Source organism: Cibotium barometz, chromosome 35, assembly GCF_041138505.1.
Source record: "Cibotium barometz isolate CiBa-2024 chromosome 35, ASM4113850v1, whole genome shotgun sequence".
Taxonomy (NCBI): Eukaryota; Viridiplantae; Streptophyta; class Polypodiopsida; order Cyatheales; family Cibotiaceae; genus Cibotium; species Cibotium barometz.
Window position 1 is genome coordinate 4,991,731 of NC_141080.1, and position 144,179 is coordinate 5,135,909.

A 144,179-nucleotide genomic window follows, 5' to 3' on the forward strand; every position below is an offset into this window, starting at 1 on the left:
GCCTACTCCTTGCTCAACGATATTATGATAGTAATTTCACCATCTAGGTTCCCAAATTTATTGATAATGGAATAATCTCACCCAACTTTTGTGCCAAGAAGAAGGACACCCATGTCTTGAATGCTATGGCAAACAACAAGAACCCTTTCCCAAAAATGGAGAAGCCACAGGAACGTGCTTGTACTTCGAACAACAAGGGTATGTAACAATTTATCTAATCAAAAGCATCAACATCTGAAAAGCTACCAATCAAAGCTTCAACATCAATATTTACTAAAGCCACTGGCACAATCATTTGAATGCTAAATGGCACAATTAAAACTATTTGCCCACTCATTTTGGGTGTCACTCTACCAAAGTCCCTTGAAGCTTAGGAATAGGCATAGGAAGGGTCCCCATTCCCATGAAAGGAAAGATACACAAAATAGGTATGAATGTTCATGCACGAATTTCATATGATAAGCACACCATGAGTATTCCTTAGGCTTTTTATGCTTAGAAAAGTCACTCAAAAAGGATCATAAATCATGCTTAGCACTTCTCAAAAGTTAGGGGATTAAAAAAAAAGGCCACTTTAAAGCATGAAGTTTAGAAAATCAATTTTGGCATAAAAATGAGAAATTTACGCTATGAAAAACTCAAGTTTTTCACACCCACAAAATTGGCTTAAGCACCATCAACAAGGACTACTCCTAGATCTTCAAAATGATTAGGTGAACCATAAAAATCACCTCATAACAAGTAGGAAATACAATAATGTGAAAAACCACTGGAAACTCAAGACCGTGAGTATCTCAAGTTTTTCAAGCTGACCAAAACTATTCCAAAAGCAATAAAAATCATACCTAGCCTTTTCAACAAATCCCTTGAACCACAAAATAACCTCAAAATAAGAAAATTCATGTTTAAACCAGCCAAAGTTCACTTGACCATGAGTATCTGGAGTTTTCCACATCCAAAAAAGGTGGTTCAAAGATAGTGTAAATTATATAAAGTCTTCACAATGATCAGGTACTTTAGAAAGTCAACTTAGAGACATGAGATTCAAGTGATTTCTTGATGTGAAAAACTAGTAGTAGATAATCTCACAACCATGAATATCTCAAGTTTTTCATGCCTAAAAAGTGCTTCAATTCTATCAACTAAGGTGATCACAAGCTTCCACAGGGCTTAAAGAAAGCCTACATTTGGTTAGAATTATAAATTAACAGTATTTTTTTGATGTGAATATCTCAAGATATTCACCTCGTGAAAAACTAGTCTCGTTTTTCACGTTAGAAAATATGGCACTTTTCACATTAATCACAGCTTCTTTTGCATAAGTGACCCATTCTAGCATAGGTGTGCCTCAAGAGATGATATTTTTTAGACGTGAAAATCTCAAGATGTTCAAGAATTGCACTTTTTGCATTGATCACATCTACTTTTGCATAAGTGACCCATACTTGCATAGTTGTACGCCTCAAGAGATGATGATATTTTTCAAATGTGAATAGATCTCAAGATATTCACAAACGTAAAAAAAGCAGCCTAGTTTTTCACGCCAAAGGCAACCCTTCTAGATTATCACACATGACTGCATATCATTTGATTGCATTGTAGGAATGAAAGAGGGAAGAAAAAGAAGAAGAAGAAAAAAGATGAGAAAAATAAAAAAAGGAGGAAAAAATAAAAGAAAAATAACTCTTTGAGATTGACCCCTACCAGCCATGCTTCACTCATATCTCCAGGTCACACATTGAAGAGAATTTCATAAGTTACATGGCTACAATACTTAGATGCAAGGTTAGTTATTGTCATCAATAGCCAATCACACCAATCATGGGTAAGCTCATTGCTTACCATTCTTCCATCATTTTGTTGGCGAAAACAAATGCTCACCCATTGGATGTGAGGTTAATTATTGTCATCAATAGCCAATCACAATCATGGATAAGCTCATTGTCTTACCATTCTTCCTTCATTTGTGGATGACGGTTGTAGTAGCAGGTGCTCAGTGGTGGTGAGTAAAAACAAATACTCATCCATTGGTGGAAAAATGCAAGTTTTTGTCTACACCATAGCCTGGTCACATTGACACTCTTCTAGGTGCATCTCTGGATGGGTGGGTAAAAACTTGGTCAATAGTACGACCCATTGTCTTTGCCTTTAAACCCATTCAAACCTCACCAAGAAACAGAGCATTTTATCAATAATATCTTCTTCATCAATCATGAAATCTAACAAGAATAAATTTTCAATTAACCTCGCAAGACAAAGAATTCTTTCATATCTCAAATGATTATAACTTCAAAAGCAACTACATATAAAGTCTACTTAACTCACTTGAATGCACTTCATTGTATATCTTCTTGAAAGAGCACAAAATCTATTCATACATAAAAATATAAAAAAATATGGGATGAAGAGTACAAGGATAGGTCCACTTTCAAATTATTTAACAAACTCCAGTAACAATACAAAAGTAATACTAAAGAAGCTACATTTGTATTGCTTTAGTGTATCAAATGAGGAAGTGAGATTCACTCTCTCATTTTGATGATTGTGTTAATGTTCCTTTGGTGCACTCCATACAGGCTAAAACAGTAGGCCGTGTATCCAAAAGAATTTGTATGCAAGTGCCATGTTAATGAGAGAGAGAGAGAGAGAGAGAGAGAGAGAATGTGTTAAAATCATCTAAGGTTGAGAACGGTCAACGAGGCTATTCAAAAATTGTAGAAATAATTTTCCAAGTCAGGAAAGTGACCACAAGCAGTAACAGCAAAAGCGAAATGACTAGGTGCTGATACATTGCGGTGTGTTAAGGAACACCTCTTTGATAAAGGTATGAGGAAAGAGTGAATGTCGCTTCAGAACTCAAAGATGTGTGAATAGTGCACGCGAACGGGAGCATAGGCACCACACTCAAGTAAGGTACGCTGCTCTCTTACAGTATGAGACAACAACTAGGGCGCCCCCCCAAAGAGCGAGAGAGGGATCACATGACGGGTAGCAAACTTTTGATTCTAATTTCTTTTCAAACGTAACATCTGATCCATTACTTAAGACAAATCAGATTTGGATGCTTATCTACACAAAATTTGCACAAATGGTTTAAATCTGCATGTTTCTAGATTGACGCTGTGCATGCAGTGTAAGCTGTTTCCACTGAAAACCTTATTTGGCATGCTTCTTGTCTGTACTTCATCAAAGCCCCTGTGTTAAAGCACATTATGCACTAGGTTAAACTCAAGCACCTGGTTGCCACCACTAGCCAAGTATCTACACATTACGGCCTCAGGGACCGAAATTTAAAAGCCCTTGAAAGGATGTAGCAACGCTACTCACACAGCGGAAGCAAGGATATTGTTGATGGGGTTTGTATTCACATGCATAAGAAAACTTTATTAAAACAAGTCGGCTCTACACTGCTGGCAATTCAAACAACAGAGCATCCCCCAAAATTTTCTAGCTGATTAGGAGGGGCAAAGAAAAAGTGCAACATGCAGGCAACCACCAGGCTCATATAGAATTTAATCTGTTCCTTTTAGCCCATAAAGAAAAACAACATGCTCCCATCTTCCTTTCAAAGAACTTCCAAAGGAATGGACTCAAAAGACCTTCAAACAACTTCAACAATGACACATACTACTGGCTACATGATTCTACAAAGAAAAATCACAAACCATCCTGCACCTACACACTCCACTCCTGGCAACATAAGGCATCCGGTCTTTCTTTCTAGCTGGTGCCCAATGCAGCATTCAGCTCGCCTGCGCTTTGAAAAGGCCCTACACGTTCCATTCATTGCAGCATGAGTATCCACACTTGCTTTCTAGCAGTCCCATATTCTTTAGCTAATGAAACACCTTTCATGTCCATACAATGCCAAGCATCTGAATCTGAACAACTTTCATCTTCAAGAACCTGCACACACTTGACTCAAAACAATAAAAGCAACAGCTGCTATGCAAAGAACCATCTTCAACAGTTACAAACTTCACCATGTAGTAAGACATACTTCACCACCCAAAGTAGAAAATTTGCCCACATCCAGAAAAAAATCCTCAAGTCTGTCAACGTGCCTACATTGAAAAATGGGCCATCATTTCTTGCCTTCCTCAAGCATCCCAGTATCAAGAATGGCACAGCATAACAACCCTTTTCAGCTTTGACGAGTATGGATCACCTTCCTGCAAAGATTGTTTAGCGGCGCCTCATCCCGCGCAGAACCATAGGGTCAGAAGGGCATTCCACAGCCATGTGTCCACGACCCCCACAATTGTCACAGATGAAAGATGGAAAATAGTCCCGGGTCCGATGGCCCACTTGCTTGCCATTCCTCCAGACCAGAGGCTCCTTCAAGGATGGAAGAGTTGCTGCACCACCAGTCGACAAGGCTGACTCACAGTCACGTGCAATGTGACCCACTTGATTGCAGACATTACAAACCGGACTGTTCTTACAGTCTCTTGCAAGATGCCCAGGCTTACGGCAGTTGTTGCAGGCTTTCTCATTTTTGCAATTGGCTGCAAGATGGCCGGGCTTATGACAATTCTTGCAGAGCCTAGTATCACCTTCTTTAACGGTGCAATCCTTTGCCATGTGGCCAGGTTTACTGCAGAGAACACATACTGCCTCATTAGGGCAGGCTTTTGCAGTATGCCCTGGCTTTTTACAGTTCCAGCAAATCGACTCACCAGTACAAATGGATGCAATGTGTCTGCAGAAATAATAAGCATATGTCAAAAATATAAGCATGGGATCCACTGTATAAGCAATAAGGCTGTATAAATTGGGGTATTGAAAAAACCTACCCGGGAAGCCCGCAATTGTTGCACAAAGCCGGGTTGGGACAGTCTCGTGCAAAGTGCCCAGTACGGTGGCAGTTATTGCAAACATCAACAGGAAGCCTGAGAAAGACATAGATGAATGCCAAAATCACCTCTAAAGCTCATACTTTTCACCACATCCAAACCAAGCTAAACTCTATGCCTGCCCCTAACACCATTGGCAATCGATGGGCTTGTTGATTATGTTATGATGTGGAGCTCTCATTGGCTAGACAGAACAGAGGCTAGAGACAAAACTTCAGCGCATCCACTCAAGACATGCAAACTAAGCACTCTGTGACTCCCTCCCATTGGAGTCATCAATGTTACAACAACCCCAACCCCCCCCCCCCTTCTCTCCCTCTTCCGGGTTCTGAAAAGGACAAAAAACACTTTTCTAACCACTACATTGTGCCATTCTCTGATCAGGAGACGAGGATGAAATTTCTGAAAAGAATGGTCGCGTCTTCTAGCATTTGAGGCTAGTCTTATACCTATTGGTGGCCTGGGATAAGGATGCGAAGGGTAGTACAGTGACTTATGGAAACTTACGGTGTGGACTAGTGTGTACGGACCTATGTATTGATAGTGCTTTTAATTATATTCCAGTCTTATACAAGTGAGTTATTAGCTTAAGTGGATATCCTTGACATGGAGTCGTCCCTCCAGATGGAGACAAGCAAGGCCTCGGCCATGGCTCTAGCCAGACACTTGGATAGGGAGCTCCACTGCCCAATGCATTATGCAGCTATGGTTGGGAGGTGAAGCCGCCGGTCACTTCACCAATCGGTTGTGTGAGGCCTTGCAAGAGCTACTCAGGATTAAAGGGCTGTTTCAATTGGAATCAGAGCCACTTGAGTGCGGCATGTGTCAAATATCCATGTTGGCGATCATTCCTTCCATATATCCTGTTGGAAACAGGGTTGCAGGCATGCACGCGCGCACACAGTGGAGAAGCTCAAGGGAGCACGCAATGAGACTATAGATAAATAATGAATGTGTGTTGCACAAAGACGATAAGTATACCCCAAGATGGGTGTATACTAGAGTCTAGCATGGGGAAAAAACCTCCTAAAGAGGGAAAAAGTGTCCAGGCTAGTCCTAGTGTGTTCACACACTACCAAATACAGCTACAAATCCCCCCTAGAGTGATGATATGAACAAGGGGTGAGCTGGTACTAGAAGTATAAAGATGTGCCAGGCTCTTTGTACTGTGATAGGGAGCCCAGACTAGTCCCCAAAGAAGAGGAAGTTCAAAGATTTACAGTAAGCTTCAAGCTTCTCTCGTGGGAGAGCCTTCGTATACAAATCTGCCAAGAAGTCTTGTGTTGGCACATAAGCCAAGCTGATTTCCCTTGCAAAGCATCACTCCCTGACATAATGATAGGGCACCTCAATGTGCTTTGTGCGAGTATGAAAAATTGGATTTCTCACTACCATAGCACTCTGCTTGTCAGTGAAGATGGTAGTGGCTAAGGACTCGCCAATACCCAAATCAACAATAAGGCACTTGAGCCAAACACACTCAGCTTCACAGCTAGAAGCGGCCAAAGTGGGTTACATCTTGCTAAGCCATGATATACATGAATCACCATGGCGAAAGCAAAAACCACTCGTGAACACGCGTGTGTCGTAACATCCAGCCCAATCTGAGTCTGTAAATGCATGCAGTTGTGAACCACCCTCCTTGGGATAAAACAACCCAACGTGCTTAGTGCCCTTAAGGTAACGGAAGACTCGTTTGATAACCTACCAATGCTTGGTGCTTGGGCTATGCATAGATCTGCTCAATATTGAGACCACATACTGAATGTCAAGCCTGGTGTTACACAAAAAGGTAAGACATCCGATAACTTTTTGATACAAGCCACCATCAATAGGTGTAAACGAAAGGGGCACGGAAAATCTAATCAATCATGAAATCTGAAAATACACATATGCATGCCAGATAAAACAAGATGACAAAGCTGCCCAATACACCACACTAGGGACCAGAAGATGGGCTGACCCCCCTTTATGGTTAGATTACCAAAAAGGAGTCTGCTTCCAATACAACTTTGCGGGTGCCCAGAGTTCACCACTGGCTACACCTGTTTCTTCCAAAACAATATGAAAACAAGAAAACATCACATAATCTGAATTTGCTGACAATTCTCAGCACAAGTGAGCATTCCCGGCATCAAGCACATGCAGACAACTATGGACAGTCCATAGCACTCCCACATCAGCCCAGGACAACTCAACATCATCATCTTCCTCCTGTCTGGCTCATAGAGCAAGTCGACCAGCCTTCAAAGGCTGTTTTCAGCAGTCGACCAGCCCTCAATAGCCACAGACGAAAGCGACCAGCAATTGTGCACACGCCTGCAAACCTCCAACCGGAAGGAAAACTGTCTAGAAGCCCACGACCAGCTCTTCCTCCCTGTTTTTAACCTCTGTCCAGCCTCTATTCAAGCTGTAAATCAGCCGGCCAGCAGTGGAGAACATGCAGAAGGAATCGGCCAGCTTCTCCCATGCATCCGGTGAACCTTAGTCGTCGCGATGGATGGCTATAGAAACTTGCCAACCAGCTGAAAAACCAACCGACCAGCCCTCATGCACTCCTGAAAAGCATGTGCCCCCCTCCAATCTCGAGTTTTGTCAATAATAGAGGCTTCCCCACTGAAAATAGCCTACACATGTGCTTTTTTTGGTCTAGAAAGAGGCGCCTACATGAAGGGAGTCCAAATAATGTCCAGTGCCCGGTCTTTGGCCGCCACGTGTATTAAATATGTCCTGCTCAATGTGTACTCACTTATAAGTTGTCCGGTCACTTATAAGTGAGTGTGAACCTGCATCCATAATTATTAACATGTGAACTCATAAAGCTGTAAATTGAGTTTTTGGGAATACTTACCACCTGCAAAAACACATGTAGACCACCGGTCAGTCCCAAACAAGCGTGCACATACACATCCACAGGGTGCCCAGCGTCCCCGGCCCCATGGACAACACAGGCAGAAATCTCAGGCATTGTCCAAGCAGACAAGACAAGTCATCCAAAGATAAAATCAAAGTCATGCACACACATGAGTGCAATTATATTGAAAGAAACACCCATCTACTCACTTGTATCCGATAAAATGTCCGGAACCTTCCCAGAACGTAAATACACAAGATCTCCAAGATAGCTAGTCCCAGAGACTTTCATCATGTCAGGCTCCATGGCCATACATGTACACCATGTCAGGCCCCACAAGCCACACATGTACTATCATGTCAGGCTACACCAGCCATACATGTACTGTCATGTCAGGCTCCATATGCCACACACACACACCAGCCATACATGTATGTCATGTCAGGCTCCACATGCCACACATGAACAATAGAAAAATAGAAGCTGTAAGGAATTTTGTGACAACAGAGTCACCTGCATCTTCAAGACTTAGTCGTAAATCCAGCTCCATAGGTGTAGCCATAGGTTTACAATCTTCAAGATTGAACCTCTTCAATAATGCATCTATGTGTTTCCTCTACAGCATAACAATGCCATCATTACACTGCCGAAACTCAATGCCTAAATAATAGTGTAACGGTCCATGATCTGACATCTCAAAAGACTTCTCTTAATCAACTATAAAAGCTCAAATATGATCATCATTAGGACCTGTGAGAGCAGTATGTTATCAACATATAACACAATAACCAATAAAACATCCTTAGTCTCCTTAATATAGAGGGTACTGTCAATTGGGTTGTTGCAAAAACCCTATGCCACCAAGTATACATGTATCTTTTCGTACCATGCTCTGGGAGCTTGCTTAAGACCATATAAAGCTTTCTTCAATCTGCATACTTTTGATTTCTGACCTTTCTAAACAAAACCACATAGACCTCATGCAAATCTCCATCCAAGAAAGCAATTTTGATATCTAGCTGACGTACATTCCAACCTTTATATGCTGCTAGTGCAATGATTCTCCAAATGGTAGTCATACGACATGTAGGTGCAAAGGTTTAACCATAGTCAATGCCTTTCAATTGCACATGATCTTTTGCAAGAAGCCTAGCTTTGTATTGCTCAACACTGCCGTCCACTCTACATTTAAGCTTGTAAACCCATTTCGTACCAATGGCCTTCTTGCCAAGAGGTCCCATGTATCATTTTTCAGTATCGCATACTCAGATTGCATAGCACTCATCCAATTTTCAGATTCCTTTGCTTCATCAAAGGAGATATGTTCCTCTTCATTACGTAAACTAGCAATAAGAGCATGACCTATGTCAACATGACATATCTGATGAGAACCCGCACATATTTTGCTAGACAAAGGAGTGGCCAATTTGTTGTCATGTCAAGGTGGCCTACACTTCAGACTTCATACTGCTCTCAATCATTATTGCTGCCCCAATTTGAGAGAACTCACAGACCATGCAGAGACGTGGGAAATGGAGCATGGTGCTTCAAAAGAATGAAAAGAAGAGGTCCTTTGACAAGGAGGATAATTCAGCCACTAAAGAAGGGGAAAAACAGCAACAAAGGCAACCACCAACTCAAAAGAAGATGAGGCCTTATGGTCCTTCCAATGCTCCTCAATTCCGCTCCAATATGTATCCCCAAACAAAGCAGATCTCTGAAGAAGAAAAGCAACGCTACATGAAAGAAGGGATGTGCTTCAAGTATGGACAACTAAGTCACATCTCCAAACAGCATGAAAAAGTACAAAACAAACCCTCCAACAACCCCATACCACAAATCATAATCAATGTGATAGGAGATGTGGTGGGGAACACAACTCACACCCCAAAGATAAGCCAACTATTGAAGGCTTGGGGTCAAATGCAAGGAAAACAAGCTCTTTTTTGATAGACCCTGCAGCCAATGAGAACTTCATCTCTTGGCAATTAGCAAAAGAGCTTGGCCTGAGGAATGACGATATGGATACCCCATTGGAACTGCACCAAGCTGTTCATCTTGATGATGGAGATGCAGAGAAGACAGTTGTACCTTACATCGGCAAGCTGAAATTCCAGGTACAAGGCTATAGTGATCAAGATACCTTTTTGTCATGTGCACAGTGTGTATCTACCGTGTGCTACACGCACACAAGACTAGCTTCGATGTTTGGGGAAGCTTGGAGCTAGGCAGGCTGATTGGCGAGCTGAGTTAGGGATAGATTAACGGGCGGGCACCCAAGTATGGACGAGGGGGCACCAAAGTGTGGACGCCCGATGAGCCAAGGTTAGTCATTAGTCATATAGAGTCTCGTGAGATTTGTGAGAGCTCTATGGTCTGGAGCCTGGATCTGGTGCAGACGTGCACCTACTTTATGCAGCTGAGGCCGACAGCAATCTCGAGGCCCGCGAGGGTAGCTTCGTGGCGGTATGGGACGTCACGAGGTAGAGATTGGTCGGTACGTCAACCTAGTTAGCTCAGCTCGTGGCTCGGTGGGGACAGCCAAGACTGTGGGCTTGCCCACGGCTATCATGGTTGGGAGGTGAGTCAGGCCTGCACCCCCTTCTTGTTTGTTTGGTTTGTTTGTAGGTTTCGAGTCTCGAACCGGGAGCGTTCTATGAGGAGATCGTTGGGGTTTTGACAGTGGTATCAGAGCGTACCTCGTGAACAAGCAAGTCGGTAGGTAGAGAAGATGAGGTCGAAGAAAGGTATGTGTTCAAGAAGCTTGCTGTTTTGTTTATGCATGCTGCTGTTTTTGCCGACGAGTCCTATTATGGGCTATGAGAGCATTTAAAAAGCTAAGATATTGAAGTGACTTAAAGAATCAACTAAAAAATGGAATATCTGTACACTTTTCCAGGGCAATCTAGAGTGTTAAGAAAAAATCTTGAACATTGGGGTGTCATAGCAACCATTTTGAAGACTTAGGGAGACACACGACCACACGTTATGCATGGTGATGCACAATCATGCAAGCTCCAAGGTCAATCTATGGGTATGCAAAGACTCCAAGACAAGCAACTTTGGTGTGGATCAACACGATGAATTTCACTTCAAAATGGTGATATGAAGGATGGCAGATACTTGTAACAATAGAGGCTCATGATAACACCTAGGATATGTCCAATGATATGCCCATGACGCTAATTGAAACCGATCTCGTCAAGTGGGAATAGACTCCGTTGGACACCCACACGCGTAATAGCACAACTTAAATATCACAATTTGAATGGACAACTTAATAACACCGATGAAAACTCAAGTTTAGTGCCCATGATATCAAATAAAGCCCTCCAGAAGAGGCTCGTAGTCTTGGGATCTCTATCCCCAACAATGGATTTAGGCATACCACGATGTTTGAAAATATTAGCAAGAAAAAGCTTTACCATATAATCAACTTTAATGGTTTTCTTGACGGGCAAGATATGAGCTTGCTTGCTAAACCTGTCCACAATGGTCCAAATAGCATCATTCCGATGCTGGGATCTAGGCAAGTCCATAATAAAATCCATAGTAATACTTTCCCAAGGTTGCGAGGGAATAGGCAATGGCTAAAGCAAACCTAGAGGTTATTGCCTGTCAAATTTCACCTTTTGGCAAGTAATACATGCACGTACATATGCCTCAATGTCCTTACGCATGCTTGGCCCAAAAAAATATCTCTAAATCATGCGTATAGTTGGCATGATACCTCTATGACCAGCATAAGGTGGAGCGTGACATTCCTCCATAACCTTTGGACGCAAATCCTTCACCACACATAGGCAGTTATCCTTCATAAGATAACCCTCGTTGATAACATAAGAGGCATGTGAGTGACCACTCATCAAATCAGTCCATATATGGCAAAAATCAGCATCCAAATGATACAAATCTCACATAGCAGATAAGTCCCCATGAGAGGCCACTGAAACTGCAGCCACATAAGGCCTCCTGGATAATGCATCTGCCACCACATTTTTCTTTCCCGGAGTATGCACAATCTGAAAATGAAACATGGAAAGAAAGTTTGCCATTCTCATCTACTTCTCCGAAAGCTTTGTTTGAGATAGAAAGTATCTTAAGCTTTGATGATCTGTCTTGACTACAAATTCAGCCCCAAGAAGATAATGTTTCCATATCTTTAAGGCATGAATTACAGCCAAGAGCTCTTTCTCATAGATATCCATATGAAGCTCAGCATCATGCAAACGACGGCTCTCATATGCAACTGCATGCCCTTCTTGATTTAGGACAGCCCTATACAATCGCCACAAGCATCACATTCCACTACGAATGACCTTTGCAAGTCGGGCACAATCAATACGGGTCCACATATGATAGCATGCTTGGGCTACAAGAAGGCATCCTGTTCTTTTGGAGTCCATTTGAAAGTGGTTTTCTTCTTTGTGAGATCATGTAGAGGGGTGGCTATCATAGCAAAATGCCTTATGAAACGCCTATAATATGAACATAAAATGTCATCAATACGCGGAATTGGGAATCTATTCTTGATGGTAAGCTTATTTAAAGCTCTATAGTCCACACACATGCGGAATGACCCATCTTTCTTTTGAACAAGAAGCACGAGAAAGCAAAAAGGTGAGGAACTTGGCTGAACCAAACCTTTCTCTAAAAGCTCATTTACTTGCTTCATGATCTCTTCTTGTTGTGCGGCACTCACACGGTATGCGGGTTTGTTGGGTGGAGAACTACCTGGCACAAGATCTATGCGATGATCCTCGGGCCTTTGGGGAGGTAATTCACCAGGCAATGCATCAGCAAAACAATCGTTGAATGCATGAAGAAAATTCAGCCTATTGTAAGTCATAGCATCCACATTTTGATGACCTGGTACAATGCTATCACGAACAAAAACCAAGTACGCAGAAAGACTCTTTTTCATTGCTTTATTAATCTGGATGTGAGATACAAGTGGGATGGAATCCCCTTCCTTGCCGGCATCAATGAAATGCATGCGGCCTCTATGCATAAAAGAAATCATGTTTGTCTTGTACTCTTTGTGGGGCTCAAGCCTATGATGCCATGGCTTGCCCAGCAATACATCACATCCATTAAGTGATGCAACTAAGAAATGCTCATTATCAAGGTAACCCTGGATATGTATGCGCAACTTCCCTATCAGTGGGATAACCTCCACCTCTTTACCAACAAAGGCAGCTTCTGCTTCAATCTGAGGTCCCATGTTCTCAACCTCAATACCCAAGGCAGCTGCCATTTGAATAGAGATGAAGTTATCGGTTGCACAATCATCAAACATGAATAAGGCGGGCTGATCCTTGATTTGACCCCATGCTTTGCATACCATCCGCTCTTTTGCATCATGTTTTGTGTTTCCCTGCACGTCGGCAACTGCATGCACATTAGCCTTGGTTTGCTTGTCCTCGTGCTTTGGTTTGCGGTCAGGGCATTGTCGAAACATGTGCTCTTTGCTGCCACAAGAAAAACATTTTCCCTCCTTGGCATATTGCTCCCTTTGCTCGGGGGTCAAGCCAAATTTGTTCTTCTTTGGGCCATGATCTTTAGATGAGGTATTTTCAGCTTTACCTCCCTTCTGGGTCTCCCAGAAGTTCTTTTTAGATGGCTGTCCACCTTTTTGCAGATTTGGGACAGCCTTGTCTTTGCCCTTTGAACCGCCTTGATCTTGCTTAATTTTGAGCACCAATTGCTCCGTAGCAAGAGCAGAGGCTATAAGCTGTTGCAAAGTATGTTTCGGGTGCAATTCAATGCCCGAACGATAAGCTGGTTGCAATCCGGAGCGAAACTTCCTCTTTCTTTCATCCTCAGTGATTTGCATAAAAGGAGTTACCTCAAGCAACACTTTCCAAAACTTATTGACATACTGTTGCACACTTTCATCATCTCTTTGCTCAAGTCTATCCCACTTTTGGGTGAGAGTTTGCTCCGCATTAGGTGGCAAGAACTAAGCATAAAATCTATCCTTAAACTCTTTCCAAAAGCAAATGGAGTCTTTGGTGATCTTTTCAATGATCCACCAATGAGCAGCGGTCCCCTTCAAGAACATGCTAGCATGGCGTACTTTAGACTTCTCAGTGAAGTCATCCTCGCTAAAAGCAATGTCAAACTGTGCCACAAATGCTAACACTTTGGAAGCATCATGCTCTCCATGAAAAACATCAAACTTAACGAACTTGTCACTTGCTTTAAATTCCTTGAGCTTTCTGGCATAAGGCTCATGGTCCTCTCTTTTTCTTTTCCCCTTTTCCAACGGGATAGCCCTATCTGCATGGGCTCCATGGGCCATCATGGAAGTTTCATGAAGCACGGTGGCATGTGCTCCACGAACCTGAGAATCAGATGCATGTGACCTTCCTGCATAAGGCAATGTCTCTCCATGAGACAACTCAGTAGGCAAAGCTCTCCTAGTGGCAGACTTGTCACCCCCTCCATGGGATACATGTCATGAATGCATGTGACCATCATGCCCTACATGAGCACTAGCATACATATACCTGTCAGCCTTTGTGCCTTGTGGAGAAGATGCATGACGAGAGGTGACTGTCACCTCTTCCCTTTGCATAAATGACCTCAACCTTTGAGATGTGGGATCTCCATGCTTCAAGCGAGGTGGATTTCTGAATTTCAGCTCTCCATCTTCCCCCTCTTTGATGTCACCTTTGCGGAGGAGGTAGGAAAGTGCCAACTCCCTTGGCTTCTTGCCCACTTCCCGTGCCATGGACTCAAAAGTCACGTCTACCATTGGATCGGCTTTCCTTGCTTCAATGGCACTTTGCACATGGGAATCTTCATGCAAAAATTTCAGCTCTTGCTCTTGTGCCTGCAAAAGCTTTCTCATATGCTCCAATTCAGCCCACATTGCATCAGGCTCTTCTTCTTGCATGACTGTCTTTCCTCGAGACAGTTGTCCCCTTGAATCACTATCATTTACTCTCTCAAGGGGCTTGTGCCTTCCCTGTAAAGCTTCAGAACCACGCAAGGCACTAGATGGGCCCCTCGAATAAGGCACTTCCAAAGGGTTGCCTTGGCTGTCCAAGGTGTTAAGTGTGCTAGAAGCGGGGTGTCCAATACACAAGTTCGTTTTCCTACTAAGAAGAGGGAAATAACTGTGCTCTGATACCAATGAAACCGATCCCGTCAAGTGGGAATAGACTCTGTTGGACACCCACACGCGTAATAGCACAACCTAAATATCACAATTTGAATGGACAACTTAATAACAACTGAAAACTGTAATGAAATGAAATGTTGATCAATGGACACCAACACTGGGGCCGGAACGGGTTGACCCCCCCCTCAATATATGATATATTATTGGGAGTATTTAAAAGATACAATGCTCCATGGGTTCAATGAACCAGATGATGTCCATGTACAACTGAGATGAATACAGTTACCAAACAAGAGGCTCGAAGTAGACGTTCGAAGGAGAGCAATCCACTTGAGTAGTTTAGTCTCTACGGTCCTGTGCCTTCATTGGAATCCGCAAAGAGCGTCCCACTGGTGTCCCAGGACCACGCACAAACAGGCACTCCCGTACTAACGCCTAGCTCTCCCGATCTCAGCACCCATGGACCGTGGTTCTCCATAAGCTTGGATTACCCGGCACCGAACGGGTGTTAGCAACAAAGAGTAACCCTTATCAGATTTACATCAAAAGTCCCTTACTTAAATCTCAATCCACTTACCTGTAGTTCGCTAGTGGAAGACAAATACCCGAGGCGTCTAAGCGCAGCTGCTAGAGATGGACACCAGGGCGCAGCAGTCTACTGGCAAGAGGGAGAGTGCACAGCAGCCTGGAGATCTGGGCGCAGCCACCTGCAAGGTGGAGAGGAGGTCTGGGCGCAGCCACCTGTGGAGGTCGGCGCAGCCGCCTGAGGAGGGGAGGCACAGCCGCCTGATGAGGGTGCGCAACCACCTGTAGCCGCCTGCAGATGGGAGGCGCAGCCGCCTGCAGAGGGGAGCGCAGCCCACCAGCATACAACAACCTGAGGGCAAGCAGAGAAGAAACCTGTGTCCACAGTCCACCAGCGTGCAGCGTTGGAGAGGACGAGCGGAGATAACCCCCTGATCCGCCTGTGCGCAGCTGAATATATGCAAGAGGAGGTTCACTCCTAAGCGATGGAAGAGGGTGCATGATAAGCAGCTGGCCGGCCCTCCACAGTTGCATGGAGGCGGCCAGTTCCAAAGTCCCAAGGTGAGGGACGGGTAGGTGGCCATGCACCCACCCCCACACATAAGATTAAGAGTGGGGTTTCCCTCCCCACCTTGACCCATACGTGGGTGCCCATAATGGGTGCCCACCCTATCAAGGACATCATTAAATATTTTGGAGGGTGCCCACTCTTTAATGAATGTTTACTTACAACCTTATAAAAAATAAAGGTTAGAAAGAAAGCTATAAAATAAGCAATTGCAATACACTTACCACCTGTTCACACGCAACAAAACTCGTCAAAAGACAGAGCAAACTTCACGACTCGCTGGCAGGCGTCCCTGCTCAGTAAGTGGCACGTCAAACAGGCAAACACAAAAACACAAAAATACAAGTCATGCGAAAACAGTTCCAAACATGCAAAACATGAATGCATGTGCAAACAGTATCATGGACATATCTCCCGTTCACGGAACAAGTACTAAACATCTGTCGGACACGATGATGGCACGACAGAAAACATAAATCCCGGTCTTTCTATGGAGTGACAGTCCCAAAGGTAAGACACAGATCCAGGCATGAGCCTCCCTATGGAGTGACAGTCCCATAGGCAAGACACGGCACAAATACTGGCTCTTCCATGGCGTGACAATCCCATGGATAGAACACGGTCCACGTCATACACGGGTGGCACCAGTCTGGCTCCCGTCCATGTTATGCAAAAATACTGGCCCTTTCACATGAGACACCGGCCTGGCCTCAAGTGAACGAGACACAAATCTGGAGATGGACCAAATGGTCGGCCAATTGGTGACACTAATATGTAATGTTAATGTATTAGGTGATAAAAAATAAAGAACTAGAGAATAGACTAAGGTATGAATGAGTTATGGGGAAATGACACATACAAAAGGCTCGTGACCGAGACGGCAAGACGGCACTATAGGCATTCATGGCTTGAGGTTACCTTTGGATTTATCTGAGGACCTCCTTGATGCAAAGTATGCCGATGATTAAGCTTTGTATGTTGAGGAAATGCACACATCTTGGAGCATGTGCGAGTTGTTCTTGATACTTTTTGCTTGGCAACAGGAACAAAGTTCAACTGGAACAAGTCTTTGGGTTTCCTGACGGATCCTCTGGCTTCTCCTACTTGGGGTCAACAATGGGGATTCACTTGGATTGGTTGCAGGCAAACTACTCACTATTTAGGTTTCCAGGTTCGCCTTGACATATCAGCAGCCTAACAATTTGTTCTAGTGATATCCTCTATCAGGAGTAAGTTAGCTTTTTTCAGTTCAACTAGACTTTCTTTAGCTGGCAGGTCCTTGGTAGTTAATCAAGTTCTTCTGGCCACGACTTGGTGTGTCGCTTCTTGTTGGTGCCTTTCATGCTCTCCCATCTCTCACCTCTGACGGTTGATCCGGAATTATCTGTGGGTTGGCTCAGATGGCACTTCGGATACGAGAGCTAGAGTGCCTTGGGATGCGGTTATTCTACCAGCACATGAAGGGGGTTTGGGCATCATAGACCCTGAGACACAGAGCAAGGCTTTATTGGCAAAATTCATGGTTCGAGGGCTCACTCCAGGAGATCACACCTAGAAGATCTTACTTCAGGATGGTGTGTCATTGTCACCCTCACCTTGGTGGAGATTGAAGGCCTTCTATCAGATGGATTTTCACTATTGTCAGTTATCAACTACCTCGTTTGGCCTTTCTTCATAGTTTACTCCATGTTTGGCATTCTCTTAGATGATGCCTCATTCACCCAGAGCCCACTCTTACAGAGGAGATTGAGCAACAACCTATCCTATGGAATCCCCACATCAGAGACGCTTCTGGGCACATGCTTGGTGAGCGATCTTACATCTCTTGGGCTCGTTGGGATGTAGGTCCTACTCGCTCTGTGCGAACTTGGAGGTCTGCATTAGTGACATATCCGATCATGATCTTGCCTAGCGTGTTGGAGGAGGTCTCACTTCTATGCATGCTCGACGGACCGAGATTGTTGACACTATTCGTTTACAGTGGTGGCTGTTAAGATTGGATCATCACTTTGAGGGGGCATTCCGAGCCCTTTGGGCAGGCCCAGTTTTCACCAACACGAGTTAGAGGAGTTGCTAGTTATAGCACCTCTTGAAGGCCTATGCACTGTTAGGGTTAGGGTTTAGAATGTGTTCACATGTCCGGCCATAAAATGTGCCGGGTGGACCAAAACACCTATAAACTGCTTATAAGTGAAACTAAGCTAAACTGGGGGGAAAAAACCTCCACTAACTGAAGTAAAAAGTGCCCCAGTAATCTACTGATGATCACTAGCACTCCTCTGGGTGCATACACAGCATAAAACCCAACAAACCCCCTTGGAGTGATATGTGATCACTGTACATCATCCACCAAAAGGAAACAAATTCAAAGCAGTGCGGAATGCTTCGAATTTCAGATGTGGTAATGCCTTGGTGAAGATGTCTGCCACATTCTGATCTGTAGGACAGTAGATCAGACTGATATCTCCTGCCTGGAGTCTCTCCCGAACAAAATGATAGTGAATCTCAATGTGTTTCGTGCGAGCATGAAACACAGGATTCCTGGCCACAGCAATGGCACTCTGACTATCAGTATAGATAGGTGTAGGCTCCTCCACTGAAATATCCATATCAGTCATGAGACGACGCAGCCAAACACACTCAACAGTAGTGGTGTCGGCTGCTCTGTACTCTGCCTCACAAGACGAAGTGGCCACTGTGGTCTGTTTCTTGCTTAGCCAAGAAATGCATGAAGAGCCAAGGAAGAAACAATTTCCACTAGTGGAATGTCTGGTATCATAATCACCAACCCAATCTGAATCACTGTAAGCGTATAACTGCATGTCACCCCCCTCAGGATAAAGCAATCCAAGAGACAAGGTACCCTGCAAATAACGGAATACACGCTTCACAGCTTGCCAATGTGACAACCGCGGGCTGTGCATGAATCTGCTCAACTGAGAGACTGCATATATCTGGCCTTGTATTACACAAGTAAATAAGGCACCCAACAGCCTGAGCATATGTAGTGGTATCAAAGGAAATACTGCTGCACAAACTGTATGCCCAAATAGTAGTGTACAAGCCCCAAGTCAGACATGTCAAATGTCTGTTGCAGTATCTCTTTAAAAGCTGCAATTTTGTCATCATTTGATCCCATGAGCAAGAGATCATCTACATAAAGACTGATGACCAGCAGATCTGTCTCTTCTTTCTTTACATACAGAGTGGCTTCTGATGGACTGTTCACAAATCCCTGAGTGAGTAGGAAAGCATCTATTTTTGCATACCAAGCTCGTGGAGCTTGTTTCAAACCATACAAGGCCTTTTTCAGCCTGCATACTTTCCCCTCATGACCATGTTCTGCAAAACCCATGGATTGATATACATAAACTTCCTCCTCAAGGTCCCCATGTAGGAATGCAGTCTTTATGTCCAACTGGTGAACAACCCAACCACGATGTGCAGCCAATGCAATGACACACCTAAGTGTCGACAAACGGGATGTAGGAGCAAATGTCTCCTCATAATCAATGCCCTTTTTCTGTGCATAGCCCTTTGCAACTAGACGGGCTTTGTACCTGTCAATGGATCCATCTGCATGTCTTTTCAACTTATAGACCCATTTAGTACCAATTGCTTTCTTGCCTTTGGGCAGATCAACCAAATCCCATGTTTGATTCCTTTTAATAGAATCAAGCTCATCCTGCATGGCTTTGTTCCAGTGCACATTATCTCGTGCATCCACAAATGAATCAGGCTCATCATCATCCTGTAAACTGGCTGCCATAACCAGATTCAAATCCATGATGTGTGCATGCTCATTGGTCCGTGTCTCCCTACGAGTACGACCAGCAAGAGGACCCTCTAAATGGCTGTCCTGTAATGTCCTCAAATACCATCTAGGTATGTGTTTGACCTGTGGTGCCTGCTGCCCCATATTTGGTTCAGCTTCTGGCTCAATTTGCTGCTGAATTTCTGCATGAGTTGGATCACCAACTGTGGAATGAAACTCCATAGGTAGTAGACCTTCAAACACATCATTTTCAGCCTGATTTGCATCATAACCAGCCATGGATATTTCTGATTTTTCATCAAAAATCACATCCCGACTAGTGAATATCTTCCTGGATAGTGGGTCATATAACCGGTAGCCCTTGCTCTCACGGCTATACCCAACAAAAATGCATTTTGTGGCTTTATCATCCAACTTCCTCCTCAACTCTTTGGGTATGTGTGCATATGCAAGACACCCAAAGATACGAAAATGTGATACCGAAGGCTTGCGGCCATGCCAAGCCTCAAAAGGAGTAATGGAAACCAATGCCTTTGTGGGACATCGATTCAAAATATGACAAGCACACATGACAGCTTCCACCCAAAAGATATGTGGTAGCCTCTTTGCCTTTAGCATACATCTGGCCATCTCCATGAGTGACCGATTCTTCCTTTCTGCAACCCCATTCTGCTGTGGAGTATAAGGAGTAGTATACTGATGTTTTATACCTCTACTCTCAAGAAAGGAATTCAACATGTGTGACATATATTCCCCCCCTCGATCAGAACGGAGAGTCTTAACCTTGCATCCTGACTCTGTCTCAGCAAGTGCTACAAAGGCCAAAAATGCATCATATACCTGTGATTTCTGTGTCAAAGGATAGACCCAGCATATACGAGAGAAGTCATCAATAAATGTTGCAAAATAGAAGCAACCACCTAATGACTTCGTCTGCATGGGACCACAAAGATCACTGTGTATAAGCTGCAACTTTGCAGTTGCTCGTAGAGCCTGATCACGTGGGAAGGAAAACCTATGCATTTTTCCCAAAATACATCCTTCACAAATGTGATCTGGAGGCTTCTCCATGGGAGGTAGATCTGTAAACATGTTATGTCGCTGCATAAGCATAAGACTACCAAAATTTACATGCCCCATGCGAGCATGCCATAACTCCGCATCAACCATAGCTGGAGTAAGAGTGAATGCATTATAAGCAGACTGATCCATTGGCTGAAATGCATCCAACTGATAAAGTCCATGACATAATGTACCAGTAAGCATCAAGGTCAAAGCATTAGCTTTGTCTCTGACCATGCATTTATCATCATCAAAGTGGACTTGCATACCACAATGTGCTAAAGAAGAAATGGACAACAAATTCTTCTTTATCCTTGGTACATATAAGGCATCTGTAAGGCGGAGAATGGAGCCATCAATGGCTGTGAGCTGAATCTCCCCAATGCCACGAACTGGATATGAAGCATTGTTGGCACACTGAACAATTTTGCCAACAGGGGCAGGGCCAACATGACAAAACAAATCCCTGCGAGATGTGATGTGCTTTGAGGCACCACTATCAAAATACCAAGTACATGCATGCTCTGTCATACTGAGTGCCTGTGAAGACCAAGAGGCATCATAGCTGCATGTATAAAAACAGTAATCCCTGTCCTCAACAAAAGAAGCAGTCTCTGGAGGAGCTTTAGAAGCATCATTAACAGACATCCCAGCTTCCTTTGCCTTCTCTTTGGCAATCCTCTTCCTACATTCAGTGATGTAGTGACCTCGCTTCTTACAGTAATGACATTTGCCCTTCTTCTTGGGCTGTCCATCACCTTTCTTGGTATCCTGAGATGAACCACCATCACCTGAATTCTGATTTGAACTCTTTGGCTGAGTTTTTCCTTTCCCCTTCTGACCTGTAGTAAATGCTTGTTCAGCACTTGTGTTCATATTCATATTCTTCCTCATTTTCTCTTCTTGTAGCAAGAGAGCAACAAGTTCCTGATACTTAAGGGGTTCAACAGCATTCCTCACGCTGAGGTTCAAAGAGGTATGAAAAGCCAAGTAAGATCTTGGCAAAGAGTGCAAGATGGTGCACACAAGCTGTGTCTCAGGAATAATCTCATCCACATTGATGAGTTGCTCTCTCAAATCTTGCAGCTTGTTTAAGTGGCTAGACATATCATCTCCTTCATTCATTTTCTGATTTTCCAGCTCTCTTTTCAAAAATGAGATCCGAGCCTCATTACGAGCAGCATACATCTGCTCCAAAGTCACCCATGCATTCTGTGAAGAGCCAGCTGAACGAATATGAGGTATAATAGACCTCTGTACTGACAATGCAATGAGTGACAAAGCTTGTGCATCCCTGGCATCCCATGTCTTCTGAGCATTTGTTCTTTGAACAGGCAAAGGCTGCCCTGGAGCCTGTACCTGTTGTCCTCCCTTGGGGAGGAGTCTCTGGAGCCAATGGACCTGGACGTGGTTCATCACCACTAACAAAATCCCAAAGACCTTTTGCCACAAGCACATTTTTCAGCATAAAACTCCACAAGGAGTAGTTCGTGCCGTCCAATTTGTCTTCCTTAGACAAATACGTGAATACATCACTCTGTTGTTGATTTGCCATTATGCCACAAGTTGACTGAGTAGGTTGTGGTACCAAATGAACATATGCAGGTACAGTCCACCAGAAGAACAAGTACAGTTGACTGTACTGTACTGTGCAGGTACAGTCGACTTGTACTGTACAGAACAGAAGGCGACTGCAGGCAGATATTCGTGGCAGGTACTGTGCCGGTACGTTTACTGTACTGAGCACAGTACGGAACAGGGCGACCAGGTATAGTTGTACTCTTCGTATGTTGGAGCAATCGACTGTATTCAGGCAGGTAGGTACAGTACGAAGGGCGCTGACAGGTGCAGTCGGTGCAGACAGGTACAGTTGTCGGCGCAGACAGGTACAGTCGGCGCAGACAGTGCACGGGCTGGTACAGTACGATACCAGATGAAGGCGGCGCTGACACGTACGGAAGCTGCAGTACGGCGGCGCTGTCAGGTACGGAAGCTGCAGTACGGCGGCGCTGACAGGTTCGGAAGCTGCAGTACGGTACTGATGGCTGCTATCGGTGAACTGGTACGGACAAGTACTGATGTGTACGGGCTGGACAGAAACTGAAGGCGACTGTGTACTGGCTGGGCAAAGGCAGGCCTACTTGGCTCTGATACCAAATGAAGGCCTATGCACTGTTAGGGTTAGGGTTTAGAGATGCTGCAAACAGGCGTGGAGAGCAAGAGAGAGAGAGAGAACACGACTTCTGTGTATTCAGATGATAAAATGTGAAGTACAATAGCCACATAATAAGTGACCTAAAGAGATGTGTTCACATGTCCGGCCATAAAATGTGCCGGGTGGACCAAAACACCTATAAACTGCTTATAAGTGAAACTAAGCTAAACTGGGGGAAAAACCTCCACTAACTGAAGTAAAAAGTGCCCCAGTAATCTACTGATGATCACTAGCACTCCTTTGGGTGCATACACAGCATAAAACCCAACACCTCTTACTTCCAGGTGGGTGACAGAGGCCAGTGAAGTGAGTGAAACTAGAAATATGAGGGAGAGATAAGTATGTGAAGAGAAAAGAGGAGATAGCTTGAGGATATACTCGATAGAAGAGTGGGATTATAGGAAGGCTCGTAGGTGTTCCGACTCCCAATGGAAAAGAATGGGAAAGAAATCTTCTATTGTGTTTTCCCTATGTAGCTTAGATAAGGACTATGTACAAGGAGACATGTCTCTTGTGAAAGACGGAAAGAAGAGATTTCAGTAAGCTAAACTTGCTCATAAACATCTGGAGTAGATGAGGAACTCTCTTACTAGAATCCCATACTAGAGTAGAGTGAGATTTAAATATGGGAAGTGAGTGAAACTAGAAAGATGAGGGAGAGATAAGTAAGTGAAGAGAAAGAGGGGATACCTTGAGGATATACTCGGTAGAAGAGTGGGATTATAGGAAGGCTCGTAGATGTCCCAATGGAAAAGAATGGGAAAGAAATCTTCCATTGTGTTTTCCCCTGTGTAGCTTGGAGAAGAACTACGTACAAGGTGGCATGTCCCTTATGGAAGACGGAGATTATAGTAAGCTAAACTTGTTCTCTACATAGTACAAAATCAACTCTAAGTGACCATCTCACCTCGCGACTCACCTAATGGCTCACCTCCGGCCTCACACCACATACTAAAGCTACTAAACAAGAAGTAAGTTATACCTATGGAGCTTAATTTTTAGAACATCCAAATGAAAACGAGCGCTTGTACAAGAAGACTCCAAGGACGGGTAGGCCATTGGTAGTAGAGTAGGTAGAGGAAGTGTAGATTTGTACCTTCATGGTGTTCCTCACCAAATCATTGGTAGAGTAGGTAGAGGAAGTGTGGATTTGTCAAAGTAGAAGTAAGTACCTTATCACCAAATCATTAGTTAAATTTATTTCTTCTAGGTGACAATTAAAAGGAGGAGGAACAAATGGGCCCAAAACCCAGTGAATCACCCTAGGTCTTGTCCATCCCACACAACAATGTAGCCACTCAAGTGACTAGTGACTACAAACCTTGAGACAGTCATTTATGCACCTGTAGAAACTGGTAGCGACACCGTTTCTTTGAAGAAAGATGGCCCATCAATGGCCCGTTATAGAAGTCAAGTGGATAAGTGAAAAAGTGTGTACTTGTACTCAAAAGAGCATGGAACTTTCCAAGGTTTGGATAGTGTAGGGTTAAACATCGATGTTGCATGAGCACTACAAGTTCGACCAATTTTCTTAAACCATTTACAAAAGATTCTTTCATAATTGCATCAAGCCATGGATGCCAATTTTCTTTTCCAAAACCCTTTTTGCTCCAAATCAAATTTTTCATAGATGTTAATTCTTAGAACGAGGTAATCCAAATGTCCACAGATGCATCATGGCATGGATGCCCATTTGCCAAAACAAGAAAATTTAATACACATTAAAATTTCCATAAATGCCAATTGTATCATGAATTCCATGAACTACATACCTGGGAGTCCGCCTGGTTCTGCCTCCAGCCGGGGACCTGAAAGGGCCGGGTCTGCGTGCAGATCGCCCAAAGTAGCGCCCCCCTTTCCTTGGACCTAGATTCTCAATACCCATGATGGCGTTTGGTTCTAGACCAGAAAAGAAAGAGCAGCAGAAAAACCAATAAAAAGATCATAAAACCAGAAAAGCAGATACAGAAGACCACCAGAAACTGGACAAGCACGCAATTCTCAGAACACATTCCTCATCGCAGTCCATCAAATCCCACTAAAAACCCTAAACGCCTACAGGTCATGTAGGTACCTCAATTATGCGAACGAGGGGCACCTTGAGGACCTCGCCACTAATCTGCTTCCACCAAGAACTAATCGGGCTTTAACGGTTCATAGGTTAGTTCACACTCGGCCGAAGCAACGTGGGCTTTAGGGGCTGGATTCACATGTTTGGAGTGGCCAAAGTGAGTACATATCTGATGTATCATCATGTGTTATGCTTTATTATGTTTTGTATTATGCCTTCTATAATCTATTACTAGAGAGCTGCCACGTGGTGGCTCCAAGCTGCCAACTCCCCAGAGCGTGGGTTGGGGTGTGAAGCATGGAGCGTGGGCACGTGGAGAGTTGGAGAGCGTGCATCAACATCAAAGTCGTCTCAATGTAGTCGGGTGTAGACCCTCCAACATGCCTTGATGTCAAAGCAAACCCTCCAGCGTGCGTCAGTGTAGCCAGGTGGTGCAGACCCTCCAGCGTGCCTCAACATCAAAGCCAAGCAGATCCTCTAGCGTGCATCAAAAGCCAAAGCCAAGCAAAACCTTCAGCCTAGCACATGCGTTAGTGCAGAGCAATAGACCCTCCAGCCTAGCACGTGTGTCAGTGTAGTGACGATGTGGAGCCTAAGCGAGCGTGAGCAGCATGCGAAGAGTGCAAGAGGGTCAATCCAAAGTTGAGAGAGAGAGAGAGAGAGAGAGAGAGAGAAAATAATGGATAACTAAAAAAATTGTTCATGACACATATATGTCATATATGTGTTATGTTACGTATACATATATGCATATAGTCTTTTTATTTTTGTATTTGACTAAAAGTTAAAAAATAGCATGAGCAACATACAAAGAGCGCAAGAGGGCCAGTCCAAAGTTGTATGTGAGTGTGTGTGTGTGTGTGTGTGTGTGTGTGTGTGTGTGAGAGAGAGAGAGAGAGAGAGAGAGAGAGAGATTGATATTGGATTTTTTTTTAAATGGTCATGACACATATATGTTATATATGTGTGATGTTATGTATGCACATATGTATATAGTTTTTATGTTTTTGTATTTGACTAAAAGTTAAAAAATATCATGAATGTATACCTTAAAAAACATCCATTTATGTTGTTTTTAAAAGAGATAATCTTTAGAGAGAGAGAGAGAGAGAGGAACATGTATTCATTGTGTGCATTATGTATTTATGTATGTATGTATCATGTATTTATTTATATCTGTATCATGCATTTATATATACAATAATAATGCATACATATAAATGCATTTAGTATTTTGTATTTGAAGAAAAGTTAAAAAATATCATGAATGTGTACCTTTAAAAACATTCATTTACGTTGTTTAAAAAAGAGATAATATTTAGAGAGAGAGAGAGAGAGAGAGAGAGAGGAACATATATTCATTGTGTGCATTATGTATTTATATATGTACATATTATACATTTATATGTATTGTTATGTATGCATATATGTATTTCTTATATATGTATATAGTTTTTGTATTTTTTAACAACATCAATGAATGTTATATATATATATATATATATATATATATATATATATATATATATATATACACATACATATATATATATATACATATATACATATATATATATATATATATATATGTATATATATATATATATATGTATGTGTATATATATACATACATATATATATATATATATATATATACATACATATATATATATATATATGTATATACATATATATATATATATATGTATATATATATATATATATATATGTATATATATATATATATATATATATGTATATATATATATATATATATATATATATATATACATATATATATATATATATACATATATACATATATATATATATATATGTATATATATATATATATATATATGTATGTATATATATATATATATATATATACATATATATATATATATATATATATACATATATATATATATATATATATGTATATACATATATATATATAGAGAGAGAGAGAGAGAGAGAGAGAGAGAGAAATAGAGGTAGAGGGAGATGAAGAGAAATAGAGGTAGAGAGATATCTTTATAGTATAGATCATCAACAGTGAAGCATCCCAATATATGACCAGTCAAAAGGGATGGTATGCCTCCCTCAAGCCACATGTGTGTGAAGTTTGTATGATGGGCAAGTAGCATCGGCATGCATTTCCATAGGAAAGTCAGAATCGTGCAAAGGCTCCTCTAGATCTTGTGCATGCATATATCTCTATGGTTAAATGCCAATCACTGCATTGAGCAGTTCTTCCTACTTATTATTACTGATTGATGACTTCCATATAGGAAGATGTGGTTTATTTTCTTTGTGATAAGGCTAAAGCTTTCATAAAGTTCAAAATATGGCATAACTTGATATAGAGAATGAGACATGAAAGAGGCTGAAGAAGTTTGGAACAGATCGAGGAAGAGAATTCACATCAAGTGAGTTCAATGCCTACTACTTCAAGGAGCATTGAATCAAGAAAGATTTGATAGTTGCTCATACTCCACAACAAACAGTGTTGCAGAGCACAAGAATTGCAAGGATCGCACAGTGGTGGAGATGACATAGAGTATGTTCAAAGGTAAAGGATTACAAAATTCTTTTTGGGCCGAGGCAGTTAACACTGCAGTGCATATCCTTAATAGGAGTTACACAAAGGCAGTGAAGGACATGACACCTCTAAAAGCTTATTCAGGTAAGAAACTCAATTGCATATTCCAAGACATTTGGTTGTGACTATTTTGTGCATGTTCAAGACTCTCCTAGAACCAAGTGGGTAAATAATGCTAAAGCTTCTTCACCATGACACCAAGTTCCAATTCTTCTCCATTTAGATCAGGAACAAGGAACATGGGAAAGGGAAAAGAGACAATGCCTAGGAATACCTCAAACTAAAGGGATCACAAGGGTATTCACATAATGTGTCGTTATCCGTGTGAGCCCACAACCTCAAAGCCAGGCCGCAACAGAGGCTAGTGCCATTGGAAACCACATAGCGCAACCCCATGAAAGAAATCCTAAACCCTAAAATAGTGGCTTTGCACAACCACTCCCTAGGCTCCCATGTCATGTGAATACACAACCTAAACACAAGCTTAGGATGTCATTTGAAATGGGAAAGGGGGTTAGCACCTAGAGGCCCAGAGTTATGCAAAACAAGGCCAATCCACATCACAAGGATGATGACCAAATTTGATCACAAGGATGATGACCAAATTTGATGGAAGTGGAGATCCCATTTAGTACGTAAAGAAGCTTGATCAAATTTGCGAGGCCATGGGAAGGATTGATGATCCCACCAAGATCTACCTATTTGGACTTTACCTTAAAGGGAAAGCATACCAATGTGGTTTATAGGTCTCTAAATCCACTTGAAATGGATAAGTATGAGGTCTTAAGGAATGACGACCAAATTTGATGGAAGTGGAGATCCCATTCAATACCTAAAGAAGTTTGATCAAATTTGCGAGGCCATGGGAAGGATTGATGATCCTTCTAAGATTTGCTTATTTAGGTCTCTAAACCCACTTGAAAAGGATAGGTAAGAGGTCTTGAGACACACATTCATTGTGGTGGAGACAAATGGAGTCCCATCACATAAATATATAGAAACATTCGGGACTACATTGCTAGAACCAAGTATCTCCACATGAGATGATGTAGCACCCATGAGAGATACTAGATGATCATCAATCGATTTATGATTGGTCTCAAGAGCAAGAGGCTTCGTGACTATCTCTACATGTCTAGAAACTAGTAGATAATCTCCGAGATAAGGATATAGAAGTTGTCCACCTGAACCAAGAGATAGGGGACACATCATCTAAAGCCTCAATGACCAAGGGTACCTAACCAACACTAACTAGAGTCCTGGTTAAGGACATGAGTATGGATGAGTTGGCAAAAAATCTTCTCAACAACCGAATCATCCACAATAGTGACAAGGGTAGCTCCAAGAGTAACCTCAAGGCCAGTTCCTCAAGTGGGACAACACTAACTAGAGTCCTGGTTAAGGACATGAGTATGGATGAGTTGGCAAAAAATCTTCTCAACAACCGAATCATCCACAAAAGTGACAAGGGTAGCTCCAAGAGTAACCTCAAGGCCAGTTCCTCAAGTGGGACAACCATATTTATTTTAATGGAAAGATACGGTTTGGTGTGAAATTTGCCTTCAAAGCCTTACAAGCACAGACTGCTTGTTGTTGAAGGCCTAGACACAACAATAGTATTGTGCTCATTGTTGCCAGTGCTATGAGAACCATGATATAACTTATTGTTGGTACTAGGAAAACCCAAACCTCAACCTACGCTCTCTCAGCACCAAAGCAACCATGGCTTCTCAATTGGCACATATTCTAATGCCCATTTATGAAAAACCTTTATCAAGAGATATGTATAGACTTTGTATAGATCGCCAATAATGCAATACCCACCTCTGATATTACCGCCCCAATTAGTTCCTCCCAAACCATTGAGGACAGAAAGAAACTTCTAGATTAGCCTTGGATTAGTCTAGACTAGAGAGATTTGCCTAGGTTTAGAGAGAAGAAAGGGTAATTTGTCATATTCAAGTGATTAGCCCCAATAATGGCTTATTTTGGTATATATACATGACTACCCATGTCACACTATCGTTTAATGTTGTCCATGGGCATGGTCCATTGGCCTTGGGCCCATTATTTATACGAGACCACACTTTGTTACAAACCATCCCCAACCAAAGGTTTCATCCTCGAAATCATTGATATATACAACCACAATCCACAATCAATGGTTTCATCCTCGAAACCATTGTACAACCACAATCCAAATGGATTGAGTATATGATATTGGATTCATGTCAAACTTCAAGCTTATGCTCACGCCATATACGAGAAGCCAAAATTGCATGTATATGGATGTAAACTACCCCAAAAAGCCATAACATCTACCCCATAATGGCATAAGAGCCTTTTGTAGCTTCCAAACACTATGCATCCAAAACCCAAGGGGGTATAGAGTTGTCCACAATGAATTTACAAGAATTTCCAACACATTAATTCATTGTTCTTGACCCTTGTTGGACTTCCAAAAGGCATCCAAAAACCCTTCAAACCCTTCCAATGTAGAAGCGGGTTGCTAAGAAGCCTCTTCCTTAGCTAGTCCTTACTATTTGACTCCACTAATGTATAGGTACGAAGAACTCTTTCTCTTGTACCCAAAATTATTTTTGGCACATACTCAATCATGCCTTCTTATTCACTAGAGGAAGTTCTTCTTGCATAAATACCTCTGGCCCAAGGTAAGCTTTTAGATGATGCGGCACATAGATGTTCACCAAAATGAGCATACTTCCTTACACAAGAGAGAGAGAGAGAGAGAAGAGAAGAGAAATACGACAATGCAAGGGTCGGTTCTGGGACTAGCATTTAGCCAACCCTAATGAGGGTTGACTCCTTGATGTGAAGCCACTAGGGGCTCACTCCACCACCACTTGTGCCACTCAAGTGGAGCTTTCCTCAAGCTAGGTGAGGAGCAATGAGAGAAGGAGCTACAGAGAGCTCAACTCCTACTCAAAGCCTTCATGTGTGCAAGAGTGAAGGTGAGAGAGACTATGAAGAAGAAGAAGAAGGGGCAAGCCAAGAGAACATTATATATATGCACACATACACAATCAAACAAGCAAGCATGCATGCACACAAGCTTACCACCATAGCCACAAGAGAGAGAGTGTGTGTGAGAGAGAGAGGGAAACTCAATTGTGATAATGGGATTGTCCCTTTTCATAATTCATAAGTCATTTATATACATGAGCTCTCTTTTTACAATGGTCGGTTGCCCATTTAACAATTGGGGGCCCAAAATTGGTTCCTCTAGTTCTATGTACACCTAGGCTTCTGCTCATGGCGAGCATTACACAAGTCGTAAGCTTGGTCATCCCATATATCTTTTATATGAAGCGCTTAACACAGTTTACATAAAAATGAGTAACATGAAGCATAACCATGCTTAAAATTAATGTCAACCACTGTGGTTAAAATACCCCCTCCCTAATTTAGGTCCATCCTCAAGCTGGCAAGAAGAATCAACAGTAGCAGAGGGAGTATGTTCAGAAAAAATTATATCGCAACTTTGGGTACTAGGGGGATTGATGAAAGGCCTCATAGCTCATCCAGAATGATGTCTTCATCATGTCTTTGAATGTTTGGAGATGCTAGGTGGACATCCATTAGATGCGCTTGTAGTAGTCGAAGAGTTGCTTCAGGGTGGGGCCTTTGTTGAGGTCAAAGGTGAGGCCTTGAGCTCCTTCATGATAATGGTGCCACTGTGGAAATGCCTCCAAAAGGGTGATGATGAGGTTGAAGATGCGTATCGTGGCAATGATTGACGGATTCAAAACCTAATCTTATCTTCTAATGAAAGCATACATTTTAGCGAGCATGCTTTCCTTCGTGCATGGGCTCTTGGACGTAGGAGGGGAAAAGGAGGGGAAGTTGAATTGGAGGTTGGGGTTCTCCTCTTGCTCAATGTGGAATAAGTTCTAGGCCCAGCGATGATGAGACAGATGGGGAGGTAAGCCAGATTAATGGGGAGGTTTTGAGGGGCCTTACAATACTCCATCTAGATTTATGGCTTAAGGAGGAATGGTCGTCTCCAAATCGGATGTTCACCCATGAGTTTGAATGTGAGGGGCCACACATTGGGGTGGGATCTGATGTAACCTCCATGTTGTCAGTGTGTGGATGCTGGTGCTTCTAGGTGTCGTGCCTGAAGTTGAGGTAGGATCGGAGGACATGGACGTCCATGCTGTCCGTTAGCTTGGTGATGGGTGCATGTTGGAGTTATCGACTAAGAAAGATTTGGATGGTTTGATCGAACTCCGTGTGGTCCAAAGGATCATGCCAGTTGAGTGGATTGAGGGGGGATCCATCTCTTCTTGCTCTTGCGCGTGGGGATTGGGGTGGGGCCTTCCTCCAGGGGGTGGGTGATGGGAGGTTGACAGGGAGAGGTGGTTGAGGTGGAGGAGCAGTTGAGGAAGAGGGGGAGTGCCGAGGGAGGCGTCAGGGAAAGGGGGTGGATGTGCCATGTAGAAGGAAGATCTTGGGGGGGCACGGGTAGGCCCAATCCCAAATGGAGAGATGAAGGGGGTGATGGTGGGGTTGGTGAAGGAGGTGGCGAGGTAATTGGAGGAGGGGTTGTAGAAGGGGAGGGGAAAAGGGGTAAAGTGGTAGGTGACGTGGTGGAAGGAGGGAAGCTGGTGCTTGAGTTTTGCATGGAGGGTGGGTGGTTCGAGGGGATGTTGGTGGGCACCAGTGTGGGGTGGTTTTTGCGGGTGTGGAGAGCTAGGGCCGGATTGGCAGTGGGAATGTGGTGTGGGTGGAGGTGAGAAGGAGAGTGGGAGGCAGGGGGATTTTCTCTTACAGGTGGATCGTTGCATCATCTTCGCCATCGTCATCGTCATCGTCGTCCTCATTGGGGTCGTGGGTGGGTCATTTGGAGAAGAAGAAGGTTTTCACCTCTCACACCTCTTAGATGGAGATGTCGTATAGGAAGATGACGTGTGAGTCATCAAACTACATGATGTCAAGTGGCGATGATTGCAGTTAGTGGTAGCATTGATGCTAGAGTACTAGAAGACCATAGGGGGAGTAAGGGGGAGGGCTCGGTGGCAAAGTTCCTTGTAAGCATAGAAGATTGTCATCCAGCCGAGTCGCTCTAGGAAGTCAAGGTGTCCTAAGATTAATTGTGAGATTAAGCTAGTATGTAGTTTTTAGCGAGTTGAAGAAAAACAGGAAATTAATGGACTCAAGAGAAAGATTAGGGCACTTACTTGTAGCTCTCACTTTTGATGTAGCCTCCCAAGCTCCTCATGCTCCAATTGCTCCATTGAACTCCATTGTATGAAGAAAAACAAGATCAAACAACTCAAACATGGATTTCATAATCTACTCCTACCGATGGATTTGCATTTCATCCGGGCAAATTAAGACTCTAGCCAAGGAATAGAATGTGGAGAACCCTAAGCTAAATGCAATCCCCGGCAGCGACACCAAATATGTTCACCAAAATGAGCATACTTTCTTGCACAAGAGAGAGAGAAGAGAAGATAAATGAGACAATGCAAGGGTCAGTTTGGGGACTAGCGTTTAGCTAATCCTAATTTGGGTTAACTCCTCAACGTGAAGCTGCTATGGGGACACTCCACCACCACTTGTGTCACTCTAGTGGAGATTTCCTCAAGCTAGGTGAGGAGCAATGAAAGAAGGAGCTATGGAGAGCTCAAATCCTAATCAATGCCTTTATGTGTGCAAGAGTGAAGGTGAGAGAGAGTAAGAAGAAGAAGAAGAAGAAGAAGAAGAGGCAAGCCGAGAGAACATCACCTACATGCACACATACGCAATCAAGCAAGTAAGCACGTATGCACACAAGCTTACCACAATAGCCACAAGAGAGAGTGTGTGTGTGAGAGGAGGGAAACTCAATTGTGATAATGGGATTATCTTTTTTCATATTTCATAACTCACTTATAGACATGAGCTCTCTTTTTACAATGGTTGGCTGCCCATTTAACAATTGGGGGCTAAAAACTAGTTCCTCTAGCTCTATGTAGACCTAGGCTTATGCTCATGGCCGGCATTACACAAATCGTAAGCTCAATCATCCCATATATCTTTTACATGAAGCGCTTAGTATGCCCTTAAAAATAATATTAACCAATGTGGTTAATAATGGAACACATCATGAATCTTTGAGGTTGATGGAAGCACCAATTGGTAAGCAACTTCACTAACACGTCTCACCACTTTGCATGGCCCATAGTAGTGATGAGCTAACTTGGTATTTGTGTTAGTGTGGGCCAATTCTTAACACATTCTACCTTCTTAGGATCCACCATAGTGCCTTCCTTGCTCATTATGTATCCAAGATACTCAACCTTTTGTGCCATAAATTCACACTTTCTCTCCTTTACTTACAAGTTGTTGGCTCTTAAGGCATCCAAAACAGCCCTTACATGCATTAAGTTCTCTTTCTCCCCCTTGCTATATATTAAGATATCATCAAAGAATACAAGTACCAATTTGTAAGAAAGGGTCCAAGAACCTTGTTCATTTAGGGCTTGAAATGTTGTCGCACGTTACATAACCCAAATAGCACAACCAAATAGTGGTAGAGATCTCTTTGTCCAAAATGTTATCTTGTACTCATCACCTTTCTTGATTCTTAATTGGTGATAGCCCAATCTCAAATCAATCTTGGAGAAGAAACATACACCTTTCAGCTCATCAAGCAAGTCATCAATTCTTGGAATTGGGAATCTATTTCTTGATTGTAGATTTATTCAAATCCCTATAGTCCACACACATGCAAAAAGTGCCATCCTTCTTCTTGACTAAGAGTACAAGTGATGGGTGATGTAAAAGGTGATTGGCTCATCCCATGTCCATAAGCGCTTGCACTTGCTTTGCCCCACTTCATCCTTCTCCATTTTTGACAATCTATAGAGTGGTTTGTTATAACGAACTTGGTGTGCGGCTCAAGCTCTATCCCATGATCCACCTCCCATTTTGGCAGCACAAGCACTTTGGCATTTGGAACATTTGTATACATAGCTTCACCCTTTTCCTAATTACTTTCTTCCTTAAAAAGCTATAAAACATATATGCATCCCATTTTCTTAAGCTCCCTCTTGAGTTGTGTCGCATTAATCATCTTGATACTCGGCACATGAGTTCTGATCAATGTAATCTCATAATTTCCATGCATGAAGCTCATATACCCTTGCTATAAATTCATGTGAAACAACCCAAGAGTTTCCAACCAATCACATCCCAAAACAATGTCAATGGGAACCACATCCAAGACAAGTAAATCATCCTTGCAAGTATAATCACCTGTGATTATCAAATTCACATCTTTACATACTAATGTGCAATCCATCTTTGCCCCATTGGCCACTTGAGCTTCATGCCACAAAGGTAAAGCTATGGGCTATAATTTGAGATTGCATATGGATTTTGTGTTATGTGTGCTCCCACTATCAATCAAAACATTTGCCACCCTTCCATTTTTGCATGCCTTCAACCTTAATGTATTTGCCCCTTTGCAACCGGCATAGGCGTCACTTGAGATATTGCTTAATGTAGCCATATTTTCCTTGTCTCTCACATGACGATGAACACACAAAGGCAATGGTAACCATCATCATAGTTAACTTCTTTCTTCTTTGATCCACCAAGATCAAGAGGGAATTCACTATTATTCTCCACATCTTCAACTTCATTGTTGGCATCTTCAAGAGGGAATTCACTATTATTCTCCACATCTTCAAAGGCAATGGTAACCATCATCATAGTTAACTTCTTTCTTCTTTGATCCACCAAGATCAAGAGGGAATTCACTATTATTCTCCACATCTTCAACTTCATTGTTGGCATCTTCAAAACATTCCTCATAATCATCCACATCCGCCTTCATGTCTTCATGATGATAAGGTTCGGTGAGAATTATACTTAGGGTTATCTTCTTGGCCTTACAAGATCCTTGCTTCATTTGTCTCACCACACTTGAAGCACAAGCCCTTGTCCTTCAAGTCATTAATGTGGTCTTCACCCAGTAACCTTGCTTTTGTTGCTAAAAAGAATGCAAGAATTGGTCACCATGACCACTAAATCTATGTAATTTTTTACAAATATTGCCAAAGAAAGCAACATCTAGATTAGCCTAGTTTAGCCTTAGATTAGAGAGATTAGCCTAGGTTTAGAGAGAAGAAAGGATAATTTCTCATATTCAAATGATTAGCCCCAATATAATGGCTTATTTTGGTATACATACATGACCACCCCTTTCACACTATCATTAATGTTATCCATGGGCATGGTCCATTGGCCTTGGGCCCACCATTATTTATACGAGACCACACTTTGTTACAACCGCACACCGGTATAATAATACTCGGTGACTTTATTAGTAGGAATCCAAGAGAACATCAGAGTTATGAGTCATATGATTAGGTCTTATTCATATAGTCCCCCAAAAGGATCCAAACTAAGACAAGGATAGTTGCCAATGAAGCATCCAAGGTAGCTAAGAAGCAGAAAGCTAGCAGCCAAAGAGCCTAAGGTGCAAACCCCAAAGGCTACAATAGCCCCTCAAAAGGCTAAAGGACCAAAATAGGAGGTCTAAAAGAATAAAACCTTAAAAAACACGTGAAAATGCAATGTACGTGTTAACCACATATGGTTGACACATTCCTATGACAACTATGTCCGTACACTTATGTAATGGGTACCCGCACTATATTGTAAATCTCATCATTTGATGAGGGAAATGCCCTAAAAATGCTCCCAAGTCTTCAGCTGTAGAGGATAGACAAACAGATCTCAGTTAGTTGGCCAAACCATAAAGAAAAGCCTTGTAACTATGTTTTGGGTGCCTATTGGGAAAAGGCTTGGAACTATAAAAGCCAACTTCTCTTGTTTGTAACATATTCTCTCATTTATGCAATAGAAGTGGAGTGTTCTCTCTCCCTCTCTCTTGCAACTCTAATCTAGCATGTGTGGTGTGCTTAGGGTTAGGGTTTGGGTGTGATTAGTGCTAATCACTCGTTCTTCTCTCTTGCTCCCCTCTTGCTTCTTCTCTCCCTCTTGATTGAGTGATTAGACTATCATTGCAATCGTCTTCCATAGAGATCCCACATGATCTTCTCACGAGAGAATTTGCACCACCCGTAGGATTAGCAACTGCCTTGGTGTGATAATGAGTACGGGAGGATTACGATGACGAGCGGCTATGGTGGAGCTCTTGAGCATAGCTCGAGCTCGACGGACCAGCAAATTCCCACTATATGCTAGGGTGAGCTTAACATCTTTGGTGCTGTTGCCGACAGGGAGCACCAATCCGCTTCTTATTGAAGCCAGCCTTGTTCGAATCCGATGGAGTCTCCATGTAACTATGGCAAGTAACTATGGCATTTAGTTTTGGTTTGTTTGATTTATTTTGTTGTTTTTGTAGTTTTTATTTTGATTTTGTGCATAGCTTGTGGTTTTTGGAAGTAGGATAAACAAGAATTTAAGCAAAAAAAACTATAGATTTGAGTGATTAGAGAGCTTAAAAAGAGGGTTTTTAATTAAACCTAGGGTGGTTTTTTTGGTTGATTTTTAGCTTTCAACCATATTTTTTGTTAGATTTGTGCACATAGGTAGCTTAGGAATGTAACATAGAATCCTAATCAACCAAAAAAACATTAAAAAAATCATAAATAATCTCTTAATTTTTATTAATTATCACTAATCTATTGGTTAGTGTGATTAGTGAGCTTAAAGAGAGTTGAAAATAAAAAAAATTATGCTTAATTGCTTGCAATTAGACTAATTGGAGTGGCATTAATGTTCTAAACATTTGCCTTGACCTAAATCCATGCCTAGACCACTCCCATTAGGTCATAATTAGCGAGAATTAGCACTAATCAGGTCTCATTTGCCTTATTTTTTCTTTTTTGAGTGGGTTAATTAGAAGGATTAATCAGGGATGAGAACATCATTAAATTAGCCTTAGCATTGCTAATCCACCTATCAAATCCCCATCTCAAAACTCCTCACCACATTAGGGAGTCATTAGAGAGCAAAGAAGAGGGTTAAAGGGTGATTAATAGTGAGATTAGGAAAGATTAAGTTTTAGTTAAGTTAGAGTGTCTCTAGATTAGTTGAAAACCACTAATCTAGAGTTAACCTCTAACTTTAGCCTCTTCCCACCTACTTGTCATTAAAGAGGGAATCTTAGTTTTCCCTCACCAATTCAACCCAAATTCAAAATCGTGCGGTGTACGGGCGTAACAAGAAAAACTTTTTTTTTGTTGAGAGAGAGAGAGAGAGAGAGAGAGAGAGAGAGAGAGAGAGAGAGAGAGAGAGAGAGAGAGAGAGAACCTAACCTACAGTCCACGTCCATTCACATCTAAAGCCATGACCGTTCACTTCTAAGTCACGGTCGTTCACTCCTAAGCGTACGGGCATACGCTCCTGAAAAAAAAAATAGCCACCACGGGCAGTCGTTCACTCCTAAAGCCCACGATTGTTTGCTCATAAGCATATGGGCATACGTTCCTAAATCTCAGGAAAAAAAAACTTAAGCCATGACCGTTCACACCTAAGCAACAACCATTCACTCCTAAGCCCACGGCCGTTCACTCATAAGTGTACAGACGTATGCTCTAAAAAAAGAATCTTGAAAAAAAACTTAAGCCACAGCCGTTCACACTGAAGCCACAGCCGTTCACACTGAAGCCCATGGCCATTCACTCACAAGCGTACGGGTGTATGCTCTTGAAGCTTAGAAAAAAAAACTTACTTAAGCCACAATTGTTCACACCTAAGCCACGGCCATTCACTCCTAAGACCATGGTTGTTCACAATTAAGCCACGACCGTTCACACTTAAGCTCGAAAAAAAATACTTTCTTACACCATAGTTGTTCACACCTAAGCCACGGTTGTTCACTCCTAAGCCACGGTCATTCACACTTAAGCCATGACCATTCACTCCTAAGCCCACGACCATTTGCTTATAAACGTATGGACGTACGCTCCCAAAAAAAAACTTAAGCCATGGTCACACCTAAGCCACGGTCACACCTAAGCCACGAATGTTCACTCCTTAGTCCACAACCGTCCACTCCTAAGCGTATAAGTGTACGCTCCTGGAAAAAAAATCCTTATTTTTTTATCAAAAATTTCTAAATCTTTAGAGGTGCTTAAGGTCTACCTCCTTGACTCACTAGGGTGGTTTTACTCACATGAAACACTTAAAAAGACCTTATTTCACCTTAAGGGTGCATTCACGCATAAGGAAAAAGAGAGCCAAAACTTCTATTTTGGATTTGTGCACATATCATTGAAGCTTTTCTAAGCCTCAACACACACCATGGACACCTTTCGGTCATGGTTGTATGCCCCAAGTTCCCCCATTCCATTGGGCGGCACTGTGGCCATTGTACATTCACATGTGGTTGCCATGCCAAACACGTTTGGCCCGTGAGGGTGAAACAATTTATGAAGAGCCTCATCTAGAAGTGCACTGTCGTACATGCACCCTGACGATGTGAATAGATGCCTTGATCACATACATGTGCCTCCTTCTATAACCATGGGACTATTCCCACCCCCCACCCATGTACCACCTTTCCCTCCTATGACCTCAACACCCATAAAAAATAAGGACCAAATTGAACTTCCATACACCATAGTAGCTGGTCCAACCTATGAACCAAGCCCTGAACATGAGGAAGCTTCTTATCAACGCGACCTTTCCAGTCTATCAGCCTTTCTTTCCTCCCAAATCCAAATGCCCATTGGAACCTTGTTAAAAGGGAATCCAAATTTATGGAATTACATTAGGGATTGGATGGAACGAAAACTACAAGCTCCCACAGCGGAGATGGATACCTCAGATTCCTTGGATGAATCTGAGCCCCATCATCCTGAATTACTCCAAACCCACAACCCAAAGGCACATCAACCATTCGAGTAAATGTGCTGGGTCACTACTTTGAAAGTGATGATACAAACACAACCCTTCCCATTTCCTACGAACAGACATGCAAGCACAACCATCCTGGATGGGGGTGTAGGCATGAGCATCATCACAAGGACGTGCTGGGAAAACTGGGAATACCACCTAATTATCTCACCAAATTGATATTATGGCTTGCGGATGGGACGTTTGCACAATCCCTTGGTTAGTGAAGGACCTCAAGATTAAAGTCAGTGACATGACCTTTAGACACACATCCTAGCTACACTCAAATTCCACTTTGAAGCCTTTATCCACCATGGCTCCAACTGAGAGTAGGTTCTTGGTGAGTGAAGGCACCAAGAGGACATCTCCAAGCTACTTCCTTTTCCCTACGTTTAGCTCAAGAGAAAATTCTCCTTTACCTATGAGAGAATTAGGAGGGTTGTTTGTAGTATAAATCAAACCTTGTTATGTATTCCTCTTCCTCTTTTATTATTTGATCTTCCTCTACCTCTTTTTGTGAAGAGGGCTTTGTCATTGCTATTTGCTAAAGTGCTTCTGCTACCACGGATATTCTTCATGGCTACTTGTCTTTGATCCTCATTCTTAAGGAGCTGCTCCATTTCATCTAGTGAGGGGTTTTCCCTTAGAATGATGAGGCCTTGACCAAGACCTTCATAACCTACCTTTAGCCCATGGAAGATGATTTTAAAAAGCTCATTATAAAAAATCTTATCTCCCACATCTATTATTTTTTACTGACGAGGTTGCTGTTGATGCAGATCTTTCACTCACTTGATGAAGTCTGTAGCATTCTCATTGGGATTCCTTGTCTCATTTATGAGCTCAGCTCTTGTCTTTGATCCTCATCCTTAAGGATCTGCTCCATTTCATCTAGTGAGGGTTTTTCCCTTAGAATGATGAGGCCTTGAACAAGACCTTCAGAACCTAACTTTAGCCCATGGAAGATGATTGTAGCAAGCTCATTATAAAAAAATCTTATCTCCCACATCTATCAGTTTTTACTGACGAGGTTGCTATTGATGCAGATCTTTCACCTGCTTGATGAAGTTTGTAGCATTCTCATTGGGCTTCCTTGTGAGCTCAGCTCTCAAGGAAATCTTTCTAGAAGTACTTTTAGACTCATACACCTTCTTTGGATTGTCCCAAGCTTCTTTGGGAGTTAGCACCTCCCTTAAATGGCTGTGATGTTATCCTTCACACTCAACTTTATCATGTGGACAACAAACATGGACTTGTCCCATTTTGCTAGGGCTTTAGAGAAGATAGACCATAATGCCTCAAGACCCATGTGTTCCATGCAACAACACCAAATCACCAACTAGAACTAGAAAGATAAAGCTTAATAAAGCATGCCAGCAAAGCTGGCGGTGGCAACAATGACATCAAGGCTTTTATTGTCTCTGGCTTTGCTCACTGAGGCCACATGGTAAGCCAAAACAAAACCTTAAAACCCTATTATACATGTACATTGCACTTTATATTAGTTATACATACACTTTATATTAGTTGTACATGCACATATATCTAGAAATTGAAACCCAAAATGAAACTAAAAATGATACTAAAAACATTCACATGCACATACGTGGACACATCATTCATATTCACACACCCACGTGCATGCACCTATGTGTACACACAATATGTACTCTCTACACACGTGCATCCATAATCATCTACATGTGCACCCTCATGTACATGCACCCTTTACATACATGCACACAATACATATACAAACACACTACTTTAGATGTGAGTAAAGACAACCATGTTTGTGTATGGGACATGTGTCATTGCAGATATTGACATATGGCATAAATGCATTGGCCATATGAATATACAATGACGATTGAAGTCTATGTAGGCCTAAAATATTGTTACATATTTACTAAAGTTCAAAATTTGTGATGTGCTTGGAAATACAAGCATTAGTATTTACTTGGTAGTACCCTTGTGCTTGCAGTAATCTTTTTGGTACCCACACTTGTTGACTTGGTGGAGTTCTTTGAGGAGCTCGTATAGGCTTTTGTGGTGGACAGTGTTGTGGAGTGCTTTTCTTTTTCCTTGGCCTCTAAGTGATGCATTGAGGAAGAGACTTTGACTATCGAGGCACCCAAATTTTATTGGCACCTTCGTAGTAGCCTTGAGCAACAAGTAGCTTGCTTCTCCACCCACATCTTGATACCATTAAGATACATTGATTTGTGTTGTCTTGGTGGATTTTTCTTTTTAGTGGAAGTAAAAGGCTTTGGACCCTCCTTCACATTGGTTGGTGCTGAGGCTATAGGTTTGGGACTCGTGCATTTTTTACAATGACTCTAGAGTATCTTGTGGAGTGGCTATCGATGATGAGGCTTTCAAGCATGCGGTTGTCTCCTTTGGTGAGGTTTGTCGATGAAGAGGCATAGGCTCCGAGCTTTTGCCGCTATTGATTATGCATTGTTTTATGCAGCAAGTGTACCATTGGAGCTATATGGGTACATAGATGCAGATTGGCCAGGTAGCATCTCAAATAGGAGATCTACCAGTGGATTTATGTTTTCATTGGGGAGTGTTGCTGTGACATGGATCAACAAGAAGTAGCCCATAGTTTCCTTGTCGAGTATAGAGGCAGAGTACAGAGGAGCTGCAGTGACAGCGTGTGAGATAGCTTGGTTATGCAAGCTACTTGTGCTGATTTGGGGTTACATGTGGAGCGAAAGATTGTCATATATTGTAACAATCTTAGCAGTATACCGTTGGCCCCAGGAACCCATTTTTCCATGCACAGATGAAACACATTGAGGCACATTACCATTTTATCAGGGAGAGAGTCTTGGCAGGGGTGACATCAACTTGGCCAATGTCAGCACAGAGGATCAGGTTGCTGACATCTTCACACGAAAGACTTGGGAGCTGAGAAGCTCCACAGATTTTGAGATATGCTTGGATTTCATGAGCCCCTAAGCTTGCACAAAGAAGGAAACCTTAACACCAAATGCACCACCAATTTATAATGTTCATCAAAGATGGGTGCATGTACATGTGCTTCAACAAAGGATACTATAATGGTAATCCCATCATATGGTTGCCAAAATCGAACAATGTGAAGAAAGCCCCAATAGCTTCACCTAAATTTCGACAAGAATGGAAGCTCAAACAACACCAAGCAAGTCACTCAACCACTCTCATGCATTCAGTACCTACACAAGAGCTTGTGTGTTCAAACAACCCCAATGTTAACCAACCAATAGTATTACCTATCGTCTCGACAACATTTGAGCCAACAATTTAAGAATCAATTTCCATGTCTGCAAACGGAGACATAATATGAGAGCATCAAAGATAAACTCACAATGCTCTTTTAACCCCTTTGGATGTGAAGCGTAAGTGCATAAGCTACGCGGGGCAGACATAAGAACCTATTCTCTCAAAAAGGAGAGTAGCCACAAGAACCTATGCTCATAAGGTGGTGGTAGTAAAAAAACACACAAAAACAAGGGACAAGTCAACGTAATTCTTTCAATCTTTACCAGCAAGTGGCTACTTCAACATAGAGTAGTTCAATAAGAGTCTATATGACTCACTTCTTGTACCTCATGTATATCTACTTTATAAGAGCACTTAAAAAATACATTAAAAAAAAGCACATGGGAAGAAGCATGCAGGAATAGGTCCTCCTCAATAACATTTGACAAGAATCCTACCACACAAAGGGACATCATTGAAGGCCAAATTCTTGAAATAATGAATGTTGCTTCAATGAATCAAACGAGGAACTGAGAATCACTGTCTCATTTTGATGATAATGTCTACGTTCCTCTGATTCCTTCCTTCTCTTCTCTCCCATTATTAACATCTCTTAGTTTCCCCACTAACACAAATCACATGTAACCTTGCTTATGATTGCCAAAAAAAAAGAGAGCAAAAAATTTAAAAAAACATGCGCACACAAATATAAAAATGCAATCACTCAAAAAAAACCCCACCCCCCAACCTCGTTAGGAATTCCCAATAAACCACTAAACTTTTTATTCAATAACTAGCTTTTCTTATTCCTTCTGGAAGAACAAAGACCATTGAACGTCACTCAACATCAAAGCTATCGACAAAGCTTATCCATTTTCCCCACACAAAGGTCTTCAAGGCGATCATGAGGACGCGATCGCCACCATTAGGAAGGGAGATGTTGACCCATTCCTAGGGTTAACAAGATCTACTGTCGTTATCTTACATCAAGGAGTCATGATAGATACACCAAAGGGTCATACATTCAAGATATGAAGTAATAGTGTCCAAAGCTACAACTTGGACGGGCGCCCGTAATGGTGTGACAGAGTATTTATGGTGATTCCCGCTTTAAGAGCACGTGGTAGCAAGTTAGGATGAAGTCCTAAGTGATGTACTTCATGGATATATTATGAGAGTAGTCATTGTAATATCATTAGGCCTCTTATGAGCCTAAAGTGCTTAGTCGACCACAGTTTAAGTGAGTGTGAACACTTATGGCCATGTATATAAGTGAATATCTCTCATAATACAACATACTCTCCCGTTGTGAGTCTTGCTCTTACTAATCTCTCTCCCTAATGTATGCTAGTGAGTGTTTGTAAGTGAAGTGAGGTAAGAGGAGGGACGAATACCTGTAGTGCAATGCGACGGTGTGACAACGCTCGTGGGAGACACGATGGAATTGCTTCTCAAGGAGTTGTAGAGCTTGGAGACCTCTCGGGTTACGAGCTCAGCCATTGGAAAGATCCTCTTCACGACAATAGTTGCATTTCACCAGGTAATCTCTTGTTGGATGTGTTTCAAGGGGGGTTAGGGTGCGCCATAATAGTCCTTCGATTTTTGCATTCATCAGTGTGTGGCTTTCAGTCTTTAGTATTTAGAGCTTTGCTCTCCACTTTCAGTGCATAGCTCTCTACATTCAGAAGTCTATGATTTCCTATCTTCAGTAGTAGTCTCAGCGCTTCGCTTTTTGAATTCAGTAGTTGGACAGGTTTACTATTCTGGCCTAGATTTACTTTTAGTAGAAGTTCTACTGATGCCACATCAACATCAGACTTTCTCCTTCAGCTCTGCTTATACCATGTCAGCATCAAACCTATTGCTTTAGCCTTGCTATTTCAGACCTACTATTTCAGAATTGTTGACTCCACGTCAGCATCATCTCTGTTGAATGACACGTCAGCTTTGGATCTGCTGATGACACATCATCTTCGGAACTGCTAACTCCATGTTAGTATCAGACCCGTTGCCTTCATGTCAGCTTTGAATCTACTAATGCCATGTCACCTTTGAAATTATCGATTCTATGTTAGCATTAGATCTGCTGATTCTCTATCAGCTTCTGTCTTGCTGATTCCTCATCAGCTTTGGATCTGCCTCTACGTCAGCATTGGGCTTGCTGTCTCCACGTCAACGTCAGTCTATTGATTCCATGTCTACTTTCATCTTACTAATTCCACATCAGCTTGCGGTCATTTGATTCACACTTGCTGCTTCTCTATCCGATTCTGCACCTACGGATTCAACAACCTACTCCTGGTTAGTTTGCACATCTCTCTACAGATATTTGAAGTACTTTGACTCCCTTTACAGTAGAGCAGGTACTGCTTGTGTTAGATAGACTTCAGCCTATCTGTATATTCCTTTACTGTGCACCATGTCTAGAAACACCAATGAATTGTTCAACATGCTAGTGAGTGAAAAAGCAAGTATTAGTGGCTCAAGGCTATTATAAGGGTGGTAATTTGATTTGGTTTTCTTGCCAACCAAGGCAACACGCACAATACAAATCTCAAAAGCTTGGAAAGAAGAGCACTTATTAACCTATTCTACATTTGAAACCCAAAAGAGCCTGACACAATCTTCTTGCAACTCATTAAACATGGGTCCCCAAGAAATTATTACAAGAACAAGGATTCTATGGAGGTAATGAAAATGTGGATCCCAACGAGATCCAAAAGAGCCCCTTAACTTGCATAAAGGAAGCAACCTCATCAATGGAGGCACAAAAACCCTCATAAGATTCATAAAAAATGGGTTCCTGGAAGCCTACTCCTTGCTCAAGGGTATTTTTAGATGTGAAAGGAGATGCTCTGCATAGACTCATAGGCAAAACATGCACATAAGCTTAGAGAACGACAAAGACGATAACAATAGCTGGAATGTATCAATAGATCATGAGTATATGGAGTAAAACGTACAAGTAGCCCTTAGAGGGCACATGGCTGATAACACACTAAGGGTGTGTTCTCACGGGGAAAACTCCCTGCCAGCACAGGGTAAAAAGTGCCCATGATCAGCTCTATTTTCACCTCAACATTCTGGAGGAAAAAGGCTAACAAACCCCTTTGAAGTGAATGGTGTAAATGAATATAGTGTGTAGTAGAAGACTACCTTGGTAGAGGTAATTAGTTCAAAGCTTGTTGGAAAGCTTCAAACTTCTCCCTAGAAAGGGGCTTAGTAAATCCATCTACCACATTGTATCAGCACGTAGGTCATGGCTATCACTCCAGCATGTAGCTGTTACTTAACATAATGATAATGCACCTCAATGTGCTTCGTTTGTGCATGGAACACTGGATTCCACACAACTGCTAATGCACTCTGACTACATGTGGAAAGGGTGGTATCATATTGCTACCCGAACCAAGATTAGCCCCCCAAAAGATGTCGGAGCTAGACAAACTCCACAGTAGCTATGAATGCTGCCCTGTATTCAACTTCACACAAAAACTGAATCTACTGAGAATCATGAATAGCTATGTCCTCTTCAATTAATGCATCACCCAAGGCGTCTGTATTAAAGGGCGGATGTTAAAACCCTAAGATCATCAACACAAATCAACAAAATAACATTTTTATTTAGTAAATATTAAAATTTACTTTAAAAAATACAAAAATTACAATAAGAAAGAAAAAATAACAACAATTAACTAGAGATTGCTCTGATACCATTGTTAAAACCCTAAGATCTCTCTAGATAATTGCTATGCATAAACATGCATAAATCAGGCATAAACTCATTCACCCGACCACCCCCGAGCCTAAGGGATGCACACATGAATTATAATGAAGTACATCATACCTTTACCTTGATGTCCCATACCATCAAGAGGTATAACTCTAATCCAGTAGCATGTAGCTATAGTGTAAAATGGTAGGTGAGTAGTTCCAATCCTCTACACAAGAGAACATAACATAACCTAGCCCAGCTTAGCCTCCCTTGAGTGTGCCCCATGCCCCTATTATATAGGAGGGCCCTCAAGTGACTCTTGACTCTCCATTTCCCATGTGTGACCCTTGGATGCCTGACCCTAACCTTAACCCTTAAGGTTAGTCCTAACCCATGCTCCATTTAGAGCTTGTTCCCATGCTCCCATGCTCACAAGCCTAATGTGGGTTAGCCTCCTAGTATATGCACACATAATGTGCATATAACAATGGATGATCCATAGCAATAGGGATATTGTTAAACTATTAAATCTGGTGATGAGTAGCAGCTGATTCAGAACCAAGGTGGGCTTAGAGAAATCAGTAGAGGTACCAAACAAAGGCAGCAATGTATCAAAATACATTAGGAGTATTAATGGACGGCTATCGCTGTGATAGGATAGCATGGGTTAAGATGTATATTCATCAAAGATGACATCTCTAGATACAATCAGCTTTTGACTAGATGGAACATACATCCGGTATCCTTTTCTTTCATTGCCTTATCTCACAAAGATACATTTCAAAATAATTGCTTCAAGCTTATGTCTATGCTGTGTTTGTACATGCACATAAGCCAGATAGCCGAATACATGCATATGAGTAATAAGTGGAATTCTGCCATGCCAAGCTTCATAAGCTATCATAGATTTCAAAGCCTTACTTGGACAATGGATTGGCACACATGACCGTTTTAAGCCAAAATCTAGAACGCAAAATCTTGCTTTTGAACATACATCTGGCCATTTCCATGAGTTTCTGATTCTGACATTCAGCTACACCATTTTGTTGTGGTGTATAAGGAGTAGTGCGCTGATGAGAAATGTCATGGGACAACATAAAAGCAATAAGCTCGTTTGAGAAATATCCCCTCCCTCTATTCTTGGTACACAATGTCAGTAGCTTATGATTGCAAGCATTTTGAGCAAATGGAAGAAACTGACGGAAAGATGAGAAGGCATTTGATTTGACTTTCAGACCATACACCCAGCAGAAGCGTGTTTAGTAAATCAATGAAAGTCATGAAGTACAAATGTCCACCCCGAAAGACGGAGCCCACATAGGACCATAGAGATCACTACTATGCACCAGCTGCTGCAATGGGTGAGTAGCAAGGATAGTGCCATCTTTTGGAAAGGACCGATGATGCATCTTTCCTAGTATATATCCGTCTCATACATGCTTATGGGGGAGTTGCATAGGTGGCAACTCATGAACCATATCTTGACGCTATAACCGCAGGAGAGATGGAAAATTTAAGTGACCAAACCAAGCATGCCAAAGCTCAGTGTGTCCTGCTGAATCCGTGGGGTGTGGAAACAGTTAAGGCATCTACATGAGGATCAATACTCCTATCATGCATTTCGAGCTTGTATAGGCCATTGCGCAATGTACCAGACAAGAGAAGCACATCAAAATCAGTTCTATTGTAAATGGTTAGAAAACTAAATCTCAAGAAACGAGATTCTTGGCGGATTCCGAGTACATACAAGGTGTCAGCAAGAGTATAAGGATCCCCAGAGCATAAAGTCAATTCCACATCGTCAATGCCTTTCATGGCATAGGATGCATTACCTCTGAGCCATGCCTGCTTAGCCTTTGAGCCATGCTCGATCCATAGATATCTAAAGTATTTCATCATGATAATCCTCATTGTCATAGAAGAAGACGATAACTATAGACTATGAAGACGATAACTGTAGACTATGAAATACAACCAATGGAAGGACATTCACAATCCAAGAGTAGACCATGCAGATGATGGCAAAGCAAGAACACGTAAAACCAATGTGTGGAAATATCTAGACACTATGTTTAAGTTCTGTGACAAGAAAGTATGGAAGAAGACGGACCATGACATCTTTCAAACAATGCTAGATGAGTTCAAGAGATTAATGATTGATGCATGGACAGATCAGCACATCACTCACTATATGATATCTGATTGATTATACATTTAACACATTTTTAAACTATATGTTAAACAATATACTAATTAGTTTATTGTTTTTATTCATTTATAACACATTATCTACAATCATACTCCTTGGTTTCCAAAGAAGTATGGTAGTTTATCAATATAGTCAACCCAAGGGAATGGAGAAAACACATTATAAAGCATGCTCGAGGTATTTCAACCATACAAGACATGGTGGAGGAGCAGAAAAAGATAACATCTTAGAAGAATTGCATCAATGGACATATAGGAAGCTTCTTCACAGGGCCAAAAATAAGGAACAATTCAAAGCATCAAAAATTAATTAAGCAGTGAAAATTATGAACAGAGAAAGAAAGCAAGATATATGAAAAGTTTTGGATACCCATAAATCAATGATTAATATTTAAACTTTTGTACAAGTGGTTATTACCAGAGCTAGGAGTCTACTACTACTCCTCATCTTGTTGATGCCCTTTTTGAAGATGGCTCTACAACATCTTGTAAAACTGAAGGAACCTTGGGTTTTTTGAACCTTAGAAGCTCCCTTTTCCTATAATCACTTAGAATCTTGGGATCCCTTATCCCACATGTCAAAGCGTATGCGTATATGTTAAGAAATATTTACTCCTCAGTGAATATACCTCGGGGCTTTGCCCAAACATTCACAACGCTAACTGCTTCTCCCCAAAAGCATGACTTTGTCTACATTCTGCCTGATGGGATGTCCTCCAAGGTTTCTAGATAATGTCTTGATTGAAAAAAAAGGGAATTCTACATTGTCCTTTGATAATTTCTTGTGGAAAATGACAAGTTGTGGAAATTTCAGTCGTCGACATATATACTCTCCCAATGTTGAGTCCTTTCCCAGTGCTCCCACATGTTTCTTGCATAGTGTGCAATAAAATCATCATTAAACACCACAAGCTGCAAAACAATGCTGTCCACCCCATGAGCCGACAAAACAAATGTAATAAGGAACGTCAACACGATAATAAAAATTTCTCTAAACATACCTTATGATTCTCATCATTAATAACTAAATCATATGTCCATATGTTAATTGTTGAGTTGGTGTCTTGGACTGATGAGGACTCCCCTTCCTTTACCATATGAGAAATACTAAGTCTTTAATGAATAGTTTAAAACTCCTCTTCAGTGGGGGAAGGTTGGCTTCATACTCAACTGCATCCATGTACATCATAGCTAATATCTTGGGTGGCAATAGAATGGAACTGATTGTTCTTGACATTTGAATCTAGTAAGAGATATTTATCAAGATCTGGATCGACAAAATCCTCATCTTCCTCAAGATTCTATGCAATGATGTTGAGACAATAGTCCTCCCTTATGTCAAACACAACTTGAATATCTGTATAGTTAAAACATATTCATTATTACCAATAGAAAATGCGAGGAGAAGCGAGAGTGGAAGGACATCTATTTCCTCTATCATAGAGGCCTCTTCATCACTAATTACCACATCAGTGTTGTCTCTTCTCTGAGAGCATCAATATCAACATGTCCACTTAACTCCCTCTCTGCAGAGCCAAGTTCATCTCCTCCATAATCTCTTCAACATCATCTTCTGCCCTTAGAGCTCCCTTTGCTCACTCCTCAACATCTTCCTTCCCAACTTGCTCATCCTTAAGTAGCACATACAGATAGAAAATAAAACCATAGTGATAGTTTAGGAGATGACATTTTTTATTATAAGCAGGGCACTTATTGTTTGTCTTCTTCTTATCCCTGGGCACCTTTGAGATATCCGTGTTTGAACATCTTCCTTTGGCATGTTACAACTAGAAGATCATTGACACGCACATATTGAACATTGTCATAAATGACTACATTGGTTGAAGTTGAAGTGATTTTCCAAAATTGTTGCTCTTTTTTTTTTGGAGATACAAGTGTGCAGACAAGAGCATGTCTTTGAGACAGGAAAATTGCAGTCAAATATGCATGGAATTTTCGGTTCGTGCGATGATTGTTGGCAAACTTTGTGCAAGAAGTCGAAAAATTTCTCCTCAAGGGTTTCTTCAACATCAACATCAGGATCGATCTCAATTTCCAATAGAGCCATCTAAAAAGGTATAAAAATACATGTAGAATTTGTGATGGAGCAACATTGAAGGACAAGAAAAAAATACAAATTTATAAAACACGATACAAGGTCTTCAACATCCTTGAGAGCTGGCATACCGTGTTGTAGTGATTTAAATAGAAAAGGACTCCAATAGCACAATAATGCATTAATTAGTGAAAAATGACATTGAAACTACAAAAAAAATAATCATCATAACAACGCGATATGAGGCCATTAGACAAAATCATCATGCCCTATTCGTATTATAGTGATTTGTCATACAGGGACATCAAACATAGCCATCAGTCAACCATGCATTCTAACTATTTGTTAAAATGGTGCAAATTTATGCATCATCAAGTATCCGAAGACATATAACTAAACGGAGCCATCTAAAAGATAGAAGGTAGAAAAATGCATCAACATGCAAGAATCCGTGAGTGACAAGCAACATTTAAGGATAAGAAAAAAAGATAAATAAATACAACATGATACGAGGTCTTCGAGATCCTTGATGTTGAGATATCGAGCCCAACTAGTGCTACGACGGACATTGATAACCCGCCTGGGTGATAGCTTCTGCACTTATGCCACTGGCATGGTTAGTGAGTTATGGTCGATATGCCGCCAGTGGATGAGAAGCTATGTGATAGCCACACTTTGGAGTACTAGAGTTATGGTATAGTTATAGCGCCAGCTCATATAGTCAGGTTCACACTATAGACTGACCACTTTGTATGTTATTATATGAGAGTACTTTCCCTTTATGTATGTAGTCTTATCTTTTAGATATATGGTTTTTAGAGAAGAGAAGAAGATAGAAGAAAATTCAGCCATCCATATCTCTTGTGTCTCTTGCACTCTCTTGTGTGTGTGTGTGTGTGTGTTGTGTTTGCTTACAAAAGGAACTTAAGCTCTCTCTCCTCCCCACATTATCTTTATGGTATCAGAACTCCAATTCATATGAGAGGTAAGGACGCAAGCAAGAGGTAAGAACAAGCAAGCAAGGAAGCAGTACACGGGTAAGCGCATCATCATCTCTTTCCCTTCTTGGTTTAGGTACAACACTCCTCGGTAGCTTCGAGAGCTACACATCTCTGATTGAGGAGCTGTCTTCACAAGCTTGGAGGTGCTTATGTGGCACATAGTACTTTATACTTTATACTAATTTTTTTTGGGCCAAAATTGTGTTTCGAGCACGTTTTGGTCTCCATTCTGTCATTGCAAGGTATTTTTGATAGTTTCGGGAAGTTTTGGTTGAGAACTGTCTCTGGTTGAAATCTGGTTATTACAGTGCAATAGTGAATTTTGGGAGTGAAGATAATGTTTGCACATGTATTGTTGACATTGGGTGTATATACATGTACTTTAGTCAGATCTGGTGAACTACAGGTTGTGCTAAAGTATTGATGCACTAGTCAGAGAAGATATTACTTTGTTACAGGTTCCATATAGAAATTATCTATTGTAGTTTTTTTATTGTTGCAAAAGAAAACATGTCTAGTGAGACAGAATCAATCTGATTGTCAGTGAGAAGCTGGATAACAACTTCTTCCATGCCTGGAAGTTCAAAATGACCAATTTCGTTATGGGTAAAGGATTTTGGGACTATGTGGAAGGAGACAATGAGAAGCCTCCAAAGTTGTCTGAAGAGAATGCCAGTCCAATAGATATAAAGGCCTGCAAGGATTAGAACCAAGGTGCAAGGAAAGTCATGAATTGGCTTTCAATTAGTGTCACAAACACGATGATAGTGTAGATGTTCTAGACCAACAAAAAGACAAGGAAATTGCAGATAAAGCAAGAGCTACATAATATGGAAAAGAAAAGCATGTCTATCAATTAGTATGCTTTAAAGATCAAAGGCATTGTTGAATCCCTTGGGTCCATCAATGTATCGGTGTGGAAGATGATGATTTGGTGAGTGTCTGTTTGAATGGGCTTGGCAAAGAGTACAAGCCATTCAAGACCTCCACTGAGTCAGGGAGAATATTCCTAATTTTTGGGACTTGGTGTTCATGTTGATCATAGAAGAAAAGGCTTTAGGTGAGGAATCTTCTTCACAAAGCAAGAACACATCAGAACAGGTCTTCTACTCCAATTCAGGTAGAGGTAGAGGCAAAGGTCATGGTCGAGACCAAGATGGTGGCCGACAAGGAAATCAGAATTTTGGATAACAGTCCAATGATTCACAACAATAGCAATCATACACAGGTGGAAGAGGCCAGTCTAGAGGCAAGGGGAGCCAAAGAGGCCAAGGTGGTTGGTAAAGAAATCAGAATGCAAATAGCATAGAGTGTTATTACTGTGGCAAACTAGGGCACATGGCAAGGGATTGCTGCCCATAAAAAGCAAAATGACACAAAAGTGAAAAGTTGCAGCAAGGTAACTATGCATCATCTAGTAAACACGGAGGTGATTGTCAGAAGTGAGAAGTTGTTTGTGATGCAACACATGCTCAATTCCATAATAGGAGATGTGTCATGATCAAAATACATGGTATGTGGATTTTGGCGCCTCTAACCACATGACCAGTCATGTGGATTTTGGCGCCTCTAACCACATAACCAGTCATGCTGAGTGGTTTAGAGACATGCAAAAAATGAAAAAACCAGGTTATGTAGAAACAGGTGATGATATTGCACATCCCATTGTGCATGTTGGTAAAGTGCCATCGTCTATGCAGAATGGCAAAATGAAGTACTTAGCAGATGTACTTTCATGTCCCAAATATTACAAAGAACTTGGTTTCTATTGGTGGACAGATGGTTAAGCAGGGTTTGCAAGTGAGGTTTAATCCTCAAGGATGTTTTGTAGAAGACTTATTTAAAAAAATTTCGGAATGAGAGGATTTGTATTGTTCAGAAAACTAAAGTTTCAGATACAAGAAAGCTTTTTCTAGAGAAGCTTAACTCATTAATCTTGAATGGAATTCTTAATATGCATCAGCTCTAAAATGAATTAGGCTAACTCAACATCTTCATCTGCAAGTTGGTTTTCGACCTCTGTCCACTCCTGCTTCTGTCTCTCACAATTTGCCTTGATGCTTCTGACCTTTTCTTCATACTTCTTCACGAGCTTCAGTGATGGCCAAAGCTCCTTCCACCCCAGTTCTCGATTGTTGGGCCTGGCATATAGTGTTGTTTGCTTTTAAAATCATCCTCATCTACACATAAGAGCACTCCTCAGGCCAGGGCATTCGAGAGAAACTGCATTATGGAACATTGAATAATTGCGCATAATCCAAATACACCAAATATATTCTGCCCTAATTGTATTCTAAAGTTTTGATGAGCAGCCAAAGAAGTCTCCAAGTAGGATTTTCTTCCATGTTAATTGAGATTTCTTGACCAGGGAAAGGCATTTTTGAACCAGTTCTAAGAGGCTTTTATTAAATTTGCATGTAATAAAAAGGTGGGGTATAGTCTTTTCTTCTTGTTTGTAGGGGGAACAATCCATCTCCAATTCCTATTTTTTTTGTTCTATCATAGGTAAACCTCTGCACAGGATTCTTCACTCTCCCAGATCTTCGTAGCTTTGCATTTTATGGCTTCCATAGCCTTCTTTACACTAGGTGTTCTCATAGTTGGTATCCCAAGATCCTCATCAAGGCTCATCTCTGAGCCACTAGACTCTCCATCAACATGAGAATGCCCTGCAGAAATGTCAGGCATACTGAGGGGCTCAACCACTTTCTCTTTGCCTTTATGTGATGTACTAATCACATTTGTAGGACTGGTATTATGATGCAGCCTGCCACTCCATGGTCTATTAACTGACCCACTATATGAGGACTCTCCTGGTCCACTCAAAGACTGTGATTGCTGACTTGCATTCTGTGCAACCACATTTCCACTCACATCAGCCCCAGCAGCTTCTTTTCAACAACATACAAGCTGATCATCTCATAAAAAACATCCCTGCTTACTCTCAACTCACGTGTAGCAGGGTTATAACACCTATATCCCTTTTGCTCAAGGGAATACCCAATAAACACACATTTTTTCAGCTTTTGGATCCAGCTTAGTTCTTAGCTCATCTGGCACATGCACATATGCAATGCATCCCAAAGACTTTCAGATGTGACAAATCAGGTTTTCTTCCAGTAAACCTCTCCTCTGGAGTTACATCATGTATGGCTGCAGTTGGAGTTCTGTTCATGATGTAAACTGCTGTAGAAACAGTTGGAGTTCTGTTCATGATGTAAACTGCTGTAGAAACAGCCTCAACCCAATAGCTATGCGGCATATTCTTCTCTCCCATCAATGCTCACGCAATCTCAACAATGTGCCTGTTTTTTTGCTCAGCAACTCCATTTTGCTGCGGAGTGTATTTGCATGTAAACTGTCTCTAAATACCATTCTTCATAAAAAATTCAGAGAACTCATTGGAGAAGTACTCTCCCCCTCCATCTGACCTTAGGCACTTTACATGTTTCCCTGTTTGCTTTTCAACCATAACTCTGAAATTCTGAAAATGAGTCCTCACTCTTCTCCTTCATGAAGTATACCCACACTTTCCTTGTGTGGTTCATCAATAAATGTCATATAATAATACCCGCAGCCTCCCATAGACATGGTCTTCATAGGACCCCATACATCCAAATGCACAACATCTAGTGCATTTCTGCTCACATCTCTGTCACGTGAAAATACATGCTTTATTTGCTTTCCAAATTGGCATGCTTCATATTTTCTACATACCTTTTCAACTTTAAACTTTGGCAACCCTGTCACAATTCCTTTAGTCTGCATAGACTTCATTCTCTACACATTCACATGTCCAATTCTTTTATGCCAAATGTCTGTGTCTGTAACAATTCCTGAACCTTTTGCAAACATCGCAGCACTCACTTCAAGCATGCTTACATTCAATGTAAACATGCTGCCCACTCTGTTGCCTTTTGCAACCAACTTGCACTTGTCTTTAAAGTCTTCAACATAACAACCATCAGGGTTAAACCGAACCTGCAAACCCTGCTCAATCACTTCACTTTGCCATCCTGCATAGACAATGGCACATCTCCAACATGTGCAATTGGATGAGCAGTGTCATCCCTTTTGCAACCAACTTGCACTTGTCTTTAAAGTCTTCAACATAACAACAATCAGGGTTAAACCAAACCTGCAAACCCTGCTCAATCATCTGGCCAACTGAAACCAGATTCTTTGTTATGTTCGAAACATGAAGTACATTTGCAAGGTACTTCACTTTGCCATCCTGCACATAGACAATGGCACATCTCCAACATGTGAAATTGGATGAGTAGTGTTATCCCTTGTTTCCACAAAACCTGGTCTTTCAAGGTTTTTCATCTCCTTGAACCACTCCCCATGACTTATCATGTAATTTGAAGCACCTGAATCAACGTACCATACATCATCTTTATATGCTGCTTCAACATTTTCAGACATGGCATTAACGACATGCTGCATAACAAACAACCTTTCATTATCCTCATTGTTTCTGCTCGAGGATGCATAGTTGTTTTGCTGCAATTTCCCATTTTGCATGTTAGCCTGCTTCTTATAACAATCTGCCTGCACATGTCTAGGCTTACCACCATAAAAGCATCCACGTGTATCATTATACTATCTTTGCCAATTTCCACGACCTCTGACTCCCCCTACCTCTGAATTGGCCTCTTCCACGTGTGTGTTGATGTTGTGAATTCTGGGACTGTTGTTGTTGGTGCTGGTGGTCATAATTCTGATTACCTGTTCGGCCACCTCCTTGGCCGCGTCCACGGCCTCCTCTACCTCATCCTCTTCCTGAACTTGTGTAGAAGGCCAGTTGCTCTGAACTGTTTTTGTTTTGTGAAGACTGTTGGTCTTCACCCAAGCTCTTCTCTTCTTTAATCAACATAGACACCAAATCTGTGAAATTGGGAATGTTTTCTCGATTCTGAATAGACGTCTTGAACGCCTTGTATTGTGGCTCGAGACCACGTAGACAGACTTCCACCTTATCATCATCATCTACTGAAATGCTAATAGATGCAAGGGATTTGCCACAATAGATGCAAGGGATTCCACAATACCCTTGATCTTCAATGCATAGTCATTCACAGACATACTCTTTTTCTCCAGAGTATGAAGTTCATTCTTCAACTGTATCTTTCGTGCCTTGGTATTCATTTCATAGAGTTTTACCAAGGTGTCCCACGCCTCCTTGGGAGACTTGGCATCCTGTATGTGCCCAATCATGGTGTTAGTATACTGATAGAGAGCCAATACATAACTTTTTTGGCTCCTTGGTTCTAATCCTTGAACTCTTTCACATCTGCAGCAGTCGGATTGATCTCCGGTATCTCCGGTGCCTCTTCATGCTCACCTTCTATGTAGTCCCAGTAACCCTTTCCCATCAAAAAATTTGTCAACTTGAACCTCTAAGCATGGAATGATATCTCAACAATAACAGCCCGATATGAGGCCATTAGATGAAATCATCATGCCCTTCTCACATTGTAGTGATTTGACACAACCATCATTCAACTTTGCATTCTAATTATTTGTTGAAAAGGTGTAAGTTATGCATCAGAGATGTATAACTAAATGGGGCAGAAAAGTGGTAATGACAATGACAATGATATGAAGAAAAATTTAAAACACAAGAAACATTTGCCGAATGAAATGTTGAAGACTTTGAAAACATACCTCAAAGTTATAAATGGGGTCGGAAAGTGGTAATGGCAAACGATCTGAAGAACGTACAAAAAAAACTAAACAAGAGCAAGAATGACCTTAGTTCGTGCAATCGTAAATGAATGTGGGTAGGCTTTATCTAACTGTCTTTACACATGGCACTCATGCATTGGCCACTGCCTCACTTAATATTCAGCACGTGTTGGACCCACATGATAACAATCATTGTGGACATGTGTCACACATACATTGGGTGTAATCATTTTGTGTCATAACTATTTATTAATGCGTACACATGTCATTCTACTTCTCCCTTCGCTTCTTCGATTGTTCTAAGATATCTTCTATACTCTATCTACACTTCGCGGGCTCCACCACTTCATCCTTAGCACTTACTTCAATCACATCTATGCTCTATCTATGGTTCATGGGCTCCACCTCTTCATTCTCAGCACTTACTTTGATCAAGGTAACTACAGACAAAGCATCACAATGCGAGATAAGACTTTGAATTTTCTGAATGAGGTGGCAATCGTCGACAGCCTTGTTATGCTTGCATGAGGCTGCAAAAGACTAGCTTGTTGACTTTTTTCAAGACAACTTTATCTTTGCAGCCCATGCACATAGAGTTACTATCATGGACAAGGGTATTAGATATCATAGAGATCCAACACTAGATCCTGTATACATTATAGATCAAAAAATGCATGAAATCTTAGAGGTCCCCCCTACTCAAAATCCTAAATGCAAAATTAAGATAGAAGAAGTAACTCATGAAAGACAGACTTGATTGGGTGAAGTAAAGAAGGGGAAAAAGTACATACCATGGGCAGATAAGAAGAAGGCAGAAAAAGAGCAAAGAGATTAGAGGTGAATGTTTCGTGAGGAAGTAGGTCATGAAAAAATTGCTGCTCTGCAACAACTTAGATCGTAATTTACTCTGAGGGTAGCTATGCATAGTGGACCGCAATCGTTTACTCTACATGAGAAGAAGAAATTGACATCTTCTAGAATCCAACAAGAGAAATAAATGACACAATTATGATTACTCTTCTTAGGTTAGTTCTTACTTTAGTGTTATCTTATATGTATATTAACATATTTTGTATTTTCTTGTAACTTATATGTGGTTATGATGTTCAATATGATTGTGAGTGGACTTCTATAAGATATGCAGACAAAGATAGACATTCTTGATCTTATCATCTCTAATTTTTTGCACCATCCTGATAAGAGCTTCTTGGACATCCTAAATTGGTTTTCAAGACTGGACTTTGACATAGCACTATTTTTTATCTTAGCTTATAATGAAAAGTAAGTTAAATTTCTTCATATACTCGTCATAAGTTAAGCAATCACATTTTATCTAATGAAAGATAGCTTTTTGTAACTCGCATTGGAGCTTGGTAATTATTGATATGAGTGCCAGAAATTGCTACTGCACCGCCAATTCTATCGCAGAGCAGCAAGATACTATGGAACTGTGAAATTGTAAATGGTTTAATCTTTTTAATACTAAAAATGTGAATATTCTTTGTAGATATTTAGTTGCAATATCGTATGTAGGTCCGTTAAGAAAGTTTTAATTGTTGTGGAGGCCATTATATAAGATGCCACTTATTTCGACCAAACAAATTTCACAAGGGTCAAAGTTTCAAAGCAAGTTGATAGTCACACTAATGGTTGGAGGGTTTGCCTCATTGCAAAACTAGGGTTAAATTCACTCCTACGATCAAGCTCAGAGGAGGTAGAGATTCACTTATTTCATTCACTTTGTTTTATAGGAACTTCCAAATCTTTTCAAACCTAACATATTTGGTCCTATTTTGTAGCAGAGCCAGCTAGCAACCTACACTCCATTGGATGTGGAGGTATTTCGCACAGAAATGATTCACAATGATATTAAACAATGTAGGGCATTGACAAGAGCCCAATGATGCTTTTCCACTTAGAGTAGGGTATGGTTCTCTCATCATAGATATTCCAATTTTGTACATCCTCTAATGGAATCAAAGTACTCACCTTGTTCCGTTTCTTAAGTGGCTCATATTCTCTATCAAGCTCTATATGATAATTATATAAATCGCTTCTATTGCTCACCATAGTTTCTATGTTTCTAATTTTCAAAATGAGACTTAAATACTATGTAGAAAATACAAAGAAGATGATTGGCATGAAAGTTTATACTTTGCTCACACCATAGTTTTTATGTTTCTAATTTTTGAAATGAGACTTAGATACATTGGCACGAAAATTTATACTTCAGAGAATATTCTTATAGTGATTGATACGGAGAATATATTTAAATTTATAATGACTTATTCTATGTACATCCTTATTCTAAATTTATAACGCTTATTCTATGTACGTCCTTGAAAACTAATATATTAATGCCATGACTATTCTTCGATACTAACTATTTTGTAAAAGATTATAAGAATGATATAATTTATGTACTATTTTTTAATGTTTCTCATACTCTCTCTCTATGCTGAGTTGGATTTTCTTATGCAACCTCCCAGATCCCCTAATGGGAGGTTGGCCTTTTGGCAATGCCTTGAGATATTTTGTTTAGTATATCAGGTTCTGTTATCGATCCAGCTAATCCCTTTAAACATCTTCTTCTATCAAGTTCTACTATCAATTAGGTATATAACAGAATACATACTTGTGTTATCTAGTACCTACAAGCTTTTCAAAACATGCCACTCTTTCTTTTTACTTTATTTGCCTTTGATTTCATCCTCTCTCCTCCTAATTCCTATGTTCACACCTATGTTCACACTAATGTGCACGACACCACATGTATGGAGATTTTGCTTCCATGTTTTATCCCACTATCACTAGAGACGAATGTTGCTGAAGTCCCTACTAACCTTGTAGATCATAGATGTAGACATGGGCACCTAGCTTCCTTGGAAGATTCTTTCCTAAGGGATCTTGTGTATTAAAAGTTCTATTGTTGCCGGGTACCCTAAGTGAAAAGGATTGATCCCACTTGCATGCCTCTAATCCCATGGTATCCTTGGCACATATACATGGAGATGAAGAGGATAATTGTAATGCTTCACTATAAGCGACGGGGACATGGAGATGAAGAGGATAAGCATAATGCTCCAACCTATAAATTTCCTTTATTTCCTAGGCCATGGCCAACATTCATCAAGGAGATAATCAAAGTCTTAAAGGAGTTCATTAGTAAATATGTGGGCAAAGTTCCTAATCTTGTAGTCAAACACGAGACCTATTATTTATTCAACCTCTCTAAAGTCCCCTATCACCTATGGGACAAATGTGATGACATCTTCTTTGACCTTAACAAAGGGCCCACATTCCATCACAACAATAAGCTTTACAATAAGCTCATGCATTTTTGTATACCTAGAGTGGTTAACTTTGAGGATATACTTGACATTGGCTTTTGGCAAGCCAATATATCTCACGTTAACAGTAGGCGAGTTCCTCACGTATCAGGAATTCATGAAACACTACCACCAATCTACCAAAACAACTACAAAATAATTCTCTAGGGAAAAAATCATCTTTAGGAAGGGGGGTGTGCTAACCAAAGTGGTTAATGTAATCCACTTTCTACCATTCTCTACCTTCTAATGATCATTATGTGTTGTATTTTAGTGGTGGCTTTGACTTGTGATTCTATTTTGGATTTGTTTTGGTCTTTCTTTGATCTATAGTTGGGTTTCATTGTGACAGCATTTTGTGAGCCACTTAGAAACATGGAGCAAGAGAATGATAGTCTCTTATTGGGGTAGAGAACACCATGTCCATCTTTGATCAAAAGGTGGGAATGACTTTTTCTTTTCTCCTGACTTGAAGCTCTTTAAGTATTCTCATTGATGGAGATAGGTGGCATTTCAATTTTCTTATCCTCCTACTCTTATTGGGTATCTTCACATGATTGTTCATAGTCATCATTGATGAGGGAATGTAAGGTTGAGGATTGAAAGAAAAGGGGAACTCCTACTTTTCAAGATCACATTTTCTAAGATCTTATCTAAAAGGAGTTCGAACCTTGTAGAGATCATTTCTAGTCAAAAGGTAGGGCTAGGAAGTTTTAATAACTTGAGATATTGGGGTAAGAGCTACCACATCTTTCTTGGGCTTTCAAACCCATTTGATGAATTTGTTGGGAGGCTCAACCTTTGATGTTGTTGATGCATATTTATTATTTTTGGGAGAAAGAGGGTGTAATTATTTTTATAATACCCTTGGGCAATCATGAGAGGCTTAGGAACCCAACAATATCATATAATCCTTATTGGATTTTGTCTAGAACATGAGGATTACTTTGGGTTGGTGTAATTGGTTGTTGGCTTTGGCCAAGACCATCGATTTATGTTTGTATTGTAATGCCCCGCATCTAATTGTTCCTTTGAGACCCATTTAAGAGCCCCGGCTTTAAGTGGCATTACTTCCTTGGTAAAGAGGTGCTTATTTGAGTTGTTATAGTTGGATTGTTGGTTGATTTTTGGCTTTGCCTTGGGGATCTTAGGCTTGGGATTGGAAGATTTTGCTTGTAGAAAGGCTGTTAGTTTTGTGTCCTTTTTGGTAGGAGCCCTATGACCTCTAAGATAGGAAGTGCAAGTCCCCATAATTAATTTAGCTTTATCCACCGGTGCTGGCCATAGCACAATATGATCCTTTTTAGGGATTTCCTTATTGGTTACAAGAGTAGCCATTTGGACGGAGATCTGCGTCCTTGGAAGAGGGGGACAAGATCATTTGTTTTTTTTGTTGCCTCACTAGAGCTTCTTATCTAGCCTTCTTTTTTTTTGCCTCAAGATTCCTCTTAGCCTCCTATTGTTTGTGGATTTGGTTAAGGGCATTTTACATTAAAGGTCCATAGTAGTGTTTAACTTTGCTACCATTCACCCACCGTTGAGGTATGATTTCCATAATTTTGAAGGGACCAAGTATGTACTTAAGTTTATGTTTGCAAATCTTAACGCTGTCAACGGACCCATGTCTCTTTTGTTGATGTCATTTTTCTTTAAGCTGTCAAGCCATTGATTGTGTCATAGTTTTTCAACCATCATGCTGTCATACACATAGCATTTAGTGTATTTTCCTCTAAACTCTCTAAATAAAAGGCGTTATGTGATTGTTGCTAGAGGATGTGTATTGAGATTATTCCTAGCTATAGTCATGGGGCTAGGGACCAAATTATCCATTGCACTCCTAAAATTGTTAGTTTTGGCAGTCATCACAAACCTTTACAAACCCTACGGCATCACCAAACAAAGATGGCCACCACAATCTTGCTCCTTATGTGCACTAAGATCTACGGCAAAGGGCCTTTCATCAATCCCAAAATTTTCTTTTTCTAAGATGGATATGAATCCATTTTCATCAACACACAACCCTAGAATCACATCTTTTCCTATTTTGTATAGCATTCCCAATTTCAATTAATAGAATGCTGTCTTTTTATTCAATTGCCTCGCTTTAATCATATTCATAAATGAATCTTGGGAAAGACCATTGGCAAGATAGTGTAAGATTTCCACGCTCCACTCTAGACCCAGATCAAGATAAAATAATGGAGCATCTGGAAGATCATCCTCTGCACCAACCGATGGTTCCCCATTATGCATACCCGCAAGATGGTGAGCATGCATATGCATAGAACCTTTCCGTGTAACTAAAAAAAAACTCAAACGCTAGCAGGATAAACAACTGACGCATGATACTAACCATTGTGCAAGGCTTATTGACAAGGTAAAGCAAGACTTGATGGTCAACAAAAGAAAATGAAGGTGTTCATGGCAAAATATCAATCTCATGTAAAAGAAATAAAACCCATCGTGGTAGAACATCAATCTCTCACATAAAGAAATATAACCCATCATGGCAGAAATATCAATCACATAAAAGAAATAAATCTCATCATCATGTTTTTTATTACAATTCAAAAGCATAATAAGGTTTATTGACAAGGCAAAGCAAGGCTTGATTGATCAATGAAGACAAAAGTGTTCATGGTAAAATATGAATAAGAAATAAAACCCATGGTTTTTTATTATAGTTCAAAATCATAATAAGGTTTTTTTAGACCCTTGTGGATAGCTTCTGTACAATGCTCAGTGGAAGAAGAAAAACAAATTATGATCTATGGATGGACAAATGAGTTGTGCAACTCTTAGTGACAAATTTTCCAATGACAACTTGATGAGCGTGGTGCCATTCAATGTTTCACACTTTGTGTGCAATTTTGCGAGCATTAACGCAATGCAAATTTTCTCCATGAGCATGTGTCATGCATCACCTCTCTTGGTGGATAAACATAGACATGATCATATGGCACATCTACCTCAATGTATGTTCAGCATATCAACCTCAATACTTTGGCAAGGTTCTCAGCCACCAATGTATTACATGCGAGTCTTGATTGATACACAAGTCTCCTCTTGTGAAACACCTTTGCGTTCATCGACACCCTATGTGCAATATAAGTGAGAGTTCAAGTAGCCCCTATTTGTGTCAATTATGTAACTAACAAGAGAGGAATTAGGGTGAGTGTTGATCACCCCTTGAGAATAGGGTGGTGGCTTGATTTGTGTAGTAAATTAAGGTCTTTTTGTGGCTTGTATGACGCTCTTTGTGAGAGCCTATAAAAGGCTTTGTACTCCCTTTTTGACTAATAAAACATGAGAGAGAATGTGCGTGTGTGTGTGTGTGTTTTCTCTATGGCAAGCCCTTTTTTTTTGGTAACCATCATGAGCTTAACCTTTTACTCATTGAGTTACATTAGTCCTTGATTAAATTTGTGTTCAGCCTTCCTTTGAATATTGTCTAGTGCTTTTCTTGCTAAATAATTCAATTGTTTTTTTGAGTGATTTGAATTTTTTAATTGGCTATTCAAATGCTAAATTTTCCCTCATAAGTAATAAAAAAATCTTCTGCTTAAATTTTTTCCATTATAATGGCAACGAATATGGAAAAAAAAAACGTGCCTAATTGATCTTCAGTACAATTCTCTCACGTGGTCCATAATGGTGCCTTTTTATATATCAATCAATTAGTGTGTGGTAACATGTGCCTGGATTATGCAAATGCCTTTATGCCTAATGCTTCACTTTTCTTAAGACTTTGGTGTGCTAGAATTCACAAACTCATTTACAAGAAAATCAGCTAAATAACAGCACTCCAACTGCTATAAAAGATATCATCAATTATCCAATCATCAGCCAAATCAAGCCTTGCCTACTCCAATAGATTCTCTTTCCTGCATTCAATCAGCATTGTACCTGTACTATCCCTATCGCCTGCACTATTTGTGATCTAAATGTCGAAGGCAAATTAATGTCGCCATGATCCCTTGCCCAAGTATAAACTCCCCTACCATACACCCAAAGACGCGAGTTGGAACACCCCAAGACCTATTATAACCCTCAAACATGGAAAGATTTGCACTCAATCATAAGCATTTGGTCTAAACTAACATAAGCTCACCCCCAATGAGTTGGAACAGCCCAGACACCTATAGTCCCGCAAATATGGAAGGAATGTGCACTCCATTTTTAAGCATTTGGGTATAAACTAACACAAACACAAGTCAAATTACATAAGCATAACAAGTAATTAGGGTGCTGATTTCCCATCCTTAAATGGAGGACCTTCTTTTGAATCCCTTGAAGCATTAGCTCCCTTCATGTCACTTGTAGTGTTATCTGGCTTCATATCGCTTGTAGCGTTATCTGACCTCAAGGTTTCCGTCAGACCTTCCTGGTATCCCTGCACGAAATTTTTGAGTGCATCTCTGTAGGCAGATGCTTTTGTCATATATATACGTTGTAACGCAGGTCTGACGTGCTCGGACCCAGCTTTTGCTGCTACAGCTGTTCAAGTTCAGAAGACACGAGTTAATAAAGCCCAATCCATGAGGTTGAAAGTGTCAGTTAGCGCCACAACAAGCTAGAAGCTTGTGTTTGTCAAAGTAACAAAACTCTAATAACAAAGGTAAATTTGCTCTCTCTCTCTCTCTGACCTGAGCTTGGCATTCCCCCCCTAGCTGCGCAAACCCCATAGGCCCAACAAAGGCAGCCCCTGACTCCCGCACTATCCACGCCTAGCGCCTTCTGCTGCTGCTCCTGTGCACAGAGGCAACTCCAAACCCCCACCCTGTGATATCTGCCCCACCTGCAGTTCTGAGCTCCCACTGCCACCCCTCTGCACTTCTGGCTGCTAACCTTCTGTGGTGCCCAGACCACCCCAATCCACTAGGCTATCCCATCCCCTCTGCTCAGGCTTGATTTTTGATGGCGTTTTGAACATTTTTCGGTATTTTGGACATAAAAAACTTGCAAAAAGATTTCTCAGCCATCATAAATTACATGCAAATGGTGAAATACTTGCCCCGTCAAAAGGCAACCCTGCCTCTGCTGAGTTTTTCCCATCGATTACCCCCCTACAGCTTTTCCCTAATTTGTTGTTTTTCCCCTTCTAATTTTGCGTCGACTATTTGCCCCAGTTTCAGCCTGTAAAAACCATAGAAACCAGAAAAGCTATCAATACTCTCTCTCTCGGACACGCACGTGCACAGTGTGGCTCACCAGCCTAGACATTTCCCAGTATGAAAGGGGTCTGCTGGACTCCACGACGTCTAAATAAAGTACAAGCTTTGGGAATGGGGCATTATCCTAGAATACAAAGGAACACACTCCTAAAATCTAGGAGGGTTGAAGCACCTTTGATAGAACGTAACCATCTCTTAAATTGGGACATGTGGCAAGACAATGGATCAAAGCGAGACAAGTGGCCTCACACTTGTCACCTCAGCTCTCCAACTTGTCCTTATAGCCTTCACTTTCCATTTTTACTCATGGGAGCCCCACATCTATAAATTGGAGACCTCTCTCTTCATTTAGGACCAGCCCCATGTTATGGCTGCTGCCTCAATAGTCTATCTCTGTCTTCCAATAGCTATAGTGCCAAGCATCTCTGATCTCTGTAATGCATCACCCATAACAAGGGCATGAACCCCTCCCTAAAGAGAGAGTGGTAGTGTCTGCGTATTTTATAGTAAACTGGGCATCTAAGTATGTAATGCTCCTCAAATGTGACGTCCCGAGTACTAATACTCGTCTGTCTTGTGGGATACCCTCTGCTCTCTCCGCTCTCTGCCTCAATCCAAAGGCAGTGTGACGACACCCTTAGCTGACCAATGGCAATCCTCATGGCATGGGACATGTGTCTGTGAAGGTAACTGGGCTTCTCAATGTAACCATCCCAAGTGACCCTCAAGACATGCTCTCTGTAGGACTGAAGCTTTGGGGAAAGCTCGGCCGGGGAAATCCATGTCCAGTCTGCTTGAAGTCTAGTCAGATCTAGATGGATGATGCTGTTGAATCTCCTGCCTTGAGAGATCTAGAAAAGGGGAATCTATGCTGTACTCAAAAGGTGGGAAGGCCGTCCATCCCAAATCCGTGTGACTCAAACCAACTGGCGATGTGTGCATACCAACTTCTTTTATGACGCTCCTTTGTAGCTGTCTAGAGGACCACCAGGCCAATCGTGGGAGGTGATCTCTATGTATTGTGCTGTATGTATGTGATGGCCTGGAACGAGGTATCTATGCATGTTTAACAAGTAAAAGATTCCTCTAAGCTTCCGCATATAACATAATATACAGTAGATTAGGTGATTATCTCCAATGTGTTTTCAGTCTGTGCATCTTAACTAGCATTCATTGAAGCACATAATCAGTACGCTTCCACTTAGCATGTTATGTGTGGTTGCGTCCCTCCCATTCCAGCTCAAGGACAGGAGTTTCAACTTTTGGCTAGTTCCTAGAGGTACCACCGTCAAGCATTTGGAGAACCAAGTCCACGTTGATATTTCAAGAGCACCAAATATTGAATTCACAAGAAACTCATATACTGAAGCACAGCAGGCCTTTCTCAGGCTTGCCAAGCAAGGTGATTGATGGTTCAATGGAGCAGCACATTCTCCATTTCTTGCATGCTTTCACAAGAAATTCGTGCATTACTTTTCTCCTTTCTTGCATGCATAAAATATAACATAATACCGGTAGTCGAGTGAAGCTGGAGCTCCCCCCTGCACAAACCAACACCTAATCCGCCATTGCCTCTGCCCCTCCTGCTCCTGTGTGCAGCACCCCCCCCCCCCTCCTTCGCCTCGCTGCTTCCCACCTGCGCCCCCCCACTTTCCCCTCCAGCCCCCGTCTTTGCTCCTTTTATCTGCCTCAGCCCCCGCCGTTGCCTCCCTCTCCTGAGCCCCTGCCTTGCCCTGTTTTCTCCTCCTCATTGCCGGTTGACCTACGCAGCCCGCCAAGCTGTGAGCTGTCTCCTCGCCGCCTTATCCCCCTTTTCCGTTCCTTGCTCCCTTTCCCTCTTCCCCATCAGGTGCTTTTAGCTTTCGGGCATTTTTCTCTGTGGCAAGACTCCGCAACTTCTGGTCCCAAACCTCCAAGAGGACTCCATGGCAGCCACTCCATCATCCCCAGACCAAGGCCGCCGTCCCTTGCCTCTCTTTTTCAGAAGTAAACCTCCAGCTCCTCGCTTCGACAGTCGCTTCTTTGGAGGCCTCCACCTGGTATGCAAGATTGTGGATAGCCGCCCAGCGTGCTCTTCGAGTGAAGGGCAGTTCCGACAATTCTGCCCCCCATAGGTCTTAGTTATGCGGTTTGTCTCATGGAACATCCAAGGTTTGGGGGGTCCACAATGCTTTCAGAGGCGTGGTGTCCTTAGAGAGGAGCTTATGTGGACCCATTGACATTCTCTTCATTCAAGAGAACCACCTTTCAAAGGGACGTACCGGCGGCTGTGGGAAGATTTTGCAAGACAGGAGTCACACCTTCTGGTCCCATTCTTTTGGCCCCTTTGGAACACAGGATGGAGTATGCCGGCAGTGGGAGGCACCATTGTCACTGGACGAGCTCAATGGGTGACCATCAGGATTGGAGAGGACTACGTGGGCTTTTCCTAAATGTATATTGCGCCGAACGCCGCAGCAGGTGATGCCACCTTCTAGAGTACAGTTCGTCAATCCCTACCGCAGGCAGATTTTTGGGGTGTGGTGGGGATTTTAACATGCTGGAGTCGGCAAAGGATAGACTCGGAGGTGGCATGCTATAGTTTCTGGTACACTGTACTCGTCTTGGGAGGAGCTGATTTTGGCTCTTAGGGGACAAGACCCTTGGCATCTTCCAAAGTTTGGACGCAGCCCTGAGAGTCTGTGTTTCTCAAGATCCGATAGGAGGAGAACCGGCCCTAACCTATCCAGATTATATCCGTTCTATGTAGATGAGTGGACTTGCAGTCATGGTGGCATGATTGGTATTTTGGCAAGCACTATCTTCTCCGATCTATCTTCTCCGATCATGCACCAGTTGTTCTCTCCCTAGAGGATCCCTATAGGGAGGATAGACATTTGAATACCCAGATCCCAGATGGCCTCATCCAGGACTTTGAGATTTGCAATAGGATAGAGGAGATTTGGAAGAGGCTAGATTTTCAATCAGGAGCAGCCACAGGTGCCTTGGATGCAGGCCTTGGAGACATTAGTAGTCTATTACAGGAGGCAGCGCAGAGCAAATTGGCAAGCTTCTCAGAGAAAGAGAGGAGCATTCGCCGGACCTAGCTTCTTTGCAATGGATTTAGGAAGGAGAGTGCGCCAGATAGCTCGTGGATCGAGAGTCAGCTGGCTTCCGTCCGTACAGAGTTCAGACCCATAGAGGAGCGGAGGGTGGAGTACAGATACCATGCCAGAGCCTCCTTTTGGACGCACACGGAGAGATGGTATCCGCGGGTTACGAGGCCATGATGGATCCATTGTTACAGCCTCATCCCCCCCCCCCCCCCCACCCCCCGTGAAGGCATTGCCACAGATGTCTTCAGTTCTCAGGTCACGGGTGCCCCCATATCCTCACAGGTGTTGGATGCACGTGAGCAGGTTTGGCGACATACGAGAGAGGTGGTCCCTCACGCTCTCCGGACCTTCCTGCTGACCCCGTTTCACATCTGAGGAGCTGGCGGAGGCTATGATGGCATTACCTAGGGGAAAATGCCCGGAAGAGGACAAGCTTCCAATCTCCTTATTTCTCCGTCACTGGGATCTCATGGAAGGTGACCTCAGAGCTGCCTTCAATGAGATAATGGTTATGGGACCCATGCCGGAGAGGTTGTCACAGGGATTGATCCACTTGATTCCCAAGGAGAGTGGTGACAAATTGGAGATTCGGTAATGGAGACCCATCACCCTCCTAGGGTCCGCCTACAAAATTCTGGCCAAGGTCATCAGCTGGCGACTGCAACTCTTTTTCCTAGACTTGATACATGGTACACAGATGGGTTTCGTTCAGGATCGGAGCATTCTAGACATCTTCACTTTCTGGGTGGCGATCGCTTCAGCCAAGATGTGTTAGCAGGATCTTATTGTTCTCCTTCTTGATTTCGAGAAAGCCTATGACACAGTAAATTGGGGCTTTCTGGAGGGAACGATGTGCAGCAACCTGGTCCTGTTGCCCATAGAACGTCAGCTGCATGCACACTCCCACATCTCATGACACAATTGGTAATCTAGCACCACACAATCTTATGAATCCTCACTTTTCTTAAACAACTTACATAAAGCAACAGCTGCAGCAGCGACGAATCGATACGTTGCATGCCATAGCATCAGCAAGTGGTCTAGACGAACTCTTTCCCCAATGCTGCCTCTATGGGGTGATAATATTCTCTCAGCTAGACATCCCCTTGTGGGTCATCTGCCTAAATGGTGACCTTCCCTCAATTGTCTTTCCAAAAAGGCACGAGGACAGCTAGCTCCCCAGTCAGGATGCCATTAAAGAGGATCTTTGCACCGCAGTACAGAAAGTTTGATGGTTGGATTCAAAGAACCTACCTAGACACGGACTTATCTCCTGTTGTAGTTGCATTCTATCCAAATATGTAGATCAAGCTAGCAAGCCCAAATCTTCAATCATAGATGGCTCAGGTTCTGGCTTTTTCTCTTTTTCCGACTTTTTCTTGCCTGGATTCTTTGCCAGATCAAATTCTTCATCAATGTCTATATCATGCGTCTTCCAGCTTTTCAAATAGATCCTGGTGGCCGTTTTCCACACCTGATAAATTTAGAAAAGCCTCATCGATTGGACATGAAGAACAATGGTTGCTAGGGTTTTACTCTATAAATTTACCTCCGTGTAAAGTTTGGCATCATACGAGGATTTTACATTGTATGTGAGGATTTATACTGCAAAATAAGTGTCCATGTTTTGGTTTACATTGTACATACTTAAATTACAAGATTTTTTATGTAAGAGTTTATGTTGCACAAGTTAAGGGTTTATTGTACATAGTAAGTCACTTTTTAAGATTTAAAATACAGAGAGTCAAGGTTTTCCACGTTAGGATTTTATGTTTCACTTGTTAAGATTAATACCCCGTTAGATTTTGTTTTCTACAGATTTCAGTTTATACTATACATACTAACCCACATTTGTTACACTAGTAGTAAGATTCATTAAAATTCATATTGCACATATTAGAGTATATTAGGATTTATAATGGATTTAATAGATGCACATGTAAGGGTTGATACTACAAGGATTTATATTGCACGCTGCACGTGTAAGGGTTTATATAGAACATGTTTACACATGTTAGGGTTTATGTTGCACATGTCACAAGTTATACTACACATGTTGGGGTTCTGTTGCAGATGTTAGATGTTGCCATGTTAGAAGTAACGATGCACATGTTTGGGGTTATACAGCATGCGTTATGATTTACGTTGAACAGGGTATACTTATTAGGGTTGGTAGGGTTGATGTTTCACATGTTAGGGTTTATACCGCATATGTTCAATTCATCATTTTCAAGAATTGTGAGAAAGCTTAAACTTACATGAACATGGTCATCCAAAGTGAGCTTTTTAGGTTGCTTTGTGCCGGGCGGATCAGGCAGTGAGGATGGAAATGCCATTTCCTTGAAATCATAGCGAACATAGTTGTAGAACCTTCGCCAGTAATGCTTCGCTTTCGTAGTTATCTTCATATTCAATTACTGAAACAACCGCAAGGACCAAATTTGAATTCCAAAAAAGTAACAATTTACATCATCACATGTCTAATGACACTAGACAAAAGTCCTGTAAGACAGCATTAGCCACGTTGCTATGACATTAAACAGCAAAAAGATCAACATAACATATTTATAATTTTTTTCACATCAATTAGATGTAGTTTTGATTATGTTCTTGGACGTTCTTGTGGTCTACAATTTATATATACCTAGATGAATTCAAGAACATTCCCAAATTCACCTTTTAGGAACGTGCATGTTATATACTCATGGTAGTCAACTCACAAGACTATATAACTATCAACTCCATTATGCATAGTATGGACTAGATACTACGACATCCCCACTAAAGTCATCAGTGCCCAATAGTGGGTGTAGAACTCTGTATCAAGACATGCTCTCTCTCACACACACACACAAACACATAAGAGCATATATTCACACAAAGCCCTTCGTACTAAGTTTCTGTCAAACCTCTGGAGATGTAGGGCAGACTCAACCATAATGAATGTTGGGTTTTATGCTGTGTATGCACCCAGAGGAGTGCTAGTGATCATCAGTAGATTACTGGGGCACTTTTTACTTCAGTTAGTGGAGGTTTTTTCCCCCAGTTTAGGTCAGTTTCACTTATATGCAGTTTATAAGTGTTTTGGTCCACCCAGCACATTTATGGCCGGACATGTGAACACTTATCTTTTAGGATCACTATCATGTGGCTATTGTACTTCACTTTTCTGATCATTGAAGCATACTGGAAGTCGTGTTCTCTCCTCTCTCTTGGTTTCCACGCCTGATTGCCTTCTGTAAACCCTAACCCTAATCCTTGAGTGCCTTCAATTGGTATCAGAGCATTGAAGCTCTGCATTGCTCCTGCCCGTACAGCATACGTACACCTTGTCTGCGCCGACTTCAGTATACCTTGTCTGCGCCGGCTTCAACATCTGCTGCCCGTACACCCATTGTGCGCCGCCTTCAGCTACTACAGCTGTGCGCCTGCTGCCCGTACACACCATTGTGCGCCGCCATCAGCTACACGTGCGCATTAGCTGCCCGTACGTACAGTCAAGCGCCGCCTACAACCTCAGTACCTGGTCGCCTTCAGTCGGGTACTGTACCTGCATCGCCTTCAGTTACTGTACCTGCCCGTACAGTCAAGCGCAGCCACCATCACCTGTGCGCCTGCTGCAACAACAGGCGACTTGCTTCCGTACAGTCAGCGCCAACCCTCATCTGCACAGAGAACAGTGCAGCATTCAGTGCTGCGTACCTGGCGACTGTACCTGCAGAGATACGTTTGTATGCTTTCGTACCTGGCTTCTGTACAGAACCAGTAGACTGTACAAGCATAGTACAGTCAACTATACCTGCAGAAATACCACAAACTACACAGTCATTCAGTGGTAAGCATTAAAATTCAGTTTTTGGGCATTTTTATTTTCTCTGTGAAAAATATACAGGCACAACAGGCAGATTTTCTAGCAAGGAAATATACAGGTTTTTTGCACAGTTGGGTGCAGCAAATTTGGGCATTTTTGGGGCATTTTGGCATTGTGTACGCCATTTGCTGCTCTACTCAGTCATTGGTGCATTGAGCTGCACATTCAGAGGATTGAGAGTGCAGGCAGATTTGGGTGAACTGTATTCAGTGGAGTACAGTTATAATCAGGGTTTCTGCTATTGGGTTTTTTGGTAAACAGGTACAACATTGTGCATAAAGCATAATGGCAAATCAACAGCAAAGTGATGTATTCACATATTTGTCTAAGGAAGACAAATTGGATGGCACGAACTACTCCTTGTGGAGTTTTATGCTGAAAAATGTGCTTGTGGCAAAAGGTCTTTGGGATTTTGTTAGTGGTGATGAACCACGTCCAGGTCCATTGGCTCCAGAGACTCCTCCCCAAGGGGGTGCTCGTGGACGAGGACAACAAGTACAGGCTCCAGGACAGCCATTGCCTGTTCAGAGAACAAATGCTCAAAAGACATGGGATGCCAGGGATGCACAAGCTTTGTCACTCATTGCATTGTCAGTTCAGAGGTCCATTATACCTCATATTCGTTCAGCTGGCTCTTCACAGAATGCATGGGTGACTTTGGAGCAGATGTATGCTGCTCGTAATGAGGCTAGGATCTCATTTTTGAAAAGAGAGCTGGAAAATCAGAAAATGAATGAAGGAGATGATATGTCTAGCCACTTAAACAAGCTGCAGGATTTGAGAGAGCAACTCATCAATGTGGATGAGATTATTCCTGAGACACAGCTTGTGTCCACCATATTGCACTCTTTGCCAAGATCTTACTTGGCTTTCCATACCTCTTTGAACCTCAGCATGAGGAATGCTGTTGAACCCCTCAAGTATCAGGAACTTGTTGCTCTCTTACTACAAGAGGAGCAAATGAGGAAGAATATGAATATGAACACAAATGCTGAACAAGCATTTACTACAGGTCAAAAGGGAAAAGGAAAAACTCAGCCAAAGAGTGCAAATCAAAACTCAGGTGATGGTGGTTCTTCACAGGATACCAAGAAAGGTGATGGACAGCCCAAGAAGAAGGGCAAATGTCATTACTGTAAGAAGCCAGGTCACTACATCACGGAATGTAGGAAGAGGATTGCCAAAGAGAAGGCAAAGGAAGCTGGGATGTCTGTTAATGATGCTCCTAAAGCTCCTCCAGAGACTGCTTCTTTTGTTGAGGACAGGGATTACTGTTTTTATACATGCAGCTATGATGCCTCTTGGTCTTCACAGGCACTCAGTTTGACAGAGCATGCATGTACTTGGTATTTTGATAGTGGTGCCTCAAAGCATATCACATCTCGCAGGGATTTGTTTAGTCATGTTGGCCCTGCCCCTGTTGGCAAAACTGTTCAGTGTGCCAACAATGCTTCATATCCAGTTCGTGGCATTGGGGAGATTCAGCTCACAGCCATTGATGGCTCCATTCTCCGCCTTACAGATGCTTTATATGTACCAGGAATAAAGAAGAATTTGTTGTCCATTTCTTCTTTAGCACATTGTGGAATGCAGGTCCATTTTGATGATGATAAATGCATGGTCAGAGACAAAGCAAATGCCTTGACCTTGATGCTTACTGGTACATTATGTCATGGACTTTATGAGTTGGATGCATTTCAGCCAGTGGATCAGTCTGCTTATCATGCATTCACTCTTACTCCAGCTATGGTTGATGCGGAGTTATGGCATGCTCGCATGGGGCATGTAAATTTTGGTAGTCTTATGCTTATGCAGCGACATAATATGTTTACAGATCTACCTCTCATGGAGAAGCCTCCAGATCACATTTGTGAAGGATGTATTTTGGGAAAAATGCACAGGTTTTCTTTCCCACGTGATCAGGCTCTAAGAGCAACTGCAAAGTTGCAACTTATACACAGTGATCTTTGTGGTCCCATGCAGACGAAGTCATTAGGTGGTTGCTTTTATTTTGCAACATTTATTGATGACTTCTCTCGTATATGCTGGGTCTATCCTTTGACACAGAAATCACAGGTATATGATGCATTTTTGGCCTTTGTAGCACTTGCTGAGACAGAGTCAAGATGCAAGGTGAAGACTCTCCGTTCTGACCGAGGGGGGGAATATATGTCACATATGCTGAATTCCTTTCTTGGGAGTAGAGGTATAAAACATCAGTATACTACTCCTTACACTCCACAGCAGAATGGGGTTGCAGAAAGGAAAAATCGGTCACTCATGGAGATGGCCAGATGTATGCTAAAGGCAAAAAGACTACCACATATCTTTTGGGTGGAAGCAGTAATGTGTGCTTGTCATATTTTGAATCGATGTCCCACAAAGGCATTGGTTTCTATTACTCCTTTTGAGGCTTGGCATGGCCGCAAGCCTTCTGTATCGCATTTTCGTATCTTTGGGTGTCTTGCATATGCACACATACCCAAAGAGTTGAGGAGGAAGCTTGATGATAAAAGCCACAAAATGCATTTTTGTTGGGTATAGCCGTGAGAGCAAGGGCTACAGGTTATATGACCCACTATCCAGGAAGATATTCATCAGTCGGGATGTGATTTTTGATGAAAAATCAGAAATATCCATGGCTGGTTATGAGGCAAATCAGGCTGAAAATGATGTGTTTGAAGGTCTACTACCCATGGAGTTTCATTCCACAGTTGGTGATCCAACTCATGAGGGTACTGGACAGCCAGCAAATGATGTAGGTGGTGCAGAAATTCAGTAGCCAAATGAGCCAGAAGCTGAACCAAATATGGGACAGCAGGCACCACAGGTCAGACATATACCTAGATGGTATTTGAGGACATTACAGGACAGCCATTTAGAGGGTCCTCTTGCTGGTCGTACTCGTAGGGAGACAGGACCAATGAGCATGCACACATCATGGATTTGAATCTGGTTATGGCAGCCAGTTTACAGGATGATGATGAGCCTGATTCATTTGTGGATGCACGAGATAATGTGCATTGGAACAAAGCCATGCAGGATGAGATTGATTCTATTAAAAAGAATCAAACATGGGATTTGGTTGATCTGCCCAAAGGCAAGAAAGCCATTGGTACTAAATGGGTCTATAAGTTGAAAAGACATGCAGATGGATCCATTGACAGGTACAAAGCCCGTCTAGTTGCAAAGGGCTATGCACAGAAGAAGGGCATTGATTATGAGGAGACATTTGCTCCTACATCCCGTATGTCGACACTTAGGTGTGTCATTGCATTGGCTGCACATCGTGGTTGGGTTGTTCACCAGTTGGACATAAAGACTGCATTCCTACATGGGGACCTCGAGGAGGAAGTTTATGTATTTCAGCCCATGGGATTTGCAGAACATGGTCATGAGGGGAAAGTTTGCAGGCTGAAAAAGGCCTTGTATGGTTTGAAACAAGCTCCACGAGCTTGGTACGCAAAAATAGATGCTTTTCTACTCACTCAGGGATTTGTGAACAATCCATCAGAGGCCACTCTGTATGTAAAGAAAGAAGACACAGATCTGCTGGTCATCAGTCTTTATGTGGATGATCTCTTGCTCATGGGATCAAATGATGACAAAATTGCAGCTTTTAAGGAGATACTGCAACAGACATTTGACATGTCTGACTTGGGCCTTGTACATTACTATTTGGGCATACAGTTTGTGCAGGATAACAGAGGCATTGGGTTGTTGCAATCACGTTATGTTGCTAAACTTCTGGAGAAGTTTAAATTTCAGGATTGCAAGCCTATTAGTACTCCTATGGAGCCTGGGATGAAACTGTCACTACAAGATGACAGTGTTTTCTTTGATGCCACTACATATGCTCAGGCTGTTGGGTGCCTCATTTACTTGTGTAATACAAGGCCAGATATTCAGTATGCAGTCTCTCAGTTGAGCAGATTCATGCACAGCCCACGGTTGTCACATTGGCAAGCTGTGAAGCGTGTATTCCGTTATTTGCAGGGTACCTCGTCTCTTGGTTTGCTTTATCCTGAGGGGGGTGACATGCAGTTACATGCTTACAGTGATTCAGATTGGGCTGGTGACTTTGATACCAGACATTCCACTAGTGGAAATTGTTTCTTCCTTGGCGCTTCATGCATTTCTTGGCTAAGCAAGAAACAGACCACAGTGGCCACTTCGTCTTGTGAGGCAGAGTACAGAGCAGCCTACACTACTACTGTTGAGTGTGTTTGGCTGCGTCGTCTCATGACTGATATGGATATTTCAGTGGAGGAGCCTACACCTATCTATACTGATAGTCAGAGTGCCATTGCTGTGGCCAGGAATCCTGTGTTTCATGCTCGCACGAAACACATTGAGATTCACTATCATTTTGTTCGGGAGAGACTCCAGGCAGGAGATATCAGTCTGATCTACTGTCCTACAGATCAGAATGTGGCAGACATCTTCACCAAGGCATTACCACGTCCGAAATTTGAAGCATTCCGCAATGCTTTGAATTTGTTTCCTTTTGGTGGATGATGTACAGTGATCACATATCACTCCAGGGGGGTTTGTTGGGTTTTATGCTGTGTATGCACCCAGAGGAGTGCTAGTGATCATCAGTAGATTACTGGGGCACTTTTTACTTCAGTTAGTGGAGGTTTTTTCTCCCAGTTTAGGTCAGTTTCACTTATATGCAGTTTATAAGTGTTTTGGTCCACCCGGCACATTTATGGCCGGACATGTGAACACTTATCTTTTAGGGATGTGGCTATTGTACTTCACTTTTCTGATCATTGAAGCATACTGGAAGTCGTGTTCTCTCCTCTCTCTTGGTTTCCATGCCTGATTGCCTTCTGTAAACCCTAACCCTAATCCTTGAGTGCCTTCAATGAAGCCTAGCACTAAGGGAAGTAGCAAATAGAAAGAATTAGTACACTAAATAAGTAGTTGATAGGGCAAATGCACCGCTAAAGATAGAAAGAATAAGCACAATATCAACTAGCCACAACTCGGACGAAAACTTCACAATGTGAAATCTGCATGTCCGCTAATACGGCTGAATTATATACCTAGATGAATCCAGGAACATTCCCAAATTCACCTTTTAGGAACGTGCATGTTATATACTCATGGTAGTCAACCCACAAGACTATATAACTATCAACTCCATTATGCAGAGTATGGACTAGATACTACGACATTCCCACTAACGTCATCATTGCCCAATAGTGGGTGTAGAACTCTGTATCAAGACATGCTCTTACACACGCACTCTACACACACACACACACACACATAAGAGCATATATTCACACAAAGCCCTTCGTACTGAGTTTCTGTCAAATCTCAAGAGATGCAGGGCAGATACCTAGATGAATCCACGAATATTCTCAAATTCACCTTTCAGAAACGTGCATGTTATATACTCATTGTAGTCAACCCACAAGACTATATAACTATCAACTCCATTATGCATAGTATGGACTAGATACTACGACATCCCCACTAACATCATCATTGCCCAATAGTGGGTGTAGAACTCTGTATCAAGACATGCTCTTACACACGCACTCCATACACACGCACTCCACACACACACACACACACACACACACACAAGAGCATAAATTCACACAAAGCCCTTCATACTGAGTTTCTGTCAAACCTCCAAAGATGCAGGGCAGACTCAACCATAATGAAGCCTAGCACTAAGGGAAGTAGCAAATAGAAAGAATTAGTACAGTAAATAAGTAGTTGATAGGACAATTGCACCGCTAAAGATAGAAAGAATAAGCACAATATCAACGGGCCACAACTCGGACGAAAACTTCACAATGTGAAATCTACATGTCCGCTAATACAGCTGAATTAGATGAATCCAGGAACATTCCCAAATTCACCTTTTAGGAATGTGCATGTTATATACTCATGGTAGTCAACCCACAAGATTATATAACTATCAACTCCATTATGCATAGTATGGACTAGATACAACGACATCCCCACTAACGTCATCAGTGCCCAATAGTGGGTGTAGAAGACTATATCAAGACATACTCTCACACATGCACTCCACACAAACACACACACACACACACACAAGAGCATATATTCACACAAAGCCCTTCGTACTGAGTTTCTGTCAAACCTCCAAAGATGCAAGGCAGACCCACCCATAATGAAGCCTAGCACTAAGGAAAGTAGCAAATAGAAAGAATTAGTACAGCAAATAAGTAGTTGATAGGGCAAATGCACCGCTAAAGATAGAAAGAATAAGCACAATATCAACTGGCCGCAACTCGGACGAAAACTTCACAATGTGAAATCTACATGTCCGCTAATACGGCTGAATTATATACGTAGATGAATCCAGGAACATTCCCAAATTCACCTTTCAGGAACATGCATGTTCTATACTCATAGTGGTCAACCCACAAGACTATATAACTATCAACTCCATTATGCATAGTATGGACTAGATACTACAACATCCCCACTAACGTCATCAATGCCCAATAGTGGGTGTAGAACTCTGTATCAAGACATGCTCTCACACACACACTCCACACACACACACACACGAGCATATATTCACACACAGCCCTTCGTGCTGAGTTTCTGTCAAACCTCTGGAGATGCAGGGCAAACTCAGCCATAATGAAGCCTAGCACTAAGGGAAGTAGCAAATAGAAAGAATTAGTACAGCAAATAAGTAGTTGATAGGGCATCAACTGGCCGCAACTCGGACGAAAACTTCACAATGTGAAATCTGCACGTCCGCTAATACGGCTGAATTATATACCTAGATGAATCCAGGAACATTCCCAAATTCACCTTTTAGAAACGTGCATGTTATATACTCATGGTAGTCAATCCACAAGACTATATAACTATCAACTCCATTATGCATAGTATGGACTAGATACTACGACATCCCCACTAACGTCATCAGTGCCCAATAGTGGGTGTAGAACTCTGTATCAAGACATGCTCTCACACACGCACTCCACACACACACACACACACACAAGAGCATATATTCACACAAAGCCCTTCGTACTGAGTTTCTGTCAAACCTCCGGAGATGCAGGGCGGACTCAGCCATAATGAAGCCTAGCACTAAGGGAAGTAGCAAATAGAAAGAATTAGTACAGCAAATAAGTAGTCGATAGGGCAAATGCACCGCTAAAGATAGAAAGAAATTTCATCTGCTATGTATCATGGCTCATACCTAGGAGAATCACCCTTTAGGCATGTATACTATCACATACATTAACGAACAAGGATTAGAAACAATATTAGGCTACATATGTATACATACAACGAACAAGGATTAAAAACCAACGTTAGGCTACATATGTGTACACACAAAGAGGATTTTCCAAAGTATCCTTTGTTTAAATATAAAGAGGTATGAATTATTTCATCTTAGTAACAACACTTAAATAGGTGTTAGGATGTGGTGTAGTGGATAGTTCAAAACTCATTGGAGTCGTGTCGAAAAATCTTTTTTTCAACTTTAATAATGCTTTGAATGGCTCTCTCTCTCTCTCTCTCTCTCTCTCCCCCACCACCTTCAAATTCAGAACATCCTCAAATGCCATGGAGATGTACTACCATAGAAGGTGGACATTGCAGCATTGTACACCATTCAGAAGCAGGATGAGCTTTGGCTCTCTTTTTGTATACACAAGCTCACATAGTACGTAGGCCCTGATTTATCTGGTAGATGTTTCTTTTTTCATGTTTCTGACATCCAGCCATGGATCATATATGTTTAACTCATAGACCCTTTGAGAGTTTCATAGACATTTAATACAAGATTCAGACCTGCCAGTCATCACAGGATCACAAGGGGCTTATGGCTGAGCATGTCATGTGCACAGTGTGTATCTACCGTGTACTACACGCACACAAGACTAGCTTCGAGGTTTGGGGAAGCTTGGAGCTAGGCACGCTGATTGGCGAGCTGAGTTAGGGATAGACTAACGGGCGGGCACCCAAGTATGGATGGGCGAGCACCCAGGTGGGGACGCCCAATGACCAGCCAAGAGCCTATAAAAGGGTGACCAAGGTTAGTCATTAGTCATATAGAGTCTCGCATGACTTTGTGAGAGCTCTATGGTCAAGAGCCTGGATCTAGTGGTGCAGACGTGCACTTGCTTCATGCAGCCGAGGCCGGTAGCAGTCTCGAGGCCGTGAGGATAGCTTCGTGGCGGTATGGGACGTCACGAGGTAGAGATTGGTTGGTACGTCCATCTAGTTAGCTCAGCTCGTGGCTCGGTGGGGATAGCCAAGACTTGTGGGCTTGCCCACGGCTGTCGAGGTTGGGAGGTGAGTCAGGCCTGCACCCCCTTCACGTTTGTTCGTTTGTTTGCAGGTTTCGAGTCTTGTACCAGGAGCATTCCACGAGGAGATCCTATGGGGATTTGACAGTGGTATCAGAGCAAGCCTCGTGAACGAGCAAGTCGGTAGGTAGAGAAAAAGAGGTCGAAGAAAAGGTATGAGTTCGAGAAACTTGCTGTTTTTTCTGTGCATACTGCTGTTTTTTTCAGATTCAGTATGTTGCTTTTTCATCATAGGAACCCGTGATGATGGAGATTCTGGTCTAGAAAGGGTTGTTTGCTTTGCAAAGAAGAGGAAAGATGTTTTTGAACTATGTGAACAATTTCACGAGAGAGAAAAAAGAAAAGCCAGTCGGCTGTGTTTTTGTAAGAGAGAGAGAGAGAGAGAGAGAGAGAGAGAGAGAGAGAGAGATTTTATTAACGTCTTCCAAAAGACCGAACTTGGCCTATGAGACAAATCAGTGTACCTGTGTGGGGTATCCTCTGTCATCCCAACAAAATGAAAAAGTACTGAACTAAAAAAGCTGAATCTGGGTGTGCAATAAGTACAGTGAGTGGGGGAGGTGATGGAGCTCTACTACTAGGAGAATGCAAAGCTATATGCATGGAGTATACAATCATGATATGCAACCTAGCTAGCTCCATCATGTACCATACTGGGGGTATAGAATGGTATACATCAATGAAGGGGGTGTCCACAGCTCCTTGAAGAACATGCCTGGGTCTGCTCTGAAGCGAGCCAGTCGCTCCGCACCCTCCCTGTGAAACTGAGCTCTGATCTCTGTCATCCCTCTCTGGTATTTTTAAGAAAGAAAAAAAAAACTACGCTACCTTGCTTTCGTTTTTTTGGCTAAACCTTAGTAAAGGGTTTAAAAACCCACTGTATGCTTTATAGGTGTTGTTTTTTTAAGAAAACAAAAATATATATATATATATATATATATATATATATATATATATATAAAAACACAAAAGCAAAAGCTAAAGATAGCTTTTGGGGAAGCCTATATATTCCCCTTAAGCAGGCTTCTAGTCACACATCTCTCAAGTTCTCAAGCTCTCAAGCTCTCGAGTTCTCTAGCACTCTCCTTGTGCAAGATAAATATTTTTTCTCTCACCTTGCCCTCTTCAAGATGTCGACCCAAGAATCCGAGTTGGAGCCCCTTATCGAACGTGAAGGCTTGCCGGCTACGGAAGATACCAATGCCGATCTTTTCCACGATTATGTGTCAAAATCAGATTTCCAAGAATTTAAAGTTGCTCTCGAAGCTTCTTCCTTGGAATGTCAAGCACAAATCGCCACGCAGATGCAGGCTTTACAGAACTCCATCTCTTTGCTGACTCCTACCCTATCTACTCTTTCGGGTATGGATACCTTGGCATCTGCTTTAGGCCCCTGCTTCATGCAACCGAGGCCGGCAACAGTCTCGAGGCCCGCTAGGGTAGCTTCGTGGCAGTATGGGACGTCACGAGGTAGAGATTGGTCGGTACGTCCATCTAGTTAGCTCAGCTCGTGGCTCGGTGGGGACAACCAAGACTTGTGGGCTTGCCTACGACTGTCGAGGTTGGGAGGTGAGTCAGGCCTGCACCCTCTTCACATTTGTTTGTTTGTTTGCAGGTTTCGAGTCTTGTACCACAAGCGTTCCACGAGGAGATCCTATGGGGATTTGACAGAGCACCTCTCTTATGCAGGCGACACCCCAGCACCCCTCCTAGCCCATAGGACCTTCTCCACGATGGATCACATATTCATGCTTCGGGCTATCATCGAGCAAGCCAAGGCAGATGGCTGTCAACTATAGTTTTGTGGACTTTGCAAAGCTTTTGATGCAATGCCTCGGTCCAACTGCCTGCTGACATGGTTACAGGTGGTAAGTATTGGTCATAAACCTAGCCTTAGGAGTTAGCACTAATTTATAAGTGAGTGTGTACACACTTCATTAAGTTTTGGGCGACCAAAACTCACTTATAAATTATGACCAGCTCGGTGTTCACACACACTGATGTCCCGAGGTGGACATAACCCAATGTCCACCGCTCAGACCTTATCCCCTTTGTACAAAGGGAGTAACCAGCCATGTGTCCACTCTAGCTTGCTCCACAAAGCACCTGCCTGCCACCTACACTAGACAACTCACCACCTCACTCCTCTCTCTAGAGATTGGCACCTCCTTCATGAGGGCTGTTGGGCTGCATTTTCTGCACTTTCTCCTTCCCAACTGCATTTCCAAGCTTGCTAAGGTGTTTCTCAAGCTTCCAAGAGTGTTTCCGGATGCTAATCACTCTCCTACACACTCCCAATGACTGAAATTCAACAAAACAGCTCTCTTTATTGCTGTAATTTCTGATCTTTTTGCTGAAAACCCTAATTTCAGCCCTCCTTTCTCAAATTGAACCATAGGGGAAGCTTTCCCAATGTTCCCTTCATTCTCTTAAAGACTTTTGTCGCGAAGAAATGCGACAAATCGAAGATCTCTTCACTCCAAGGACTTCCATTGTGAAGACTTCCGCTGTCATCGACTCTACTTGCAATTGGTAAGCTTTAATGCTTAAATATGGAAACAAGTAGCAAGAGGGAGGAACCGGATTACAAGATCACATACCCTGTGTAGTGTTCTCTTGTCCTACATGCTCTCTTGCAGATTGTTGCTACCATGTGTTGGTGGAACAATAGAGAGCAGATGGTAGGGAACATGGGCACTTGAGAGGGTAGTGTGGATTGCAAGTCTACATCGACAACCACTTGTTTGTAATACTGTATTCATATGCATTGGTATGGAAATCTGGTCAGAAATGCCCATGACACTATGTACTTGAGTCTCCCAAGATCAATATACTTTATTTGAGGGAGGGGTCGGCCGTTCCGGCTCATTGTGTCTCTTGTCAATTCAACAATTTACTTCTTGTATTTAAGCAAGTGTCCATCAAATCTTAGTGTATTTAAGTGTATTGATTAGCATTGTGTTCAACCAAGTTACAATCCACTTGCTGCTGGCTTCTTTTGTGGTGTCCTATTTTAGCCTTTATAGGGCTGACCATGTTAGCTACAGGTCATGAAGAGCTAGTCGGCTGCCCCTATTTGGGCATATATATAGCTAAGCCTTCCCTCTCTCACATTTATTGCTTTGTCTCTACATATTGGCTTGCTGCAGTCCCTCACATACGAGGCCATCTTCCCCTCTTGCTCGGGACTTGTACCAGCATGTGTTTCTTGTTTGGTGATATTGAGAGCAGGCATATACTTGCATTTCTCTCCATCTCTCTCTCTCTCACTCTCTCTCTTGTGTTTCCACTTTCCCATCTTCCGTTGTGCATTCCTTCAGAAGTACCATCAAGAACAAAGCTAGTGGTTAAAGAAAAGGCATAGAGATGTTGCCAGATGAGCAGATGACACCACAGATATGGGAAAAGACCAAATGCGCCAGCTCACCAAACAAGGCTAGTAATGGGAACATATGGATGTACTTGACACATATGTATACGCCTCAAACATATGGATATACTTGGAACATATGGATATGCTTGGAACACTTGCATTCCACAGTTGAGGTGTCACAAATAGAGGGAACTCCCGGAGCAACAATAATAGACCAGACCAACGTTTCAAATACCAAAGACACAGCATGATAACACAGCGGAAGAACCATAAATAATACAATAAGACCGGACTGAGCCGGAACGGCCGTCCCCCCGTAGGAACTTTATTTATTTAGAGAGAAGCTTTTACAAGATACCAAGGTGTAGGTGCATACAACACCGGATTTTCCACAAAGCATTAGCACAAATCTCTTACCCAGATCTCCATCTAGAGCCAAGATACAAACACTGCACTCAAAAAGCAATCCGAAGACTGTCTCAAAACAGTCCCATAACCAGCTCATAATCAGCCCATAAACTGTCCATAAAACAGCCCGGTACGGAGCCCAAAACAGCCCCGAGTTCCGTGCCAAATCAGCTCCAAAATAGAGCCATAAATCAGCCCCAAAAGAGCTCTCAAATCAGCCCCAAAATCAGCTCCATAAACAGGCCTAAATCTGGCCATACGGCATGAGCAGCATGGGATTTTATTCAATAAAGTGACTTATAACGTTTATAAGTGTCATGTGCACAGTGGGTATCTACCGTGTGCTATACGCATGCAAGACTAGTTTCGAGGCTTGGGGAAGCTTGGAACTAGGCAGGCTGATTGACGAGCTGAGTTAGGGAAATACTAACGGGCGGGCACCCAAGTATGGACGGGCGGGCGGCCAAGTGTGGACGCCCGATGACCGGCCAAGAGCCTATAAAAGGGTGGCCAAGGTTAGTTATTGTATTATAGAGAGTCTCGCGAGTTTGTGAGAGCTCTATGGTCTTGGAGCCTGGATCTAGTGCAGACGTGCACCTGCTTTATGCAGCCGAGGCCGGCAGCAATCTCGAGGCCCGCGAGGGCAGCTTCGTGGCGGTATGGGACGTCGCGAGGAGGAGATTGGTCGGTACGTCATCCTAGTTAGCTCAGCTCGTGGCTCGGTGGCGACAGCCAAGACTGTGGGCTTGCCCACGGCTGTCATGGTTGGGAGGTGAGTCAAGCCTGCACCCCCTTGCTTGTTTGTTGTTCGTTTGTTTGCAGGATTCGAGTTTCGAACCAAGATCGATCACGAGGGAAGATCCGTGGGGATTTGACAGTGGTATCAGAGCATACCTCGTGAACGAGCAAGTCGGTAGGTAGAGAAGAAGAGGTCGAAGAACGGTATGTGTTAAAAAACTTGCTGTTTTTTCTGTGCATACTGCAGTTTTCAGATTTTGTATGTGTTTTTTCTTCATCAAAGAACCCCATGTTGATGGTAGATGGTAGTTTTAATAGGGTTGATTGCTTTGCAAAGAAGAGGCCTTGTGTGCAGTCGCATAACTTGCAGGGAGAGAAAACAGAAAAAAAAAGAGAAAACGAAAAAGCATGTTTGCTTTTCGTTGCCTTTTGGCGCAAGAGAGAGAGAGCGTTGGGTGATCGATTCGCTGGCGAGAGGGTTTGCTGGCCTAGATTTGTTGACGTGGCAGGTGGGCTGATACGTTGCAGGCGGGCGGGTGTGTCACCAGGCGGACTAGGCCTGTAGGCAGTCGGGCGGCCAAGCCTGGCGGCTTGCGCAGCCACCCCAGGCTGGCCAGGCCTGCGTAGCCAGGCAGCCAGGCCTACGCAGCCTAGCGCACCGGCCAGGCTAGGCCACGCACAGCAGCAGGCACCCAGCTCACGCACAGCAGGCTGGCGTGAAGCGCACGCTGGCGGACAAACTGGCGGCGCAGGCGCTCGAGCGACGGTGCAGCCGACGGCGGCAGGCTGGCGTGGCGCCGGCAGGAGAGCTAGCAAAAGCAGCTCTGCAGCAGGTGACGTCAGCAGTCCACGATGGCAGCCAGGCGGGCTAATCCAAGAGGAGAAAAAAAAAAGAAGAAAAAACAAAACGCAAGGAAAGCATACTTTTTTAGTGCTTTCGTTTTTGTTTTTTTTAGGGGAGTTTAAATTTTTTTTTTTTTAAAAAGGTTTAAAAGTCCTCCCCTCTCCAAGGTTTCCAAAGGTGTTTATTATTATTATTTTTTTTAGAAAAGCGAATATATATATCCATATATATATATATTAATATATATATATATATATATATATATATATATATATATATATATATATTCAAGGAAAAAAAACAAAACAAAAAACACAAAAGCTAAAGCAAAAGCTAAGCATAGCTTTTCGAGATTTTTTTTGGCTTTTGGGAAACCTTTATAAAACCCCTCTAGTGGGCTTCTTGCCACACCTCTCTTGAGTTCTCAAGTTCTCAAGTTTTCAAGCTCTCAAGCTCTCAAGTTCGCTTGCACTTTTGTTGTGCAAAGATCAAATTTTCTCTCTACGTACCCTCTTCACGATGTCGACCCAAGAATCAGAGTTGGAGCCCCTCGTGGAACGCGAAGGCTTGCCGGCTACGGAAGGCACTGATGCCGATCTTTTTGACGAGTTTGTGTCAAAATCAGATTTCCAAGAGTTCAAAGTAGCTCTCGAAGCTTCTTCGGCGGAACGTCAGGCACAAATCGCAGCCCAGATGCAAGCTTTGCAGAACTCCATCGCTCTATTGACCACTACCCTCTCTACTTTCTCGGGAATGGATACCTTGGCTTCTGCTTTAGGCCCCAATATTACTCCGGAACCGTTTGGGGGCGAGCAAAAGCAGCGAACCAAGGAGATCGTGGACACGTGGCTACACAAGTGGCAAGTTCACTTTCAGTTTCATCCATATGATGATGGAAAGAAGATACAGTTAGCAGCAGGTTTCCTGTCCGGCAAAGCTTTGCTTTGGTGGAAGGAACTCAACCCTAAGCCAACGACTTGGGCACAATTCGAAGACATTTTCAAGAAAGAATTCCTCAAGAAAGAGGATGATTATGATGTTGTAGCCCGGTTTTCAGCTTTGACCATGACCTCGCAGCACCTCACTTATGAGGTCTACCTCCAGAAGTTTCGTGACTTGCAGATGAAAGCTACATAGATGGATCCCACTACTCTTTTGGGGTTTTTCATAGCTGGTTTACCAGACTCGTACCGATTACAGGGGGTTAAAAATAACAAATGTAAAACTTTGGACGAGGCCATTCATTCAGCTCGTATCTATGATGATACGATGGTCTCTTCCAAGTCAAAACCCGTTACCGAGCAGGGGAACAAGCATAAAAGAAAGTTCTCCGCACCTATGGCTAACTCGACTGAAGGCAAGTCTTCGGACCAACCTTCGAAGAATACAAGTTCGACACCCGCGAAGAAGAAACGACTTCTTAGGGCTTTGAAGCTCAAGAAGGAAGGACGTTGTTTTATCTGCGAAGAAAAAGGACACATGCGTAATGAGTGCCCGAAGAAAAAGGGTACCAAGTCAAACGCAGGACCCAAGCCAAAGGCAGCTAACCAGTTGTCTTTGACAGGTACGTCAATTACTGTACTTTCTCGCCCTAGTACTTGTTCTGATTGTCTGTTCAATTCTAAAGTATTTGGCATGCATGATCTTCTCCGAGTTTATGGAGAAGTGAATGGCCAGAAAATTCACATTCTGTTAGACCCTGGCAGTTCGCATAACTTTGTTAACTACAAACTTGTGCAGAAATTGAGTCTTGATACGACACTCAGCAACCATACCTATGAGGTACGTCTACCTGCGGGAAGACAAGTTTGGGATCGCAAGGTGGAGATGCTTCCAATCCAGATTCAGGACTACAAAGATACTCTGGAATGCTATGTTATGCATCTGGAAAATGTAGACTTGTTATTAGGGATTGAGTGGTTTAAGACTCTTGACGTCCAGATAGATTGGTCTAGTCATATTTTTTCTTTTCAGCATAGGGACTCCAAGTATAGTATTTTAGGTGATTGTATCCATCCCTCTCAGGGACCTCTTGTAAATACAATTGATTTTGGAAATATAATGAATTCTTCTTTGTACACCGCTTTCCATTGTATCTTGATTCCACTTTCTTCTTTTCTCATCCCTTCCATGGATGTGAATGAATTAAGTGTGTTTGAAAGCAAAGAATTACAGAAGATACTTGATTCGTTTCAAGATGTATTTCCTAAGGAATTGCCATCGGGTTTACCACCTGAACGGGCAGTAGATCATCGTATTGACTTGATCCCTGGTGCTCATCCTGTGAGTATTCCACCTTATAGGATGAGCCAAGCTGAGGAAGATGAGTTGGCTAAACAACTCGAAGATTATCTGAGGATGGGCCAGATCCGTCCAAGTAAATCACCTTGGGGTGCACCTGTGTTGCTTAGGAGAAAGAAGGACAATACTTGGAGAATGTGTATAGATTACAAAAGATTGAACAAGCTGACAATTAAGAACCGTTATCCTCTCCCTAGATCAGATGACCTAATTGACCGGTTAGCAGGAGCGAAATATTTCACGAAGATCGATTTACGTACTGGCTATCACCAGATACGTATTCATGAAAGGCATGTCGAAAGAACCGCCTTTCGGAATAGGTATGGCCATTACGAGTTTCTCGTATTACCTTTTGAGTTAACCAATGCTCCAGCCACTTTCCATGATGAACGATCTTTTTCGTGAACATTTGGGAAAATTTGTGGTGGTGTTCCTGGATGATATTTTGATATATAGCCGTACTCTTGAGGATCATGTCAGACACCTCATGATTGTCTTATCTATTTTGAGACAGAATCGACCATATGCTAAGTTGAGTAAATGTGAGTTCTTTATGACCGACATCATTTACTTGGGACACAAGATCACTAGAGATGGGTTGAGCATTGACTATGACCGAGTTCAGAAGGTTTTGGACTGGCCTATACCGCGAACAGTGAAACAACTTCGTTCTTTTCTCGGTTTTGTTGTATTTGAGAGGAAGGAAAGCTCGTTGGGCAGAGTTAATGCAAGATTTTGATTTTGAGATCCGTTATCGGAAAGGGTCCATGAATAATATTGCAGATGCGCTTAGTCGGATTAGAGAGGTGAATTCTTTGTCATTCACCGAGATTTCTACTGACTTATTTCAGTCATTGAGAGGGCTTTGCAGGACTGATAGTTATTTTGGTCCATTTTGGCAGAAGATCCAGGACGGGAGCTCATTGATTGACCAAGACTCGATGACTGAGCAGTCTACCATTCAGGCTGCAGGAGGTCAGTGGATGATTCGGAATGGTTTACTATTCCGTAATGACAAAATTTGTGTACCACAGATCCCGGACATTAGGTCCAAGATTCTGAGGGAGTGTCACGACGCCCCTTCTGCTGGACACCCTGGGGTACACAGGACACTATCATTAGTGAAACACACTTTTTATTGGCCGAAGATGAAAGGGTATGTAGAAGATTATGTTCTCAAGTGTCAGATTTGTCAGGCAAATAAAGCTGAACGCTTTAGACAGGCTGGGTTGTTGCATCCTTTGCAAATCCCAGGTAATAAGTGGGAAAGTATTTCCATGGATTTTATTACCGGATTGCCAAGAACACATCAAGGCCATGATTCTATTTGGGTTGTGGTAGATCGCTTGACAAAGATGGCTAGATTTTTACCGACCCGGAAGACTATTACAGCTACGCAATTAGCTCGGCAGTTTATCGAGCAATTGTTTAGACTGTACGGGTTACCGCAGGACATAGTCAGTGATAGGGACTCTAAGTTTACGAGTGACTTTTGGAAACTTGTTTTCGAGAAGTTGGAAACAACTTTGAATTTGAGTTCCTCTGATCATCCTCAATCTGATGGCCAAACTGAAAGAGTGAATCAGATTTTGGAGGATATGCTTCGAGCATATGTATCCAAAAGACAAAGTTCATGGGAGGATCATCTTCCTATGTTAGAATTTGCATATAACAGTACTAAGCATACGAGTACAGGGTTTAGTCCTTTCATGCTTATGTACGGTTTTCAACCAAGATCACCTGTTACACTAGGATTCTCAGGACTTCAGCATGATGCAGCACGTAATTTTTTGCAAGATATGCAGGAAATGTTACAAGTTGCAAAGGAATCTATTAGAAGTGCTCAAGACCGAGACAGGTTTTATTCTAATAGACATCGTTCACCTAGAGAGTTCTCTGAAGGAACGATGGTATATTTGCGAGTTCCGAAAGATTCCGAGACTTTACAGACAGGTAGATCTCCGAAATTATCCCCTAGATACTGTGGACCATTTCGTGTTACACGACGGATTGGTTCAGTTGCATATGAATTGGATTTGCCTTCTCATGTAAAAGTTCATCCTGTATTTCATGTCAGTAGACTTAAGGAAGTACTGGGTGGAGCAGATCAGTTAGTTACTCCTCAAGAAATTATAGATGTCCAGGACATGACATTTGTTCCGCACGAACCTGAAAAGATTCGTGGCTTTCGTGAACGAAGATTGCGTCATACGCTTATCACGGAATACAAGATCAAGTGGAAGGATCGTGTTGAGGAGGACGCTACATGGGAGACATTGACTTCTCTTCAGAGAGATTACCCTGGCTTTTTAGTGAGCTCAGGAGTGAGCTCTTAGAGGAAGGGGAGTATGTCATGTGCACAGTGGGTATCTACCGTGTGCTATACGCATGCAAGACTAGTTTCGAGGCTTGGGGAAGCTTGGAACTAGGCAGGCTGATTGACGAGCTGAGTTAGGGAAAAACTAACGGGCGGGCACCCAAGTATGGACGGGCGGGCGGCCAAGTGTGGACGCTCGATGACCGGCCAAGAGCCTATAAAAGGGTGGCCAAGGTTAGTTATTGTATTATAGAGAGTCTCGCGAGTTTGTGAGAGCTCTATGGTCTTGGAGCCTGGATCTAGTGCAGACGTGCACCTGCTTTATGCAGCTGAGGCCGGCAGCAATCTCGAGGCCCGCGAGGGCAACTTCGTGGCGGTATGGAACGTCGCGAGGAGGAGATTGGTCGGTACGTCATCCTAGTTAGCTCAGCTCGTGGCTCGGTGGGGACAGCCAAGACTGTGGGCTTGCCCACGGCTGTCATGGTTGGGAGGTGAGTCAGGCCTGCACCCCCTTGCTTGTTTGTTGTTCGTTTGTTTGCAGGATTCGAGTTTCGAACAAAGATCGATCACGAGGGAAGATCCGTGGGGATTTGACAATAAGTCGGTGTGTTCCCAAATCATTAAAGATGGGCTGAACATATTATTATTTTGGGCATGGACAGGTGGACAAAAGGAGGCACCTAGATGAAACTTGGGCATCAAGCTAGGAAAAGCATAAAAGTTGATATTTTTGGGCTTAAACTTGGAGTACAAGCCAAGAAAAGCATAAAGTAGTTATTTTGGGCCAACCCGGTTATTTTTGGCAAAAAGGGAAAAAGCACTTCAAATATAGCTAGTTGACTTTATTAAAGGAGTTGGGTGCTTCTCTTTTTGCCATGTGCATCCCTCTTGGAGTTTCTCTCTCTCCTCTACTAGCCAACTGCAAATTTTTCTCTCTTCTCTCTTGTGTTGGCCGTACAACAACTCCTGGTGATTCTCTCTTGCGTTGGCCGTACAGCAGGCAGCTCTCTCTCTTCTGGCCGTGTCATGGGCATGCCACTAAAATGCTCTAGCTTTCTTCTATGGAAAATCCCTCTTCACACCTTGGTTCCGCCCAGTGTGTGAAACACTGGTCAAGACTGGTGAAGGGACCAAATGGTGACAATAAAGCAGTTGTCCGCAACTGTAGAAACCTAATATCACTGAGATATCCTTCGAGAATAGCAAATGCACTGCCAATCCGAAATATTTCATAATTCCAGCATTAAAGCCATAAATGCAGATCCACGATCCCAAGTTAGATACAAGCACAAGAACCAACTGTATTGAAACTTTATCCATATTCCGAGTCAACAACTCTGCTAATAACCAGACACAGGCAAAAGAACCAACTATGTCTCATATATCCATAATTTCATAAACCGGATAATAACTAGACACAGGAACAAGAGCCAACTATGTTCCAAATATTCATAAATCCATAAGTCCATAAGTAGCTTTAAGTACTTGCAAATGAAAAGTAAGCAGAATACATAGCCACAAATCATCTTGTGTCATGTGCATGAAAAATGCCATGGAGATTCTCAGGGCTAATCCAGAAGGGGCAGCCAAGAAAAAGAGCATTAGAACTAGGACATGAAGCACAGAGTGCTGTTTGGCAGTGTAAGGATTGGAGCAAAAGCATGAAGAAGGACTGTCGGCTGCGTTGGAGGCTGTCGGGACCAGAGGATTGCTGTCGACTGCATGAGGACCAACGGCGCTCATTATGGACAAAAAGAGGCCAATCGGCTGGCCGACCAGCCCAATATTCCAAAGTGCCTATAAATAGCATAGATGCTCATCATTGTATTCATTCAACTCTTTATGAGTTGGGTCCTTAGGGTCCAGTATTAGGACTAGATTTTGGTGATGTTCACCTTTTCAAGAAGATAGCCTAGGGCTGTAGAAAAGTACCTTTTTGTACTATATGATATATATTGAATTTCCAGCCATATCTCTCTCTCTACTCTCTCTTCATGTCTACGTTTTGCATCAGCATGTTCTCAGTAGCTGATTATGGACAAAAAGAGGCCAGTCGGCTGGCTGACCAATAGTCGGCCAGCAGCCCAATATTCCAAAGTGCCTATAAATAGCATAGATGCTCATCATTGTATTCATTCAACTCTTTATGAGTTGGGTCCTTAGGGTCCAGCATTAGGACTAGATTTTGGTGATGTTCACCTTTTCAAGAAGACAGCCTAGGGCTGTAGAAAAGTACCTTTTTGTACTATATGATATATATTGAATTTCCAGCCATATCTCTCTCTCTCTCTACTCTCTCTTCATGTCTGCGTTTTGCATCAGCATGTTCTCAGTAGTGTTTAGGGCTGAAAGAAGACCCCCAGAGCTTCCGCATGTTACATTGGTATCAGAGCATCAGGCTTAGCAAAGCTAAACACTGAATCAGTCCCATATGATGGTGTACAGGTCCAAGGTACAGGAAAGTACACGGATACGAAGCCCAAGGCAAGGAACACACAATTGGGAAGAGCTCCCAAGAGGTTTGTTGGTGGTGTTCCACAAAGCCAGAGGGGATGGCAGTCCTGTGAGCCAGATACGTTCTCGGGAAACGGTCCCAAGGGAGGATTATCCTCCAAGGGGTGATGTGAGAGTGCCAGACTCATTTCTCAGGAATGAAGACCAAGAAAGTGTTCAAAGTTAGGGCAAGAATGGATTGGGGACTGGAGGGAACAGATGCATAGATCTTATTCCGAGACAGAGTGGTTTTGGAGACCGGGCTGGGCTTTCAGAGAAAAGGGTTGCCAGAGATGGATGGATGACAGAGGGACTTTGGGAAAAGATTGGGATGATGACACTCATCCAAGGAACAAGTTGGAATCCCGTCATCAAGTTTAGCAGAGGGGGATGTCATGTGCATGAAAAATTCCATGGACATTCTCAGGGCTAATCCAGAAGGGACAGCCAAGAAAAAGAGCATTAGAACTAGGACATGGAGCACAGAGTGCTGTTTCGCAGTGTAAGGATTGGAGCAAAAGCATGAAGAAGGACTATCGGCTGCGTTGAAGGCTGTCAGGAGCAGAGGATTGTTGTCAGCTGCATGAGGACCAGACGGCACTGATTATGGACAAAAAGAGGCCAGTCGGCTGGCCGAATAGCATAGATGCTCATCATTGTATTCATTCAACTCTTTATGAGTTGGGTCCTTAGGGTCCAGCATTAGGACTAGATTTTGGTGATGTTCACCTTTTCAAGAAGACAAAGTACCTTTTCGTACTATATGATATATACTGAATTTCCAGCCGTATCTCTCTCTCTCTCTACTCTCTCTTCATGTCTCAGTTTTGCATCAGCATGTTCTCAGTAGTTTTTAGGGCTGAAAGAAGACCCCAGAGCTTCCGCGTGTTACATCTTGCCATGCCATTAGACTGCATAAGGGCACCACCCCTATGATCCATACGCATGCCCAAGCCAAACATGCTTCACATGTCCATATGGTTCACCAGAGCAACAACCCTTCCATGAAACCATACACGCTTGCCAGGGTTTCCCCTTCCACGAGGCTTCACTCACCAGGGCAGTTATGAATTCATGCGACACTCACCAAGGTTACCACCCTTCCATGAATGAACATGCTCGCCAGGGTTTACCCTTCCACGAGGCTTCACTCACCAGGGCAACTACCCTTCCATGAGTTCACAAAATTCACTCACCAAGGTTACCACGCTTCCATGAATGAATCCATCCACAGTTGGCGCAGACACAGTCCCCTGCCAATGAGATGTTAGATCACATGACTCTCGGCACAGACATAAGTCCCCAGTCAACAAGGCATCATGTCCACTCTACCACATGCACTCCATGTCGGTACTCAAAACATACACTTTGGAGGCGAGATGGGCTCAAGTTCACTCTACCACATGCACTCCGTGTTGGTACTCCAACCACACACCTTAGAGGAGAGGTGGGCTCAAGTTCACTCTACCACGTGCACTCCGTGGTGGTATCCTGCTCACAGACCTGGAAGGAGAGGTGGGCTCAAGTATACAAGATAACATGAGAATAAGCCACACGTATAAATATCTTGGTTCTCCATAAACATGTCCACGATAGATAGTTTTACAAGCATTTCGGCCAATAAAAGAAATCTATAGAAAAATCCTCGATCCATGAAATATCCATGAGTTCAGTATCCCAAATAAAGGGAGCCAAAAAAACATACTCCATCCAAGCAAAAGGAGCCGTCCTTCGACATATCTGTAAGAAAAACCATATAAACCAAGCTTTTCAACCATAATGTTTACCTGAAACAATTCAAGGCAAACAAACAACACACAATTCTCCTTGTATAGACATACAAGGGTTAAGTGTCCAAAACTAAATTGCAAAAAGCAGCAACTTTGTAAAACTCAAAGTATACTTAGCATTTATCTTTGCCAGGTTCACATAAGGTATAGCTCCATATAGCTTGCTCCTAAGCTTGATTTATAATTCACAATAGTCCATCTCGAAATTGTGGTGAACACAAGCACATAAAACCAACTCCATACTCCAAGGATAAAATCTATGAATCCATAAATCCTTAGACCAAGCTGTCTACTGCTCATGTTCACAACAGCTTCCATAAGCTCAATAGCAAAACTGTTAGTCAGTGTAGTCTCCACTTCTGATCTTTTCTCTTTCTCATTGTTGGAAGAAAGCCTCTTGCTTCTGAGAAAGCCTTTGCTCTGATACCACTGTCACAAATAGAGGGATCTGTCAGAATATGCAGCGGAGATGATGACCAAAACTGGGAACACAAGAGCAAAAGCAAAAACGCAGGCAGAAAAACAGCACAAAAAGAGAGAGATGTAGGCGTGTAACTCTGCTCTGATATACACAAGAAGATCCCGAATATGATACAAATAAGGTATGGGGGCTCGGGTCCTATATATACCTCCCATAGAGGGCAGTCGGCCAGCAAAAAGAATGCCCACGACTGATAAAAAAGACCCACGACTGCATAAATGCAGTCGGCCAGCAAACTGGTGCCCACGACTGATGAAAACCAGTCGGCCAGCAGCAAGAGTGCCCACGACTGATAAACACCCAGTCGGCCAGCACTGTACTGCTCTTGGCACCCTCTGGCAGCCCTCCCAAGCCTCAGAAAAATGGAAAAAAATAGGGAAAAATGGGAAAACACCTCATAAGGGCGGGCACACCCACAACAAAGGCCCTGGTGTATAAAACTGGACAGGAGATGACTTCTCCGATGAAGCCTTCCCCTTGCCCGAGTTACGGCCTTTCGACCGTTGGCCAGTAAAGGCCTCCGAACCTCCACCCTGAGGAGGGTTCGTGAATCGTTCCTCCTGGTCCAGGACCATGGGCACAAGCTCCTCCCACGTGATGGTGCTGAGCCTGCCACTGGTAATCAAAGAGGAGTAAAATGCTGAGTACGAAGAGGGCAAATGTGACAGCAACGTGATGGCCATGTCCTCTGACGATATGCACTCAAAAAGCCATCCAAAGACTATTTCAAAAAAGTCCCATAACCAGCTCATAATCAGCCCATAACCTGTCCATAAAACAGCCCGGTATGGAGCCCAAAACAGCCCCGAGTTCCATGCCAAATTAGCCCCAAAACATAGCTATAAATCAGCCCCAAAAGAGCTCTCAAATTAGCCCCAAAATCTACTCCATAAACAGGCTCAAATCTGCCCATGACAAGGCCAGAAGAGAGAGAGAACTGCCTGTTGTACGCAGTGTTGCCACCAGGCGTTTCTGAAACGGCACGTATGAAACGGGTTTCATACGTTTTGAAACGTTTCATAAAAGGTAAGAAACGGGTAGAAAAAGGTTTCATACAAAATAGAAAAAGTATGTATATTTTTAACTTGAAATATACAAAAGAAAAAACTGTTGACATAACTCATAAGAGACTACATTGAATTCATTTCAATAAAAACAAAATACATGTAAGATATGATGATATCACAAATCACGTGGGTGATGACTAAACAGAAATCAAAAGGATCACCACGTGGGTGATGAGTCATGACTCAAAATCCAAGATCAAAATAAATAACATGTCCAAATAAAATGATGCTGGCAGCTGCTAGCTGCTATCTGCATGCTCATCCTCATCTGCATCCTCATGCTCATCCTCATCTGCAGGCGGGCTGACACGAGTGTTGATTCGATGGCAAGCTGGCACACAAAATGGCGAAAAAACACTGGCGGCCGCCACTGGGAAACGCGCACAGAAAAGGTACGAAACAATTTGATGTGTCGGGCTGTAGGGTATTAGAATATTCATGATGAATAAAAAATGCGTTTCGTGTAGGACGAAACGTTTCGTACGTTTCAAACATGTACAAAACGCGTTTCTATGCAACACTGGTTGTACGGAGAGCACAAGAGATCATCACCAGGAGGAGTTGTACGGCCAGCGCAAGAGAGGAGAGAAAAATCTGCAGTCGGCTAGTAGAGGAGAGAGAGAAACTGCAAGAGGGATGCACACGGCAAAAAGAGAAGCCCCCAGCTCTTTTTAATGAAGTTGACTAGCTATATTTGAAGTGCTTTTTCCCTTTTTGCCAAAAATGACCGGGTTGGCCCAAAATAACTACTTTATGCTTTTCTTGGCTTGTACTCCAAGTTTTAGCCCAAAAATATCAACTTTTCCTGGCTTGATGCCCAAGTTTCATCTAGGCGCCTCCTTTTGTCCACCTGTCCATGCCCAAAATAATAATATGTTCAACCCGTCTTTAATGATTTGGGAACACACCGACTTACAAACGTTATAAGTCACTTTATTGAATAAAATCGCATCCTGTTCATGCTGTATGGCCATCTTTCAAGCCAAACCATGCCAATAAAATTCTTCAGTGGAAAATCCCTGCACACCTTGGTTCCGCCTAGTGTGTGAAACACTGGTCAGGATTGGTGAAGAGACCAAATGGTGACATGAGGACAACTACAATGTAAGAGGGAGGGAATGTAACTATTTGGCCCTCCTAGCTCTTTTCACATGATGGAACCTTTGCCCGGACACTGAACAGATGGAAGAAGGCATGGAGACACGGACCATACGGTTTGCTCAAGAAAAAGCACCAGTCTTGGACACAAAGCAGAGAGAAGAAAAAATTCAAACTGGGTTGACCGTGAGCCAGGAGCACCACTGGGAAGAGGAGACTAAGCCAGACCAAAAAGCTAAAAGCTGTTTTTTCAACAAGCAGCTCTAACGCCAAAAGGCAAGACCTTAAAGCCAGAAAGCAAAGCATAAAAGAACTTTGAAAAGCTAGTTTATTTGAGTAATATTTTATTGTATAAAGTGAAAAAGGGAAAAGCAAAGAGTAAAAGGCAAAAGCAAAAGCATGAGCATCAATAAGCTTTTGGCAAAAAGCAGGGCTTTCTTCTAATCAATTAAAGCAATACCACAAGGAGCGCCATTGCGTTTTGGGGCCAATCGGTGTTCGTGTACAGTCTGCAAAAGCACTCTAGCTCCTTTGTGTTTGCTTTCTTTACTGAATTTACAACTTAAGCATGTGTGTTTGCGCGACAAATTGATCACTGTCCTTTGATTATAATCGAAGGCCAGTTTCACCGCCTTCCACCCCTTCAGTACAGTTTGGACTCCCCTTTTCTCTGGCTCTCTCACGAGAATACCAACCGGGTTTTCTAGTTAGATCTTCTCAGCCTCTACACCCATTGCACATGCATCACACCTCCAAAGCTCCCAACGAAGATGCACTTCTACAGAGATCACTTTCTCACTCTCACTGAGGATGGATTCATCCAGGAGCCAGGCTACCTGAGTGTTCACATGTCCCATGCCATGCGGATTGCGATTGGCCAAATACGGGTTTCATCCCACCGTCTCAGAGTGGAGACAAGTAGAGCTAAGCATGTCTTCAAAGCCCAGAAGCTCATACGAAGACGCAAAGAGGAGAGGATCTGCCGATTATGCCACACAGAGGTTGAGACGGAGGAGCATTTACATATGTCGTTGCCCAATATACTATGAGATCCGTGAGAGGTTTCACTGTCTGTTTCGTGAGGGATTTGGTCCACTCTCCAGGATCATTGACTTCCCGGACCAACGTTGCCTAGGCCTCTTCCTATTTTAGCTCTGCAGACACAGGGACACTTTCATGGGAGAGCTTCGGCCCCAACCACCCCGCCCCCTTCCTCACTAGCTAGCCATCACCAGTTTCTTCCAGACCCAGGAGGTGAAGGACACAAATACAGTGGATCTTGTGGACCCCCTCGAGCTGCTCCACACCCACCTCGCCCGAGAGGAGTTACCTTGGACAAGGCCTCTGCACTCCAGCATACCCAACGCCCCCGGCCCCCCAACTGTCGATGTCACCATTGGTCCACCCGTGTTTTCTTATCATGTATGTACATTGGACTGGTGTCCATGGCAATTGTATATGCCGGGGATTGATGCCACTCATGTGATACTGTGGACTTGGCTTTCGTTTGGGACTTGTGCCTCCGTGTACATGCCCGGAAATGCTTGGTGGATTAGTGTTCCATTGGGTCTCGTACCTCGTGTACTTGCCTGGAGTACGTCTATTTTGGTATAGTCTCATGAATGGGGATTGTCCATATCAATGCTGCATTGCATAGCATCTTTATGTGCTTGCTTGCAATTGAAATTGCATGCTGATTTCATGCTTGCTTGACCAATGTGTAGTTCCGGGTAAGGGGACGCCCGCCCGCGAACCGTGAGTGTGAAACTGTCTGCTGCTGACACAGTTATGTGGCATGTGACACGTGGTAAGTATTGGTCATAAACATGGCCTTAGGAGTTAGCACTAATTTATAAGTGAGTGTGTACACACTTCATTAAGTTTTGGGCGACCAAAACTCACTTATAAATTATGACCAACCCGGTGTTCACACTCACTGATGTCCTGAGGTGGACATAACCCAATGTCCACCGCCCAGACCTTATCCCCTTTGTACAAAGGGAGTAACCAGCCATGTGTCCACTCTAGCTTGCTCCACAAAGCACCTGCTTGCCACCTACACTGGACAACTCACCACCTCACTCCTCTTCCTCTCTCTAGAGATTGGCGCCTCCTTCATGAGGGCTGTTGGGCTGCATTTTCTGCACATTCTCCTTCCCAACTCCATTTCCAAGCTTGTTTAGGTGATTTTCAAGCTTCCAAGAGTGATTCCGGATGCTAATCACTCTCCTACACACTCCCAATGACTGAAATTCAGCAAAACAGCTCTCTTTATTGCTGTAATTTTTGGTCTTTTTGCTGAAAACCCTAATTTCAGCCCTCCTTTCTCAAGCTGAACCATAGGGGAAGCTTTCCCAAGGTTCCCTTCATCCTCTTGAGGACTTTTGTCGCGAAGAAAGGCGACAAATCGAAGATCTCAACACTCCAAGGACTTCCATCGTGGAGACTTCCGCTGTCATCGACTCTACTTGCTATTGGTAAGCTTTTACGCTTCAATATGGAAGCAAGTAGGAGGAGGGAGGAACCGGATTACAAGATCACATACCCTGTGTAGTGTTCTCTTGTCCTACGTGCTCTCTTGCAAATTGTTGCTACCATGTGTTGGTGGAACAATAGAGAGCAGATGGTAGGGAACATGGGCACTTGAGAGGGTAGTGTGGATTGCAAGTCTACAACGACAACCACTTGTTTGCAATACTGTATTCATATGCATTGGTATGAAAATCTTGTCAGAAATGCCCATGACACTATGTACTTGATTCTCCCAAGATCAATATACTTTATTTGAGGGAGGGGTCGACCGTTCCGGCTCATTGTGTGTCTCTTGTCAATTCAGCAATTTACTTCTTTCTTGTATTTGAGCAAGTGTCCATAAAATCTTAGTGTATTTAAGTGTATTGATTAGCATTGTGTTCAACCAAGTTACATTGGTATCAGAACATACGGTTCTCTTTCACTTCTATCGTGAGAGACGATCACCGTGAACACTAGCTATCTCTACACTTAGAACATTATGGACAGCCATACAATGAATGTTGGAGATGCTAACACAAGAGGCAGGGACAATGAAATGCATGCTTTCAATGCTTTACAGGATGAGCAAACTCATGTGGTGCACAATAGGGAGCATGAATATGTGGGACAGCCATCCCATGGCAAAAAGAAGATACAGGAAGAAGAGTCCATAGTCTTGAGGGCTGAACTTACTCGTATTATGCATGCTCTTCCCCATGCACAACAAGAAGAATTGAACCTCTACTGCCGCGAGGATCCACTGGTACATGACCGTTTGAAGGCCAAGAAAGCTGAATCTTATATGGATCATGCAATGGCAATGATTGCTCAAGAGTTGCACATGCAACCGAGGGATGCAGCACGTGCATACTTGGCTCGTACCGAGGATGCCTATGTAGAAAAGGCAACCATTCCACATGTCTTGGACTCCCCACTGGTGCCCGAACAAGAACTTATGTCTAAGAGGATGAATCTCCATGCTATGGGAGAGGAACAATCAATGACTTCACGCCATGCAGGAATATCTCATGTAGCCCGTGAAGGATACAATGTTTATGGCAGTGGTCAAAATGTATGTCAAATGCCATTGCCGGCTGAAAATGTGCATGCACAACACATGCATCATGGGCTGCAATTTTCTGTTGGTGCAAGTATTCTGCGTATCTCTCATGCCACTCATGCCTTCGAGTGTGCTCGTGAGGGAGAAGCTATGGCTGAAAATATATCAATGCATGTTGAGGAGCCAGCCATGCCTCATGCTTACAGGGCACATGTATCTATGCCTTATGCATCACCTTTTGGTCCTAAAATGATGCCAGTCACACAGGGGCTGTCCCAATGGACAAACATGGGGAAAAACATGTTGAGATGCAGGCACATGCATCAAAGTCTCGTGACTTTAAAGCCGGAGACAAATCTGTGAAGTTCGACACATATCATGGGGAATATGATGCATCAAAGGCACTTGCTTTTATTGCCCAGTTTGATATTGCTTTAATGATGAGGATTTCACTCAGAAATCCATGATCCGGCATGTAAGCATGTTCATGAAAGGCACTGCTGCCCATTGGTGGCTCACGGAGAAGCTCGAATCCTGTTAGATCGTGGGAAGAGTTCAAGGAGAGGTTCTATGCTCAATTCTTGCCTCCCAATACATTGAATGAGATAACAATGAAGTGGGATTGGGTGAAGCAAAATGAGGGAGAATTGGTAAATGCATATGTACAAAAGTTTTGGAAAGTGCTTTTGGAGGTGTCTCCATTTATGCATGTCACCGAGGCGGAAAGGAAGAGAAGGTTTCAATCGGGATTGCAACCCGTGTACAAAGCGGGACTACAAATGTATCCTGGCAATACCTTACACCAACTAATCGCAGCCGCCACCGCCACTGCCACCAAGCAATTGGAACTCAAATTAAGTCGATCCAATAAGGCTAAACCCTCATTTCAAGGCAAAGAGAGGGCTGTCCAAAACCTGCAAAATGATGGACAACCACCTAAAAAGGACCAAAACCAAGATAAAAATGGTCCAAAGGCTGAAAATAACACTACTAAGAAGCGTCTCTTCAAACTGAGAGACTATGGTCTCACTCCGGAGCAGAAAAAGCAATACATGAGTGAGCAGAAATGCTTTACTTGTTGTAGCACCGAGCATATTCCAAAGGCATGCCCAAACAAGAAGAAGCGTGATAATGCAAATGCATCAAAGCCTAATGTGCATATGGTTCCGGATGTGCAGGGCAACACTTCACATGATAGCAAAGACAGGGTTGTATGTAAAGCTTGGAGACAGCTCAAGGATCAGCCCGCTTTGTTCATGTTTGATGATTGTGCATCTGAAAATTTCATATCCACACAGATGGCAGCTGCTTTGGGTATTGAAGTGGAGGACATGGATCCTCAAATTAAAGCAGGGGCTGCCTTTGTTGGTAGAGAAGTGCTGGTCATGCCTGTTTTTGGCAAGTTGCGCATACACATCCAAGGCTATGTGGATCATGAGGGTTTTCTTGTGGCGCCTTTGAATGGCTGTGATGTATTGCTTGCAAAGCCTTGGCATACACGTATTGATCCATGCAAGGCTTACAAGACCAACAGGATCACCTTCATGCATAAAGGCCGAGAGCATGTAATTGATGCTGGTGAAGAGGGTGATACCATTCCCCTTGTATCTCATGTACAAATTAAGAAAGCAATGAAAAAGAGTGTTTTTACGTACTTGATTTTTGTACGAGATCATCTTGAGGAAAATAATTGTATATATAAACACTCTTAGTAATGATAGGCTGAAATTCTTGCAAGAACACAATGATTGTTTTGCTGATGAGTTACCAATGAGTTGCCACCCGTACGACCGGAAGATCATCGCATTAATCTTGTGCCGGGTAGTTCACCACCTAATAGGCTAGCCTATCGTGTAAGTGCATCCCAAAAAGAGGAGATCATGACGCAGGTGAATGAGCTTCTTGAGAAGGGTTTGGTTCAGCCAAGCTCTTCCCCATATTGTTCACCCGTCCTCTTGGTTCAAAAGAAGGATGGATCCTTTCGTATGTGTGTGGATTATAGAGCTTGGAATAAGCTTACCATCAAGAATCGGTTTCCAATTCCACGCATAGACGACATCCTTGACAAGTTGGATGGATCGGCATACTTTAGCTGAATTAATCTCAAGAGTGGATATCATCAAGTGCGTATAGTGCCTGAGGATGTACACAAAACTGATTTCAGGACAGCATTTGGGCTTTATAAGTATCTTGTTATGCCTTTTGGTCTTACAAATGCCTCGACTACATTCAATAGAATGATGGATTGCATATTCCGTGGGTACAGGAAATTTACAGGTGTCTTCTTTGATGACATCCTAGTCTTCTCGAACACCGAAGAAGAGCATAGAGCTCATTTGGCCATTGTTTTTGAAGAACTCGTAAGCATAAACTCTTCATAAATGCAAAGAAGAGTGAGTTCTTCTTGTCAGAGATACATTATCTTGGGCATATTGTGTCCAAAGATGGAGTGCGGATGGATCCTGCAAACATTGATGCAATTCCGAATCGGCCCGAATTGAGTTCGGTGCATGAGATCTGTAGTTTTCTTGGATTATGCTCTTACTACCGCAGGTTTATCCGGCACTTTGCTTCTCCTTTGCATGATTTGACAAAGAAGAAGGCCGTGTTCAAATGGACTAATGTAGAGAGGGATGCATTCCTCAAATTGAAAGATGCAACTACTCATGGTCCAGTGTTGATCATTCCAGATTTGCAAAAGCCCCTTAGTGTGGAATGTGATGCATCTGGAAATTGCATAGGAGTTGTCCTTCAAGAGGGACATGCCGTGGCTTATGAGATCCGTAGATTGCATGATGGAGAGCTATCTCTTGGCATTTATGAGAAAGAGCTCTTGGCTGTAATTCATGCACTTACTACATGGAAACATTACCTTCTTGGGGCTGATTTCACTGTGAAGACAGATCACCAGTGTTTGAGGTATTTTCTTACCCAAACTAAGTTGTCAAAGAAGCATATAAGGATGGCCAATTTCCTCTCTATGTTTCATTTTCAGATCTTGCACACCCCGGGAAAGAAGAATGTAGTGGCAGATGCATTGTCACGAAAGCCGTATGTAGCAGCTATCTCGGTTGCCTCTCATGGGGACTGCACATGCCTCATATGTGATCAAAGAGGGTTATCTCATGAAAGATAATTGCCTATGCGTGATCTCTGACATGAGGCAAAAGGTTTTGGATGAGTGCCATGTTCCTCCATATGCTGGTCATAGAGGCATAATGCCTACTACGCACATGATTGAGCGGTATTTCTTTTGGCCAGGTATGCGGAAGGACATAGAGGCACATGTATGTGCATGTATCACCTATCAAAAGGTGAAATTTGATAGGCAAAAGGCACCAGGTTTGCTTCAGCCATTGCCTATTCCCACGCAGCCATGGGAAAGTATTACAATGGATTTCATTATGGACTTGCCACGGACCCAACAGGGTAATGATGCAATTTGGACAATTGTGGACAGGTTTAGCAAGCAAGCTCATTTCTTGCCGGTCAAAAAGACCATCAAAGCTGAGCATATGGTTAAAATATATCTTGCACAAGTGTTCAAACATCATGGAATGCCGAAGTCCATTGTGGGGGATAGAGATCCCAAGACTACAAGTCTCTTTTGGCGGACCTTATTTGATAATATGGACACCAAATTGGACTTCTCATCAGCTTATCACCCTCAAACGGATGGGCAAAGTGAGGCTACAAATTCAGCCGTGTTGGATCTCTTGAAATGTTATGTGGCGGATCAGAAGTCTTCTTGGGAGAAGTATTTACTGCTTGTGGAATTTGCATACAACAACACGGTGCATGCATCTACGAGAAAGGCCCCGTTTAAGATTGTTTATGGTAAGGTGGTTTTGCCACCCATCCTTCGCACAAAGGATGAGATGTTTGCAGCTGATGAGTATGTAAGAGACTTGGATATTGCTTTTGCTCAGGTGCGGACAGCCATTGCAAGGTCACAAGACAAGCATAAAAAGGCTGCCAACAAGCATAGAAGGCAATTAGATGTTAAAGAGAATGATTGGGTATTGCTGAAATTTGACAAAGCAAGACTTGCAAAGAGGGTGCATATCCTAAGCTTGCAACCAGGTACTATGCGCCTTTTCGAGTGATCGAGAAGATCAATGAAGTGGCTTTCAGATTGGCATTGCCTTCTCCTCAGCCCTAGGAGTATCCTTGCCTTCAGCCCTAGACTAATCCAGCCCTTGGAGCTCATAAGCTTGCTTCTCCAGCCCTTGAGAACCCCTTGCTTCAGTCAGCCCTAGGCGCCTGCTACTATCAGCCTCAAATCAGCCTTGATTCAGTCCACTATAGTTTCTAATTCAGCATACTGTCAAGCCTCAGTTCAACGCCAGCAATCAGCCTGCAGCCAGCCTGGTTTTCTGTCCAGCAGCAGTACATTCATGCGTTTCAGTCCAGCAACAGAGTACCTCTGCGTTTCTGTCCAGCAGTCCCAGAACCTCTGCGTTTCAGTCCATCAGCATCCCTACAGGTCTGCATTTCTGTCCACAGCAGTTTCCAGCCCTGAATCAACAGTTTGCAGCAGTTTCCAGCCCTGAATCTGCAGTTTGCATTAGCATCCAGCCTTCTGTGCATCATCCATACATGCAGCAGTCATCTGGTGAAGGTAACACAGCATTCATAAGTGTTTTCAGCATTCTAACATAGTGTAGAACAGTCCACCTTCTTCTTCTCTCAGCCTCAGGTGTGCAGCCCTTCTTCATGCCCTTGGGAAGAGTGCATAGGCTCGAGATCAGGTCATCGAGGTGTTTCTACAGCAGTGTACAGATCAGCCACTCTCCGATCCTCCGAGATCTTGCGTTTGGCTTATCTACAGTCCACAGTCATTCTCTCTAAAGAAATAAAGCAAATACTATCTCGTTATCGGGATAGGGGGCCCTTCAGTGGGTAATTCGGGACCCAATCTGGTGTACAGTTCTCAATATCTCTCTCTCTCATCTCTTTAAAGTTTAAGTAGTGAAATGGATTGCTAAACTCACGAAACTCAGGATACAGAAGACGGTGTGAGCATTTGTGTGACAGGATTATCCAATACAAAGACTTCCGCTGCATATCACAACACTTGGGAGTGGAACCATTATCTGGAGCAACACGAAGCAACCTGCATGGTTGTTTTCTTCCAAAGGGGCGGTGTACTTGGCAGCTTGTTCTGTTGCTTTTGTAGCTAAGTTGCTGAGGAGATTGCTTCAGGAGCTTTACTGGTACTTGTTACTGCAGTCTTTCGTCTTTGATCGAGGACGGCATCTCTAGCTTCTTGGAGTTCACTCAACATCCGTGCTGAGAGCGGGTGTTAGACATCACCATCCCCTACTACTATTGTTAGATTATGGAGTCGTGGGCTATTATTTGCCCAATCGTGTTTGTGATCGGCAGCCCCTTTTTTGGGCATATGTATCCTGGCCTGCCCCCCTCACAAACACTGTATTTGCCTCTTGCATGCTTTGTGCCTCTGCGTTTTTGGCTTGCTGTAGTTCCTCACATACGACGTGATCTTCCCCCTCCTGCTCGGGACTTGTATCATCATGTTCTTGTTGTTTGGTTGATATTGCACCTGCATTTTCTCCATCTCTCTCGCTCTCTCTCTCTCTCTCTCTCTCTCTCTCTCTCCCCCTTGCGTTTCCACTTTACCATTTTCCACTTTGCATTGCTTCATCGCTTATATGTGCATGTCTAGTTGGAAGCCCTGCAACCCATGCTAGTCCACCACATTTACCATGAAAAAACACAGCCAATCTCTAGCTCTAACAATTTAGAGAGAACCTCCCAAAACAATTTCCACCCGCACGCATGCATACAAATCTCCCCTTCTCTCAGAATCCACAAAATCCTTATCCTCCTAGGAAAACCCTAAGAAAGCACCTACTTCTTGCAAATTCAAAACACAGATATGGTGATTGAGAGATACCTGCTTTAGACAGCCTTGAAAAACACAAATAACACACAAACCTTGCTTTTTCCCACGTCCACGATTAGGTTAGCTCTAATACCAACTGTGAGGGACTCCTCCCAAGGATCACCTAATACACGAGCATAAACAAGATTCGAGAAACCAAATAAAAGGAGTGCAAGCAAGCTCACCACCCCAACCGTAGGTTCGTGTTTGCAAACCTCCCCCGAGCCAAGGGCTAAGGTTCCACTCCCACGAGTCCATGGCAACCCTGACATCCCATACCAGCGGCGCCTATCCACAAGGGCCCTTGGCAAGACTACCCGTGATCCCCCATGTCCATGGCAGGAGTAAGCCTCTTGGTCTAGGTCCAAACCACAATAAATCAATAATAACCCAAGACACACTTCTATAGTGCTTATTGCTGCTATAAATAAGAGTCCAGTCATAAATAGCCAATAACCTTGAATTTACTCAATCTGAACCTTAGCCACGTGAATCCAGCTGCTTTCCCTAATCCCATACCACCCCTAATCTTACTGGATTAGTCCCTAGCCCTGTTGGATTAGTCCCTAACCCCAAGGGTTATTGCTAGGTATGTAACATGAATAGACAACAAAGAGGAGAGAGAGAGATGAATTGTGTATTTAGTATATTACAATGATACAAAAAGATGGATATGTATATGTACAACTTCCATGGCCTTTGGCCTTCCAAACTGGACTAAAATAAATTTACCAATTGACTGACTATGACCTGCCCCAAGAGTGGGGATCAGTTGGTCTTATTATGGCTAACTATTGATAGGCTATTTATAGGCTCTTAGGAACATCCCTACCGTCATCAGATTGTTGTCGACTGTGTGAAAATGGCAGCCCTAAAAAGGAAATTTTACTGGATTTATTAAATATTATTCTTGTTTTTTGTGTCTTGCTGCTAGCCAACTGCCCCTTGCACTGGGCCAACCAACAGCCCACATACTATATACAGATTGCCTCATCATTCAGTATTTGGTGTTAGTATACACTCAATGCCTGCCTCTCAGCATGTATCTCACTTTGATGTATAATGCACATTTGTTGGGCCCACATTATGAAGAGTAGCCATGGTGCATATGTCTTTAGTGGGAACCCCGGCTTAGACGCCGATGGGGTCATTATTGTGACCATTGATGATGGTTAGGAGATGGTCAAGGGTACGAGCGTTAGCTGAGGCCCGAGGAGATGGTCAAGGGTACGAGTGTTAGCTGAGGCCCGAGGCAGCGCCCTGGCTAGGGGGTCCCAAGGGGGCTAGCAGCCCTCTGGTGGGAGTTCGGGGTGTGAGAAAATAGTATTTTTCCCAACCCTAAAAAGGGTATTTTTCTAGGTATCTTATGATTTATTTGGGGTTTTTTTGTCTTGGCTGTGCTGGCCTACACCTTTTAGACGGACCAACTAGCTCCCCCCCCTCAGTATATATAGCCTTGCCTATCTTTCTATCATTGGTGTACCACTTCATTGTCATATCCGGTACCATATGGCCACTACCCGGGGACAGCAGCCCACTCTCTGCTACAAGCCACCGTGGGACAGCAGCCCTCTCTGCTATCATCTGCGTTTTACATCTGCTGGTACAGGCCGCCTACATCAGGTTGACATCACCATTTCACTTCAGGCTTACATCAGCGTTTTCAGCCTTTCATCAACGCTTACATCTAGGCTGACATCAGAGTTTAGCTTCAGCCTTACATCACGCTTACATCTGGACTGACATCAGCGTTTATCTTCAGCCTTACATCAGCGCTTTCATCAGGGCTCACATCAGTGCTTATATCAGCATATCATCTGTGTTTTACCACAGCCCATGGGACAACAAACCCCTCTGCTATACATAGAGCATATCAACGTTTTTGCCTGAGCTCTCACCATCGGGACAGCAGCCCACTCTCTTCATACCATCGAGACGGCAACCCACTCTCTGCTCATCTTCACTATCGACATCCACCTATTTTTCTCTAACGTAGTCAAAAGCCTTAACTAACTGAACTGATCTGACCAAACCCGTAAGTCCCATAGTCAGATCATGGAAAAGATTTCACTTGGATCATAGAGACCAACGCTTTTTTCCTCATTGAGAGGCACAGCCGTTGATTCTTTTCCATAGAATAATTTTTGTCCAGGATTTACTTCATCTATCGTACCATAACAGAATTGAGTCTCAATTTAGGAATCCATCAGTCCAGCCTAACCCATCCAGTCCCGTGGGTTAGCCAACCGCCCAACCACTGTAGTGATGGGATCCAATTAAGAATTTGGCTAGGTTTTGCCTCGGGTACCAAGAAAAAGAGTTCCCAGGCCCACTAGCCGGGTATTCATGCAAACTTAAAATTAGTCACACCACTTACATACCCAATATGAAATTGCCTTTTTCACAGAATTAGCTGTCTTTAAAACAATCGTTTAATGAAACCATAGATGATGGGGAGAAACAGTTAGGGTTTCACTTGTGTGGGAGAGATTGCAGGACTTGTATGCCCAACAAAGTGCCTCAAGCAAAGTGTATTGGTTGAAGAAACTCATAGGTCTTCAGATGAAGGAAGGGGCGTCTATGACAGCCCATCTAAATGAGTTTAATGGTATAGTCAGCCAAGTTATAAATCAAAAGTTGGCAATGGACGATGAGTTCAAAGCCACCTTTTTGTTATGCACTTTGCCAGAAAGTTGGGACACATTCAGGACAGCCACTAGCAATTCGCATGCTATGCTGTCATATGCAGATGTTGAGGGTGCTCTTCTTCAAGAAGAGATGAACAGGAAAAACAACTCTGTTGGAAAGTCCAATGCAATGAATGCACGTGGGAGATCCCAGCAAAGGGGTAAAAGCCAAGAACGGGGAAGGAGCAAGTCTCGCTCCAAAAAGGATTTGGAATGCCATTATTGTGGCAAGAAGGGACACATTAAAAAGCAATGCTACAAATGGAAAAATGATCAAAAAGAAAAGGGAAAAGGCAAAGACAAAGAGAAAGATGAAGCCAAAGATGTAAAGCCAAAGGGCAAAAGTGGAGTCAAGATTGAAGAAATCAATGTGTCACATGCAGGTGGCAGTGAGGATGAGGTCCTATTTACTTCTTCACTTGATGCCCATTCACTTCTTACAGGTGGTCATGGTATGCACTCATGGATCATTGATTCAGGTGCCTCCTTTCATGTCACAGGTTGCAGAGACTTGTTTGTCAGGTATACTGCTGGCAATGAAGGAGTGGTTTATTTGGGTGATAACCATGCATGCAAGATTCTTGGCAGAGGTGATGTGAGGCTTGTATTTTCAGATGGCTCACAGCTTATGCTCCATGATGTCAGGCATGTGCCTGAGATCAAGAAGAATCTGCTTTCTACTGGACAGCTTGATGATGCTGATTATGTTACCACATTTGGTAGTGGAAAGTGGAAGATTAGTAAGGGCTCACTGGTTGTTGCCAGAGGCTCTAAGGTGGACACTCTTTACTTTATGCATGCAGGTGTTTGTCACCATGCTAATGTAAATGCAACCGAGCTGCCGGAACTCTCTATGTGGCATAGCCGGTTGGGACACATGAGTGTCAAGGGAATGGAGCAATTGTCTCGTTTGGGTTACTTGCCTTCTCTAAAGTTTTCAAGTTTTCAGTTTTGTGAGCATTGTATATATGGCAGGCAACTGCAGTGCCCCCACAAGAAAGCTCTTGGACAGAAAGATGCTCAGTTAGAGCTAGTGCATACAGATGTATGTGAGATGCCTCAGCTTTCTTTGGGAGGGGCAAAATACTTTGTGTCTTTTATTGATGATGCCACACGCAAGGTGTGGGTTTATCCTCTTCGTTTGAAGAGTGATACATTCTCAGTGTTTGAGAAGTTTGTTGCTCTTGTTGAGAATCAAACTGGCAAAACACTGAAAGCTTTGCGTTCCGACAATGGTGGAGAGTACATGTCCAAACAGTTTCAGGACTTTTGTGATGCTAAAGGCATCAAGAGGGAGCTCTCTACTCCTTATGATCCTCCACAAAACGGGACAGCAGAGAGGATGAACAGGACCATACAGGAGAAGGTCCGTTCTATGTTGTCACATGCTGCATTACCTCATGGTTTTTGGGCTGAAGCTGTTATGACAGCCGTTCACCTTATAAATAGGTCACCTAACACGAGACTTGGTGGGAAAGTGCCAGAGGAAGTATGGACAGGGAAGCCTCCGTCATACAAGCACTTGAGAGTGTTTGGTTGCGTTGCGTACGTGCACATACGCAGGGAAATGCGCACCAAACTTGATCCTAAGTCTCACAAATGCATGTTCCTAGGATATGGTGACAGAGGTGAAATGGGGTATAGACTTTGGGATCCCATGAATAGAAAGATCATACGCAGCAATGATGTCATTTTTGATGAAACATGCATGTATAAGGAGCCTGCAAGGCAACAGGAGCCTGGCAGAGTCATCTTTGATGATGATGGACATCATGGACAACAACAAAGGGCTGTAAATCAGCCATTACAGCAGGAAAGCCAGCCCTTAAATGGTGCTGAAAATGGTCCAAATGGACAGCCAGATATGGCAGAAGATATCCCTATGGATATACCACAGTTGGAGGAGATACCGGGCATGATTTTTCAGCCTTATGGCATGGAACAGGAGCCACCAATGGGTGATATGCAGGCTGGACAGCAACCTGCAAATGATGGTCATTGGGTACGGAGGTCCACTAGACCCTCCAGAGCCCCTGACAGGTTTGTTCCAGGGGTTGACTACTTGATGCTCACTGACGGTGGGGAGCCCTCATGTTATAAAGAGGCTTTACAGAGGGCAGACAAAGCTCTATGGGAGCGTGCCATGAAGTCAGAGATGGATTCTCTGTACAAAAATGAAACATGGAAATTGGTGCATTTGCCTGCAGGCAAGAAGGTTTTGCCATGCAAGTGGGTTTACAGGCTCAAAGTTGCACTAGATGCAAAGCCAAGATACAAAGCCAGGTTAGTGGCTAAGGGCTTCAAGCAGGAATATGGTGTGGACTTTGATGAGATCTTCTCTCCAGTGGTCAAAATGACCACACTTAGAGCTGTGTTGGCTTTGGTTGCGCATGATGATCTGGACTTGATTCAGATGGATGTGAAGACTGCTTTTCTTCACGGTGATCTCCATGAGGAGATATATATGCAACAGCCAGAGGGTTATGCAGTAAGTGGAAAGGAGAAACTTGTATGCAAGCTGAAAAAGAGTCTTTATGGGCTCAAACAGGCACCAAGGGAATGGTATCATAAATTTGATACATTCATGAAATCTCAAAAATTCAGGAGAAGTGACATAGATCACTGCTTGTACACCAAGAAAGCTTTGGATGGCAGTCTATTGATTCTCATTTTGTATGTTGATGATATGTTGATTGCCGGGAAATCTCGTAAAGAGATGGATGTCTTGAAGCAGAGGCTGCATCAAACCTTTGATATGAAGGATTTGGGTGATGCAAATCACATCTTGGGTATGCGGATACTTCGAGACAGAAATCAGCATGTGTTGTATTTGTCTCAGAAGGAATACATTGGCAAAGTCTTGCAGAGGTTCAATATGGACGGGGGGAAGAAGACTAGTACTCCTTTGCCTCCATATGTGAAACTCAGTGCTATGGACAGCCCACAGTCGGATAGAGACAGGGCTGATATGGCCAAGATTCCGTATGCTTCAGCTTGTGGCAGTCTCATGTATGCCATGGTTGCTACTAGGCCGGACATTGCATTTGCAGTGGGAGTGGTTTCTAGATACATGGCCAACCCTGGCAAGAAGCATTGGGAAGCAGTGAAAGGTGTCATGAGATACCTGAAGGGCACACAGGATATGTGCATTTGCTTTGGCAAACAGGATGCATTAGTGCATGGTTACACGGATTCGGATTATGCCGGTCATCCAGATAACCGGAAGTCTACTACCGGTTATGTGTTTACATTCACAGGAGGTGCTGTGTCATGGATATCCAGGATGCAGAAGTGCACAGCCTTATCTACTACAGAGGCCGAGTATATTGCAGCCACAGAGGCTTGCAAGGAGGCATTATGGCTATCTCGGTTAGTGGTTGATTTGGGATATACAGGGGATATTCCATTGTTGCATTGTGACAGTCAGAGTGCCATCCAGTTGGCAAAGAACCCTGTCTTTCATGCAAAGACGAAGCATGTGGATGTGAAGTATCACTTCATCAGAGAGGTGATAGAGAACAAGCAAATTCAGCTTGTTAAGATTCATACGGATGACAACCCGGCTGATCTGTTGACAAAGAGTTTGCCTCCGGAGCGGTTTGCTCATTGCAGACACTTGATGGGCATTGGATGAGGCCAGTTTCAGCCTTGATATGGCCTTGTATATTATCATGTACATGCTGATTTTTCTTTTCCTTCATTTAAGGGCACTTTGCCTTTAAGTGGGAGGTTGTTGGGGTAAAGGCGTTATGCCCACCCTTATAGTGTGTACAAGCCCATAAGTTATAGTACATAGTACACTTAGTACTTTTAATGTACTAAGTGCACTATGTGTACTAGTGCAATATACATGTGTGATAGGGGAGTCACACACTCACACTTGATGAGTTGACTTATCCCCACAACTCTCTCTCTCTCTCCCTTGTTCTTCTCTGTGTATGTCTCCCACACAAGTGAAACCCTAACTGTTTCTCCCCATCAATAGAGTCACTGATCATAACCCTCAAAATCTCGGGTTGAATCCTTAATTCCAATCATTTCTTCATCGGTGTACCTATGGCATCATTGGCAACCAGAACGCTAACCACCTGTCCACTCAGGGGGCCTTTTCGATAGTTCCTAGCTCACAGTAACTGACAATATATTCACATATCAAAATGGAATCTTCGTTGAAGATCAGCAAGATCAACCAACGGATCCATATAAAAGAGCCATGGACTCATCCGTTGAGGACCAGCAAGGTCAATCAACCAGATCCATGCCCAAATTCAAAAAATAACTCTTACTCCTTGTCCCAATATCTTCCACGACGCACGTGTGGGTATCTTCGGCGACCCAGAGCCCGAGCACCGTATGGTAAGCACCCTCTAGGATCCTTCGCAGGTGACCTAGCGCTTCACTCATAGGCCGCTTCCTTGGTCCCTCATCCACCGCACCGAAAGCTCACCGTTTTAATCGAACTGAGGCTAGTCAAGACCTCGGCCGACCTTGCTATGTGAGACGTCCTCCATTGACTCTCCGTCAGCTGTTGTAAATTTATCAGATTAGGTCTCCACAACCTCATTCACAAGACGATCAAAGCGCTTCCCCAGCATTCTTGACATAAAATAGTCATTTAAAAACAGGTCATAAATACAGTTTCTATAATGAACTCTCGTCTTTCCACATTGTTCCACATCAATTCTCATTTATTTCATATGTATTCCCATTCTCATCACATCAGTTTCCATTTCATCACATCTTTTCTCATTTATCCGCATCAGATCTCATCCACTCGCATCTATCCATATCCACATCTCATCGCATCTATCCATATCCACATTTCATCACATCACATTCATTCACATCTCATCCATTCAAACCACATCACATTCACTCACATCACATCTAATTCATTTTTCCTCACATCTCATTCATTCACATCTATCCCGATTCACATCACATTCATTCATATATCCATCATATTCACATTCATTCATATCCATCACATTCACATTCATTCATATTCATTCGCATTCATTCATATTCATCACATTCACATTTATTCATATCCCCATCACATTCACATTCATTCATATTACGCAGCACCCATGTCACCAGAGCTTGCACCACTTGGGACGGCAGCCCTCTCTGCTCCTTTCCACTTCAGGTACGCAACACCCATGTCACCAGAGCTTGCACCACTCGGGACGGCAGCCTTCTCTGCTCCTTTCTACTTCAGATACGCAACAGCCGTGTCACTAGAGCTTGCACAAGTCAAGACGGCACCCTCTCGTCTCATCACCATCCTTCAGGTACGCAGCACCCTTGTCACTAGGGCTTGCACCACCACCACCACTCGAGACTGTAGCCCCCTCTGCTCTTCATCTACCACCTCAGGTACAGCAGCACCCTTGTCATCAGAGCCTACATCACCTCATCTTCCGCTGCCACTACCACCTCGGAGTGCCTCTGCATCCACCGACGAGAGCCTTCGACACCGACCACCACTCGGAGTGCTTTGCCTCATATCGACGCGAGCCTTCGTCACCGACCGTGCTTCAGCTCCGACATCATCTCTGCTCCTGCACTGGTCTTTCTACTTAAAGCCACCTCACACCTCAGGGCTCTTGTACATATTTGCACTCACCATTATATATATATATATTCACTCACATATTTCATGCTATGTGGTTTTCCTCTGATCTCTCGTAGATCTGGTCCTTTCGTCCTTTTGTCCTCACAGGAGACGGGAGCCCCCGAGGCAACGGTATGAGAATATTCCCTCAAATACCAGGTTCATCATTAGTGGGTGGTGGTCAGTAGGCCGCGTTCTTGATACGCGGGCAGTGACTGTGTTTATGCAATGTGACCGCCCTTGTTGTATATGCGTCTACCACACCACCTACAGTACTATATATGGACATGGTTGCCATGAGCTAAGGTATCCAATGCTTGTGAGTATCCACCCCATTCTACACTTCGTACATCCTCCATCCAGAGTCTGTCTAGATCACCATCTAAGCTCTACTTGAGACCGCACGGGTGGACAGCACCATCACTTGTGCCTCTTTGGTATAATCAGAATTTTAAATTCTCTCCATTGTGTATCTATTGCATTGTCTATTGTGCTTTGTCTTGCTATCTCTTTCCGTTGTGCCATATTCTTATATTCGGTACCACTTCATAGACCATATCTGGTACCACACCTGCTGCTGGTTGTTGTTGTCGGGGCCTACACTACATCTGCTGCATCATCATCGCCTGTCTGCTCCAGCACACTAGCGTTTTACATCAGTTCATGGGATAGCAACCCTCTTTGCTACACAAAGCACACCGGCGTTTTATCTCAGCTCATGGGACAGCTGCCCTCTCTGCTATATAGAGCTCACCAGCGTTTTATGGGACAAGAGCCCTCTCTACTACATACATCACCTCAGCGTTTTTATCTTCAGCTCATGGGACAGCAGCCCTCTCTGCCACTTACAGCACCTCAGCGTCTTTATCTTCAGTTCATGGGACAACAGCCCTCTCTGCTACATAGTACAGCACCTCAGCGTTTTATCATCAGTACATATCTTGGGACAGCAACCCGCTCTCTGGTACAGTACTTCATCGTTTTTCTTCTACAGTTTACCTTGGGATGGCAGCACACTCTCTGCTCACCATCTCACACCACTCGAGACGGCAGCCCTCTCTGCTCCTCTCTATCCCTTAGGTATTGCAGCACCCTTGTCACCAAAGCTTGCACCACTTCCACCACTCGGGATGGCAGCCCTCTTTGCTCCTCTCCATCTCTCAAGTATTGGAGGCTGGAGCACCCTAGTCACCAATGCTTGCACCACCACCACTCGGGACGGCAGCCCTCTGCTCCTCATCACCCCTTAGGTACCGCAGCACCCTTGTCACACTAGAGTCTGCATCACTTCACCATCCACTGCCCACTACCACTTCGGAGTGCCTCTGCATCCACCGACGCAAGCCTTCGTCATCGACCGTGCTTCAGCTCCAACATCATCTATGCTTCTGCACTGGTCTTCTACTCAGAGTCTCCTCACATCAAAAAGCCTCTTGTACATGTTTTCACTCACTATCATATATACACTCACTCACCCATTTCATGCTATGTTGTTTTGCTATGATCTCTCGTACATCAGGTCCGTTCGTCCTTTTGTCCTCATAGACCAATGGAGGACGAGCACAAAAATCATATAATATCATTCAAATGCTGTTGACTTTGTCTATTTGGTGCTTATAACCTCGGCCAACTGGTGGACTAAATTTGGACTTATTCTTTACCTACCAAAACCTAAATCTAGCCTAGATTTATTGCCTAATCAAGGATTAACTAGAAGACTAGCCATGTCCACGTGTGCACGTGACATTCCCTCTTGTTAAGCTTGATGATGGGTTGAAAACCTATCATCCTTCCTCTCTGGTTTTACTAACTATGTACTTTGATTGCTTGACTTTTAACACTTTGACTAGAAACCTGTCACTCCTCTAATTCCACTCCAATTCTGGTCTGAAAACTGTGCATATGTTCCACTTTGTCCCCATGCCTACAATCCCTTTTCTCTTAACACAGCTATGGTCTCCTGCTAAGACTGATCATGCCTCATGCTCCAACTTTGGAACTAATCTAAGAGCAATGGTATGCTTCTTTGACCACACAACTCCCAAGGAATGCTTCCCTCTGGTTTTGTTTGCTGCCAACCACCTCATAAATGATACCCTGGCTGAAATCTTCCATGGATCTGTGCACCTTTCTTGGGATAGCTTAGTGTTTAGATGGCTGAGTTTGAATGCTTTGATACCAATGTTGCATGCAAAAGCCTTGCTATACTTGATCTAGTCCTAAGGCTACTGATTAGGAATACTAATGAATAGACGGTAGAGAGAAGAAAGAGATGAACTATGTATTCAATATATTACTATGATACAAAAAGATAGATATGTCTTAATAACTTCCATGATCTTTGGCCTTCCGAAATGGACTGAAGAAAAGACTGCCTATGATACAAAAAGATGGATATGTCTTAACGGCATTCTAGTCACCTACAGTGTTAAGGGAAAAGTGATTGCAGGCATGGCGACAGTGGAATAGATGCACAATTCTCAAACTAGACTTGGAGTGGAATCAAAGGAGTGACAGGGTTTTCAGTCAAAGTTTCAAAGTCAAGCAATCAAAGTACAAAGTTAGTAGTCTAGGGAGGAAGGATGACAAGTTTCTAATCCGTTATCAAGTTTACCAAGAGGGAATGTCATGTGCACATACATGGACTAGGACCTCAATGGAAGGCTTCTTGGGCCCTTTTATTTGGCAGTTTAAGGAGTCAAACCTTTTCTCTTAAGAAGAAACGTTTTCTAATTAGAAGCTTCAAAACGGCTACTTTATTCGAATTTGAATTTTGGGGAGAAAATGTAGTCTCCTAGTTAATCCTCGATTAAGTAGCAAATCTAGGTTAGATTTAGGTTCTCGTAGGTAAAGAAGAAGTCCAAATTCAACACCCCCCCCCCCCCCCCAAGTCGACCAGATCATAAGCACCAAATGGACAAAGTCAATAGAATTTAAATGATATTATATGATGTTTGTGCTTGTCCTCTGCTGGCCGACAGCAGTTAGGGGCTGCAGGGATTTTCCTAAGAGCTTGTAAATAACAAGCAATAGTTAGTGATTAGACCATTTGATCCCCACTCTTGGGGCACGTCATAGTCAGTCAATAGGCAGCCTTTTTTCAGTCCATTTTGGAAGACCACGTACAAAAATAAACAAAGGAAAATGATATTGGCCAATTCAAATGAGAGGAGACTCCCCTTTATACATTTTCATGGCACCATGGCCCTTTTACAATCTCAAAGGCATATGGGATAACTCACACACCCTTGTCCTGCTTTCACATGTGAACGGACCAAATAATCAACCAAGTGCCAACTCCGTGCATTAGCCATTTGACCCTGCCTACAGATATCCCCGGTGATAAGACTTCACCGTCCCGGTGAAGGAACTTGAAACAAATACATAGCTCCCACAAACATGTATTTCCACCTTGGTGTTCACTAACCCAATTACAAAAATAACCATTATCCATCATATACGCATGAGAAGGGTAAAGACAAACTTGAGTACTCAAGTTACCAAGTCATCTTCTCCCTAATGCACCGGTCTAACCCTCCACCCCCTTGGCTCCTACAACTTCTCATACAACAATGCTTGACTTTGGAATTAATACATATCCTTTACAAGCGGCAAAACCTTATACACATGCATGAAAAGCTGCATAATTGTACACATGGGAACACACCCAAGAGGTGGTGGTGTCGTCTGGAAAACACTGCAGCACGAAAACTTTGAAGGCCCTTGTAGTGTGCTGCTACCTGCAAATCCAAGGAGCCGGGCAGGCTTTTGCGTCCCGCTCTTTGCCCTCCACACTTTCTTCTTCGCGGTTGTCTCTGCACAAGCTAATGCTTTCTTTCTCCGTGCCTCCTTAACACGAAATTCTGTTGAACCAGATTACGTCAACGTATGCATCTCCTGGGCAGAGTATCTCACCATTGCCTGCGGACAGAGGAAAGCCTCGAGAAGCTATAGTTCTAGATCATTGATTCTTACAAGTTTTACAACCACCAGAGGACGTGGTCTGCGTATACCTCATCTATCTTGTGAGATTGACAACAGGCTCCATCCTACACCTCTCTACCCTCTGAGCAAAACAAACTGTTCGGGAGGGTAGAATGCTTTGATACCAGAGTTCATGCGGAAGCCTTGTTGTACTTGATACAGCCCTAAGCCTTCAGATTAGGAACACTAAGCACTGTGTATTCACTATATTACTATGATACATATGTATGTACAACTTCCATGGCCTTCCATAATAATATGGGACTTCCATAATAATATGGGACCAAATTTCTTTTTTTCTATTAATTAATTAGTGAGAGACTGAGAGGAGACTTCAACATTATTATAGGTGTAAGCTGAAAACCTTAAAAAGTTTTTTTTTTCTTATGACATGTGGCAATGGGAGGCTGGTGGGATCTTACAGGAGTTTTCCAGCTCTCTCTCTCTCTCTCTCTCTCTCTCTCTCTCTCTCTCTCTCTCTCTCTCTCTCTCTCTCTCTCTCGTATATATCTCTTCAGTTCTCTCTCTCGCGCCCACGACTTCTTCTTTCGTAGTGTCTGTGCTCTCATCGCTTCTCTCTCGTGTGCGCAACTTCTCTCTCGTCGCCCTTCCAACTGTCTCCGTCTTGCCCGACTCCTAGTGCAGGTTGGTGGACATATGTATTAAGGTACCTTATTATAGGTGTAAGCTGAAAACCTTAAAAAGGTTTTTTTTTGCTTTTGACATGTGGCAGTGGGAGGCTGGTGGGATCTTACGGGAGTTTTCCAGAGAGTTCTCTCTCTCTCTCTCTCTCTCTCTCTCTCTCTCTCTCTCTCTCTCTCTCTCTCTCTCTCTCTCACGCGCGCATATTTATCTCTTCAGTTCTCTCTCTCGCGCCCGCGGCTTCTTCTTTTGCAGCATCCGTGCTCTCGTTGCTTCTCTCTCTCTCTCGCGTGCGTGGCTTCTCTCTCACCGCCCTTCCAATTGTCTCCATCTTGCCCGACTCCTATGTGCAGGTTGGTGGGCAGATGTATTAAGGTTCAAACCTTAGTTTGAACCTTAATATTTAATTAATTAATTAATTAATTAATAGCCTGAATATGTCTAGAAGGTGGTGTACATTATGAGTGATTTTTTGCATTAATTATTTTAGTGAATGGAGATAACCTTATGAGTGAGGGGACTAAACCTTGGGAATATTAAAAAATTTATAGCTTAGCGCGTGGAGGATTCTGGAGGAGGGTGCCTTCTAGAGGTTTCCGATGAGGATATTTTTTTGGCTCTCTCACATTTGAGGTCTACCATACTCCGAGCGACTTTTTTCGAGCAAACCAAAAAATCGAGCGGGGTGTGGCAAAAGACCTCCTATTGAGAAGGGTATTCATCATTGCACAAGCGATTTACATTGTCTTCAAATTGGTGCAACCAGGTGTTTGCATGCTTGTGTGTATGTCTCTCATGGGTTTCAGCACATTGATTGCACTTCAATGCATATCTTCTCTGGTACATTCATAAGCACAATGACTAGTCACACCACTATTAGTATGAGGAAGGTGTAGATGCTCACTAGTCATGTGGGTTTTCTCTTGCATGTGCATCAATCTTACCACAGCAACCTATGAACTGCTAGCATCCTTGTGTCTTCCCTACTTCCTAGCATGTAGTAAGGACTTCCAAGCTCTCTTTGCCTCTGCAATAGTAATTTCATGTGGCATGTGTGAAGTCTGAAACCCCAGAACTTCAAGCTTCCCTGAAACTACAGCATCTTCCTGCCTGCCTTACTTTGCCTTGTTCATTTTCAACTTAAATCCCTTCTTCTGAACTAAACTAGGTGATGCACTCACCTCTTTTTCTGATGTCCCCTGTGCAAAAGGTGATGGAAACAAAGGGTTTACAAGCACCTTATGACTCTTTGCCACCATGCTATATTCTTGTGCTGAATATCCAGCATCCATAAGTTGTGCTGCGAGTTTATCACTATCTACCACTCTAAGGGGATCTATCTTCAAATTCTTGCTCCTGATGCTAGGTGGCTCATCTTCTAAATGATCCACTATCCTCTTTGTAGATTTACTGTATGGTTTTATCTTTGCCAGAAACTTCTCCCCATCCATATGCTCCAGATTCTTCACTCTCTAAAAAATCGCAGCCAAAATAGGCCCTAATCTTGAAGTTTTATCGACTTTTCTTTTGTCCTTTTCCCTGATTTCTGACATGATTTTTTGATGTAGAATGAGTCTCTTCTGACAGACAATGAGCCCTTCTGGTGTGAATTCACTCCCCGATAGAAATTCGATAAGAGTATTATTTCGATGAATTATCTTTCTATAAAGCTCTTTAAGATCAGAAATAATTAATTCGCCTTCATATAGTTCAACTATTGGTCTCAATTCAGGCGGAAGGACTGGTAGAAGATCCAGAACCATCCATTCTGGTTTTAGATTCGTTTGGAGAAAATCCTTGGCTAATTTCATCCGTCTGACCAAAAGATCTTTCCTCCTTTGAATCGTTCGGTCTTCCCATTCATTCTTGATAGATCCTTGCTTCGTCGGTGCATGCCACTCCAAATACGCTCGATCCATAATGCCCTGCAGATCCAAGCTAGCTAATCATTTTTTAATGGCATCCCCTCCAGTAGCTATTTCATTTCCTTGAAGAGTTTCAAAGTTCCGGTGGGAAAAAAGATGGGAAGAACATTTTTCCAAGATTGATCCTCATAATTAAACAAACCCCGCAATCTTAATAGAGTGGGTCTCTCAGCCACAGACCTAGCAGGAAAAAGATTGGGATAGGTCGAATGAATACCCCCCCCTAGAGAATCGGACACGAGTGTTTCCTCTCATCCGGCTCAAATATCTATATCTAAGTGTGAAAGTATGATACAACATCTTTGGGGCGCGATAATCCCAACCTATCTATAGAAATAGTAAGGCATCTAGAAAAAAACGATTTGTTTCTATTGATGAACCAGCTAACAAGCCAAACCATATTTTAGCTATCGCAGGGGCCGTGGAAAAATAAACTTTTACATATTGCATTATAAATTCTCCTTCTTCTTGGTTTTTTTATCCCCACCCCCCTCTTCCCTTTCTATTCTTTTTCTTTTTACCATTGAACATTTATTACGTGTCCATTGAATCCTCTTCCTAAAAAACCAGAATAATTGTATTATTCCAGTCCAAGGATTGAAAATGGTACGAGACAATGCCCATGCTACAGTCTTACCCTTCTCTGCAGTATGCGGATATGTATAGTTCTTGTCCGACATGTATTCTGACTTAATCAGTAACAAGACATTCTCTAAAAACCATTCTAGCTAAAGCCTTCTCTCTGAATCCTGGACCTTCTTGATAACATAATACTTCCTTGTTGTTTCAGGTGCCCCAAACTCCTTCTCTAACACCTTCAATGATGCTCTGTCAAAATGCATCTCACCTTCCATAGATAGATTAAAGACATAGGACACCAACTCCACAGAGAGAAACACATTGGGAGAAATAAATCCATCACTCGCTTGCAAAAACTTAAACTGCTGCTTTGCTTGGTCATTGCCCCTCCATGATTCCCAGGGTAAAGAAGCAAAATCTAGCAATCCTACAATCTGCACAGCCACGCTCTATGTTTTTGATACTGTAAGGTCTAAAGTTACCTTAGAATCTAGAAACGCGGCAGATGTCTCCCCATTAATGCTCAGCTCCTCAACATATACAGCTTTTTCCTCTGAAAGGAGCATACGAACTACCATCTTTACGTGGCGTGTCCTTCATGCGCGGGCTTCTCCTCACCATGCCTTTCTGTTTGGAAAGATCCATGAAAGCTTCTGCGATTTCTTTGTCTAGGCTTAGAAAACGCTTTTGCATGTCGCCCACCTTTTCACCCAAGTTATCTGTGCAGATATCGCGTCAAGAACGCTCTGCACTATAATTAACTGGAGTTGTGTACGATTTCACCTCATTTGAATCCTTAATGAAATCTACTCCCCCTTTATATAAGACATTCTTTATCAGACCAACTGGAATTATTAGGCGGACACCAATTTCCCTTTCAACTAGACTAGGCCCAAAAATTTTCTTAAGCCTAAAACCATTAACTGGTTTCTGAAACTGATTTCCTAACAAGTCAGACAGTAAAAAAGTGCCCTAACCCAACACCTGATTAATCAGAAATGGGCCCACATACCTAATTTCAGCTTCCCTAGATGTGGACCTAACTTTGAATTATATAGCATTACCAGATCTCCCTCCTTGAACAGCTTGAATTTTATATTCCTATTAACCCATGCCTGTCTTCTTTTTTGAATCACTTCTGAAATGTAGGATGATTGTATTCTGTCTTGCTCCAATTCCAAAAGCTTTTCCAATCTGTAATCCAATAATTCTTCAGGTGAGAGCTTGTATGTTACTGCTACTCTGAGACTAGGTACCAAAAACTCCATAGGCACCACAGCTTCCAAACCATACACAAGCTTGAATGGAGTTAACCATGTAGTCACCTTAAATGATGTCCTAAATGCCCACAATGAAGAATCCGATTTCTAATCCCAATCTCTTCTGTTATCTGACACAATCTTCTTGAGAATCTTCAAAAGATTTTTGTTTGAACTTTGAGCTTGACCATTTGCAGCTAGATAATACTCTATTGATTTCTTATGCACGATCAAATGTTGTGAGCTTTTTGATAACCTTGTTAAGAAAATGCCCTCCTTGATCTGAAACAAATTTAATAGGACATCCAAATCTTGTCATAATGTTCTTGTACAAAAAATTTGCACCACTAACTGCATGTACAAATATATAAAGCTCACTCTTAAAAGTTTATTAATCTCCTCCTTTACTTGTTTGGCAAAATTTGGGTTCATCTTGTATCTTTGTTGAACTACAGATACATCATCCTTTTTCAAATTGATCTTGTGCTAACAAAATTTTGGATCCACTCCCTTCATATCTGTATAATGCCATGCAAAAATATCCTTGAATTTCAATAAAAGGCTTTTAAGATCTTCCTTAAACTGTCCTTTCAGATTTATATTGATTTTTACATTTCTTAGATCCTCCTATGTTCCCAAATTCAAATCCTGCAAATCACCCTCTTTGACCCTTGATGTCTTTGACATATATTCTTCAAAAGCCTTTTCAGCTTGTATTATAGCTTCAATGCCTTCCTTTATATTTTCTACTCTTGACTCATCCTAATTTGAAGCAATCTCTTCCTGTATTCTCTGATCCAATTCCTGATCTGACATAATTGGAGTTTTTCCTGGTGGCTGATAATCCTTCTGAAACACATACTGCTGCACAATTTGCTCAACATCCACCTCAAAAACAAGCACCACTGATGGATTTCTCTTCAAAAATTCTTCTTCCTCATCCTCCTATAGTTCTAGTTTCATATTGATTGTTTCCACAAGAAATGGCCTAAAAGCCCTAGGTATGGTCTTCTTGGAAACCATGTCCAATTTGACATTCTTCTTACCTCTCCTTATCACAATCTGATCAGCTCCCCAATCCTGCTTCACTTTGGCAGCTCTCAACCAAGGTCTTCCCCCTAGAATCATGGGATAATGACTTTCTGATTCTTCAAGTTTCAGGACAACGAAATTTACTACAAAATTCAGTTCATCAACCTACAAATTCTACCCTTTGATAATTCCTTGAGGTTGTACCCTCCTTTCATCCACCATTTTCACCTGAAAGGTTGCATTATCAAATTCAAAAATCCCCAATTTCCTACAAATTGATTCTAGAAGGATATTAACACCTGAACCTCTATCTAATAAGGCTCCCTTAATGTTAACATTTCCAAGTTTAACATCTAGTATCGGGACTCTATAATCAACATCCTCCACTTGGGATGGTTTTGGTGGAACCCCTGCACCATCTTTATGAACTACCAACACATTACCAACCTTCCACTTTGCTATAAGCTTTTCCTTAAATGCTGGCACCAAGCTCAAAACTTGTTCCAAAGTTAAATGCAATTGAGCTTTCAATAAAGCTTGAAATAAGCTTTCTTCATCTGGGGTAAAGTCTTGCTTCGTCTCCAACCCACTTTTCTGATATATTGGCAATGCAGCCACATCCTGAGAGGGTACCACTGGTATAACAAGTCGCTCCTCCTGTTTTCCCTAAACTTTGTTCAACTCCTTTATCACTCTTGTTCTAATTCCCTTCTGAGCTACCCATTCAATGGGATCTTCCTCTTTAGCTGAAACTTCAAGGGACTTCGTGCTACCCTGATTCTTTGACCTAGTAATTGCCATCGAATCCACAACCTAAACATCCTGCACATCTTCTATTTTCATGCATTGTGTACAATCACACTTCCAATGTATTTTCTGGTAACTTTCCCCATGCTTTGCTTGCCCTTCTTGTTCTTCATTAAGTTCTTCCAACATTATGGCATTCAATTGAGCAGGGGGCTGATTCTATTGTTTCTAATTCCCTTCTTGCCTTTCATTGTATTTGACAATTGGAATTCCCCTTTCATTTCTGTGCTTACACCAAAGCTCACAGCTTGGACCCTACCTATGACCTAGCAAGCCACAATAGTTACAGTTCATATTTCTATTCTGATTGTTATTGTTATTGAAATTTCTCTGTTGATCTCCCCACTTAGGATTTTGATTACCCCATTGAGGATTTTGATTCTATTTCAAAGGTTGATACTGATTTGGGTTTTAATTTCTCCTTGGAGGCCCAACATCCCTCCTATTCTGCTCAACTCTAACCTGATTGGCTTGAGGAGTTGCTTGCTGGTTCATTTGAACAATGTGGGGTGGAACTATCCCCCTGTACTATGGATTATACCAACAATTGGCTGAAATATGACCTAGCTTTTGGCAGATCTCATAATATGGCCTGGATGTCTCACCCATTGGTGCCATTCCCAGGACTTTAATCTTGTCAAGAATCTTCTTCTTCCTCAAATCATCCTCCTTAACTGTTTTGATTTTCTTGTTGTCTTTCTTCTTAATTTCTTGCTTCCTCTTGTTCTTCTTTGTTTTCTTTTTCTTCTCACTCCAATCCTCATCATTTGAGTTGTCGGAGTTATCGTCCTCATCCTCTGAATCACTATTTTCTTCATCTGAATCTTCATCATCTTCTCCATCAGATTCTTCACTGCTGCTTCTTTTTTGAAGGCAGTCCTAATCTCCTTTCTGCCCTGAGTGTTGTATTTACCTGGTTATTAAAGTCATTTGCATTCTAAATGTCTCTGCCTACTACCATAGAACTCTGAAGTCTTGTTCTTAGGCCCTTGCAAAATAGTCTCCCAATGGAGTTGGCCTCTGATTTGCCAATAACCTATTGTACAAATTTTTAAATTTTTGGGCGTAATCTTCCACCCCTATCTTTCCTTGTTTCAGCTCCCTAAGCTTCTTAAGGATATCTTTAGGGGTTTTCTCCTTCCTGAACCTCACAAGAAAAGATTCTTTAAGAGCATTATAATTTGGGAAATGATGTAATCCATATTGTGAGTAAACCATCCCATTGCATGACCTTCTAATGTAGTAGCAAAGTGCTCCTTCTTCACTTCATCATCCGGGTAAATCCCAAAACCACTAGCCTGCCATTTGGTTTCAAACTAACCAACATGGCTATCGGCATTATCTTTCTTTGAGCCACTGGATTTGGCTGGGCCAACCTTGGGGTTTGTTGGGCCGCCACCAGGCGGTGGAGGATTTGCCTACATCATTGGTGGTGGTCTTCTTCTTTTGGGAGGTAACTGTGGTAATGGATTGAGATAATCCAAAGATCTCTTTGCCCTTAGCAATTGAGCACTAAGTGCTCTTGTGCCAAGAAGCCTTGCCACTCCCCTAGTAATTTCAGCATTTGGTGATGCTATTTCCTCATCTCCTGTGCAGATTTAGGGGAAATGACGTCTTCATCCAAGTCCTTCATTACTGGTGAATTAGGTGGTTTGATTCTTTCATTTGGATCCTCTGGGATCCTCTGCCCAAAGATGATAATCTTTCACCCAACCTAATTCTGAACCGCATGCCATACCCATGATGAAATGTTGTTCCTCCTCAGTCATCTACATTTGCACCCGTAATATCAACACTTGTGATGAAACTGATGGGGGTAATAACAGTTCTCTAGAAACCTTTGGGCCTCACTTGGACCATTCACTAAACAAAATTTGGGGTCTTTTCCTCTCCTACTAGTAATTACCCACACAACTGAGTTAGGGGAGACAACCTCTATGAAATGAATAGGTGGCTTGGATTTAGAAGGGATCTTGTTAAAACCCTAAGATCTCTCTAGATAATTAACATGCATAAACATGCATAAATCAAGCATAAGCTCTACCACACCCAACCACCCCCGAGCCCAAGGGTTGCACACATGTAATATAATGGAGTACCACATACCTTAACCTTAGTGTCCCATACCACCAAGAGGTATAACTCCAATACAACAGCACTCAACTCTATAGTGAAATGGCAAGAATGTAGATACAATCCTCTACACAAGAGAATCTCCCTTGAGTGTGCCCCATGTCCCTATTATATAGGAGGGCCCTCAAGTGACTCTTAACTCTCCATTTCCCATGTGTGACCCTTGGATGCCTGACCCTAACCTTAATCCATGCTCCATTAGAGCTTGTTCCCATGCTCCCATGCTCACAAGCCTAATGTGGGTTAGCCTCCTAGTATATGCACATATAATGTGTACATAACATACTTCCTCTCTCTCAAAACATTGCACTCTTGCAATGAAAAGAAGGAAATTTGCGCTGAACATTCTCAACTGACTCCCAAGTTGAATCCTCTATTTCCCTATCTTTCCACAAAATTTTAACCTCAGGGATTAGTCGACTATGAAGTTTCCTTTCCCTGAATTCAAGTACCCTTTCAGGTTCATGTGGAACATAAGATAAATCTTTGACTTCAACGAGTTCTTGAGAAGTAACTGTGTTATCCTCACCTCCCAGCTTCTCTTTCAATCTACTGACATGAAAGACTGGATGAACTCTAACATGTGGAGGCAGTTTTAGCTCATACGCAACCGTGCCAATTCAATGTCCTTAAGACCAACATCAATAGGTGCTCTGGGTTGATACCCATACATAAGCATGAATGGACTAAAACCTGTAGCCGTATGTTTAGAACTATTATAGGCAAATTCCATCAGTGGAAGATACTTTTTTTAATTTGATGGTTTTCCAGAGACATATGCATGAAGCATATCCTCTACAACCTGATTCACCCGCTCTGTTTGCCCATCAGACTGCGGATGATCAGAGGAACTCATACTTAAAGTTGTTTCCAATTTCTTGAAAATTTCCTGCCAAAAATTAGACGTGAACTTAGAGTCCCGATCGCTCACAATATCAGAAGGTAGACCATATAGTCTAAACAGTTGCTTGACAAATTGGTACGCCAATTTCGAAGCTTTAACTATTGTTTTTGTGGGTAAAAACCTAGCCATCTTTGTCAATCTATCCACGACTACCCAAATGGCATCGTGACCCCTGTTGGTATGTGGAAGTCTCGTAATGAAATCCATGGAAATACTTTTTCACTTTCTAGACGGAATATCCAAAGGATATAATAACCCAGCAGATTTAAGGCGTTCAGCCTTGTTTATTTGACATTGATGACATCGGACCACATAACTCTGAATAAAATCTTTCATTTTTGGCTAATAAAATGTCCTTTTAACTAAAGCCAAGGTACGCTGTATGCTAGGATATCCTGCCCCCCCGATGGTGCGTCATGGCACTCAAATAGGATCCTTAACTTAATTTCCGGCATATCCGACACGCAAACCTTATCATTTCGGAATAAAAGACCATTTCGAAGAAAAAATTGGTTGGCTTTTCCTTTCACACCAGGTTTTGATCTACTTCAGAGTTGGACCCTGATTTTGCCAAATTTCAATATTTTCCAAAGAAATATCTGTGCTGCATTTTTCCCTGAGTGAATCGTACAAGTTAGAAGTAATCTCAGTGAAGCAAAGCTCATTAACTTCACCGATTCGACTCAATGCATCAACAATGTGATTTAAGCTACCCTTTCTGTATTTAATCATAAAATCAAAATCCTGCATCAACTCACCCATCTTGCTTTTCTACCTTTTAAGTCCGGTTGATCACAAATATACTGTAAAGATTGATGATCTGTTAAGACCATAAGCTGAGACCCGTAAAAGATACTGTCTCCCATGCCTTTAAAGCATAAATGATTGCATACAACTCTTTCTCCTGAATTGGGTACCTAGTCTATGCATCATTGAGTTTCTTACTCTCGAAGGCCACAGGCTTCCCATCCTAGAATAAAGCTGCGCCTACCGCAAAATCACTAGCATCAGTCTCAACAATGTAAGGTCTGCTAAGATCTGGCAAAGCTAACATAGGAGCATCTCAAACTTTATTTTTCAAAATTTTGAAAGCCTCCTGTAGCTTTTCATTCCAACCAATTGGAGAATTGGACTTTTTATTTTTACCTTTAAGAAGATTGGTAAAAGGTACAGTCAACTTCGAATAATATTTAATAGATTTTTGAAGAAATACCACAAAACCTAAGAAAGATCTTAGCTGTTTGACCGTACACAGAACTGGCCATTCCAAAACCTTTTGGATCCGATCCAAATCTATACTTAAGCCATCCCGAGAGATCTTATGACCTAAATATAACAATTCCTTTTTAAAGAAATCACACAGATAATTTACAATACAGTTTTTTCTTCCTGAGCCTTCCTAGAACCTCTTTAAGATGACTCTCATGCTCATCCAAAGTTTTGCTGTATATCAAAATATCATCTAAGAAAACCACCACACATTTTCCTAACAGATCTCGAAATATATCATTCATCATCTGTTGGAAAGTTGCTAGTGCATTAGTGAGACCAAAGGGTAACACTAAAAATTCATAATGGCCATATCTTGTCCTAAAAGCAGTTTTAGGAACATCTTCCTTTGCTATATGGATCTGATGATAACCTGTTTCAAGTCAAGCTTTGTAAAATACTTAGCTCCATGCAACCTATCAATAAGATCATCTAATCTAGATAATGGGTATCTTTAATTGTAACCTTGTTAAGACGTTTATAATCAATACACATCCTCCAGGTACCTTGATCCTTTTTCTTAACCAGGAGAACTGGTGCACCCCAAGGAGACTTACTTAGTCTAATTTGACCCATCCTCAAATATTTAGCTAGTTGTTTGGCTACCTCATCCTCCTCAGATTGGCTAAGCTGATACTACGGAGGAATACTAACAGGTTCTGTCCTTGGTACTAGCTCTATTTTATGGTCCACCTCTTATTTAAGAGGTAATCCATGAGGCAATTCATCAGGAAATACATAATGAAATTCACTTTTAATAAAACTTAACACTTTACTTTTCCAAACATCTAAAGAAACAGTGTTTGCATCAAAATGAATATAGGAAGACACTGGATCCATAACCAATTAGAAAAGTTCATAGTTAAAAATATCTTCCATTAATTTCGGCTCATTGATAAACGTTTCCTTGGGTACAACAATGTTTCCTTTAAGAGTTACAAGGCTTCCATTGTGATGAAAAGACATCAAATGTTTGACCCAATCGATAGAAAAATTCTTATTTTTGCTATGAAACCATTCCATTCCCAAAATTATATCCATATGACCCAAGCTCATGACATGGAAATCAAGCCTATCTAAGTACAATTGGATGTCTAATGGTAATTTTGACACCTTCTTTTTCCAAAATTGGACTTGTCCTCCTCCAGCCATCCTGACCTTGTACATGTGATCATTCTACATGGTTTCCAGCTTCATCTCTGTACCACAATATTGTCAATAAAATTGTGAGTACTACCAGGATCAAATAAAATATGAACCTGATGTCCTTTCACTGATCCATAAATACAAAATAATTTGTTTGGACCATAAACGTCTTTATTAAAAGTACAATCTGAACATTTGGTTCCTTCAAGATGCGAAACATTAACTTCAGAGAATTTACCTTGAAGTTCTGTAATGTGAACAGATCTCCTTGGAATAAACTTTTTCGGTGCTGCCTTTTGAACATGCGCCGAAGTTGTAGCTTCATTCAAAGGACAAAATTTCTTTGTATGCCCTTTCTCTTTGCACTTAAAGTATGTGAGTTTTTCCTTACAAACTTTGGTTTTTTGCTGGCATTGTCACCATTTTTTGGTTTTGGTTTGAAAACCAATTTCCTTTTTTGTCCACTGTTTGAATAAGTGAAAGTGGGTTTCTTTCATTTGAGACTGGTTTTGATGAATTGGTGCCAATCATTGTCTTATGAAAAACCTGAGCAGCCTGAATAGCATCTTCAGCTGTTTTAACTTTACACTTCTTCACCTCGTATTGATAATCATGAGATAATCCATTGATGAAAATACCACACAAAGTATGATCATCAGACTTGGCTTTAGCAGCCAATTGTCTAAACTTTTGCACATAGTTATCAAAAGACTGATTAGCCGTGTTATTTTTAACCAACTTGGCAATAACTTCGAATTCATCCTCTGGTTGGACAAATTCTTTCTTGAATTCATCCTCTGGTTGGACAAATTATTTCTTGAATATGCAACTTCAAATCCTAGCCAAGTAGTGGGAATAGAATCTTCTTTTAGATCCTTCCACCAAGTCAAAGCTTTCCCCTTTTAATAAACCCTGTGCCATTTGCAATTTCTGCACATCAGTGAAAGGGTGAAAAGCAAAGTGTGTATTCCACCTGTTAAGCCAGGCATCCACACATTCTTGTGTCTTCTCCTTCTTCTCTCCGCCATACACCTTTGGTGCAAAAGACGGAGCAACTGCTTTGGCAGCTATAGATGAGGTAGCTAGAAGAGCTTTCTGCAGAGTTAAAATCTGCACCTCTAAGTGATTCCGTCTCATCATGGCACTTTGTTACAATAGCCTCGAGACGTTGTGTCACCTCCAAAAATTAGCTCTCTTTGCTACCGCCTCCTCTTCTTCTTCATGGAACTTATGATCTTCCCTTCTAGAGTTGGGATGATCACTCATGTCATCGACATTGTCATTGACCGAGAAGTCAATATGAGCCATGGTAAATGAGTTCTCTATGAATCTGGGTTAAACTTTTTTTCACCTTTCTCTTGACCCCTCTTGACCAAAAGTTCTAGCAAATTAATTCACTAAAAACAACTGCACATAAGAAAAATGCTTTAATTAGCATTTGGTAGTGTGAGTACATAAAAAAACGTACTATAACACCAAATATCCCTTGAAAATAAGAATTCTCGAGAAAAAAGAATTACCATGATTTTTTTCTAATTTTCTAGGGCCTCAAAATATGTTAATTTTGAAAACCACCAAAACCCATCTTATGGCACTCCAAACCTATAATTTTTCAAAAAACATTTAGCAAGTAAATTTGCCAAAATACCATTGATATTTTTTAAAAAATATCAATTTCTAGGATCTCCAAAAATAATTTCTAGAATATTCCTAATTTCTCATGAGAATCCCATCGTCCACGAAATTTTCAATTTTGCCCGACAATTCTCAAATCCAATGAAATTTTAAAAATTTTAATGGATTTCTTAAATTTTTGGACCAAAAAATAGGTTTTTAAAAGAATTTGAATGGTTACGGGTGCCCGAATGAACATACCACATGCCAATCACCAATCCCAAATATTCCAAAAAATTAAAATATCCTTTGCCTAATTTTCCACTAATTTTTTGAAATTTTTGAAAATTTTAATTCACCCCAAACGCATTTAGAATACGAATGGTCAAAAAAAAAATCGGAATTCCAATGGTTTCCCGGAATACGGAAAGCCAAAAGTTTTGGAAAAATGAAAAGACAAAAAAAGAAAAAGAAATATGAAAGGTCAAAAGTTTCCGGAATCCGAAAGGTCAAAAGATTTTCTAGAATTCGGAAAGTCAAAAGATTTTCCGAGAATGTGGAAAGCCAAAAGGTTCAAGGAAAAAAAAAATTCCAGAAGAAAGAATATAATTTTCAGAGATAATATATTTTTTTCAGGATTTTTTTCCCTTTTTCCAAGCTTTTTCCAAATGAAAATAACTTGAAAAAATATATCTATTTCAAATTTTTTTTAAAAATGCTTATAACCTTTTGGTTTAAAGCCTTTAAAAAAAATTTATAGGGGGGGCGAATTTCGCCCACCGGCTGCTACGCAGCTCCCCCTCCCGTCTGTGCGCCGATTCCCAGAGAGAGGGAGAGAAACCTCTCCTCTCTCTTCTCTTCTCTCTACCATCATCTCCCATACTACCTCTCTCTACCATCTCCTTCTCTTCTCTTCTCGTCTCTGTTAGAGATTACAGAGAGACGATTTAAGATTAATTAATCATGTATTAATCATAATTAGTGTTTAATTATGATTAATATTTAATTAAATTATCTTATTAAAATACGTTCCCACGCACGAGAGAGAAATGGAAGATAAAAAATTCAGATTTTGAGGAAGAGAAGAACTTTACCCACACGGAAGAGAACCCACACATCAATTGACTGCCCAACATTGCTTTTCAGTAAGAAAAATTGGCAGAAAATCGAAAACATGCCCGCGAAAAACCCGCAAAATGCATTAAAAATATATTTTTACCATAAAAATGCTCAAAAAATTTCTAAAAAATTAGGAAAAAATTCCTAAAAATTTTAGAAATTTAGGGAATCCATTCTACCAACAATATCCACAATAAAATATGTGGAATTTGGTAAAAGTTTCCATTAATGCTTATTTTAAACCATAAAAAATAGGAAAGAAATAGCATTAAACTCACGAAATTCTCCCGCAACGTCGATTCGTCCATTGAGTAGTAGTAACATGCGTTCCAATCGCCATATTGACGATCCACGTGCAAAATCACCAAAACAAACCAATAAAATAATATTTTATTTAGTAAATATAAAAATTTACTTTTAAAAAAATGCCAAAAATTTAAATAAGAAAGTAGAAACAACAACAATTAACTAGAGATTGCTCTGATACCACTGTTAAAACCCTAAGATCTCTCTAGATAATTAACATGCATAAATCAGGCATAAACTCTACCACCACCCAACCAGCGTTGCACACATGTAATATAATGGAGTACCACATACCTTAACCTTAGTGTCCTATACCACCAAGAGGTATAACTCCAATACAATAGCACTCAGCTCTATAGTGAAATGGCAAGAATGTAGATACAATCCTCTACACAAGAGAATCTCCCTTGAGTGTGCCAGGGCCCTCAAGTGACTCTTGACTCTCCATTTCCCATGTGTGACCCTTGGATGCCTGACCCTAACCTTAACCCTTAAGGTTAATCCTAACCCATGCACCACTAGAGCTTGTTCCCATGCTCACATGCTCACAAGCCTAATGTGGGTTAGCCTCCTAGTATATGCATATATAATGTGCACATAACAGATCTCTTGGATCATTACCCCAAATGTTGTAGCTTGGTTATTTGTGTCCCTTTACAAGAGACACCAACCAAGTCCTTGAGGCTTAGCTTTGTTGACATTGTGATATAGGTACAACACTCTACAATGAGTAATCTTATCCCCGCAACACCTTACAATGAGTAATCACATCCCCACAACTAGCCATTTGCATGTCAATAATAGCAACATGGCTGCTCACCTCCTCATTATCACCTCAGCCTGTCTTCCTTGTGTAGGAAGACAGATTTTCATGCTCTACATTATGATGTTCAATTTTTTAAACCCTCGCAACTTGAATACATGTACCCTGCTCAATTGGTTTGTCCTTGCTAACACATCATGTATTATTCGAACACTCTAATCCTTTCCCAACACCATAGTTGGAGACTCATCAGATGTTTTCTTCTCTTCTTACTCAGCAATCTCTTGAAGAGAGTCAAGGAGAGACCTCTTTCTTCTCCTTTGTGGTGTTATATACCTAGTGTCCCTCTCCCCTTCATTGGTGTAGGCTTTTGGGCCTTCTTTTTTGATGTAGTAATCATCCTGTAAATGTCGATCAAAAAGAGTAATTAGTGAAGCAATTGACATTTCATATACATAATTTAAAACTATACACAGCACCACATATTAAGGATTATTCTTATCATATTTTACATTCCATGTGTACAATATACAACATGCTCATAGTATATGCATCTACGTTCCTTAACTACATAGTGCCATGTATTGATATGAAGTGCCCTCGATGGCCATGGGAACCTATAACTCGGAGCCACATAGTGCAGTGCCCTCCAGATTAGACGGCATCAATATGCGGTTCTCTCCACACACTGTCATCCGCGCCATACATCAAGTCTTCTCCAGTTTAGAGATAGCAGCAGCATCGCGCGTATCAATACGCGGTGCTCTCCATGTCTTAGTAGCCTTTGAAATAAATGCCATGGATCAAGGCTTCTCCAGTTGAAAGAAAGCAGCAGCACCGCGTATTGATACGTGGTGCTCTCCACCTCTCAGAATGTCATTTGTTATTGGCCGGGTTGGGCATGGTCAAGAGGCTCTCCAACTCTTGCAAAACAGATGCAACAAGTTGGCATCCAACCTGATAAGGTCACATTTATTTGTAGTTTAAAAGCATGCTCAAGCTCTGCAGCTTTAGAGGAGGGGGGAGAAACTCATGCTCAGCTTGAGAGCACCACGTATCAATACGTGGTGCTCTCCATGTCTCATTGAGTTGGCACTAGTTGACTGAGACCTGATTTTAAAGGAATGTGACTGTCTACTCCAGACGCTATTAAAGATAAAACCAATGCTGATGACGAGTAGAAGCAAGATACAACATCAAATCAACCTCATCTAGACATTGTTTGAACTAAAACGCTAAGAGTTGCTTACACCTCCATTGAATCAACCTTATCTGGACATTGTATGAACTAAAATGCGGAGAGTTACTTGCATCTCCATCGAATCAACCTGATCTAGACATCATATGAATTGAAACAATGAGAGTTGTTTTCATCTCCAAGGTATGGTAGAGAAAAGCAAGAAGAAGAATTGTTGGAAGGGCTTGATTCATTTCACCACTAGATGACGATGTCGGCTCTGTAGGAGCTTAATTCATTTCATTGCCATCTCACATGCAGTGATGTGGTGAGCCACCATCTCATATGCAAAATAAGCTTCAACAACTACAAGTGTTTTTGTCTCATAAGTGAAGCAACAAGTTGTGTACGATGCTACTAAGCTATATGCTAAGCTTGACTAAATCGTCTTAGCCAAGAGAAGGGGAAGAAAAAAAAAGTGAAACTTGGTGCACTTCAAAAAAAAAAGGCCTTAGGAGGCTGTGTGTCGATGCGGCCTCCTACGGCCTTTTTTTTTTGCTTGGTGCACTTAAAAAAAAGGCCTTACCTGCCGGCACCGGCACGGCCTTCTAAGGCCTTTTTTTTTGTTCCTTCCCCCTCCCAACCCTTGGTGAAACTTGGTGCACTTCAAAAAAAATATGGCCTTATGAGGCCGCACCAATGAGGCCTCCTAAGGCCATATTTTTTTTTGTTCCTTCCCCCACCCAACCCTTGGTGAAACTTGGTGCACTTCAAAAAAAAAAGGCCTTAGGAGGCCGGCCGGTGCAACCTCCTAAGGCCATCTTTTTTTTTTGTTCCTTCCCCCTCCCAACCCTTGGTGAAACTTGGTGCACTTCAAAAATATATATATGGCCTTACGAGGCCGCGTGGCATGGCCTCCTAAGGCCATGCCACGCGGCCTCCTAAGGCCATATTTTTTTTTGCCTTCCCCCTCCCAACCCTTGGTAAATATATGGCCTTATGAGGCCGTGCTAGCACGGCCTCCTAAGGCCATATATTTTTTTTCCTTCCCTCTCCCAACCCTTGGTGAAACTTGGTGCACTTAAAAAAAAAAGGCCTTAGGAGGCCGCACTGGTGTGGCCTCCTAAGGCCATCTTTTTTTTTTGTTCCTTCCCCCTCCCAACCCTTGGTGAAACTTGGTGCACTTCAAAAAAAAAAACAGCCTTAGGAGGCCGCGCTAGCACGGCCTCCTAAGGCCATATTTTTTTTTTGTTCCTTCCCCCTCCCAACCCTCCTTTCCACCCTTTTTCTTTCTTTTGTTTTCTTCTTCATTTAGCACCGGAGTTGGGTGGAGGAGCTCATCGTATATCATGTAAAGAAAATTTTCACAAAAAGAAAGTATGGCCTGAGGAGGCGTCGGTGCGGCCTCCTTAGGCCATACTTTTTTTTGTGAATCCCCTCTCCCAACCCCCCTTTCCACCCTTTTTCTTACTTTCATTTTCTTCTCCATCTAGCATCGGAGTTGGTTGGAGGAGCACACCATATATCATGCAAAGAAAGTTTTCACAAAAAAAAAGTGTGGCCTGAGGAGGCCGCGCTAGCGTGGCCTCCTCAGGCCATACTTTTTTTTTTGTGAAAACCTGGCCGGCCTCCTCAGGCCATACTTTTTTTTTGTGAAAACTCTAGCGTAGCCTCCTCAGGCCATACTTTTTTTTTGGTGAAAACTTTCTTTGCATGATATACAATATGCAAAATATGGCGTATTTTGTAGAGCATGCAAAACATGGCCTTTCACAAAAAAAAAGCTTGAAATAGGCCGCGCCAGCTTGTTTTTGGGCTTTTTTTTCATGTGTTTGCTTCATTAATGTGTTTTTTGGTAAAGATTGATTCTTACATTGAAAAAAAAAGCCCAAAAACAGGCCACACCGACGCGACTTGTTTTTGGGCATTTTTTTTGGTGTTTGCTTGATTAATGTGTTTTTTGGTCAAGATTAATTCTTACATTCTGGCGCGGCCGGTTTCTAGGCATTTTTTTCATGTGTTGGCTTGATTAATGTGTTTTCTGGTCAAGATTGATTCTTAAATTGAAAAAAAAGCCACGAAATAGGCGCAGCTTGTTTCTGGGCATTTTTTTTTCATGTGTTTGGGTCGAAATGAGCTACCCATGATCTTAAGCTCTTGGCTTCAAAAATGGAATGTCTTTTTTGTTTTTGTGATAATTTATGGTCATGATTATGGTTTCTCAATACCTTTACTGATGGTCATTGTTTGCACCATTAATCCTTCAAACACATGGAAAAAAGAATGCCGAGAAACAGGCTACACTGGTCATCATCATCTGTTTCTAGGCTTTTTTTTTCATGTGTTTAAAGGATTAATGGCCATGTTCTTGATTTATGAGATGAAGTTGTTGGTGGTAGAAGTTACTCTTGAATGGGATTTTAGTGGAGAGAGAGAGAGAGAGAGAGAGAGAGAGAGAGAGAGAGAGAGAGAGAGAGAGAGAGAGAGAGAGGAGGGTGAGTGTGTTCGGTTTAGTGCCACACACAACTCTCTATGCTGCTTGCATTGAGCTCAGCCACCATCGGGTGGTAGCATTCAAGCGTGAGCCCCGTTTGACCCAGTTTTGCACTTATAAGGTCCCACACTAACCAGGTTAGTGCAACTGGGCACACAGAACTCATCTTTGACTTGGATTACGAAGTAGTTGAGCCTATCCAGTAGTGCGCCCAGCAAGGGTAGGCCGACATCTCTCACGGCAACTTCCGACACAACTAGCACAACATCGCTTGTTGCAGTAGAGCTTATAGTAAAAGAGAGGTGCCATCAAAGCATGAATGCAGCATGCCTTGTTGCTACAAGCCCATTTACACTACCAGCTTTTTAGCTGATGAAAAACATTTCCCCCCAAGAAGAGAGATGTTGGTTGGTGGCTTTCTATAAGGGAAAATCTCTCTCTTCCAACTACATCTGCTCGCTACACCATATCTCTCTCTTCCAACTACATCCGCTTTCTATAAGGGAAAATCTCTCTTCCAACTACATCCGCTCGCTGCACCATATCTGTAATAAAAGAGAACAACATGCTGCAAGATCTACAAAAAGTTACAAGCTGAGCAATAATCAGGGAAAGAGCTGCACACACCATGTTGCAAAGCCATTATAACTAATCCAATTCAAGCATTTATAGTAGTTTGAGCTATTTGTAGGAGGCTCTCTACAATAGCTATGTATTTGGCAGTCTTGCTCACCTCCAATCAATTCATTACCCTTCTTTCCACATGCCCTTCAACTTTATCATTTGATATTTTTCACGTGTGTTAAGTTCAATTTTCCTCCCATGGGTTTTGGGGCAAAGTGTAGTTTGCAAATATAATAAAATCTTGATATATTGTTTTGCCTTATGCAGTAGGGAAAACTATTGGTTGGGTGGATCGGTACTTCTGTATATAAGATCTAGAGATATGGGATCAGATTATTGTCATACATCACTCTCCCTATGGTTACTATGAGAGTGGGGGCTTTCGGATAGATGTGGTGTTGCCATTGTAGATATGTTGAATGCAAACTTGTAACATTGTCTTAGATTTGACCATTTTTTGGGTTTATATACTAGCAAGGTAAGAAGGTAAGGGGTTGTATACATCAGTATAGTCTTCTTCGTCTCTGGACTCATAGGAAGCTGGAGAGCCGTGGCCTTGCCGGATGCCTTATTGCCTTATTGTAGGTGACACCCTCCTGCAACTCACAACACTCTTCCCATGTCTTGAACTATGCATTTCTCCTTCTTACGTGTTATGCCACAACTCTCTTTAGATCTGAAAGAGCTTCTCTCTCTTGCAGACTAAATCTATATCACCTTGCAGCATATCTTATCATTAGAGAATGTTGGGGAGAGGGAGAGCTTCAAACCCTAGCAAGCAAACACACACACATTTAGGCTCAAAATACTTGTAAGGCAAGCTTGCAACATGAGGCTACACATTTAAAGAGAATGTTGGGGAGAGGGAGAGCTTCAAACCCTAGCAAGAAAACACACACACATTTAAAGAGAATGTTGGGGAGAGGGAGAGCTTCAAACCCTAGCAAGCAAACACACACACACACACAAGAGAGAGCAAGACACAAGAGAGAGATGGATAGCTGAATTTTCTTCTATCTCCTTCTTCTCTACTCAACCAACATAACATAAAGATAAGAAAGAGTACACACTATATGGGTTAGTACTCAACTACTACCACATACAAGGGTTGGTCCATAAAGATAAGAGTACACACTATATGGGTTAGTACTCAACTACTACCACATACAAGGGTTGGTCCATAATGTGAACCCGACTAAATGAGTTGGTACTATAACTATGCCAGTCTCTAGTAATCCAAAATGGCTGTCACATAGCCTCTCATCCCACTGGCTGCATATCACCCATAATCTCACCAACCATGCCAGTGGGGCCGCATATCACCCATAATCTCACCAACCATGCCAGTGGTGTAGATGCAGAAGCTATCACCCAGGCTGGTCATCAATGTCCGCCGTAGCACTAGTTGAGCTCGCTATCTCAACACTCCCCCTCGAGCTCAACTCCACGCACTGTACTCCAAGTAAGCTCCTAAACTTGTGAAGCTTCTCTATGCCCAATGCCTTCGTGAAGATGTCAGCCACCTGATCCTCTGTGCTGACATATATTAGATCTACATCTCCTACTAGAACCTTCTCCCAATGCCTTCGTGAAGATGTCAGCCACCTGATCCTCTGTGCTGACATATATTAGATCTACATCTCCTACTAGAACCTTCTCCCTCACAAAGTGATAATGCACCTCAATGTGCTTCGTTCTAGCATGATATATTGGATTACTGGCCAACTGTATGCTGCTTATTTTGTCACAATATATGACAAATGCCCTATCCACGGGCTCTCCCATGTCACCAAGTAGCTTATGAAACCAAGCTACCTCACAAGCTGCCATAGCAGCACCCCTGTACTCTGTCTTTGTACTCAACAAGGCAACTGTGGCTGCTTCTTACTGCTCCAACTCACAGCAACACTCTAACATTCAATTCTTATCACAATAATGGTCCATTAGACCGAGATTTCTATCTAAACAGTTTGCCATATAAATTTTCAATTTTACAAAGTTTTAATTTGACACCCCTTAACTTGATCCACTAGGTCAAGTGTTAACAGCAGCAATCTGCCAGCACAATCCACTAATCTCATAGTGATTTGCTGAAGTCATTAACGTCATTCCAGCTACGAACATTATCATAGGGACTCGTCCCATTCATCCTTATTGTGGTTTTGCTTAGTTATTACAATTCAGCCAGAATTCAGAAATCTTCATTTTTCAATCAGAATCGAAATCAACTCATCAGTTCTCAATCAAAATTTAAAATCATATCAACCACATTCGAATTCATCATCTAGATAGTATTAATGCTTACAATTTCAAGTCTTAGATTTACTCGTATATACTACCAGTAAAGAGCTGCAGTTATACCCTCGGTATATACGGGTAGTCATGATCCTTGGAACTATAAGGTAAACACCATCATGTCTAGGCCTCAAGCAAGTCAGGGATTCCATACAATTGCGGTACTTCCATCTGAAGACCCAATTACCAATTTTTGAATTTCAGTTTGAATATTAATTTGTATGAATTTTATCACACGATTACAACCTTTTGCTGCTTCTTTACATAAATTTTTGACATTTTTGGCTTCTCAGTTGATCCTCATTAGCCAAATTTTCTCTGATACCAGTTGTAAGATCCCTGATCCCACTGCGCAACGAATTTGGGGATGCTAGAGCAGTGGAAGTAGCACTTCTTGTACGGGGCAGGGTCCCACACTCGACGCCTCGCCCATGGATATCCAGACAAGAGACTAATCCATCGGTTCTTCCAAAACCGAACTTGGAAAAACTTCCCTTGCCCAGAAAGCACGGGCGATTCCTCCAGGATAATTTTTCTAGTCAAAAGCCTGAACTAAGTGAATTGATTTGACCGAACCCGTAAGTCCCATAATCAGATCAGGGAAAAGATTGTACTTGGATCATAGAGACCAACGCTTTTTTCCTCATTGAGAGGCACAGCGGTTGATTCTTTGATTCTTTTCCATAGAACAATTTTTATCCAAGATTTACCTCATCTATCGTACTATACAGAAATTGTGTCTCGATTTACGAAATTCGGTTAGGTTTTGTGCCGGGTACTAGGGAAAAGAGTTCCCAAGCCCCCTAGCCGGATATTTAAGCAAACATAAAACTAGTCACACCACTTACACACCCACCAATATGAACTTGCCTTTTTCACAGATTCAACAATCTTTAAAACGATCATTTAATGAAACCATAGAGTTACTGACCATAATCCTCTAATTATCCAGTTGAATCCTAATTTCCAATTCCTTCCTTCATCGGTGTACCTATGGCATCATTGGCAACCAAAAAGCTCACCACATGTTCACTTATATTAAGGGTCTTTTCAATAGTTCCTAGCTCATAGTACCCGACAATATAATCACATAAAAATATCTAGATGGAATCTCCATTGAGATGAACCAACAGATCCATATAAAAGAGCCCTGCTTCATCCGTTGAGGACCAGCAAAGTCAATCAACCAGATCCATGCCCGAATTTAGAAAACAACTCCTACTCCTTGTTCCAATATCTTCCCGACGTACTCGTGGGTATCTTCGGCGAGCACCGTATGGTCAGCACCCTCTAGGATCCTTCGCAGGTCACCTAGCGCTTCACTCATAGGCCGCTTCCTCGGTCCCTCATCCACTGTACTGGAAGCTCACCATTTTATCAAACCGAGGCTGGTCAAGACCTCGGCCGACCTTGCTACGCGAGACATCCTCCGATCACTCTCCGCCAGCAGTTGCAACTTTAACAGATAGGTCTCCACGACCTCATTCACAAGATGGTCAAAATGCTTCCCCAGCATTCTTGACATAAAACAGTCATTTAAAAACAGATCTCACAAACAAATACAGTTCCAACAATATTTCTATCTTTTCTCATTACTTCGCATCCTTTCACATTAGACGCCATCTTTTTTTAATCTTACCACAATTTTATTTTCATCATCGATCCCTATCACATCACAGAATTCCTACATCAAATCACATCCAATCGTATCATCCACACATCAATCCACATCATCCATACATCCATCCACATCAATCCACACGTCAATCCACATCATTCAACATTCATGCACATCAATCCACATTATCCACACATCAGTCCACCTAATACATTCATCCACATCATCCAATCATACATTCATCCACATCATTCACTCATCATACACACACCAATCCACATCATCCACATCAATCCACATTATCCACACATCCAGCCATATCTTCCATTCATCCATTCACATGAATCCACACGCCAATCCACATCATTCAAACATCCATGCACATCAATCCACCTCATTTCATAAGCATTCCCATTCTCATCTAATCATATCTTTTTCTATCTCATCACTTATTTCCTCATTTTTCCTCATGAGATCTCACCCACTTGCATCTACCCATATATCTCGTCACCTTATATACATTAACATCTATCC

General features: G+C 42.3%; 2 protein-coding genes across 6 annotated transcripts; both read right to left on the minus strand.

The window, feature by feature from the left end:
• Positions 1-3,510: 3,510 nt before the first annotated feature.
• On the minus strand, positions 3,511-25,200 carry LOC147618087 (uncharacterized). Its single transcript, XM_086775331.1, has 4 exons — positions 25,059-25,200; positions 24,757-24,883; positions 4,797-4,892; positions 3,511-4,702 (listed from the first exon to the last, which is right to left on the minus strand). Exons 2-4 carry the CDS (start codon positions 24,867-24,869, stop codon positions 4,186-4,188), a joined length of 726 nt encoding a protein of 241 aa, XP_086631457.1. The 5' UTR covers positions 24,870-24,883; positions 25,059-25,200; the 3' UTR covers positions 3,511-4,185.
• A 39,733-nt stretch (positions 25,201-64,933) lies between these two features.
• Positions 64,934-120,116, minus strand: LOC147618088 (uncharacterized). 5 transcript variants are annotated; one of them, XM_086775334.1, is made up of 5 exons: positions 119,969-120,116; positions 119,623-119,876; positions 71,317-71,475; positions 70,379-70,532; positions 64,934-65,286 (listed from the first exon to the last, which is right to left on the minus strand). In XM_086775334.1, the coding sequence occupies exons 3-5, from the start codon at positions 71,464-71,466 to the stop codon at positions 65,030-65,032; spliced, it is 561 nt and encodes a 186-aa protein (XP_086631460.1). In that variant the 5' UTR covers positions 71,467-71,475; positions 119,623-119,876; positions 119,969-120,116; the 3' UTR covers positions 64,934-65,029. The 5 variants fall into 5 exon arrangements, with proteins under 5 accessions (XP_086631460.1, XP_086631461.1, XP_086631462.1 ...); XM_086775335.1 differs by having other exon boundaries at positions 120,065-120,086; XM_086775336.1 differs by adding an exon at positions 95,439-95,952 and having other exon boundaries at positions 119,623-120,056.
• Positions 120,117-144,179: the final 24,063 nt, after the last annotated feature.

Bases quoted from the DNA above. Each gene is read 5' to 3' on its own strand.
- LOC147618087 (XM_086775331.1), bottom strand. From the start codon at position 24,869: ATGGGTATTGAGAATCTAGGTCCAAGGAAAGGGGGGCGCTACTTTGGG. The intron at 4,893-24,756 runs GTATGTAGTTCA...TGTCTTTCTCAG, and splicing joins AGAACCAGGCGGACTCCCAG to GCTTCCTGTTGATGTTTGCA. The intron at 4,703-4,796 runs GTAGGTTTTTTC...TTATTTCTGCAG, and splicing joins AACAATTGCGGGCTTCCCGG to ACACATTGCATCCATTTGTA.
- LOC147618088 (XM_086775334.1), bottom strand. From the start codon at position 71,466: ATGAAGATAACTACGAAAGCGAAGCATTACTGGCGAAGGTTCTACAAC. The intron at 70,533-71,316 runs GTAAGTTTAAGC...TAAATTTATCAG, and splicing joins CTTTGGATGACCATGTTCAT to GTGTGGAAAACGGCCACCAG. The intron at 65,287-70,378 runs GCTTGCTAGCTT...GAACTTGAACAG, and splicing joins ATCTATGATTGAAGATTTGG to CTGTAGCAGCAAAAGCTGGG.